The 130829-nt window shown below is 43.2% G+C and overlaps 3 protein-coding genes across 3 annotated transcripts; 1 reads left to right on the top strand and 2 right to left on the bottom strand.

Moving 5' to 3' along the window:
- Positions 1–4671: 4671 nt before the first annotated feature.
- On the bottom strand, positions 4672–34899 carry ABCB10 (ATP binding cassette subfamily B member 10; the record flags this gene model as incomplete). The annotated part of the gene is made up of 13 exons (XM_084253571.1): positions 4672–4903; positions 5376–5410; positions 7345–7388; positions 9861–10041; positions 11973–12052; positions 14574–14783; positions 15921–16016; positions 19997–20132; positions 20610–20756; positions 20993–21127; positions 24726–24928; positions 25783–25983; positions 34392–34899. The coding sequence occupies 13 exons, from the start codon at positions 34897–34899 to the stop codon at positions 4672–4674; spliced, it is 2208 nt and encodes a 735-aa protein (XP_084109697.1).
- Positions 34900–63787: 28888 nt separating this feature from the next.
- Positions 63788–90677, bottom strand: TAF5L (TATA-box binding protein associated factor 5 like; the record flags this gene model as incomplete). Its single annotated transcript, XM_084253655.1, has 5 exons — positions 90633–90677; positions 81081–81225; positions 79029–79133; positions 70858–71582; positions 63788–64585 (listed from the first exon to the last, which is right to left on the bottom strand). The coding sequence occupies exons 2-5, from the start codon at positions 81220–81222 to the stop codon at positions 63788–63790; spliced, it is 1770 nt and encodes a 589-aa protein (XP_084109781.1). The 5' UTR covers positions 81223–81225; positions 90633–90677.
- A 5480-nt stretch (positions 90678–96157) lies between these two features.
- On the top strand, positions 96158–121273 carry URB2 (URB2 ribosome biogenesis homolog; the record flags this gene model as incomplete). Its single annotated transcript, XM_084253718.1, has 9 exons — positions 96158–96283; positions 98024–98200; positions 99861–103188; positions 105890–106050; positions 108857–108967; positions 110765–111007; positions 114214–114301; positions 116887–117026; positions 121076–121273. 9 exons carry the CDS (start codon positions 96158–96160, stop codon positions 121271–121273), a joined length of 4572 nt encoding a protein of 1523 aa, XP_084109844.1.
- Positions 121274–130829: the final 9556 nt, after the last annotated feature.

The raw sequence follows: 130829 nt of genomic DNA, 5'->3' as shown, positions 1-130829 counted from the left end.
AAACTGCAGAGGCGGGCGCCCGCCCCTACTCCCATGGGTGGGACTGGCCCTCAGCAGTGGAGTGCAAAGCCTCTCTGCACAGTTCTTTCTCTGAACGTCTTGGGAAATTGTTTGTTCCCTTATTCAATCTGAAGAGAAGGGAGAAAAACCTGTAAACATTGCAGCCCCTGAGTATCTCTAGATCTCATATTTGCTCCGCTTCTGTCCTGGCTCGGGTATTCACTTTTCCCTAATTTTTTTCTCTTTTAGCCCTTTTTTTTAAAAAAAAAAAAAGATTTTATTTATGCATACAAGAACTGGGGTGCAAAGGGGTGAGAGGCTTCACCAGAGACAGTGGGGAGAACAGGTGGATCTACTGAAATACACTGCTGAGGGGAATAGCGGGGAGACAGGAGAGGTCTGCTGCACATGTGGGTAGCTCCCTGGCTAGCAACAGTTTGATAGCGCTGTGTCTTTAACCCCTGCGCCACATGGAGTTCCGCTTTTAGCCTTTTTTTTTTTTTTTTTTTTGGTCTCCCTTGCTCTCTGTAGTTCTACTCCACTTAGCCTCACACACTGCCAAAGTAATGAACTAAAGCGAACCCGAAGTAAATGCTTCAGTGGCTGGCCACTGTCCATAGGTGATATACCAAGCTCCTTTGCAAGATCTTTGTAATTTAATTCTGGTTGGCTTTTCTGTCCCTACTTAACTTCCATCACTGCCCTTGCACTGCCCACTTGCAGTCTAAGAATAAAAATCCCATATCCCCCACCAATGACTTTGCCTGGAATGCCCTCTCTTCCTAGTTGGACAACAAGCACCCACTTCATACATCAAGTCTTACTGCTTTGGGCCTTCTCAGAAATGAAGCCTTCCACAGCAGTTAAGTATGCTCCATCCTTTGTCGCCCACCCCCCTCCTTTATGTGGGTTGTTTATATTTTTGCCTGTCATAACAGTTGTTTACAGATGTCTCATGTAGCTCCTCCCATTATATGTCTAGCAAGGACAATGACTGTTACCCTTGTGTATACCATAATAGTACACAATAGACTTTAAATATTTGTTGAAATAAGGGAATAGTTAATACTAGCATATCCATACATGGGCCATTGCCATATGGTTTTAGTTATTGACATCCCCCCAGGGAAAGCCATTCCTTTGGCACATTAGTAGCATGGGGTAGTCATCTCCCCAAGGTTATACAGGCAAGTTGCTTTGCTCCTTCTCTCACCTAGGTTTCTAACTCAACTTGGCAGCTTGATTTTGAATTTTATAGTTCTAAAAGCCCAGTATTTTTCCTCCTTGTTTCATTCTTACTTGGAGAATAATCCTATCGGAGAGAGAATTTGTGGGATGAATTTGTTGTTGGGCTTTACTGGACTACTTCGTGGTTTGTCTATTAAAAGTTGCTGTTTGCAGCTGGGACTACATCAAATTAAAGAGCTTCTGCACAGCAAAAGAGACTATAACAAAAACAAAGAGAAACCCCACCAACTGGGAGAACATTTTTGCACACAACACTAATGATAAAGGACTGATCACAAAAATCTACTAAGCTGATGAGACTCAACAACAACAAAGAAAATAATCCAGTCAAAAAATGGGCAGAAGAGCTAAAAAGAAACTTCTATGAAGAGGAAATGCAAATGGCCAACAGGCATATGAAAAAATGTTCAACATCACTTGTAATCAGGGAAATGCAAATCAAAACTACCATGAGATACCATCTTACACCAGTGAGAATGACACATATTAAAAAAACTAGCAACAACAAATGTTGGCGAGGGTGTGGAGAAAAAGGAACTCTCCTGCACTGCTGGTGGGAGTGCAAACTGGTCCAACCACTATGGAGAGCTGTGTAGAGATTTCTGGACCTACTAAACATAGAGCTTCCATATGATCCAGCAATTCCACTCCTAGGTATTTACCCAAAGGACACAGAAACATCAATTCCAAAGAACACCTGCACCCCTATGTTTATAGCAGCACTGTTTACAATAGCTAAGCTTTGGAAACAGCCCAATTGCCCAAAAATAGATGACTGGATCAAGAAGATGTGGTACATATACACCATGGAATATTACTCAGCATTCAAAAAAGATAAACACATGCAATTTGCAGCAACATGGATGGCGCTGGAAGGGATCATGCTCAGTGAAATAAGCCAGAAAGAAAAAGAAAAATACCGGATGGTCTCACTCATAGTAGGAATCTACAAAACTTAAATAAGGGACCAGGAAAATGAATAACTATAAGAAAGTGAAAATCAAAATCAACAAAAAACTATGAACCAGAGACACTTTTTGGGGGGTGGGGGGGCGGAAGGGGAGGGATTGGGGTCAAAATGGGGGGGTTGCAATTGTATGGGGAATATAAAAATAAAATTTATTATTTAAAAAAAAATAAAAGCAAAAAAAAAAGTTGCTGTTTGCAGGAGCTGGAACTGTATCCTTTTTCCCCCTAACAGAACCACTTGCCTGCACTTTTGAGCAAGAACTCCTCAGGAACCAGATGTATGAGAACTGAAGAAGTATCATCATTCATTCATTATAGATTTACCGATTACCTATGTGATTAAGTGTTATGGTTTATAAGTATAAACAAAACAGATATAATATGGCTTTTTCATTGCTGTTGAATCTCCACAGCCAAAATTGGTAAGAAACTGAATGCAGTAAAAATTTTACAAGTGACAGACACAAAGTTCACTATAAATTTTAAAGCAGAGGCCCCTGCTGGGGCTTCAATTTTCTTTTTTCTTTTTTTTTTAATAGAGGCATATTTTATTTGTTTGTTTGTTTGTTTGTTTGTTTATACATGCACTGGGTACAGTCAGAAGCGTGGGAGGGTGAGAGAATTCACCAGAGCTAGAGCAGGGAGCAGAGCAGGCAGAAGGACCGAAGTACACTGCTGAGGGGAGCAGCAGGCGGCAGGAGAGGTCTGCGCGCCATGTGGGACCCTCCTCCTGTGGCCAGGGAGCAGCCGGGGATCAAACCTGCGCCACAGAGGCCGCGGGCAGCTTCACAACCCAGCACTCAACTGCTGCGCCACCGGGGAGGCCCCACTATAAATTTTAATCCACGATATAAAATGTTACCAAAAGACAAAACTGAACATCTTTATTAGAAAATAAAATATAATGATCAAATTCAATTTTTGTAAATATTTCTATGGCACATAGACATTTCCCTCAGATCCAACCCTATAATTGTGTTTTGTTTCCTTTCTGAGACTCACACCATAATAGCAAACTGTATAAAGAATACAAATGAAACTTGTGTTAAAATGATTGTCACAGATACAGTGTTTACTAATTCAAAGAACACTCAGTTCATTCTTTCACTGAACTTTATTCATTAATAAATTCCCTTATATAGAATGAAATATAATACTCCATGTTTATCATAAAATAGTGGTTTCTTCTTCCAGCATAATCAGGGAATTAATGAATATGTAGTACATGAGAAAAAACATCAAGTTTTAATCACATCAACATGGTTATTACTGAAGTTCTGGCATCATTACTGTTTATAAAAAGCACCTTATCTTGAGGCAACAGCAAATTAACAGCACTGATACGAAATATGACAAATCCAATGGTTATCAGCACTCCTTTAGGAATTTTGAGACATCTAGGTGAAAAGGAATAAAACTATAACCTTAGTAACCATTTCACTTCAGAAAAATAAAGAGTTCTTAAGATTTGTTGATATTTTGTAGACTAGCAATAACTTTTAAACTTTCTTCAAATGTTTAAGGTTGAAAATTAGTTATTTATTCATATTTTAACCTCACTGAATGAAATTCCAAAAGTATTTAAATATCTGATAAAAAGTTGTAAAATTATACATTTTATGATGTATAAATTTTCAAAATATATGCCTTCAGACAACATATGTGTTAAATATAGTTTCACATTTTTCTTGATAGCAAATGGCAGTTCACACTTCCCTTCCCAATATACTAATAGAAACACATAAGTAAATGATGAAAATAGAACTTTTCTATTCAAAGGCACTCTTTCCTTTTTTAAATTCATTGGACTCACAAATGCCCAAAATGTTGAAAACCACATACATACAAACACAGTCTCATCCCAGAGAAACATACCTAAACTCTCACACCTCTGAAGACACAGGAGACAGGGAATATAAAATGTCTCTTCTCACCTTGTGACATTAACTACTCCTATGTATGTTTCATAAGGTTATCAGCATAAAATAGTTAGATTTGTGTCTTCTATTACATACTTAGTAAAATTAGACCTATAGTAGGTAGAATACACCAAGAGAGTTACACAGAGATTGGTAAACTTGCCTAAAACAATTAGGCATTTTATTTATAATTCCCTTTTAAAAGTTGTCATTTGACAATACCTTCAATCTATAACAGCAGGAAAAAGAAAGTGATGTGCTATTCTACATTACTTAAAATATTCCAAGATAAAAAGAAAGTACAAAACCTGAAAATAACTTCAGTGGTATAGACATTTAAAAAGTCATGATTATTAAAATGCTGAATAAAAAGGTCTTGAGGAAAGTATCTCAAAACAATTATTTTACACACTTGGGATAAAATAAGCATATTTCAAACAACTTGAAGTATGATTTACGGATTTCATATAATCTTTTTCTTTCTGTAATGCTGTTTTGCATTAAGGTCTCATTCAGTTTACCAGCAATTGCTCCTTTATGCTAAAATAAAACTTTGTTTGCCCATTAATTTTCTGTATGTCCCATCTGGTTTTGAAAGCAGTTCTTCATGCTTCCCATATTCAGTAATTTTTCCTTGGTCAAGAACAGCTACCACATTCGCATTCTTGATGGTGGAAAGGCGATGAGCAATAATTAACACTGTTCTTCCTTCCATTAGTCGATCTAGAGCTTCTTGTACAAGGTACTCATTTTCAGCATCCAATGCACTTAAACAGGAAAACCCATTGAGAAAGCAAAGATGTCAGTGTCATGTATACTGTATTTTCTGTTTCATATACAGTAGCCTATCATTGTCAGTGAATATTTACTATGATCGAAATTGCAACTTCTTCAGTCTCTCTCTATATTCTATATTATAATGTTACTGTAAAAAGGAATCTTGGGACCTCTGATTTCCACTGAACCACTGCAACATAAGCAGACAAGCATTCTGCATAGTTACTGATGAGAAAAATTAGGGATTCATCCCAAATGTATCTGAATTGGAACTAGAATCCTAAACTCATGACTCAGCCTGGCCACTGCCTCCCAACTGTCATTATCAATCCAAACTTGGTCACTTTAAAGTATAAGTGGGGAAGGCCTCTTCGGCTGTATCACTGAAGTACAAAATAACAAATTCTTATTAAGGAAGAAATTGGCTTAATACAATTACACATAGTATTAAGCTATCCTCACCTGGTTGCTTCATCTAGGAGAAGAATTTTGGGATTCTGAAGGAGGAAAAACATTAAAAAGAAAACATACTTTTGTTAGAAAAATACAAACTCTCAAAAAGAAATGAAGTGCTGATACTGTTAAGACACAAAATGTCACATGTTGTATGACTTGGTTTACATGAATGTCCAGAACATGCATGTCTATAGAGACAGAAAGCAAACTAGGGTCAGCTAGGGCTGCAGTCAATGGTGAGGTGTGTGTACATGACTGATAAAGAATATACAGTCTCTTTTTGGGGTGATGAAAAGATTTTTAATTATGGTGAATGGATGCACAACTCTGAATACACTAAAACCCTTGAATTATATACTTTAAGTGGACAAGTTGTATGGTATGTGGTCCTATAACAATAAAGCTGCTACAAAAAATAAAAAACTATTAAGTGTCTGATAAGCATGTAAAATAAGAGTTAGAGATGATTTTAAATCATCATCACTACACACTGGTCTACACTCAAAGTCCTGCTTATAGTTAGTTTGGTCAGGAATATCATAAACAGAGCAAAAATAAGAGTAAGCTCAGATATATAGATACAACGCATTAAATTTTAGCTTTGCCTAGAAATTGATCCACAAAAAATGAAAACATATGTCCACACCAAAATTTTTACACTATTCATAGCAGTACTATTCACAATAGTCTCAAACTAGAAAAAACCCAAATGCTCATCAACCAGTGAGTGGATCAACAAATTGTAGTCTACTCATACAAAGAAGTACCATTCAGCAACAGAAAGGAATGAAACAGTGATGTAAGTTACAACATGAAGAAAGCAGAAAGAGAGGCTGAAAGCATAAGACCGTATCTTGTCTAATTTCATACATCTGAAATGCCCAGAAAGGCAACTCTAGATAGACAGAAAGTAAATGAGTGGTCATCTGAAGTTAGAGGTAGGAATGGGGAAAGACTGCAAATGGATACAAGGGATCTTAATATGGTGTACCAGGAATGTTCAAAACTTGGTTTATATGATGGTTACACAACTCTAAATTTATATGGAAATGATGCTTCAATAAAGCTTTTTTTTTTCCAAAATCACTTACAAATCTGAAGAGTTGTTTTATAACAAAAGAGAAAGCTATGATTTCCTAAAAATCACAATGACTATAGCATTCAGCTAAAATGGCTTTTCCCTCTCCTCCCAGGAATTTTGGGTAAGTATTTCAAGTCTGTACTATTGGGTTTATTAGTTGATTTCAGATTATATAAATAAGCATAGCTGTACTGTTTTGATACTTTTATTTATTTATTTGTTTGTTTTTAAAGATTTATTTATTTATTTATTTACACAAGCACTGGGTACAGTCAGAAGTGCAGGAGGGTGAGAGAATTCACCAAAGCCAGAGCGGGGAACAGAGCAGGCAGAATGACGAAACACACTGCTGAGGGGAGCAGCGGGCTTGGCAGGAGAGGTCTGTCATGCCATGTGGGACCCTTGCCGGTGGACAGGGATCGAACCAGTGCTGCAGAGGCTGCGGGCAGCCTCACAGTCCAGTGCTCAACTACTGCGCCACCAGGGGAGGCCCTGATACTTTGATTTAATCAATACTTCACCAGTTATGGAGAAACTATGCTATGGAAGGTCCATGTGTTAAACTTTTCTCCCCTGTCAACCCCAGCACATTACTGGGCTCCTGATACGTAGTTAGTTCTTGTTAAACTGGGACAACATGCACTATGTGCTACTCATCTTCCACCAGAACTGGGAGGGACTTTATCCTCAGCATAGTTGTTAAAGAGCAAGGAGTGAAGAGTCTGAAGGACAAGGGTTCAAATCCCATCTTCAGCCAGAACTACCAACCATCCCTACCTTTTCTCTTCAAAAAAAGGTGGGGGGAGGGGAAAGAGGAAAATAGTGAATTACCTATTGTAAGGTCTCTAATTCAAACAATGACAAAAAAATCCAGCCAAGTGGCCTCAGACTTACCTTAAGCAGAGCACGGGCAATTGCAATCCGCTGTTTCTGGCCACCTGACAATAAAACAACACATGTTTTTTTAACTGAAAGCTTTAACATGTTATTGGTAATAGGTTTTTCTGATAGGCCATGTGGCCATTTCAAGGTAGCTTCTTCTAGAGTCAGGCACACCTGACATATATGGTAGAACAAAAACCTATTGTTTAAATATATCATCTTCTTACTTTCAAAATTAATAATAATAACTATTATTATAGCTATAATTTATTGAGGAGTTCCCATGTACCAGGCATTTTCTAAATGTATCACATGTATTGTCTCATTTAATCTTTTTTTAAACTCCTATGAAGTATATATCTTATAATTATTCTCCTTTTAAAGATGAAAAACTGAGACACAAAATAACCTGGCCAAGCTGGTGAGTGCCAGAGCCAAGGTCTTCAATGTAGCAAGGAGACCAGAAACTCAACATACTTAGAGGTTTCTTAACATGTGAAGTGGATGGGAGTAAAGGGTATCAGTGGTACCAGGATTTATGATTCTACTCTCCTGCCTAGGGGCACTATTCTTAAAACTTTCCATTCTCAATGTTTTTCTCTCCTTTTCCCTGCCCTAGGGAAAAACTGTGGACACATGAAACTGAAAGTAACAATAGAGTAAGTCCCTCTAAATGCCCCTCTCCTTTTTAAAGCCCAAACTCAAAGCCAGGGAACAAGCAAACTTGGGGGTGGGCAGAGGGGAGGTTCAGACAAAGTCTATGAAGGGAAACAGAACGTCGGAGATGACAGCCTTCCTCGGCTGAGTCTCACTCCACCCTTCACCTTTCCTCCAGGGGCCTACACTTCTAATTCACAACTGGCAAAGCCTCAGGGCGCAGTAGTCCAGACTCATTCCTGACTTAGTTTGTTTTGGAAAATTCAATTTCATTTTTTCTGATGAAAACATTCGCTTTTGGTTGATTTTATTGGTTGAACGTAATTATTAACGGTAATTAATATTGAACATCATATATTTCATCCTAAAACAAAAACTTCATCATTGACCAAAATGTGTGGTGTTGCTGAATGCTGCCCTCAAACCCCATGCTTCCAGCAAGGGGAGCCCTTTCTTTCTGAACATCTCTGGCAAGGGTGCCCCAGGGCTCTGAGGTTGGTCAGTAAAGCAGCCAAGTGAGTGCTTAAATCAGTGCTGAGAAACCCTCAGCGCTCAGTGGCACCCAGGAAGTACTGCTAGATATTCTTCCCCTCCCAAAAAGCAAGAGTGGACTGAAACCTTTGTTTAGTTCATTGTGAAATGGAACCTGAAATCCTGGTAGAGGGAAGAAGACACGCAGAATCTGCTCCAAGGGAGAAGTGGTGTGATTGTGGGACAGACAGGGAGTGCCAACCCAACGCCTCGATGGTTCTGGTGATGCCACAAGCAGCTCACACTGGTTCTGCCTTAGGACAGAAATGCTGCTTCAGAGATGCAGCAGCAGTTCCCTTCTATACAGCAATGCCTGACTACTTTCCGGAACTCCAAATCTATCAAAAACATGCTTTCACCTACTGCTCATAGTTTAAAAAATCATACACAATACACTGAAAACATTTCTATGTTAAATTTTCTGTGATCTAATTTAAAGTAAGAAGTTTAAAGTTGCAAATAAATACTGTTCTAGTCCAGCCAGCCAGGCTTCACTGAGACCTGGGGCCTCCGTGCTGGGCTCGGACATGTCCTGAGACAGAAATCATCATCAGGAAAGGAAGCATATTTCAATGTTTGTGATTAAAAAAAAACCCTGTGTTTAACCAAATATTTATTTCCCCGTAAGTTGTACTCATTGGTCCCACATCTGCGCTCTGAAGCAAAAAAAAAAAAAAAAAAAAAAAAAGTTAAATTAAATTAAAAGGTTCTCTGGCTCCTGAAAATACAGCACCCACAATTCACTATAAGCTAGATGTGCTCAGATATCACAGGGAACAGAATGTGCCTCAGGTCTGAGTCTTCCACTCCTCTAGAACAGGGCACAGCAAACAATGCTACAGGCTGATCTAAGAGTGGTTTTTATGTTTTAAAAGGGTTGTGACAGAGACCACAGGTGGCCCCTAAGACCTAAAATATGTGCTCTCTGGCTCTTTGTAGAAAAGTGTGTCAACCCCTGGTCTGACGTGTACAGTACAAACTGGGGGATAAAGAACTCTTTTGTTCTCAATTCTGTTCCTGAGTCACAGTCCCTGCTTTCCTGAACAAATCATTCTCATTTTCTACAATTTTCAAGGATTTCAAATCACAAAACACATCTTTTCTCAGATAAGAAAAAGGCTGCTGTGGCTGAGTACTACTCAATGGCACACTCAGTGGGAAATCAGGAACACCTTTAGGGTAGAAAGTGAAGGAAAGTGGGGGAGTTGTCCACATACAAAGGAGATTTTATAAAGTAGAAAAGCTAATTTCATAAACTCTAAGTACAAAAGTCTAATTATAAAATAATACTGCAATATGATCTGCCTGAAGAGTGTTTGCTACCAGCACTAAAAAGGTACCTGAAAGGAGAATGCCCTTTTCTCCAACCACAGTGTTGAATCCTTGAGGGAAATTTCGGATGAAAGCAGCTGCATTGGCTACATCAGCCACTTTCTCTATCTGCTCAGCAGTCACCAATGAAGGGTCATCTGCACCATAAGCAATGTTCTCAGCAATTGAGCACGAAAACAAAATTGGTTCCTGCAAAATGAAAATAAAATATATTTACTGAAAATTTCAGAACAGGTTTCAAATATATCTAATAAGATTCTTTCCCCAGTTTTTTTTTTTTTTTGGGAGGGGGGGGACTTCAGGTTTTTCTTGTTCTCTTCTGAGCTATCTAGAAGTGTAACCCAGCCTTGACCCTAGTCTTCTCAAGACGTCCACTGAAGACAGTTCCCAGGAAGATGCAGCTGCCTCACAACCTACCTCAGAAGGGCTAATAAAGAATCATAGTGACTGGACTAAACCTAGTGTGAAGCTCCCTGCCACTCTACCAGAATATCCACCCTAATAGCAGCACCAAGAAAAGATCTTACAGGGGATCAGGGCTGGCACCCCCTAAGGGATGGGAGCACAGACACTGATGATAGCTCAGAAAGAATGGAGGGGAAGGGGAACAAAAATCAGATACCCAAACCTCAACCAATTTTCTCTGACAAAAGAATAAAAAACAATCACTGTGTTGTTGGCTGCCGGTGTCACAGAGTTTCCTGAAGAGAAGATTGCCATGGAGGAAAATTATGACACGGAATCAACTAAGCCATAAACCTTATTCTTGTACTGTCCTTTCTTGACAGCAATTCTGGGGTGGGTCACTACACAGCAGCTTGGGAGAGCTGCTCAGTGCTGTGAGGGACCCTGAGCTCATGTTCCGTAACCTGCGACACAAATTCTGTGACATCTTTTTCTTGCATCTCTTTTCTAACTTCATTCCAGTAACTTAGAAGAAACCTAATGTTGCTTGTGCATGAATGACCTCAGTGTACTTCAGTTACATTCTTTTATTTGACTCAAAAAAGCACTAGTAGGTCTTGTTTGTGTAGTTTAGAGAAACCTCAGGTTGGAGAGATGAAATGCAACACAGGAACTTTAAGCAAAATAACTTGTGTGGGAGGAAAGTAAGCCACTATTGGGTGGTTTGATTAGCGCCTAATTCGGGCAGGGTGCTTTAATAGATCTCCAGGCTTTCAAACATTTGAACTATGATAAAATTTTTGATGTGCCATTTCAGTTTTCAGTAGCAAATGTGTGCATAGAGGATCTTATTAAAATTGAGATGTATTTGAGTGACTTAAAATCAAATATATCTAGTATGTACAGTGGAGCTTTATACAGTACTTATATTAAATGATTATGCTGTTCCCAAAGATGTATTTTCTTCATTCCCTATAAATTCACCCAATAGACTTGTTAAAATGTTATAGACTTGTTAAAAAAATTCATGTTTACGGGGCCTCCCTTGTGGTATAAGGGGTTAAGTCTCAGCACTATGAAGCTATCAGCAGCCACTGCAGCACGAGTTTGATCCCCATCCAGGGAGCTGACCCACAAGGCATCTTGTCTCGCCAGCTGCTCCCAGTGTATTTCAGTAGATCTGACTGTTCTGCTCCCTACCCTGTCTCTGATTAATCCTCTTACCCCCTGCACCTCTGACCTACACCCCAGTTCTTTTATGCATAAATAAATAAAAATAAATCTTCTTTAAAAAGGAAAATATTGTCATCAACCTCTAGAAGTGTAACCCAGCCTTGACCCCAGAGTCAAGCCACTACATTCCATTAATATCTGCCTTGAAATCGTCAGCCTCTTTTCAAAGAGATCCTGATTTTTGCCATAGCCTTTGCTTGCTTATCCCTGAAACCCATTATGCAAAGCAATAGACTGTGACTAGTAATGAAAATGGAATTTCTGAAGAGTCAATAGAAGCTGAAAAGTTATATCATTTTTTTCCCCATTCTCACGTCCTAGCTTTTGATTAAAAAGTCAATGTATCAACTAGTTAAAGTGTATAAGGTTTTTAGGAACAGCACTATTTACCAACCCAAGCAATCTGCCATGTGAGATTGACAAGACAATTGATAAAAAGCAATTTAAAACGAAAGTTTAATAAAAACAGAATCCTCTCGTACCTGACTCACTGTCCCAATCTTCGATCTCAGCCAGACGGGATTTAGTTGGCGGATATCATGGCCATCAAGACTGATAGTTCCTTGTAAAGAGAAAATGAAAGTCACTGAGCGTCCCGGGGCCCATGACTAATGTAAAGACAGAAAGAATCTGGCAGGCAGGCTCCAGACTCAGCTTTTTAAAGATACTCAAAATCTCTAAACAGAAACTAAAACAACATATCTCACAGACTCTCTAGATCTACTCACTTCCTCAGTGGTTAGATGACTAGCCCCTCTAGTTCATCCATCCAGCCCTGGCTCCTTCATCCAGAGGTTGCAGACAGCTTCCCAGACTCAGAATCCACAAAGGTGCACCAATGCAAAGCTCTGATTCAGGACTTAGAGGGGAGAGGGGCAAGCCACAAGGTGTCACTTGCTGACACAAACACTGGAAGAAGGGACACAGTCTGAAACTGAACCCATGACAGTGACTGCCTAATTCTCCAATTCGCTGACCACGTCACCACTGGCAGCTACCTTGAAGACCTGGTAAAGTTCTGCATGGTGTGCTGAAAGTCCAACCCCACCAAAGATCATTAAATACTTTCATAACTCCTTAAAATACCCCTCCCTGTATGCACTTAGTTGGAGGAGAATTTGTTACATGCAACTAAGCATCTCATCGATATTGGGGCAGAGATTCTAAATAATTAGATGTAGCCAATAAAATTAATTCTGCACAGTGAGGGAACTCAACAATGTCTGGTGATGATGATGATGACTAACAAAGGGAAAGCCATGTCTTCTCAGTGAGTGGTGTGAATTATACAAGCCAGTTGTAAACCTTCATACACTGGGAAAAACCTGAGCTCTTTGACCTTGAAAGTATAAGCTGTTCTACAGTACATGGGCAGGAATTTAAATGTAGTTTCTTTTCCTCTTAATTTATTCACTGTGATGAAGAAATGAGGGATTTGATATTTTGACTTGATTTGCATCCACCTAGCTAGGATTTTTCTTTTTTTAAACCAAAAAGAAGTTGATAATCCATCTATATCTCTTGTACACATAGAAGAAACCAAATAAAACTTAGTAACTCAGCAAAAAACTTAAGCCACCACTTTAAATATCTTAGCAAAGGATGTTGGGGCAGGAGGGACAGTTATGGGAGGTCATCAGGAAAGGCACAGCATTAGTAGATTTAAGTTGCTGCTCTCCACACTGGTAAAAGTTAAAGAGATTAGGTCTTCCTGTAGAAATTTTTAAAATGCAGATTTAGAGCAAATAGAGTGAATTAAGACAGTGATTCCACAGACAGTGTAATAGCACCCATTTTAACATAGTGATTCTATGGTCAGATCTGCAAGTCAAATAATTACTCAGCACATAATCAGCTGTCATTGGTTTAACCAAAAAGCACACATACAAAAACCATAAGCCATTCTATTTAGACTTCTGTTTTGATTTTTACTAACAGATGTTTACTTGCTGGGAAATATCATTATTTTCTCAACTCAAAATAAAATATCACATATGGAATACCTACTCTAGGGTCTGACATAAAGAAGGATATAAATGTTGTAACTATAGGTGGTAAAGGATATTAACCAGACAATATTGTGGTTAGTATTTTGCAATATATACATGTATCAAATGAAATTAACATGTTATCAATCAATTATATCTCAACAAAAAAAGGGTATAAGTGGGCCTCTCTGGTGGCACAAGGGGTTAAGATGCAACTTATGAAGCTATCCTCAGCCACTGCAGCATGAATTGGATCCCCAGCCAGGAAGCAACCCACATGGTGCAGCAGACCTCTCCTGTCTCGCCCGCTGCTCCCCTCAGCAGTGTACTGCAGTCAATCTGCCTGTTCTGCTCCCCACTCTGTTTGTGGTGAATCCTCTCACCCCCCACACCTTTGGCCTATACCCCAGTTCTTGTATGGATGGATAAATAAATCTAAAAAAAAAAAGGGTATAAGTGAAACAAAGTGTCCTCTGCTTTAAAAAATGCTATAATACAGTTAAGAATAAAGTAAATATCAAGAAAAGAAAGATTCATAAAAAAAATCCTTACTCCCCAAAACAGCTTCCATGGAACAATCATACAGAGGTGAATCATTGGTGTTCAAATACCCGTTTTCACACTAACCACAGAGCACTTCGCAGGTACAAGCAGTCAGAGGGCTCCAGGAGCAACTATGGTTCCTGCATAGGCTCAGCAGCTGAAGCTCCTGACACTTAGTCCCTGGTACCGGTCATGGGTGGCAGTGCCAGGAGGCACCTTCTTATAGCCACTGAGCAGCCTGGCCTGTCTCCCTCCTAGTAGGAGGGCATCAGGGACACCAGCATAGGAAATGGGTAGGGGGGATTCAGGAGGTACTCTAGACTTGAAGAGGTGAGACATGAAATAGACAAAATGCCTAACAGACCTCCAATATGAGCTGTCATAGTTCTAAAAGTGACACCTTTGTTTAAGGGATTTTCTTTCCTGGGAACAAGCCCTCTGGCATTCAGAGCTCTCACACTACAAGGTCTTTGCACAATGAGATCCCATCCCAGAGCACAAGAGTAGAGGCTCAGGAGCGCTCTCTAGCCCCACATAGGGCAAACTACTCACCAGAAACTGGGTCATACAATCTCAGGAGGAGGGAAACCACTGTTGATTTGCCAGAACCACTTGGGCCAACCAGTGCTGTGACTGATCCTGATGGGATCGAAAGGCTGAAGTTCTGGAATATGGACAGCTCTGGGCGAGCCGGATAGGCAAAATGCACGTTCTTAAACTCCAAAGCACCTTGGAAGCTTTTCTCGCTTAAGATGACCCCCTCTGGAATATAAACAGATTAGTATTAACTTAATGCAGGATCAAACTCACGGTTCTCCCACATAGACAGACAGCACCACCATGGCTGTCCTGGAGTCTGAGCCCCTACTGGCTGAGCAGGGAAAGGACTTTGTGTGATGCCTAATGGTGCCTGCTCTGCAAATACACAGTCTTGTGTGATCTCCCAGACATGAGAGGTAGAAATGACTGCCCAAGTTTTACTGACAGGACACTGAGGCTCAGAGACTACAACTGCCCAAGCGAGCAAGTAATGGAGTTAGTATCCACCCCTGCAGCTGTCTGGCTTCAAACCCAGTCACATTCTCCCTGTAGTTGTCTTGGTCCAGGGTTTTCCTTATTCACTCTAAATAAATGTTCTGAGAGAATGATGATAAATAGGTGGGCACTGCACATCGGCCATGGAGCTAGAGGGGTCAAAGGTATGTTCTAGTGTCCTGGTATTACCTTGCTGCTGAGTTAAGAGAATTGTTCAATCTTTCTCAACTGAGCTTATTTCTTATACAGCCTATCACAATGGAGAATATACTGGGCTTTTATTTAACTAACCTGGCCTAACCGAAAAAGTCCCAGGGGTCAGTAGATGGGAGTGGATACTGCTCACCACTACACTTCTCCTGGGCCCTCATTGGCCCAGGCTTGTACTGGCTTCCTGGGAAATAGCTGATAAAAGAGTTGGCTCTACCCAATTAGTACTGGCACCCCTCACTCCATACCCCAAGCCAAGAAATGTTGAGGCTTTATAGTGTGATCCCTCTTCCTTTCCTCCTATGCCTGGCAGCAGTGCAAAATCACTAGGGAAAATAAATTAGCTTGACTGGCCAGGGTCCCTCCTATTTCCACCCCTTGGCTGTGCTCATTTCTGCCTTGCTGCAGTGGTAACACAGCACCGACAGGGAGGTAAACAGTGGACAGGACACTGTGCTTCCAGCCTCCACACTTCCCAGGATCTCTTTGGCTACAGCAACATCCCAGCAGCAGTCCTTCCTCTGATGACCGTTCCCCTGCCAAGGATGATGCCCTTGTCATGCTCATCCTTCCCAGGGAGAGCAAGGAGCTGTCTAGCTGCCCAAAGTCACATTTGTTTAGCCCCAGAAAAGACGAAACCAATTTCAGGCCTACCATTGAAGGGAAGCTCAGGCTCTCGCTCAATGAGCTCCCAGAGGCGTCCCCCGGCACCCAGTCCTTTCATCAACTCCGAGTAGAAGGAGCTCAGACCTGAGGATGAGAAGCAATGCCACAGCATGCATCACTGGCTCCAGGAAATGGCTATCTGTTACTGTAATCCCTCAGGAACAATAACAGTAACTTGCTTTTAATAAAATTTGTTATTTTCAAGAAAGGATTTAAGACAGCTACTTAGAAACTATTCAGAATTCCCTCTGCCTCATACCTTTATTTAAATTTTTTAAATTATTTAAAATTTAAATTATTTTAAATTATTTAAAAATTTTTTAAAATTATTTAAATTGTCTTCATCTTTTCCTCCTCCAATTTCTCGATTTCTGCTAAGTATTTAATGTTTGATCAGGAGATTTGTAAACAAATAGTCATAGGAATCAACCATCAAATTGAAATCACAAAGTTACAGAGAAAGTCTACTTAGTCAAAATTATAAGTAAAAATGCTATGCTTGTCCCATACTTTGAAAGAATATAAAATACTATAATAGCTATTTTAAATTCATATCCACAAAATCAAACCTCCCCTTCAGGCACTCAATGAATATAACTTTCACTAGGCTGGAAGCTGAAAAGTCACTTGATAAAGTGAAATATTCTACCTCTATTCTTTAATGGGTTTGACCTTTTAAGATCCCATATACAAGTGCTATCATATAGTTCCTGTCTTCACCTTTTTTTTTTTTTTTTTTTTTTAATAGAGGCATGCTTTATTTATTTGTTTGCTGGTTTTGTTTGTTTGTTTTGTTTATACATGCACTGGGTACAGTCAGAAGCGCGGGAGGGTGAGAGAATTCACCAGAGCCAGAGCGGGGAGCAGAGCAGGCAGAAGGACCGAAGTACACTGCTGAGGGGAGCAGCGGGCGGCAGGAGAGGTCTGCGCGCCATGTGGGACCCTCCTCCGGTGGCCGGGGAGCAGCTGGGGATCGAACCGGCGCCGCAGAGGCCACGGGCAGTTTTGCAACCCAGCGCTCAACCGCTGCGCCACCGGGGAAGCCCCTGTCTTCACCTTTTGGACCCATCTCGCTTAACATAATGTGTTCAAGGCCCATTCATGTTTCCAGCAGTAAGTCACCTTTGAACTATGATTTAATTAATGACATGAAACTGACCCATTTCATCAGCCTGAACATATGCATGTAACACTTTCCTTCAGTAAAGATACTGAAAAAATGCAATGCAAATATGTCTCCTAAGATATATTTGTGCATTATTTATAGATATTTGTGCAAGATACAGTGGATTCAAACCTTCAAGTTGAATTAAAAATGCGCTGGGCAGACAAAGAGATCAATGGAACAGAAAGGGCACAGAAACAGACCAACATAAATAATCAACCGATCTTTCACAAATGAACACAGGCAAGTCAATAGAGAAAGGAGTCTTTTCAACAAGTGATGCTGGAGAAAGTGGACATCCACAAGCAAAACAATGAATCTAGACACAGATCTTACACCTTCATGAAAATTAATTCAAAATTAACCATAGACCTGAATATAAAATGCAAAACTATAGAAGTCCTAAATAATTAACATAGGAGAAAACCTAGATGACCTCAGGTTTAATGAGATATATCACTAAAGCAAGATACACTGATAAATCGGACTTCATTAAAATTAAAAATTTATGCTTTGCAGAAAGACCCTGTGTGAAGAGAATAAGAAGACAAATCAAAGACTGAGTAAATCTCTGCAAGAGACCTAGTTGGTAAGAACTGGTATGGAGGACCTCCCTGGTGGCGCAAGGAGTTAAGTCTCAGCACTATGAAGCTATAGGCAGCCAGCCAGGGAGCGACCCACATGGTGCAGCAGGCCTCAACTGTCTTGCCTGCTGCTCCCCTCAGCAGTGTATTTCAGTCAATCTGCCTGTTCTGCTCCCTGCTCTGTCTCTGGTGAATCCTCTCACGGCCCCCTTCACCTCTGGCCTACACCCCAGCTCTTGTATGCATAAATAAATTTTTGAAAAAATAACTGGTATTGAAATTACACAAAGCATTCTTAAAACTCAACAATTAAAAAACAAACAACCCGATTAAAATGTGGGCAATAGACGTGAACAGATACCTCAGCAAGAGAAGATATATTGACAGCAAATGAGCATTTGCAAAGATGCTCCACATCCTATGTCATTAGGGAATTGCAAATTAAAACAACAGTGAGACACTATCACCTATTGGAACAAAGAAAATTAAAGATTCTGACACCACCAAGAGCTGGAAGGCTCTGGGGCAACAGGAAACCTCGCCCATTGATGTGGGGTGCACAACGACACAGTCACTGTGCAGGCAGTTAGACAGCTCTTACAACACTAAATGCACACTGACTACATAACCTAGCAATCTCATTCTTTGCGTGTCCACAAAGGAGTTGAAAACGTAGGTCCACTCAAACGCCTGCACTGAGATTCTGACAGCAGCTTTATTCATAATTGCCAAAATTTGGAAGTAACCAAGATACCCTTCATTGTATAAATGGACTACACTGTACTACAATGTGGTATATAAGACAATGCAATATTAGTCAATGCTAAAAAGAAATCACCTAGTCCCCATAAAACACACGAAACAACCTTAAATGTATATTGCTACATGAGAGGAACCAATCAGAAAAGTCTACATCTGTATGATTTCCACTAAGTGACATTCTGGAAAAGGCAAAACCATGAAGAAAGTGAAAGGATTAGTGGTTATCAAGGAAGGCAGGATGTGGCTGAGCACAGGGGATTTTCAGAAACTGAAATATTACACTGAAACTATAATGGTGGATACATGTAATTATATATTTGTTCAAGTTCATAGAATGAACAAGAGTGAACCCTAAAATAAGCTATGGACCCTGAGTGATAAAGATGCTCAGTGTAGGTTCATCAATTGTAACAAATGTACCACTCAGGTGGGGAATATTGATAATGGGGAGCTTATGTGGTTAAAGGTTATATGGGGAATCTCCGTACTTTCTGCTCAATTTTGTTGTGAACCTAAAACTCCTCTGAAAAAAATTTCATTACTTGAAAAGAAGTGAAATGAAGGGAAGAAATTGGAGGTAGGTCAGCATAATAAAGAGTTTAGACTCTGAAAAACAAAAACAAAATGTCCCTGGATAAACAAAATGGCTGTCTGTACAATGGAATATTATTCACCCATAAAGTGGAAGGCTACTGATCTACATTGTAATAGGGGTGAAGCTTGAAAACATTATGGTAAGTGAAAGAAGCCAAACAAACACGGCCACATGATAGGATTCCATTTATATGAAATATCTGGAATAAGTAAATACATGGAGACAGAAAACAATTGTGGTTGCTAGGAGATAGGAAAGGGAGAGGAATGAGAGAGACTGCTTAATTAGTACAGGACTTTCTTTTAGGGAAATGAACATATTTCAGAACTATTTTAGAGCCATCCTGCCGCTGCATTCTATGACTACAGTGAACAAGCTCTTTAACATATAGGGTGGAGAATATGGCTCCATTGTGACCCTGAGTTCAGGAGCCTCAGGAAGCCTGCAAAAGCCCTAAGCTTCCCAACCAAAGAACTGCTCACTTATTTGAAGGATCACACTCAGACCTTTAGTCTGTCTTTCTTTTTTTTTTTTTTAAAGATTTATTTATTTATACAAGAGCTGGGGTACAGGTCAGAAGCGTGGGAGGGTGAGAGGATTCACTAGAGACAGAGCAGGGAGCAGAACAGGCAGATGGACCAAAAGCACTGCTGAGGGGAGCAGTGGGTGAGACAGGAGAGGTCTGCTGCACCATGTGGGTATCTCCTTGGCTGGCTGGGAATCGAACCCACGCTGCAGAGGCTGCAGACAGCTTCACAGCGCTGTGCTCAATCCGCTGCGCCACCGGGGAGGCCCCTTTAGTCTGTCTTTCAAAGTCAAGTTGGAATAATATTCTCAGACATGTTTTTTCAGTTGAAGTTAATTGGTGAGAGATAGAATAATGGTAAAGTTTTTATTTCAGCAACTATGACCTGATATTTAATTTATATAATTCCCCAAGCCTAATTAAATTATGTACCTCCAAAGCTTACTCCAACCCAGAAAGCATACATCAGGAAGGAAGAGAGTTCACCCACAGTCATGTGGGCACTGCCCATCAGCAGCCCTCCCTTGTACAGGACAGAAAGCACAATCAGGTTCCCGGACAGCCCAGTCTGTCAAATGAAGAAGATACAGAAGTTAGGCAGGAACTGAAGACCCCAGGGAAAAAAGTGCTAACGTGGCCCATTAATTTTCTTTTTTTTTGCATTTAACTATCATAGCAAGACTTTTCTATAATATTAAGTTTTAATCTGAATTGCAAATAAAAATACATTTGAAATATTGCAATATTGAATGAAATATGTTCATAAATCTCAGTCCTTAAGTCTGAGAAGTAATGTGAAGTAATGTGACTGGTTCAGACCACACTTTGAGCAGCAGCGGTGATTCCATATTATTTTGTTCTCTGCCTTTTCTTTACTTATATTTACTCATTTCCCTCCTTTTTCACAGAAATATTTCAAGGAAGGTAAATCCTAGTCTTGAAGTAGAATAGAAATATCTTCTATTTATGTCAAGCATCATAAAATAAAAAATTTTCCCAATCATAACATCTACCCTTTCCACTTTTTCCAAAACAATCTACTTACTGCTCCAAAGAAGCCAGCCCGGGCAAATGCCTCCTTCCTTGCTAGCTGCATCACATGATCTACTTTGCTGTTATATTTCTCTATTTCAGTCATTTCTTTTCCAAAAGCTCGAACAGTTCTTATATTTCCAAATCGTTCCTCAGCTAGCTAGGAGAATAATAAATATATTTTAGGGGAAGGAAACTTACATTTCAAAACTGTAGAGACAAAGTTAAAACGTGGTTCTCGTTTTTAAGATAGAGCAGTGGAAAGCTGCTTGTGATACAGGAGTAAGTAAAAAATAGGCTACAAAGCAGAGTGTATGGAACAGTCCTATTTATATATATCTATACAGCCACATCATCTATATAGGTAGACAGGAGACTAAGCAGAGGGGCCTTTACCTGAGAGGCTTGTGCCAGGGAATCTTGTGTGACTTTGGTCAGTTTCCGTAGATATCGTCCATAAATTACAGCAAGGATGGATATTGGAGGCACCACACTCAAAACAAACGTGGCCAGAGTAGGTGAGACAAAAAACTGTTAAAGCAAAAGCCAAAAATGGCATCCGTTAGATGCAGCAGCAAGAGATCCTCATTACCCACTGGAGGTATGTGCGCATTTAAAGAGGCAGCTCGAGGCTGTTGTCTCCTGGTTGTACATCCTGTTTTGCTGGAATGTTTCACACATCTTCAACCTTCATAAAACCCTACAAATAGTGTGTCACACATGAGTATTATGACAGAGAGCTGCTGAAGAAGGGGTGGAAATGTCTTACCCACCAACGCTGTACCAGTGCTGGGATGGTGCTACCCCAGTGCTGTGTGCCTTAGACCAGCTGTGCAGTGACGGGGAGGGGAGCAGGGCAGGAGTGAAGGGAGGAGGCCTGTCCAGCTCCATGCTGGCCAGACCACACCAGGAATTCTGTGTTTAAATTTGGATCACCTCAAGGGTGCTAAGCAGACAGTGCAAAGTGTCCCACTGAAATAAATGACCAAGAGGGCAGAGAGACAAAAACAAAAAACAACAACAAAAAAAACCCCCACATCAGGGCCTCCCCGGTGGCGCAGCGGTTGAGCGCTGGGTTGCTAAGCTGCCTGCAGCCTCTGCAGAGCCGGTTCGATCCCCGGCTGCTCCCCGGCCACCAGAGGAGGGTCCCACATGGCACGCAGACCTCTCCTGCTGCCCGCTGCTCCCTCAGCACTGTACTTCAGTCCTTCTGCCTGCTCTGCTCCCTGCTCTGACTCTGGTGAATTTTCTCACCCTCCCGCGCTTCTGACTGTACCCAGTGCTTGTATAAATAAATAAATAAATCTTTAAGAAAAAAAAAAAACCCACATCATGTGAAGAACAGTTGAAAGAGGACTTTAGGTGGCACATAACTACAAGTGGGAGGAGAATCAGAGTTGTTTCATGGCTCACTGAACTGAAGTCTTGGCAGGATGATCTGGTCTCAACATAAGAGAGAACTTCCTAGTAAGTAGAGTTGCTCAGGTCAAAAATAGTCAACTTTGAGAAGTAGTACAGGGGTTTTCCTGTCAATCCTGCAATTTGGTGTTGCAGGTTTTAAATGGTACAAGCATCTCTTTAATGAATTATTTAAAGCTGCCAAATTTCATTTGCACCGAAAATAATATAATTGGTATAAAGATGTTCTAAAATGCTGAGGCAAGGCCGCAGACTGAAATGTAAGGGCTGGATCAGTCATGCATTCACTCACTGCCCAGCTGTTACTGGAGCCTTGTGAAGACACTATTCCAGGCACCTGGGCACTGAGGGACCTATGTGGAGTTTCACCTGAGGGAAGAAGAGAAGTGGCGTTAGATGGCAAACAGGTACAAGAGAAAGAGAATAACCAGGTATAATATGGCCTGGGAAGAGCAAGGGCACAAAGGCCCTGTGGCAGGAGTAAGCCTGGCACTGTCCACAGAATCGCCAACCCTGGGCAGGCAGCCAGGCGGGCCAGCAGGGAGCTGATCACCATTGGGGCACCCACGGGGGCAGTGATGCAGTCAGGCAGCCTCCACCACCTTGGGCCTGCATGCTCTCAAGTTCAAGTGAGCGAACCAGAGAGCTTGTACAAGAGAAACAAAGTCACATTTCTGCTCCTCTAGAGCTAATGACCAGGTCCTGAGTGAAACCACCCCATGAGGCCTTATTTTGGGCTGAACATTTGTGTCCTCAAAATTCGTATGTTGAAGTACCAACCCCAGTGTGGCTATTTTTGGAGATGGGGTTTCCCAGGAAGTATAGAAGGGTGAAACAAGGTGATAAGGGGGGGTGGGTCCCTTATCTAACAGGATTCAGAAAGGTTATTCTCTTTCTCTTGTCCTTTGGAGAGACACCAGAGCACCTGCTCTCTCCACACAAGCATGAAGGTCTCTGCCTAAAGCCAAGAGAAGAGGGATCAGGACGAACTACCTTGCCAGTAGTTTGGCCTTCTTGGCCATCTAGCCTCTAGGACCATGAGGAAAGTCTATTACTTCACCCCTCAGTCTATGGTACTTCGCCGCTGCAGCCAGAGCTCAGACAGACCCCTTCTAATTTGCCATCCAAACTACTCTGAACTCTCCTTAACCATTACAAAACAGAAGTACCCAATTCTTCCTGAACCCCAGAACTATTAATATTTAGAATTGATGCTGTGCTATGTAGTTGGGGCCTTCTTCCAGAGTTTTGCTTCTCTCTTGGCTGGGAAAATCTGAGATTACAAAGCTGCTTTCCATTCCATAAGTCAGATCTCAAAGGCAACACATTCTTCTGCTTAGGACTGAATGCTACATGGGAGAGAGAGAGGACAAAACCCAAGCTATTCCACCATGAGAAATGATTAGATGCAGTCCTCACTCTCAGGGTCTGGAGAGTGTCTAAAATGAGAGGCTCATGTGACTACTGAGCACTTGAAATATGGCTAGTGTGACTTGAGGAACTGAATTTTATTTTTTTAAGATTTATTTATTTTTATATAAGAACTGGGGTACAGGCCAGAGGCATGGGAGGATGAGAGGATTCACCAGAGACAGAGTGTGCAGCAGAACAGACAGAAGGACCGAAATACACTGCTGAGGGGAGAGCGGGCGAGGCTGGAGAGGTCTGCTGCGCCATGTGGGAATCTCCCTGGCTGGGAATTGAACACGCACTGCAGAGGTTGCGGACAGTTTCAGAGTGCTGCATTCAACCCACTGAGCCACCAGGGAGGCCTGGAACTGAATTTTAAATGTTTAGTTGTATTAAAAATTTAAATAAAAAATTTTGATTGTTCATTTCCATTCACTTATTGGTAAACTCTTAAGTATGTCTGTAAGATATGGTATCTCGATTTACCTTTTCCAGCTGCAAGTTTTATGAAATCTAAATACAGATCAAGTATTTCCAATGAAAATTTAGCATCCAGATTAAGATGTTTCATTTCTATAAAGTACATACCAGATTTTGAAATCCTAATATGAAAAAATAAAATCTGATTAATAATTTTATAGCAATTACATGTTGATTGTTAATTTGTTTATATTAAGTAAAATTTCTTATTAAAATTAATATCTTCTCTTTGTTTTTGCTTTTTAAATGTGCCTACTAGGATACAATTACACGTGTGGCTTGCATCATGTTTCTACCTGCCAGCAGTATGCGTCTGAAGAGAAACCTCGTTTAAAGGAGTGAGCTGAGCAGGTGCGATGGTGAGCTCAGCCATCTAGTCAGGGAGACAAAGGCAGTGGGAACAGAGGGCTCACCCTTGAACACAGAACTACTGATGTGTCTGAAAGATGCACTTCATCTCTTTCTGAGGAGAGGAAGGAAGGAGATGATCCCTTGAGCTTGTCAAGCTAGCAATGGCAGCTTTGGGAGGTGTAACTTACTATCTTTCCTCTTGCTCTTTCCTGCCTTCATACCTTGGGCTCACTCATTCTCAGAAAACCCAGATGACAGTGTTTTCTAAATGCAAGAGTCCACTCTCCAGATAAAAATTCGTTCTGGAGAAGTGAAGAGGCAGCCATCTCCACAGGCCATGGGACAGCACTCTTGGCCAAGTGGCTTCTGGAGTGAGGAGAACTGCTCACCTCAAGCTTGTCTTGTGCTTGAGAGGCCTGGTGCAGGCCAAGTCCTGACCGGAGGTACAACAAAAGCCAAACCAACATACCATCATGCTGATGCCGACGGAAGCCTGGGCCACGGCCCTGAGCCCATCGGAGAGGTTTTCAGTCACTGAGCGCCCCAGGAGTGCGGTGTCTGATGAGAGACGGTTAATCAACTCTCCTGTGCGGGTCTTATCAAAGAAAGCAACTTCCTGCCTCAGAATAGAGGAGAATAGTGAAGCTCTCAACCTATTCACGATGTGCTGACCTGCAAAACAAACAGGAACAGCGTCAACAAGGGAAGTGCCACCTGACAGGGCAGCTCAGCTGAATGGAACCACTTGCTCTGAGCTGCTTCAGCCTCTGAGGCACACCAGGTATCCTGTGTTGATCCGGTGGAGCGAGGCTCATTGACACCCTGGGTCAGTGACAGGCAAACACTGTTAAGGAGCAGTCATTTTCTCTTAGTAACTACAGACTGCATTCCTGAGAAGAGAGTGCAGAAATAAAATAGGAGTTTTTTTAAAGTATTATTATTTACAAAGGAGTTCTACAGTAATTTTTCAAAAGCTATGTTCATTTCTCCCTGGCATCCCTTTTCTGTGTGTATGCTCCATTGTCAAGAACAGGCTAATTATCTACAGGAGATTTCATTAGCCACACATAGAGCAACTGACTTTGGGTTGGATGTCCCAGGCTTGGGCATTACGTTGGCTGCCACCAGCTTGTTAACAACTAGGCCTCATCACAGAAGCACTTAAGAGCTGTAATCCCAACAACCACTAAAGGGGAAACAGCATGGAGTGGGTCATGGCTACTGCGGCTCCCTGCAGAAGGTCCAGCATGCCACCTTCTCCACCAGAGCCTTGTTCTACCTCCCAGAAGAGAGATGGTTCACCTTCAATTCATTAAAAGGTGAGTTAAGGTGAGTGCTTGAGTGGAAAAAATTCATTATTTTAACATATGGCCAGACACTGGAATTTGTCCCCACTGAATTTCATTCTGGGGAGAGAGGAAATGACCAGGACCTGGTGCAGGTGAAACCTGAGGTTCAGACAAGCCCCATGATTCTAGTAGTGTTCTCCAGAATGACCCAGTGGCCTGAGATGAAGGACTTCTCACCTGAAGTTTGCATGAGGTAGACACGAACAGCATTGGCAGCAGCACCACACAGGAACACACCGCTGAGCACCAGGCAGAGGTGGGTCAGGCTGCTGCTGTAGTCCCCAGTGGGGTTTGTATAAATGACATCGATTATCTTCCCCAGGAAGAAGGGTGCAGACATGGTGATGACACTTGACACAGCCAGAAACCCAACTGCAGCTGGAAAACAGAAGCAACCCACGTGTTCACTGGTGCTTCTGCAAGGGGGCAGGATGTTGAGCGCCCCTGCTGCTCTTCCAAATAAACTTTTCAGAGCTCTGAGGTTGGGAGCCCTAGTTCCTGTGCCCTGATTAAAGGGCAGACCTAAGTGGGTTCTAGGAGCAGAACAAATAGGAGGGGACTGATCCTACCCAAGTATCCAGTATCAGGTAAAACTTTTTGCTTTACCTGATCTGATGATCTCTTCCTTACAGGGAAAAACTGAGAACTAGTTACTCTTGTCGCCTCCCTCCTGCCTCTGGATCTGGGGGTTCCCCTCAGATAACATGTTTCCTATAGTCATGCTATACATTGTTATTCCTTGGTATCTACCTGTATCCTAGCTTGAAGATCAAAATATGCAGATAAAGCTATTGGTTATATTTAGTGTTTTAATCCACTTTACATAACACTTGGAAAACATTTACAGGCATCCATTACACAGATAATATGTGCCTTCTTAACAATATTGCTTTGGGGAATGTACCACCAATACACCAGTATCACATGGAAATATGAACATGGTAATAAGAACACACCTTAAGAAAAAAAACAAACACAAATAGGGGGATGGAATCTTATCAGAAAAGCGATTACTGAGAAAATCCAATGAGGAACAACACATAGAAAGTCACATTCATAACAAGAAGGCATATTTACAAAGATATCACTTTTCATCTATCAGAGTGGCAAAGATCAAAGAGCCTGATAACACACCATGTTGGTGAAGCAGTGAGGAGACACTATTAGTGGGAGTGTAAGAGCGATGTAGTCACACGGGTCAAATGTACATGCACATTCCCTCTGATCTAGCAATTTCACCTCTGAGCATTTAGCTTACAGACACACCATAGCTATGTGCAAAAAATGTACATTCAGGGATGTTCATTATAGCATTGCTTATACCAGCAAAAGATTAAAAATATTACAAACACCCATCAATGGAGAATAAGTTACATCAATTAAGGGACATTTATTTTATTTTAAAAGTATTCTGCAGGGCCTCCCTGGTGGCACAGGGGTTAAAGACACAGCGCTCTCAAGCTATTGCCAGCCACTGCACCATGAGTTCGATCCCCGGCCGGCCAGGTTAAGTGACCCACATGGCGCAGCAGTCCTCTCCTGTCTGGCCCACTGCTCCCCTCAGCAGTGTGTTTCAGTAGATCTGACTCTTCTGTTCCCCACTCTGTCTCTGGTGAATCCTCTCATCCTACCCCCGCACCTCTGGTCTATACCCCTGTTCTTGTATGCATAAACAACTAAATCTTAAAAAAATAAAAGTATTATGCAGTCAAAAAAAGATGTGACCCTAATGGTAATGACATGAAGCAACCCTAGCAAGATATACTGTTAGTGAAAAAAAAAAGTCCAAGACACAAATGTTACTATTTGTGAAGCTTTTTTGTTTGGTTTTTCAAGTTTACACACACACACACACACACACACATCTCTAAGAGAATAACAAGTAACAGGTAATACAGGTCTCTTCTGAAGAGCAGCACTGGGTGACCGGGAGCAGCGCATGTGTCACTGTGTTCCTTTTGAGGAATGCAGCTAGTGCCTAGCAAAGTCGAGGGGATGGCTTGTAGGTAGACACAGGGTCTGAGCCCTGAAACTTGGGGGCTCCCAGCATCCTGCAAACAGCAGTTGCTCCTCTATGTGTTTTGCTTTGTGTCAACACCTCGTTAAAGGTATTACTTTTATGCAACCTTAATTTAAAACAGAGCACTCTCAGTGTCAAGTGGTTATTTTATGGGCAAAAAGAGATCTAGAAGAAACACGAGCCTTTTAATTTTTTAAAGATTTATTTATTTATGCATACAAGAGCTGGGGTACAGGCCAGAGGTGTGAGGGGTGAGAGGACTCACCAGAGACAGAGTGGAGAGTAGAGCAGGTGAACTGAATGAAATACACTGCTGAAGGGAGGAGCAGGCAAGTCAGGTCTGCTGCACCTTTTAAGTAGGGAACATTTCACCCAATTATTTCCCTCCTTGAGGTCTTTTAACATTCTCTTCTCACCAACTGCTCTGAGCACCTCATTAAAATACAGATACCCAACACCGTCTGCCTCACTACCTCTTCATTTTTCTCCGAGCACTTCCCACCTTGGGCATTCTAAATGTTCCATTAGTTTACTATTTCTCTGTCAGCACACAAAAGATTGTTGTCTGTTTTGTTCACTGCCTACAGGGACAGGCACATAGCAAAGCTCAAGAAGTACTTGTTGAATTAACAAACAAACAAATTGAATGGTGGCAAAGGAAGTATAAAAGTGTATCAGACCAAACTTCTTCAACAGCCTTGCCTTTTCAGAGAGGAAACTTGAGTGCAGGTGTGGCAGCTTGCCTAAGGTCACCCATTATGAGGCAACCTGTCTTCTTCACCTTCCCACATTCCAAGGAGAGAAAAGGGAAGGGCCTATCCTGGGGGTCAGTGCAAGCAGGGAAGCAGAGAGACTGTATGCTTTGTAGCTGGAGGAGGGGCCTCCTGGAGTTGCAGAGGAAGAAATACTGAGAAATACAGTGAATGGGTAGCAGGTTCTAGATTATAAAATAGAATAGGGATTTTTGCAGCAAGGAAGGCTTAAAAGGCCTTCTGCTTGGTAAGTGATAGCTTTGCGTTTTTTAAAGATCTACTCCAGCTGCAGCATGAAAGGAGAGGACAGGAGATCAGCATGGCAGTGACAGGAGACAACTCTTCTGGACCTCCAGGGAGCGAGGTAGAGGCAAAGGGGGTAAAGGAATGTAACAAAGATCAGAGATATTTTTAAGAACTAGGCGCTATGGTTCATGAGGACTGTTGGATTTAGGGAGCATGTTAGGAGGACAGGTTCTGAGGTTGGAATAGGGTCAGCACCCCAGTTGTGCCATCTAGCTGTTACCCGAATGAGATGCACAACCTGTGTCTGATTTTCCATCTGCAAAATGACAATAAAAATAACACCTCCCTCATGGAAATGTTGTGAGGAGTAAATGAATTACATAGGGAAAGCCTCTGGCACAGTACCAAGTATCTAGTAAACAACGAGTATTATTAATAGTTGTGGGCTGTCAGTACAAGGAGTCAAGCATGACCATGTCTCTGGCTTCAGCAAAGGGGTCCACACAGTAATCCCACTCTCCAAGAGATGAGACACAGGAAGAAAGGCGGCTTTGGGGAAGAAGGTAACTTTGATCTTTAGACATTTTGCACTTTTGTTAGGGGGAAAGGATGTCCTGAGTTAATTCCATACAGGGTTTGTGGACTCCACCCCCACTCCAGACCAAAGCCATCAAGACACTGGAAATGACAAATCCCATCATCACCAAAGGGAGGGTTGCTGTGACCTGAGGGCGGAGTTAAGCTGCCAGGTTTGGTATAAAATCAGACACATGGGGCCTCCCTGGTGGCTCAGGTGGTTGAGCACCACACTGTGAAGCTGTCTGCAGCCTCTGCAGCGTGGGTTCGATCCCAGCTGGCCAGCGAGAATCCCACATGGCGCAGCAGACCTCTCCTGTCTCGCCCGCTGCTCCCCTCAGCAGTGCTTTTGATCGTCTGCCTGTTCTGTTCCCCGCTCTGTCTCTGGTGAATCCTCTCACCCTCCTGCGCATCTGGCTTATACTCCAGTTCTTGTATAAAAATTAATAAATCTTAAAAAAAAAATAAGACATGTGGGCCTTGGGGCTCGCTCTTGGCTTCACGGCTCTTGGCTCTCCGTGTGCCATTGGGATTCCGGGTTGGCGGAACGAGGACACATTTAAGACTTTATCTCCCTCTTTTCTCCCTGAGTTGTACATTTCCTCATTTCCACTTTCCCTTGTAAATAAACCTTTTATTAACCTTTTGTGTGTGCCTGCATGTCCGGAGCCATCGGGAGCATGCGCCGTGTTGCGCATGCGTGCGATGAGTTAAGTTTCGCTTTACCGTTTAGCCTTCTGAGAAACCACTGCGTTTTCCTGTAAATCACGTGAGACTGGGAGGTATGATGGGAGGAGCTACCAGGGTATAAGAAGAGAACCACGAGAGAGTAGAGAGGATACTGCGAGAGGTTACTGCGAGAGGAGCAGAGAGAAGGCCAGGGAAGGTAGAAAGACAGGGAAAAGAAAGACATGGAAAAGTAAGAGAAGGTAAAGAAAAAATAAAGAAGCAACTGCTAGCGTCAAGTTGTCTCAAGCCCCTCATTTCAATCCTCAGCCCTTCTCTTTTCGTGCCTACGAATCCCACGGGTCGGGACACCTGCAGTTGAGTATTAATAAGTCCCATTTAAGCGCATGGGTAAGGACCCACAGTCAGGCAACCCGTTTTATATCGGGGTTGCCCTGTAACACTTTCAGGCATCAAGGCGGCACCTTCGTGGATGCAGGTGGGTATTTCCAGGCACAAAGGAGCTGGGCGATGTGCAGGGAAGCAGCATAGCACCTCAGTAGATAGGGACAGAAATAAAGATGTGAGGAGGTGACAGGCTAGCAGGAAGCAGCGCCTAGGAAACTCGGCAGGTTCAGGGAGTAAACTGCAGAACAGGGATCTGAGCCCCGCACATCTGGCGCAAGGCCAGCCCGTCAGCATGTGCCTCAGAATTACGCATATGCCCTAACACAGAGCCCTGCCTTTGACTCCAGGGCTCCAGTCTCACCAGAAAAATGGGAGCCATCTCTGTAATTTTAGATTTTCCAGTTGCCACATTAAAAAGAGTAAAAACAAACAGATACAATTTTAATGACATTTTATTTGACTAACATATCCAAAATATTTTTTTCCTGAATTTCAAGCCACAAACCCCTTTACACAGAGTTTCTCCCTATTCCTTGGCCTATCCCGAGGACTACTATTAGCCCAGACTCAGGTCTTGACCCCTGCTCTTTGCCCTTTCTGGAGCTAAAGCCTAGCATACTTGAGCCACCCAGCTCCTTTCCAAAATATGAGTCAACATAAAAAAATTAATGCCATTTCACACTTTATACTAAGTCCTTTTAAAATCTGGTGTGTATTTTACACTTAAATCAATTCTGACCAGCATATTTTGCAACATAGCTATAGCATGCTAATGTTTTCTCTGAGATATGGTATTTCTGCGGCAAACAACCTTAGCTTTCTGGCACAGTCTCAATCTCAAAGATTCAGCCACACTGCCCCATCAGTATTGATCCTGTCAAAAACTCTGTCCCAACTTGGGCTTTAGGAAACAGCCATTCTAAGCACTATTTGCCCTCTCCTTGATTACTGCACCCTCTGGCTTTTTCGTGTGAAAAACACCTTTCATTTTGGTCACTTACAGTCGAGCGTCATAAAATGTATCTACAAATTCAGCACAAAGGCCTCCCTGGTGGTGCAAGGGGTTAAGACGCAACCTATGAAGCTATCTGCAGCTACTGCAGCATGAGTTCCATCCCTGGCTGGCCAGGGAGCTACCCACATGGTGCAGCGGTCCTCTCCTGACTCACCCACATCTCCCCTCAGCAGTATATTTCAGTAGATCTGCCTGTTCTGCTCCCCACTCTGTCTCTGGTGGAAACTCTCACCCCCCCACACACACCTCTGGCCTGTACCCCAGTTCTTGTATGCATAAATAAATAAATCTTTAAAAAAAAACTTTAGCACAAGCTTTGGCAGGCATCAAGTTGTAAGGACATTGCTAATCTCAAACCACACAAGCCCTTATCAGTAATTTAATTGATGCCTCATTTGAACACATTGAGGGTAAAGGGGTAGATGTTTACCTTCCACAGTTTAACCAGGAACTTGCCAGGGAAGTGTAGGGAAGACAAGCTGTCTACTGTGCCAGGCTCACACACAAAGAACCTCCAACTTTATAATCTCATGTCCCCCTAAGAGCCCACAGCTCACTCTTGAAACCCACAGCATCACCTGCCCTTAACTCACAGAGTTGATTAGAGCCCTCAGTGGCCTCCTCTATCTGCAAAGTGCAGCAAGAGGCCTCTGACAAGTTACTTCTTATCCCATCAGTCCACCCCGGGGCTCCTTGGTAAGCTCCAAGGTGGCAAGATGAAATTATCAGGGGAAAAAGACGAGAGGGCAATTTTGTAGGCCACAGCTATAGACGGAGAGCCACAAATTCTGACACAGCAAGACATAGGGAAGAGAGGCAAAGGGGCAGGAACAGAAATAATACTAAAGCTGATCTCACATTTGTAAACATTTCAAATGGCAGTCCTGTTTTTTAAAGTTTCTGATACAAAGAACTTAAGTCAAAGTTTTCTGGTCACACAGTTCAGATGGCATACTCAGCAAACTGCTGAAGACAGGTGAAAATACTGTTATTCAAATCTATAGCTGAATTTTTGAGATGAATTTTGTATCTGTTTTAAACTAACAAACACTGGAATTCCTTTTCTTTACTCGTCTCTTGATTAAAAAATAACGCACACACACAAAAAAATTCCTGCTTTTTATCTCCAGCATTCCAAAGAGATATGCCAACATCCGAGGTTGCTGTTATGATATTAAAAATTAATGATGACTCCTCTCTTTCTTCCTCTTAACCCCACAAATGCCAACATCTAGATCGGTTTCAATATATAGAATGACCTTTGAGAAAACTATATGTTCTAACAAGGATTATTTATCAGATTTCCTCAAAACATACAATATGTATTTATTATCTATTTGAAAAGAAAAAAAAAAAGTGTACCAGCCCTTTCCTGAGCTTATATGTTCACAATTATTCCATGGAGCAGATCAAAATAGTTTTCCTTCTTAAAATCAAAGGAGTTACAGCTTTTGTCTTGTTTAAGGTTCTCTTCTCAACCTAATAAACATGGAGGGCATGTGAGAATGGGGAAACAGGTTACAGGAGAGGGAGGCAAGGCTCCACTACCCGTTAGCACTAAGATTGGGGGCTGAGGGAGTAAGAGCCTGTACCTAAAAATCCTTCTTGACACCTAATATTTCAGAAACAAACAAAAAACTGGATTTCTTTACACTTACACTTGTTGAGACAGTCAGGGCTAACACACCGGTACATTCAGCTTCTCTACATTTAGTTACCAATCTGGGTCTGATCTACCATAATTTATTACTTCATGTAAGTCACCTAAGCTCCTGCTCTGTGGCCTCCACACACTAAGCACTAAAGACACATGAATCAAATACAGCCCCAGTCTTAAGCTGCTCACAGTACATGTGAGTTCCTAGTCTCACTTTTTTCTTTCAAAAGAGGAAGAGATCTCTATTTTCATCAAAGTCTACACACAACCAACTGAACAATAAAATAACTCTCTTTATACTCAGTAAAACCAAGAATCCTCCACCTTTTAAAAGTCAATGAGCAAAAGATAAAATGTTCCCATTCTAAAATGTTGCCCTTCCTCCATAGCACCAATCTGCCCTAAATCATAAGTCACTCTCTAGGAAAGTCCTTTCCAAAGCAATGGATTTGCAACAAAGGTGGGCTTCTCACCCCTTCCGTTCAAGTGTCCACACCCTCACAGCCCTCTTTCCAAAACCTCATCATAGTTGCAGTTTTATCTCTAGTCATGTAACTTCATTAATGTTTCCTGCCCCACAAAGTTGCAAACCCCAGCAGAAACCATGTTTCTTTCTGTTCACCAATGTAACTCCAGCAACCCAGCACACTGTAAGAGCTCAAAAATTATTTATTGAAGAAATAAAGATGTAGAGAAATCTCAAAAACGCGTAGCTCTTACAAATCTTGTGTATTTAAACATTTCTTTAATTAAGGCTAAAAAATGAGGACTTAGAGAAAATCATTCTATTTATCCGGATTTTTGTCCTGGCTCATTTTTTAAAAAAATATTCTATGATTTAGTTATGATCTATGATCTCTCAAGTTTCAGGAGTTTACATATCATAAGCATTGTTGATTATGAAAATGAGTTTAGTAACTTCCTGCTTACTACTCAAGGAAGCAAAAGCAAATGTTAACGATTTAGGCTATTTTTGTTTCACATGGAAAATATATAATTGATTGCTTAATAAAACACTTGCTTTAGGCAAATAATACATACACAAAAAATAGTACAGACACAGAATACAAATGCTTACATACATACAAAACACAGTATTTTGGCTAGAATTTACTTTGAAACAAAGTGGGAGGGAGAACCAACTCATTTTGAAAAGTTGCAAAGTCAAAGCAGAACAGAGCTTTAAAGACTAATGATGAGGAACTGCTCCACTTTATAATGTGTATCAAAATTTAGAAAATAAACAACACTCAAGTCTGCAAATAGGTCCCCCGTTAACCCGAAAGGCTCGAGAATACCGCTGTGGAGCGCCCTCCGCTCGGCACTTGCAAGTAGAAACTGCCGAGGGCCGTCCCGGCCCTGCCCGCTCGGTGGCCGGGGCCCAGGCGCTCTGCAAGGTGCGCGGGCCAGCAGAGGGGCCGGGGCCGGGGCCGGGGCGGGCCCTACCTGCCAGCCTCCAGCGCTCCGGGTACGCCAGTCGCAGGAGCTTCTGGGCGTCCGAGCGCCGGGCCGCCGCGGGGGGAAGCCCAGGGTTGTCTTCGGCGGCAGCCGCGGCCGCAGGCGCCCCCGGCCCGCGCCGCCAGGCCTCGCCCCCGGCCGGGGCGGAGACGGCTGGGCCGCCCGGGAGCCCCGCGCGCGGGAGCCGGGGAGCGCCGGGCACGACCAGCGCGCCGCACCTGCGCGCCCCGGGGTGCCTCGCCCACTGCCCCAGGAGCCGCGCGAGGCCCGCTCCGGCCGCGGGGCCGCCGGGACCCCCGCCCGGGCAGCTGCTCGTCCAGCGGCGCGGGCCTCGCGCGCCCCCGAGGAGCCCCGGCCCCGCGCCCCAAGGTCGCGCCGGCCCCAGGCCCGTCGGCAGAGGCCGGGGCGCCGCGGCGCGGACCACGGGGCTCCAGGCGCTAGCGGCCCGCGCCCGCCCCACGAGCAGCCACAGCGGCCAGGCAGGGGGGCCGCGCATGGCGCCGCGTCCGACCCGAGCGCCTCAGCTCGCCGGACCCGGCGCGCACCGAGCCCGAGGACCCGCCCGGCCCGGCCGAGCGAAGGGCGTGCCCGCCGCCCCGCCCGCCCCGCGCGCCCGCGCCGCCCCGCCGCCCCGCCCCGCCCGCCCCGCCCCGCCCCGCCCGCCCCGCCCGCCCCGCCCCGCCCGCCCCGCCCCGCCCCGCCCGCCCCGCCCCGTCCCGCGCACCCCGCCCCGCGCACCCCGCCCCGCCCCGCGCGCCCGCCCCGCCCCGCGCGCCCGCCCCGCCGCGCCGCCCCGCCCGCCCCGCCCGCCCCGCCCCGCCCGCCCCGCCGCGCCGCCCCGCGCGCCGTCACTGGCCTCCTCGGGCCGGCGTCCCCCGCGCGCGCCCCGGGCCGCCCACGCCCCATCCCCGACCCCGCCGCCCGCCCCAGCCCCCGGGGGCGGCGCCCGGGTCCTCGCGCCCTCGCGCCCCGAGAGCCCCCACCCGCCGCGGACGCCTTCCCAGCGGCGCCCCCGCCGGCAGCCGAGGCCCGGGCCCGCGGCCGGGCACCAGACCCGGGAGCGCTGGGGGCGCCGCTGCGTCTGCGCACCACGGCGCGGGGAGATTTTTCGCGCTTCTCAGTCCCTCGGGTAGGAACCCGGAAGCTGCCTGCGTCCTTTTTCACGCCGGCTGCCTCAGAGGAGCGAGCAGACGCGACCAGACGATGCCCGGCACGAGGATGCGGCGGGAAGACGGGCGAGCTGGAGTGGGGTTCAGGCGGGTCCCCTTCCCCTGGACCCTGGCTGGGTCAAGTCCTGTCCGCCTTCGTCCCGGGACCAAGCACTGGGCCGGGGCGCAGGAACTCTGCTGGAGATGCCATGGCTGCGGTCGGCGCGGTTCTGGAAGGCGTGTGGAGATGTTGACGTTGGTGTGACTGCGAGGGGGAAGGTCATTTCTTCACGTGAATCAAAGTGCAAAAGCAGCGTGGTGGAGAGCGCTGCTGAGGGTGGACAAGACCGATCAGAAGGCAATGTGTTAATACACGTGCAAGGAAAATCAAGGAGACTTTTAAAATTCACTGGGACGCAAGGATCCTTATTGGGTGGGGGTCGGAGGGCGAGGGGTATCCCCGGTAGCTAAGAGTCGTGGCTGAGGAAATAGGCAGATTTTTGTTGACTTTTAAGTATTTTACAGGGCCAGGACTAAGGTGAGGCTAATGAGAGCCACATGCCTCGGCTGCACCACTTGTGGATTTAAAATAATTCAATAATCAAGGTAAATATTTTAGTGCAATAGCTTTAAAAAGCAAACTCAATGCCAAAACAATCTGTGGTGAGCATTGCATGAAAAAATGCAGCATCCGCCCCTGCTCTCTGTCACATTATCTCTCGAATCCCAGCCCTGAAACTTCCCTTTCAGGAGGGTGTCTCATCTCACCTTTCTTGGAGATGGGTGCTGGTAAGTGAAGTTAAAGGACTTTTGCTGGGAAAGTACCCATAATAATGTGGGGTGCGACCCTGCATTAAATAGCCCTGTCAGCAAGAAGCATGCAATCCTCTAAATGCCAGCCTCTTAGGTGGGGATATGGCACATAAGGAGGATGGAATCCCCAGGTTAACCACAATTTAGGACCTCTCATTAGTGTCCATATTCTAGAATGTAGCATGGAGACTGAAATAGACTCCATTGGTTTATAAGTAGCCTGTTCCTTTTGGGAGAGATTTTATGGGTTAACTTCTGAAAAGAAGGAACATAGTATACTTCATCTCCTACCTCATGCATTTTGCTACCTCTTGTTTGAACCCAGTTGAAACAATGTCAAAGAGTGTGACAGTCTTCCATTTAGAAAGAAAGTTACAGTTTTAACTCAAATCTCTGCCTTCCTCTTTTATAACTTTTCCACTCTCTAGTAAAGGATTGCTATTGAAAGGACGGGAGAAGGCAGGGCTTTACTTTCTGCCCTTCTAGCATTTTGTCCTCCAGATTTTGTAGCCAACATTCTGAGGCCTGGAGTTATCAGAAAAATAATTCTAGTGTAGCTGATTAAAAAGTAAAACTCTGTACCAAGTGCATTTCTAAAAACAGTGAGATAACCTGAAGATAATAAAGTCCCAAACAAAAATGTCACGCTTGAAAAATAAATCCACCCTTCCTCCAGCTAATTATATAGCATACAAGGTATGAATTATTTACTAGCATAGGCTCTAAAGAAAATATCTGTGGTTCTTTTAAAAAATACAATGGATAATGGAATAGGGAAGAAATATTGGCAGAATAATCACCCCGACATATAGTCATCACACCAAAAAAAAAAAATTAGTATGACCTATTCTAAATATATGTGCATGCCCAGACATTCAAATGGGAGTAGAAGGGCATACTGATGCAAAGCAACAACATATATATATATATATATATTACATATATAATTGCCTTGTATAACATATATATAATAAGGATAACTTCTTGCTGCCTTTTCAAAATTCCTTAGTTTCTGAAAAGGGCAAGAAAAGCTCTAAGGGTTTGGGAAAGAGAATCAAACTATTTAGATGTGAACAGATTAATAATGCAGAATGCCACAGCAAAGCAAGAAAAGGCTGTGTAATAAACTCCTTTTTTTTTTTAAGATTTATTTATTTATGCACAAGAACTAGGGTCCAGGCCAGAGGTGCTGGGTGGACAGGCAGACTGACTGAAATACCCTGCTGAGGGGAGCAGTGGGCCAGACAGAAGAGGTCTACTACGCCATATGGGTATGGCGGGGATGGAACTAATGCTGCAGAGGCTGCGGATAGCTTCTCAGAGCTGTGCTTAAACCCTTGTGCCATCAGGGAGGCCACCCTGTGAATTAATTCTGAGGCAAGAAGAGCAAATTCTGCTCATAGAAACACAGAAAGAGGGCCTCCCTGGTGGCACAAGGGGTTAAGTCTCAGCACAATGAAGATATCGGCAGCCACTGCAGCACAAGTTCAGTTCAGTTTGATCCCAGTGCAGCGCAAGTTCGATCCCCCAGCCAGGGAGCTACCCACATGGCACAGCAGACTTCTCCTATCTGGCCCACTGCTCCTCTCAGCAGGGTGTTTCAGTCAGTCTGCCTGTTCTGCTCCCTACTCTGTCTCTGGTGAATCCTCTCACCTCTCCCCCTACCCTTGCACCTCCGGCCTACTCCCCAGCTCTTGTATGCACAGATAAATAAATCTTAAAAAAAAAAAAAAAAAAGACAAAGACCTCTCAGTGGAGGCGTGATTGAACCAAGAGGTAAAATTTGGCCCTCAGCGAATAGACTCTTAATAGGTTTAGTGGCCAACAGGTGTCAGATTCAAAAAGGATGCCCTTTGACTGAAACTTAAGAGCTATTGGAATTACTTCAAGAACAGTTCTACCTGTGAGTTCTTGCCTTTGCAAAGGAGATCCTGTGGACAGTGGGAGGGGCCTCTGCAGCACAATAACTCAAGAAGCAAACATAAGTCTCTCTGGCTGCAGTCTGTGATCTGATGAGGGGTCATTTGACCCTTTCGAGTACCCTTCTCTTTCAACTCAAGCCCTCAGCTCATCCTTTCAAGGGCAGGGTGGCAGGGCAATGGCTGAAGGTGGAGCCAGCAGTTCAGTGAAGCAAGAACCAGGAAAGGGGTGGGATCCTGCCCCATGTGGGGCAGAAATGTTTTGTAAGCTCCTCTGATGTCCTGAGTAAAGCTTTTGGTAGCTCATCTGCACTGTGCTTACAATGAATGCTGATCCTGTTACTTTAGCTTATAGCAGTATGACTAAGGCAGGCTGAATGCATCTTTAGTTTTATATTCTCAATTCTCTCTTACCTTTTCCCAAAAGATTCTAGAGAAAGATCATTATGGATTGAACTGTGTCAATAATATGTCAAATACTATAATAATATGTCAAAATCCTAACTCCTTGTATCTCAGAGGCTGTATCAGCAGGAAGGGACAGGGCAGGATCTCTATGACCCGAGCACACGGCTGAAGGAGAGAGTCCTGGAGTCCTCAATGGCTTTTCAGGCTTTTATTGGGATTTTACTGGGTACACGGCAGACAGAGGTACCAGGGTTGGGGGGCCGGGAGGCTGGCAGGCAAGACTTCACTCTTTCTGGGCTCTCCGGCCTTCTCTCAGGTTCTCTCTCCTTCTCTCTTGGTTCTGCTGGCGTCCCTGTGATGCCGCCCTTATAAGCTCAGTTTCTCAGCCCACTTACGCATGCCCACACCGCACTCCAGGTGCCCACCATCAGGCATGCATTCAGGACCACAGGGATCTATCATCAATCCTAATGGCAGGAGGGCAGAAAAACCTGATACTTTTATTTACCTTACAGAGACCTTATTTAGAAGTAGAGTTAGGGTCCCCCTGGTGGCACAAGGGGTTAAGCACAGCACTGTGAAGCTATACACAGCCTCTGCAGCACGAATTCCATCTCCTGCCCACCAGGGAGCTACCGACATGGCACAGCAGACCTCTCCTGTCTCACCCACTGCTCCCCTCACCAGTGTATTTCAGTTAATCCACCTGTTCTGCTACTCAATCTGTCTCTGCTGAATCCTCTCACCTGCTGAACCTCTGGCCTGTACCCCAGTTCTTGTATGCATAAATAAATCTTTTTAAAAATAGAAGCAGGGGCCTCCCCGGTGGCGCAGCGGTTGAGCGCTGGGTTGCGAAGCTGCCCGCAGCCTCTGCGGCACCGGTTCGATCCCCGGCTGTTCCCCGGCCACTGGAGGAGGGTCCCACATGGCGCACAGACCTCTCCTGCCGCCCGCTGCTCCCCTCAGCAGTGTACTTCGGTCCTTCTGCTTGCTCTGCTCCCCGCTCTGGCTCTGGTGAATTCTCTCACCCTCCGCGCTTCTGACTGTACCCAGTGCATGTATAAACAAAACAAACAAACAAATAAATAAATAAATAAAACATGCCTCTATTAAAAAAATAAAAATAAAAATAGAAGCAGACTTTTTGCAAATATAAGTAAGATAAGGTCACATTGGAGTAGGAGTAGGGTATCCTTGTAGGTAGATGGCCACCTGCCTACCCTGTAGGTAGGTAAGGACAGTGATATGCAAAGAAAATGCCATGTGATGATGAAGACAGAGATAGGAGTTATGAACTACAAACCAGGGCGTGCCAAAGATTGCCGTCAAATCACCAGAAGCCACTGGAGGCAAGGAAGTTAGGGGTTTCAGAGGGAGCAAGGCCAAGGCCACATTACCACCTTGATTTCTGACTTTAGAAATCAAGCCTCCAGAATGGAGAGATAATACATTTCCTTTATTTTAAATCATTTTGTGATATTTTATTAAAGGCGGCTGTAGAAAACTAGTAGAAGAACTAACACCAGTACTTTGCATAATACTACAACAGATCTTCAGGATTTACTCATTATCCATGCTTGACCAAGAAAAAAAAAAAAGCAGCAGTTATTCAGGCTACTCTAAACAGATCATGTCTGCTACAAGTCTTAGCTTTATTTTGTCCTAAGAATGTTTAACAGCTTTGCAGATTTTTTTTTTTAAAGATTTATTTATATATGCATGCAAGAGATGGGGCACAGGCCAGAGATGTGGGAGGGTGAGAGAATTCACCAGAGCAGGAAACAGAGAATTCACCAGAGCAGGAAACAGAACAAGCAGATCTACTGAAATACACTGCTGAGGGAGCAGCAGGCAAGTCAAGGGAGGTCTGTGGCGCCATGTGTGTTTCTCCCTGGCCGGCCGGGGATGGAACTTGTGCTGCAGTGCCTGCAGATTGCTTCATAGTGTGATGCTTAACCCCTTGCACCACCAGGGAGGCCCAGCTTTCCAGATTTCAAAGAACTTTGTGTGGTCTAAAGAAATGAGCTCAGGACTATTCTGCAAAAACCACAATGAAACTAAACAGTGAGTCTGACCCTAGGCTATTATAATATTTAGGCACAGAATTTTCTCTCATGTTGAGAGTCTGAGGTTAGACCCATACATATAGAAAAGTCACCCACACTCATCCTTTTCTCGTTGTGTCCTAGTTTCACCTCATGATGAAAGATGCATGGTTAACTGCAAGCTATATGACAGCTATATTTTTCAACCCAAAATATGGGATTGGATTTCAATATTATCATTCCCATCAATTTGTGAATTTCTAACTAATTGTCTGCAGCCTAAGAGGAAACATGTGCAAATAATCAGGCAGTTTACTCAAAGGAATGGATCAAACATTAAAAGAGAAAAAGAAATTCTTTCTAATATGTAGTAAGAGTCATAAAATCTGAAATGACAAGTGGACACCCTTTTCCTTTACCTGTTTAGCTAAGTCCATCTCCACTGTATTGATGAGACATAAAAGTAGACAGCACGGATTAGAATGTAAATTGTTGCAATTTTTATAGAAAGCACTTTTCTTAACTTATTAACCATTTTAATGCATTTGTCTTTTGGTCCTGCAATATCACTTCTGAGATTAGAAAAAAAAAATAGACTTATTTTTGGAGCAGTTTTAGGTTCACAACAATTTGTTTTTTAAAAGATTTATTTATTTATGCATATAAGAACTGGGGTACAGGACAGAGATATGAGGAGTGAGAGGATTCACCAGAGACAGAGTGGAGAACAGAACAGGCTGATTGACTGAAACACACTGCTGAGGGGAGCAGCAGGTGAGTCAGGAGAGGTCTGCTGTGCCATGTGGGTCACCTCCCTGGTCGGGGATCGAACTCATACTGCAGTAGCTGTGGATAGCTTCACAGTGCTGAGACTCAACTTCTTGCACCACCAGGGAGGCCCAGTTCACAACAATTTGAATGGAAGGTACAGAAATTTCCCATAATCCCCCTGCCAGGACACAAACTCAACCTCCCCCACTATCAACATCGTCTACCAAAGTGACACATTTGTTGCTATCAGTGATGTCACATCATTACCATCCAAGTTCTTAAGTTTACATTAGGGTTCACTTGTCGTGGAGTAGTTTCTATCATCTTTAACAAAGATATAAGGACATACATCCACCATCACTGGAGATGTGGATGCATAGTATTTTCAGTGCCCAAAAATCCCTCTGTGCTCTGCTTGTTCATGCCTCCTCCTCACTAGCCCTGGTAACCACAGATCTTTTTACTGTCTCTATAGATTTGTCTTTCCCCGAATGTTATTTGGTGGGAATCATATAGTATATAACTTCTTATATTAGCTTCTTTCATTTATTAAAATTCATTTAAGCTTTCCTTCATATCTTTTCATGGCTTGAACATTTATTTTTAGCAATGAATAATATTCTACAGTTTATTTATCCATTCACTTGGTTGCTTCCAATCTTTGGCAATTAAGACTGGAGTTACTATAAACATCCATATGCAAGTATTTGTGTGTGGACGTATGTTTTCATCTTCTCTGAGTAAACACAAAGGCACATAATTGATGAATTGTATGGTAAGCTTAGAAACTGCCAAACTGTCTTCCAAAGTGACTGTATCATTTTGCATCCCCACCATCAATAAATAGGAGTTTCTGTTGTTCCCCATCCTTACTAGCATGGGTGTTGTCAGTGTTTTGGATTTTAGCCAATCTCATGCATGTAAGAATTGGGGTGTAGGCCAGAGGTGTGGTGGGGGTGGTGAGAGGATTCACCAGAGACAGAGTGGGGAGCTGCAGATAGCTTGATAGTGCTGTGTCTTTAACCCCTGCACCACCAGGGAGACCCTCTTTCAAAATTTTAAAGAACAAATAATTCCCATGACCTAGATTCTGTCCTGAAGAATAGAAAAATATAGACTTCACTCACGTGACGAACTTCATTAGCCCAGATATTTAAATCTAACAAAGATAGCCACAAAAGGCAAAAAATGATAACATAAATGGAAAAATTCTTTTTTTAATATAGTTTTTAAAGATTTATTTATTTATGCATACAAGAGCTGGGGTACAGGCCAGAGATGCGGAGGGTGAGAGGATTCACCAGAGACAGAGTAGGGAAGAAAACAGGCAGACTGACTGAAACACACTGCTGAGGGGAGCAGCAGGGAGACAGGAGAGGTCTGCTGTGCCATGTGGGTAGCTCCCTGGCCAGGGAGTTGCAGTGGCTGCAGACATAGGTTGTGTCTTAACCCCTTGTGCCACCGGGGTGGCCCTGAAAAAACTCTTAACAAACAACAGTATATTACATCCATTATATCCAGTGGAATATTAAAAGACTTAAAAAGTCATTTTATTGTGAAACCAACATAAGAACTGTTTGGTTGCACAGTGCAGGGTCCTCATTGAGAACATCATGTCATCAGCTAACATCCTTAGTCATGAACCACTGGAGACATTCTTATCTGAAACCAAAAAGACAAAGGAGTAGTGGTCATCACAGCTGGGATTACACATTGTGCTGGAGATCTAGTTAGGGGAAGAGGCACCTGAATGGGGTGTTGTTATCTGCAAGAAAATAAATCATTGCATGCTGGTGATAGTCTTGCCTACCTAAAAACCAAAGAGAATCAAGTGGAAAACTAATGAAGCAATAAGAGAATCTCTATGCAGTAATTGAATGCCAAATTAATAAAAACAATAGTTTTTCTGTATATGATGGAAGAGAATACACTGTCAAAAATGACATTAATAGGGCCTCCCCTGGTGGCACAGAGGTTGAGCGCTGGGCTGCGAGGCTGCCCGCAGCCTCTGCAGCGCCAGTTCGATCCCCGGCTGCTGGCGAGGGTCCCATAAAAAATAAAAAAATAAAACCAGCATTTTTTTTTAAAAATGGCATTAATAATTGCAATAAAAATAGAATACACATGGGAATCAAAAGGAGTGTACAAAACAAATGTGAAGATAACATTTACTGAAGGAGAAGACTGAAATATTTTCTTGAATGAGACTGATTTTTAAAAAATACAATTAGTCTCTTGATATATACCAGATTCTTTTTTTTTTAAGATTTATTTATGCATACAAGAACTGGGGTACAGGCCAGAGGTTTGGGGGGTTAGAGGATTCACCAGAGACAGAGTGGGGAACAGAACAGGCAGATTGATTGAAATACACTGCTGAGGGTAGCAGCGGGCAAGTCAGGAGAGATCTGCTGTGCCATGTGGGTAGCTCCCTGGCCAGCTGGAAATCAAACTCCTACTGCAGAGTCTGCGGACAGCTTCATAGGTTGTGTCTTAACCCCTTGTGCCACCAGAGAGGCCCCAGATTCTGTTTTAAGCAATATATATGCATGATCACACAACTTTTTAAAGTTGTTGTTGGTTTTTACAAAGATGCTGTAACCCAAAGAGGTGAAGCTCTTTGTTCCAGATCATGTTAACAGTAGGTGGCAGAGCAGGATTTGAGTCCTGGCAATCCACTCCCAAAGCACATGCCTAACAGCCCAGTCAGTCCTCTTACATTAATTTATAGATCTAACATAATTCCAACTAAACCTCTAAAGGATTTGTTTTAACTTACTAAAGTGAATCAAGGATCTTAGTAAACAAAGAAAGGAGCCAGGGGAAATTTCTGGTAATTGTTGCCAACTAAATATGAAGCTTCCCATACATACTTCCCAAAACTATATGGATTAGCAAAAAGAACAAATAAAACCACACACACCCCATACCTATAACATAATTATAAACCTCAGATTACCAGTAAGTAGAAAGATAAACATTAATTTCTATTAGAGCTGTCTTTTCAGTTTCTGCCACAAGGCTTTGAAAAGAATTAGGGTGGAGCCTCCCTGATGGTGCAAGGGGTTAAGTCTCAGCACTTTGAAGCTATCTGCAACCCCTGCAGCACGAGTTCAACCCCTGGTCAGGGAGCTACCCACATGGCGCAGCAGACCTCTCCTGTCTCCCCTGCTGCTCCCCTCAGTAGTGTATTTCAGTCAGTCTGCCTGTTCTGTTCTCCACTGTCTCTGGTGAATCCTCTCACCGCCCCCAAACCTCTGGCCTAAACCCCAGCTCTTCTATGCATAAATAAATAAAAAAAGAGAGAAAAGAATTAGGGAAGGAGGGATCTAGAAAACTGAAAATAAGAGAAGAGGGGGAAGAGAGTAGAGAACTTAAGGATGAAAATGTGTTTTTTTGTAAAAAGAGTTCCAAAAAAAAGTGTATCAAAACATTGACTACAAGGAAGAACCTTAAAAATGAACAGAACTTGGGGCCCCCCTGGTGGCACAAGGGGTTAAGCAACACACTGTAAGGCTGCCTGCAGCCTCTGCAGCAGGAGTTCTATCCCTGCCCAGGGAGACACTCACATGGCACAGCAGACCTCTCCTGACTCATCTCCTGCTCCCCTCAGCAGTGTATTTCAGTCAGTCTGCCTGTTCTGTTCCCCACTCTGTCTCTGGTGAATCCTCTCAGCCCCACATGCCTCTGGCCTGTACCCCAGTTCTTGAATGCATAAATAAATCTTTTTAAAAAGAACCGGGGTACAGGCCAGATTGGCAGGAGGGTGAGAGGATTCACCAGAGGCAGAGCAGGGAGCAGAACAGGCAGACTGAAGAAATACATGGCTGAGGGGAGCAACGGGCAAGACAGGAGAGGTCTGCTTCGCCATGTAAGACCCTCACCGGCCGGCAGGGATCAAACTGGCACTGCAGAGGCTGCGGACAGCTTCACAGCGCGGTGCTCAACCGCCTGTGCCACCAGGGTAGGCCCATAAATAAATAAATCTTAAAAAAAAAAAAAGAACCGAACTCAAAGTAATTCCCTCAAAAGGGGAAAAGGAGAAATGGAAAGAACGTTTAAAAAGAAATGAGATTTGCTATATGGAGAAAAAGAAGAAGAGGAAATTTAGGAATCTGCAAGTATCATAATCAAAGATAATACAATCCTTTTTTCTTTCAAAAAGAAAGCCATCCCTCAAATAAGTTACTGTTTATGACACTGACAAAAGAGGAAAGGCTCAAACTAGCAACCTTATAACCTAACCCCTAACCCCAAACCATCAATCTGCTCATAGAATGGAGAGTTTTCAACAATACAGAACTATTGTTAGAAACAGAAAAATAAAAACAAATAAATTGGTATCCCAGGAATAGGACTTGATCATCTCTTATTGTGGGACACTATTCAACCTAGTACATTGTCCTTCAAGTTTCAAAAGATAGGACCACACAGCGCTGTCAAACTTTTGCCAGCCACTGCAGCACGAGTTCAATCCCCGCTGGCCAGGAAGGTGACCCACATGGTGCAGCAGACTCTCCTGTCTCGCCAGCTGCTCCCCTTAGCAGTGTGTTTTGGTGGATCTGCCTGTTCTGCTCTCCACTGTCTCTGGTGAATCCTCTCACCCCCCTCACCTCTGGCTTACACCCCAGTTCTTGTATGCATAAATAAATAAATCTTTTTAAAAATCATCAAGAGCCTCCCTGGTGGTGCAAGGGGTTAAGACACAACCTATGAAGCTATTCACAGCCACTGCAGTACCAGTTCGATCCCTGGTCAGGGAGCTACCCACATGGGGCAGCAGACCTCTCCTGACTCTCCCACTGCTCCCCTCAGCAGTATATTTCTGTCAGTCTGCCTATTCTGTTCCTCACTCTGTCTCTGGTGAATCCTCTCACACACACCCCACACACACATCTCTGTCCTGTACCACAGTTCTTGTATGCATAAATAAATAAATCTTTAAAAAAATAAATAAAAATAAAAAATAAAAAAGTATCAAGAGAGGGGCCTCCCTGGTGGCACAAGGGGTTAAGATGCAACCTGTGAAGCTGTCCGCAGACTCTGCAGCAAAAGGTTGATCTCCAGCCGGCAGGGAGCAACCCACATGGTGCAGCAGACCTCTCCTGTCTCGCCCGCTGCTCCCCTCAGCAGTGTACTGCAGTCAGTCTGCCTGTTCTGCTCCCCACTCTGTCTGTGGTGAATCCTCTCACCCCCACACCTCTGGCCTGTACCCCAGTTCTTCTATGTATAAATAAATAAATCTTTTTTAAAAAAGTATCAAGAGATAGAAATAGAAAAATTGTTTAAACATGCAAAAACTTGGGAAATACTGAATTTATGACCTGGCTTTGAAGACCCTATTAGAGGATAAACTTCAACTAAGAGATGGAGAAATATTTGGCAACAGGACTGGGGGGTGAGCATTTAATAATACCTAGTTTAAATTTAACACCAAAGCAAAGTTGGGAATATGAGTGATATCATAATATGTAATTGTGATATTTTCTAGGTAAGAAAATTAAGCAAGTGAAAGAGGAGCAGAAGGGAGAGGAAATGGAAAAGCAAAACAAGCTCATTGATTATTCTCTAGGTAACAGATCAGCATCAATTATTGTTAAAATAATTTTAACAAAAAAAATGAGTAAGTATGAATGGATTTAATTAATCCATGAAAGAAAAGAGATTTCCAATGTGTCTAACAAGGCAAGATTGACTACTATATTCTGTACATAAAAGATAGAATAAAATTAAAGGCCTGGGAAACTGGAAACAAAGGAAAACAAGTTGTGTTACCTTGATGTTAAAGGAGAATTCAAGCCAAAAACACTCTCAATATGAAATACACATTTTAAACTAGAAGACAGGTCTCCTGGTGGCACAAGGGGTTAAGCACAGCACTATGAAGCTATCCCCCTCCGGCCAGGGAGCTACCCACATGGCCTGTATGCAGTTCTTGTGTGCATAAATAAAAAAAACGTAAAAAAAAATAAATAAAATAGAAGACACATTTACCAATCTCACATAACTCTTAGTAGCTATTCTTAGAAGGCGGAAAGAACAGGAAATGCAAGGAGAAGCAGAAGTATATTAACAATAGCATACTTTCACTCTTAGAAGACAGACTAAGACGGGCTGAAATTAATATGCGCAGAGAAAATCTAAACAAAAAAATCAATAAGATAGAACTTATACACACACTTGATTTTCCAATAGTTACAAAGCATGACTATCTCATTCAAATAGAAATCATAATGTATCAAATATTTATTAATTGATTCATTAATAAGGAATCCAGCTTGATGGTAAAAGTAGTTCAAGGACCATTTCAGAAACAGGAGTCCATAATCAGTAAAGACATTTTTTAATGTATAATAAAATTACTACATAGAGGGCCTCCCCGGTGGCGCAGTGGTTGAGCGCTGGGTTGCGAAGCTGCCCGCGGCCTCTGCGGCGCCGGTTCGATCCCCTGCTGCTCCCCAGCCACCGCAGGAGGGTCCCACATGGCACGCAGACCTCTCCTGCTGCCCGCTGCTCCCCTCAGCAGTGTACTTCATTCCTTCTGCCTGCTCTGCTCCCCGCTCTGGCTCTGGTGAATTCTCTCACCCTCCCGCGCTTCTGACTGTACCCAGTGCATGTATAAACAAACAAACAAATAAATAAATAAAAAAAATTCATGCCTCTTTAAAAAAAAAAAAATTACTACATAGATACAAACAGGGTTAACTTCCACAGGGTTATAAATGATAATTTGAGAGGGTTATCTTTGTAAGACAAATAAATACCCTTTGCTGTACCATGAGCTCTCTCCAAATTAATCTCTGTTAAAAATGCAAAATAGAGGGGCCTCCCCGGTGGCGCAGCGGTTGAGCGCTGGGTTGCAAAGCTGCCCGCGGCCTCTGCGGCGCTGGTTCAATCCCCGGCTGCTCCCCGGCCACCAGAGGAGGGTCCCACATGGCGCGCAGACCTCTCCTGCCGCCCGCTGCTCTCCTCAGCAGTGTACTTCGGTCCTTCTGTCTGCTCTGCTCCCCACTCTGGCTCTGGTGAATTCTCTCACCCTCCCGCGCTTCTGACTGTACCCAGTGCTTATATAAACAAACAAACAAACAAATAAATAAACATGCCTCTTTAAAAAAAATGCAAAATAGACTCAATATTAACTAGCAAGTCAAACAAGGGTTTTTCTAGCAAGTTTGCTAGAAACTTTGAGCTGGATACTAAAAATCCAGTAATCACTTCTGTTTCCAAATTTTGCATATATGTGTATTTTTAAATAAGCAGGTTTAAAAAGCAAAATAGGGGCCTCTTAGGTGGCATAGGGGTCTTAGTGCTATCAAGCTATTTCCAGCCACTGTGGCATGAGTTTGATCCCCCAACCAGGGAGCTACCCACATGGCACAGCAGACCTCTCCTGTCTTACCCACTGCTCCCCTCAGCAGTGTATTTCAGTCAATCTACCTGTTCTGTTTCCCACTGTCTCTAGTGAATGTGTTCAACCCCCGCACCTCTGGCCTGTACACCAGTTCTTGTATGCATAAATAAATAAAAATAAATCTTTTTTAAAAAAAGCTAAATGTTTCTTTGCTACTGGATGTTTTCCATTCATATGTTAATATATACATAACTGGTATGTATGTTAAACAATCAATATTTGTAACATGAAATTTTATTTCTGTCTCCCGCGGCTCTTCATTTTATCTCCCAAAGTTTACTAAGCAAAGGCAATAGTCCCTTGTTCCTGGAAGAAAAGTCAGGCAGGCATAAGGATTTTCTAATGTTCTCAGGTAATCAACAGTTCTACATTGGCACAAAATCTCCTTCTGTTTCCCAGTGTGAATCAGGGCAGGTGGCTGATTTCAATATTTCTCTGTCTTGTCTTTAGTCTCTTCTCTCCCAGTTTTCCTGCACCAGCCAACCTTCCCTACCCCAATTCAATTTCTTTTTATTTTTTCTATTTTTTAAAGATTTATTTATTTATGTATGCAAGAACTGGGGCACAGGCCAGAGGTGCAGGGGGGTGAGAGGATTCAGCAGGGACAGAGTGGGGAACAGAACAGGCAGACTGACTGAATTACACTGTTGAGTGGAGCAGCGGACGAGTAAGGAGAGGGCTGCTGTGCCATGTGGGTTGCTCCCTGGTCAGGGATTGATCTCGTGCTTCAGAGGCTCTGGATTGCATCATAGGTTGCGTCTTAACCCCTTGCACCACCAGGGAGGCCCCAATTCAATTTCTTGGAGCCCCTTCTGTGTTGGAAAAGGGGGAGAGGGAAGAGGATAAAAAGAAAATTCTTACGATAACAGAAAGAGTGAGGAACAACCTCCGAGCCAGTGGGGGGCGCTCAAAGCCAACTCCATGATGGAAGGTGGAGCTTTCCAGACTCCAACCACTGAGGGGGGAGGAGGGGCACTAATGAGGAAAAGGGGTGGCTGTGGGACTTAGGTAGTTAAACTACTGGTGAGGAGGGGTTTGGAGAAGCCACCAGTTTGCCACTTATGGCTCTGTTCTGCTCAGTGGATGCTGTCTGGGGTAGAACAGATGGCATGTGGCCTCCTGTCAGCCTGTGAATACTCTCTATATTTCCCTTTTCTCACTCCCTGTGTACATAAGTTCTCCTATTGTTCCACACGTTGTGTCTGCCTTTGGGGTATGGTCCTGGAATTACACCCTCCCTCCTGATATGATTATTCCAGATGGTTATGAGTTGAGGGAGGCTACTGGGACATCCATGGTAGGTGGCAAAGAGTTGGGCTGCCTGCTTGTGTGACTTACTAGGACCCTCTCATCCTGCTTGGGGTTGATCTGAATATGCCATTTCCACCTCATGGTGGGTTACCTCAGGCCTGCCTGATCCTATTATTTAATTTAGTCTGACAGAATCCACTCATGATGGGCAATTCTGGATGCGTGGTCCTGTCCATAGTCAAACATCTGGTTTCTTCTAGAGCCCTATAGTATATCAGAAGCTATTTTTCAAGAGCAGAGATGACCTTGTTCCAGATCCTGAGCCTGCAGTGTGCCCTTCCCTCTGGAGCCTGCTAGCTCTTTACTGTATCTTCTCCACCACCAACACCTCTTGCATCACATGGCCCCAAGCAGGACTGCTCTGCCTGCACCCTGGACCTGCTGCAGGGTTCCTTCCTGTTCCAGGTCCCATTCAAAAGGGGAACTGTTTTGAGTCACCCAGTCTATGGACTGGAGGTGTGGCCTAAGGGTGGAATATGTCACTTCCAGAGTCCAGAGAGTCTTCTTTTTTGTGGTAAGGGATGCCAGGTATAGCAATTTGTCTTTTACTTTTCTGTCTTTTTTTTTTTTTAAGGTATAATCTTTCATTTATTTTTAAATTTTTTTCCCCCAAAGATTTATTTATTTATTTATACGAGCACTGGGTACAGTCAGAAGCGCGGAGGGTGAGAGAATTCACCAGAGCCAGAGCAGGGAGCAGAACAGGCAGAAGGACTGAAGTACACTGCTGAGGGGAGCAGCGGGCGGCAGGAGAGGTCTGCGCGCCATGTGGGACCCTCCTCCTGTGGCCAGGGAGCAGCTGGGGATCAAACCGGCACTACAGAGGCTGCGGGCAGCTTCGCAACCCAGCGCTCAACCGCTGCGCCACCGGGGAGGCCCTCTTTCTTTCTTTTTTTTAAAAGGTTTATTTATTTATTTATTTATGCATACAAGAACTGGGTGCAGGACAGAGATGCGGGGGGTGAGAGGACTCACCAGAGACAGAGTAGGGAGCAGAACAGGTAGATCTACTGAAACACACTGCAGAGGAAGCAGCAGGTGAGTCAGGAGAGGTCTGCTGCGCCATGTGGGTTGCTCCCTGGCTGGGGATTGAACTCGTGCTGCAGAAGCTGCAGATAGCTTCACAGTGCTGTGCTCAACCCCTTGCGCCACCAGGGAGGACCTGTCTTTTACTTTTCAGGAGCTGCACAGCACTCATGCTCCTGAGAGCTGTACCCTTAGGTGGAGGGTGATAGGTGAGCCGCTGCATCTCTCTGTGGTTTATCTCTTAGCCCCTGGAGCACTGTGTCTTTTCAAATCTCCAGTATATTAGTCAATTTTTGCTAGATGACATTAGCATTTGCTGACATTAGCATGTCAGCTTTACATAATGAACAGTCCTGGAAAGGCCAGCTACCTTCCTATTGGTTGGGCCAGGCAAAAAAACATGATGTATATCTCTAATATAAAAATATGTGGTCTTAAAGTAGTGCAAGAATAATTAGGGAAAATATTTTGGGATGCCAATTTTCTTTGTTTGGGACTAAATCATCACAAAACATACTGTGATAAATGTAAGAGTTAATTTCAGACAAACTGTTGAAATTTGCCATAAAGCTTAATTTTGTTTTTTTCAAATGATTTTTTTAAAGATTTATTTATTCATGCATACAAGAACCAGGGTACAGGCCAGATGCAAGGGAGGGTGAGAGGATTTACCAGAGACAGAGCGGGGAGCAAAACAGGCAGGCTGTCTGAAATATACTGCTGAGGGGAGCAGTGGGCGAGACAGGAGAGGTCTGCCCGCCATGTGGAATTCTCGCTGGCTGGCTGCGATCAAACCTGCACTGCAGAGGCTGGGGACAGCTTCACAGTGCTGAGTTCAACCACCTGTGCCACCAGGGGAGGCCCAAAGCTTAATTTTGATAATTGTTTTATATAAATTAATTTTAAGAGAGGAGAAATTCATTTTAATTAATTTCTTGAACTATGGGCACATTTACCAAGGCGGGGGGTGGGGAAGAAAATGTATTGAACAAGTTTAGCAAACATTAATATTCAGCTTACAAGCAAACATTTCAAATATCTGAGACCTACTATTTGCGTGGCTGGCCTCTGTTCACTGAAAAATGGAGGTACTGGTTGAACAAATCTGGAAGTGTGAACTATTCACCCTACGTCTTGTTAACTCGTAAGTGGGTGCCACCTGAGTATACAGAGTTCTTCATTGTAATGCTAAGTGTAAGAAAATATTTTACATTATCTTAAAATTCCTGGACAACACTGAAAATGATCCTCTTTGCAGAATACTACATCAGTAGGTGAGGTGCTATATATATTCCAGCACCCCAACTGAAGCATTGTAGGTATTTGTTTTTTTGTTAACACGTTAGAGCCAGGGTTTTACTATTTCTATGAACTTCTTGAACTGCCACACACTTAAAAGTGGCAGGCAGATCTTTTTTCTAAGTTTTTAAAAAAGATTTATTTTTATTGGGGCCTCCCTGGTGGCGCAGGTGGTTGAGTGCAGTGCTGTGAAGTTGCCTGCAGCCTCTGAAGTGCCAGTTCGATCCCTGCCAGCCTCAGAGCAACCCACATGGCAAGCAGACCTCTCCTGTCTTGCCTGCTGGTCCCCTCAGCAGTGTATTTCGTCAGTCTACCTGTTCTGTTCCCCATTTTGTCTCTGGTGAATCCTCTCATCCTTCTGTGCATCTGGCCTATACCCCGGCTCTTGTATAAAAAAATAAAATCTTTAAAAAAAAAGATTTATTTTTATTTGTTTATATAAGAACTGGGGTGTAGGCCAAAGATGTATGTAGGGGTGACAGGAAACAGAGTAGGGAGCAGAATAGGCGAATATACGGAAATACACTGCTGAAGGGAGCAGCGGGGAGACCAGAGAGGTCTGCTGTGCCATGTGGGTAGCTCCCTGGGCAGGGATCAAGCTCACGCTGTGGTGGCTGGTGATAGCTTGATAGTGCTGAGACTTTAAGTTAAACCCTGAGCCACCAGGGAGGGCCCCTAATGTGTTTTTTAACATACACCCTGGATTGATGTTTGGCCCACAAGCTTTGTTCTTTTTCTGGACCCTTGTCCTTTTCCTAGGTGAGGACCTGCGCTCCTGGACTGCAGCAGACCAGGCTGCTCAGATCCCCAGGACCTACTGCGAGGCAGGTAGCAAGGCAGAGCCTTTCAGGAACATCTTGTAGGGCAGGTGTATGGACTAGTTCCCTTGACTCCTTGATTTTGGAACTTTCTATGGTATAGGAGACTGCCCGCTTTTCTCCAAATCAGTATGGTCTCTGGGTTCTGTGCCTAGAGTCAGGCAGATCATCTTTTTTGATTTATTTATTTATGCATACAAGAACCGGGGTACAGGCCAGAGGTGGGGAGGGGGTGAGAGGGTACACCAGAGACAGAGTGGGGAACAGAACAGGCAGATTGATTGAAACACACTGCTGAGGGGAGAAGCAGGCGAGACAGGAGAGGTCTGCTGCACCATGTGGGTTTCTCTCTGGCCAGCTGGGGATCGAACTCATGCTGCAGTGGCTGCAGACAGCTTCATAGGTTGTGTCTTAACCCTTTTTGTGCCACCAGGGATATCATCTTTAAGCAAACACTTGCTCATATTCGACCTACAAGCAAACATGTTAATTACATCTGAGTGTCTGCCGTGAGCAAGTCTCCTGTGTTAACTGGAAGACGAAGGCACTAGCTGAGTAATCTATCTATATCCAAGTGTAACTTTTATGTCTACCCTTGCTTCCTTCTTTTACCTACTCCTCTCCTCCCCTAGCCAGCCCTTCCCCACCAGCTTCCCAGAGTCCAAAAGAGGAATATTGCTCAGGGCCTCCCTGGTGGCACAGGCGCACTGTGAAGCTGTCTGCAGCCTTTGTAGCGTGGGTTCGATCCCAGCCGACCGGTGAGAATCCCACATGGCACAGCAGACCTCTCCTGTCTCGCCCGCTGCTCCCCTCAGCAGTGTATTTCAGTCAGTCCGCCTGTTGTGTTCTCTGCTCTGTCTCTGGTAAATCCTCTCACCCTCCCGTGCATCTGGTCTGTACCCCAGTTCTTGTATAATTTTTTTTAAAAAAGAAGAATATTGCTGAAAAGAATCTCTTAAAATTTTACTATAGTTTAGCATAGTTTGGTTGGGCCTTCCCACGGCTTATAACATAAGTGTCAATCCTGCTGTTGCACCTTGGAAGCCACAGAAGAGAAATGCCTGCAGAGAGAGAGAAACTACTTTTCTTCCTTAAGGGGCTCACTCTTCACCTTTCACCTTCTTCATCATCCACAAGATGATGAGAGGATATGGCTGTGGGGAGGGAGCAACATACATAGGACCTTTAGCAAGGAATGTACTAACCACTGACTGTTAGAACTATGTCATCTGAACAGAAGGTCCCAAGAGAATAAGTCCAGAAGTAGAGAAAAGGAGAAGGAAATGAACTCCTGGCCTGGCTCCAATTCATTTAAATATTGCTCAGAGCTCAGCAGAGCGGATGAGCGACCCCAGCGGGAGGCTAGGCTGCAGTTGATGAGAGAATCTCAGTTGTCCTTGTAATTATAATCTTCTGGATGGTGGCTCTGATGGGCCCTGCTGGTAAATAGAAGATCATTTCAGGACCCCCCAGCTGCAGACAGCAGGGCCCTTCACGCTCTTCCTGCAGCTGGAGGAAGTGCCCACTCTGCTCTGTGTCCTGGGATGGAACTCTGGAGCACTGAGCTGTGACAGAAGCTCGGAGGAGCTGTCTCCTGAGCCCACGCCAAGCCTGGCTGGCTCTGTGCTGCAGTGGGCATCCCACCTTCAGAGTCTCGCGTAGGACACTAAGTGGTGACCATGTTTTGGGAACACTCAGCAAAGAGAGAAGAGGCATGAGGCTTGAAAACAATGGGGGAATTTGCTAAGCAAAGAGAGCAGAAGATAAAAAATAATGAAGGGTCTCCAAAGAGTGAGCTAAGTTTGGGGGTGCAGATCTTTAAGAGCACTGAAATCAAAGGATTGTATTATTTTTTGAGATCTGTTTCTAATTAAGGAGATATTAGTTTTCTGCACTTCTTTAAGAGGTGGGTTTTGGGCTTCTGTATTTATATATATATTTAAAAGATTTATTTATTTATGCATATAAGAACTGGGGTGTAAGCCAGAGGTGTGTGTGGGGGGGTGAGGATTCACCAGAGATAGTGGTGAGCAGAACAGGCAGATCTACTGAAGTACACTGCTGAGTGGAGCAGCGGGCGAGGCGGGAGAGGTCTGCTGTGCCATATGGGTTGCTCCTTGGCTGCCAGGAATTGAACTTGCACTGCAGTGACTGGCGATAGATAGATAGTGTTATTTTTAATCCCTGCACCAAAGAGAGGCCCTTCTCTCTTTATATTTGTAGCTGGTCCTTCACAACAGAGGTGAGCGTGAAGTAGATGATGTGTCTAGCACACTACTGGACACTGGCTCTCACTCGATATCTTCCCAATCACCTTACTTTATTATTCTTAGTTCACATAGGAATTGCAATATCTCGTTACACTTACCTGTGGTTTTATTCTGAGAGCTAGAATATATTTTTTTAAAGATTTCTTTATTTATGCATACAAGAGCTGGGGTACAGGCCAGAGATGCGGGGGGTGAGAGGATTTACCAGAGACAAAGTGGGGAGCAGAACAGGCAGACTGACTGAAATACACTGCTGAGGGGAGCAGCAGGCGAGACAGGAGAGGTCTGCCTTGTCATGTGGGTTTCTCCCTGGCCAGCCGTGGATCGAACTCATGCTGCAGAGGCTGTAGACTGCTTCATAGTGCGGTGCTTAATCCCTTGCATCACCCAGGAGGCCCTGAGAGCTAGACTATTTTACTGACAAAGCTCAATGAACCATGAGAACAACTTGTGGATTAATTTAGATTTGAATAGATTAGATTAATTTAGATTTAACTGTCTTATATAGATAGAGGCAAACTTAGAAACACTGATAAACCCAGGATTATTGGGTTTATGTCAAATATTGGGTATATTCCAACTATTTTAGAGATATATTTAGGAGATACAAAACCCATTTTTAAAAATAGCGTAACTAGAATGAATCAAAATTCAAAACCCGGTGCATTGACTTCATATTTGTGATTACCCTCTAGTGAATTCAGCCATAAAAGTCCTGAGGGAGTTGAGTCCAAGTCTCAAAGTCAAAAGGAGCCCTATTTATTGATTTGTTCCTGGGATGTGTAGTTATCAGTCACCATGCATTCATCTAATAAGCATTCAAGTAACCCAAACAGGCCATTACATCATTTGGAGGCAGTATGTTAACTTCTAAACGTTTTTGTGATCGCTTTCATAGCGTTATTATCTGCTTACCATATAATTCGGTCACTGAAAGTGTAAACTCAATGGCATTCAGCATGGCCAGAATTGTGCTTATCACCAGCACCAGTTTTCATCACCTCATTTTGCCTGTTGATTTTAATTTTGATTTCTCTGGCAAAGTTGACTTTTCATATTTTTGGTAAAGGATATGCTGGATTTTTTTCACTCAGTGTTTCAAAGGACACATTATGGCACCTTTTGACTATTAATAATTGGCTTACATGTTACCTCAAGTCCTTTTTCTCCACATCCCTGAATAAGCCCCCAGGCTAAGAGGCCAAGTATCTTTCCTGTGGCCGGGGTTCCTCACCTGAGCTGGTCCCAGCAGTACACATCATCCTTTCAGGCCTCAGTAGTCCATGTTCCTCAAATAACCAGAGGCCCCAGTCCCTCAGCACCAGCCCCCACTAAGCACACCAATAAAAATACTCTTCTCCCCCCCGGAAAAAGCCTAGGTTGCTTTCCTACAGGTATGTGCATTTCAGCCTCTGATTTTGGTGCCTGAGTCACCATGAGGTGACAACTGTACATTCTACTGCTGCTATGAAGCCAGATTGGAAGAGATGCTGGGATGGGGGAATCAAGCCCAGGATCAGAAAGACCATGACTGCGCCCAGATAGCAAGGCCAGCATTGGCTGAATCTATTTTTTAAAAAAGTATAGTTTTCTTTCTTTCTTTTTAAAATATTTGTTTTTTTGCATAGAAGAACTGGGGGGTAGGCCAGACAGAGGTGTGGCGGGGTGAGAGGATTCACCAGAGACAGTGGGGAGCAGAACAGGCAGATCTACTGAAATCCACTGCTGAGTGGGGCAGCCAGCAGGACAGAACAGGTCTGCCGCGCCATTTGGTTTGCTCCCTGGCCGGGGATCAAGCTGGTGCTGCAGTGGCTGTGGACAGCTTCATAGTGCTGCATCTTAACCACTTGTGCCACCAGGGAGGCCCCATATTTTACAATTCTGCAGCCTGACATGTCAGCCACTAGTCTCAAGTGATTACATTTAAATGAGTACAATTAAAAAAAGAAAATGGTTCCTTTGTTATATTATATCCTTATTTCAGATGCTCAGTTGCTACATTTGGTTAGCGGCTAAGTTACTGGACAGCAGAAAACTACAGAACAATTTCCTCCTTATGGCACTTTCTGCAGGACAAGCTAGGACTACAGAATATTTCCACCCTCACAGAATGTCCTGTGGGCAGGACAGAACTAGAGAACATTCTGACCACACAGTTGATCGGCTGTATGGCGCTGCTGTAGTCCATGTCTCTGTCACTCAGGGGTTACGAACATCTCCCGTTCTATAGCTGTCCATTAGTTCTTTTTTGTGGTGCCTTTAGATGAACAAATGTTCTTGAATTTAATCCATCTTTTCCTTTTCATTTAGGGCTTTGTTTCTTTAGAGATTTCTTCCTATCCCAAGGTCATAGCATAATCTTTTAAATGCTTTATATTTAGGTCTTTAATTTTCTTGATTTTTTTTTTTTTTTTTTTTGTGGGACCCTCGCCGGCGGCTGGGGAACGAACCGCCGCTGCAGAGGCTGCAGGCAGCCTCGCAGCCCAGCGCTCAACCGCTGCGCCACCAGGGGAGGCCCAATTTTCTTGATTTTTTTTGCTTACAGCAAGGTAGGGGTCCAATTTCATTTCCCCCCTATAAATAGCCAGTTGTCATAGCACTGTAGTAGAGTCTGTCCTTCCTCCACCATGTCATCTCTCAAAAATGAAGTGTCCATACCTAATATTTCTATTACCTTTCCACCTCCCAATCCACTCCATTTCTATCACTCAATCCTAACTGCTAATTTTGATTGCCAACCACCTCTCACCGTGTCTAATGGCTGTTCTCTAATCTTTATCTTGTTTGAATTTTCATAGCATCAGCACAGATGACCAGTCCACTAAGCTATTGGGACACCATTCCCTCCTGTTTTTCTTTGCTACCTCTTCCACCTTTCAGACCTGTCAAAGTGAGAGAACTTCAAGGCATGGTCCTAAACCCTCCCTTCTTCTTGCTCTTATTCTTGGTAATTACATATTTGCAACATTTCGTAGTCCAGCTATACACCAATGATGCATGCCCTTGTCAGGGGCTGTTCACCGATGGGCAGGACTAATCCAAATTGGAGAGGTTTGATGGGGTTTCTGGAAATATTTTTTCCTTGCTCTTAAGAGTGAAGAATGAAAAGTAAGGCTCACATTCCCAACAGACATGAATGAGGGGTATCTGGCCCTCATTGCTGCTGTACCCCTGTAATAATCATGGGAAAGGCCAGCCTGTGCTAGTTAACCACAAGGAAGAGAGCGGAGCTGCAGAGGTAGTCCAAGTGAGCTGCACAAGAAACCCATGTGATGCCCACCTGGAGTCAGATTTTTAAACCACCTGGAGTCAGATTTCTGTCCCTCATAGTGGAAAGCACGCTCATGAATACAACTACTAAACAAACATGACAAGCCAGTCTACATAGGAATGCTCTCAGCATGTTTGTGGAATGCCTATCAGGTATCTTTACTTGGTTCTCTTATAAACTCAGAGGCTAAAACCAAACTCTTAATCTTTCCCCCCAAATCTCCACTTCCTCTAGTATTTTCTTTACAGTAAATGGCAACCCTATCTAGTCAAGTGTTCCTGCCAGAAACATGTGGGTCATCCATGATTCCTTTCTTTTTTCCCACTCAACCCAATACAAAGACCAGCCAAATCCATCACTAAAATACTCATTGGATCCATCCACTTCTCTCCATTTCCTCTGCAGTCATTGTAGCCTGTATTGCCCTTGACTACCCCCTGGATGACTGCAGTGATCTTAGTTGACTTTACCATCTCTCCCACCTCCAATCTATGTTCCTGACAGCTGCCAGTGACTGCTTTATAATCAGTATTTATTTTCTGGAGTGCAGTAGTGAAAAGAACAGACTGTGTAGTAGTATGGGCAAACTAGGTATCTATCACTACACACAAAATTACCCCAAACCTTAGTAGCTTGAAATATTTAATGTTTCTGAGAGTTGGGTATGCAGGCCAACTTGGCTGGATGCCTCTGCCTCAGGGTCTATCAGGAGGCTGCAATAAAGGTGTCAACCAGGGCTCCAGTGGTTTGGAAAGCTTGACAGGAGCAAGATCCAAACTCACTCATATGGGAGTTGGCAGGATTCAGGGTTTCATAGGATATTGGGATATTGGTTTGAAGTTACTTTCAATTCATTGCCCTGAGGGTCATTCCAGTTGCCCACATAGGCAGTTGACTTTCATCATTCATTTATTTGTGCCCAGCAGTGCTTAGCACAGATTGTGATTCTCAGTTATCCTGATAAAGTAGATGCACTGTAAATGCATCTATGTCCTCCTGTTGCCAGGAACACTCTGGTGGAAATTCAACTGTATCACTTCCCTACTCTATACACCCTTCAACGGCTTCCATCCCAACTGGGATAAAAGCCGGACTCCTGACAATACCCAAAGGCTCGCCAAATGTCCAACCTCCTGTCACACTGTCCTGTTTGATACTCACATTTCCTCAGCCCCATCAAATATCTTTGGGTTCTTTCCAATTTGAGGGTCTGGAGTGTTATTTTTTGAACTCTGGTTAAATCCTACTTACCCTCCAGAGTGGAACTTACTTATTATCAAGTAAGCCTATCCTTGAATGCTTTATCTAGTAGATCATCAGGTATATTCTTTCATAACATCCAGTACAGCACACACTGTAGTTTGAAATTATATATTTGTGGTCTATGTGATTAATTCCTATCTCCCTCTCTAAACTATAAACCCATCCCAGGGACATCTCATTTTACTTTCCACCACATTCACAATGTCAGATCACAATAGGAAACTCATACTTTATACTTAATATAAAAATATTACTTTTAGGAATTTCTTCTATCATAGTGGTCCTACAAAGGATCTAACCGAAAGGAAGCATTTGCATTCCTTAAATTCTATGACGATTTTTGATTTACCACAAAGCAGTTTCAGTCATTTGGCTGCCATGATGTGGGTACACACTTTTCTAAAACATGCAACTGAAAGACAAGTTGAAGTACAGACTAATCTTTTAATCCATATACTTAAATATCAATCTGGGCAATAGAAAAATTAGAAGCCTACATATGCAATACATTTTCTTTATACAACCAAGACACTTTAAATACACGAGTAAAACAAGTGAAAATCTAATCATATCCTCAGAAGATTAACTTTGAATATAAAAGCTTTCAATTTCATCTCCATTACTTTCCTTTATCTACTGTTAAATTAAAATTATAGTCCGATTTTTCTGAGTCTGCAAGTCTAAGAAATCCCACTTTACCTCACACATATCACAGGGATTTATTATTGTTCTGAATAGCTGAGTATTCTGAAATTTCTTTTAGCCACATAATGTTGAAGCTTGTTCTTACTGCCAGCTCCTGATCCTGCTTGTTTCTGATTTCTTCAGTAAAGGGAAGCACAAGTCTTACAACTATTGCCAGCTTCACTCTTCACCTGGTCTTGTGTGAATGAAGGAAGACAACATGGATAAGAGCAGGAACCCTGGAGCCAGACTGTCTGGGTCAAATTCTTGTTGTGCCTGTTAGACTGTGTGATCCTTTGGCAAGAACCACCAGTGCCTCAGGTTCCTCATCAATAAAATGAGGATAAAAATGGTGCTTATCCTCAGAGGGTTGTTATACAGATAAAATAATTTTCATAAAGCTCTTGGAGTGTCTTCGGGCAGAAAGCACTATATACATGCTTGTTAAATGGTTTATTTATCTTTATATTTCCATTTTAGAGAGTCAAAAATTTTTTTCTCTACTATTTTCAGGGATATACACTCCATCTAGAAATTGAAGATACAGAATTTAGATCTTAATTAACATATGCAAGACTTGTGGCTATCCCATGTTGGGTGTGGATAGATAACAGTTTTTCTGGGCTTTAGTCCTTCCTATGGACTTCACAGGATGGCTTTGAAGATAAAACAATGCAAGAGACAAACGTGAAGAGTGTAACCATGTTTTTATGCACCCTTGTGGATATAAACATACAGACATACCCTTTATATTTCTAAGATTTGGGGGGAAGTTGTAAGAGGCATTCTACAAAGTTAAATTACCCCACATTAAAATCAGTTCACAAAAGGTAGAAAAGGGCCAAATATGCAGATAATTACGAACTTCAACTGAAATCACAAAGTATATACATGATCGGTAATGTGAAAACTGACCAACCTAATACATTTTTGTGTTTAATTAAAGAAATTCTGCATTATAAGACAGACACAAAAACCTTTGAAATCATCCTAAGTCAGTGGTATTTTCACATCTGAGAGTGATAACTCAACTTTAGAGGTTTCATAGTTTCTAGCAATATATCACACAATCTAAGAGTTCACTTATTACAGAGAAGAACACATTTGATTCTAGGCTTTACTTGCAGACCACATGGAAGGTAATGTCATCTGGCTAAACTGCAAAAGAGATCCTTCTTACAATGTCTCAAATATTAGTATTTTTATGAATAAGAAACACTTTCCATCCATTAGCATCTCAGGCTCAAGTAAAAAACATTATTTTGGCATAGAATTCTACAGTTTTCCTATTTAATTCCCTGATAATTCTTGGGGTCCTTGCCAGTAAGTCATGTTTTGAAGTATACTTTTAAAGTTTTGGCACCACTTCATCTCTGAATGAGTCCTTTATCTGGAATTGTTAAATAAATAGAGCTAATTAAATAACACAGTTCTTATGCCCCTTACATGGGGTCTTTAAAGAAAATTGGAAGATCTTCCCAAAGAACTCTAGAGGGTAAATTATATGTTGTCTTGGTCAGCAGAGATCTTGGTGATCTTGGATGTATAAATAGTATTAAATACCATCAGTGACCCTCATAGTTGCCAAGAGGAATCGTGATGCAAAGCAAGCTGAACAGCACACAAGATTGGGAAGAATGCACCTCTGTTGGGGCTAGCCTGGCCTATATCACTGGCTATTATCCTGAAGACAGGTGAGCTGCTTGTCCCCAGGACAGAACATACACCTGCCTGTCCTCACAGTTTAAATGAGATGCCAACACTTTTTTTCTTTGAAACTAAATACATTTTAATAGAAAACAAAATACAAAATAACTCTTTTCAGAAAACAGAAATATTTAATCCTTTTGCACAAATTAGAACTTGCTTTATCCTTAAAGCATAGTTTTATATGTGTGCGTAGGTACTTACAATTTGCTTCACAAAGTGTTCATTAACTGCTATTGCAACGCAGGAGGCGGGAGTAGATGATCTCAGGAGAAAAAGATGTGGAAAAAGTCACACCTCTGAATAAATTCTCATTTAGAAATTCAATAGTCTCTAATTCTATCTTGTGATTTGTCATTTTCAATTATTTTCATTTCTTTATCATAATCTGTCCTTTCAGGGGAGAGAACTGTTAATAGCCATGAAAAGAATCTCTTTCCCACCATCACTGCAAGAGCCCAAGACTTTCTCAGTCAAATCCACCCACCCACTTCCAGAAACATGTCAGTCAGAGTGATCAATCTGTCACCCAGGAATTTTCCCTTTCTCCCAATACACTGTGCTACCAGATTCTCTGAATTCCCTGAACCTCAAAATTCCAAGTATCACAGCCAGTGCCAGGAGTCAAACCTGAAAGATGAGAGCAGAGAAGGCACCCTCTGCCAGTGCTAGGTTTCCTTTTCTCAATAATAATAATAATAATTATAATTATAATAACAATAATAAAAAAAATCCTGGTTCTCTGTAATTATGGAAAGACTTTGCCAGGACCATCCCGCCCCCTTTCCTGTTCCCACCCCTGCATTCCTCCACCAGTAAGGCTTCCCTGCTGCCGAGTGACGACTGTGAGCTGCCGGGACCACACGCAGTACTCGGTGAGGCAAGCAGCGCTGCGGTGTAACGAACAGGACATGAGACAGAGATGTGCAGGTGCCTGTGTAGGATGCAGCGGGGTCTTTGTAAGCACTCGCCGTCTCACCTCCAGAGCATCTTAATTCTTTGACCTCATGTCCTCTTGTCACCGCCTCCCTCAGTCCCTGTCCTCGGACATTTGGGGGGAGAGTGAAGGGGAGACATGCTCAGATGTCTGCACAGGAGGAGAAGGAGAGGCGGGGAGTCTTTCACAGTCCGTCAGTGATTCAATTTCAGTCTGTCATAAGACTTGCAATCTGGAGGCCTTTCACCAGCGCCCCAGTCCGTAAAAACAAAGATTAAAAAAATTAATGTTCCTGATTTTCTTGCGTGATTCCCGTCACGAGGAGGAGGTTACAGGCCATGAACTGCACGCTCAGTACATTGCTCATCTGCCCAGTATATACACCCACGAGTTCGCTGGAGGAGCCATCGGCAGGTGCGCTGCAGTACGAGTTCCTAATGTCCCAGACGCGCACGGAGTTGTCCATGGACGCGGATGCGATTAAACTACTGTCTGGACTGAAGGTGAGGCTGGTGATATTGTCCGTGTGGCCTCTCAATTCCTTATAAAGGGTCCCAGAGGCCAAGTCCCAAAGCTTCAACCGCTGGTCCTCGCCAGCTGATGCCAGGTACTTACCGTTGGGAGAAAAGGCAAGTGAGAGCACGGGGCCACGGTGGCCTGTGAAGAGCCTCACTGAGTTCCCCTGCTGAGCACTCCACAGCCGGACAGTCTTGTCAGTCGAGCCTGTGGCTAAGTAGTTAGAATTAGGGTGGAATTTGACACAGTCCACATCTGCCAAGTGTCCTGCATATATTCTCAGCGGGTACGTCCGATCGAATGACCATAGCCTCGCAGTGCGGTCGTGAGACCCGCTGGCGAAGTACAGGCTATATGGGCTGATGTCCAGGTCCCATACCGGGTAGGCATGTCCTTGGTACAACACAGTGTTGGTGAAAGTCCCGAGGTCCCAGTACCGAATGGACATGTCTTCGGAACAAGAGAGCAACCCTGAGCTGTCCGCGAGGAACCTCGTGCTGTACACTGGTCCACAGTGTCCCCGCAGGATCTTCATCTCTGTGCCCGCACTATTATCCTCATCATCCTGGCAGAGTTGGGTGGGGCGGCAAAGGAGACACACAAGAAAAAAATAAATTATTTAGTCATCTGCTATGGGAAACAAAAGGAGGGGGAAAAAAGATGCAGCTTGAGAAACAGCATCTGCCCAGTAAAGGAAGAGTGGTCTTGCCCGGGTGAGCAGCCCAGGAAAACAACTCAGGCTGATTCGAGTCCCTTTGCAACTTAATTTCTTTCCTTAAATCCAGCTTGCAGTTAAGACTACAGCAAATCAAAAGATATGATTATTATTACAGAGTTATGACTGAGGATCTTATTCTTGTGTTGAGATTTACTTTTTATGTTAAGTGCTTAGATTTCTTTTATTCAGTGGGCCTGTTTCACCTGTCAGTTATGGTTGCTTTATAAACCATATTGCTCCCTGCTGCTAGTCCATTAAGAAAAATTCTGACATGTTTATTATGCCCATGACTGGGGTCAATGATGAAGGCAGATGTGGTCTCATTTCAAGATTAGTAGTAAACCACTGTAGCAATTTTGCCAAAATAAAACCTGGACATAGGAATTAATAGTAAGCCAGGAAGGTGCAGATAAACAAGTTACACAGGGTGATGAGCCATAAATTGCTGGTGTCCAAAAACAAATAAAGATGAGGCTTTAAAATGATGACTTTCTGGAGGGTCTCAAACATTGTTCCAAAGTAAATTCAATTCTGAACTCAGAATTTCTTGAACAAAGCCAAGTCGCTCATGAGGTTCTTGGAAATAAATTCCTGTGTGTTGGGTAATTAAAGAAGAGCAGCCGGTAATGGCACTGGGGGAGAAAGTCCCCCCTTCCCTCATCTTATTTCTCACAACGATACTATCTGTATTGAAAATCCATTTTTCCCCTCATTCTCTCATAATCAAGTTCCTTAAAACTAGAGCTGTCTCTAGCCTGGAACTCATAAATTAGAATGGGTTAATTAAACACTAGAAGCAAGTAGAATAAGATGAAAACTTTTGAACCAATTTGCTTTATGGGCTTGGAAGTAAATATTGAGTCTTAGGTTCTTGCAAAGGAAAGGGCATCCTTCTAACTTCTATTAGAAAATTATTATATTCAAGGCTAAACTGAACACCTCCAGTATATACATGTTTGAGAGTTAAAATAGTGATGTCCATAAATTTTCAAAATGGCTATTCCAGACACTCAACATTAAAAATACATAAGCATTTGGGAGTTTAAGGTTCTACTGAGTGTTATCAAGAATATTAGTAATTTTCTTTTCCTAAGGGGGTTACAACAACACTTTAAAATTTAAGAATGAGGGCCTCCCTGGTGGCGCAGCGGTTGAGCGCTGGGTTGTGAGGCTGCCCGCAGTCTCTGCAGCGCCGGTTCGATCCTCGGCTGCTCCCCGGCCACTGGAGGAGGGTCCCACATGGCGCGCAGACCTCTCCTGCCACCCGCTGCTCCCCTCAGCAGTGTACTTTGGTCTTTCTGGCTGCTCTGCTTCCCGCTCTGTCTCTGGTGAATTTGCTCACCCTCCCGCGCTTCTGACTGTACCCAGTGGTTGTATAAATAAATAAATCTTAAATTAAAAAAATAAATAAATAAATAAATAAATCTTTAAAAAAAAAAATTCAAGAATGACTTATTGCTGCTCTACATCAGAAAGTTTATATAAGAACTATGGGCACAAAAAACGACCCCAGATGAATTATACAAGATCCTTTGAAGGTTAACTGTGAATCAGAGAGCCAGTACTATTTCTGAGGCTTAAGTGGTCTTCTTTTGGAGCAAGAAGTTATGGAAGTGGATCTTCACCACTTCAGTGGGGACATAAAGAGTGATGAAGAGAGGAGGGTGCACCCTAGTGCAAGCCAGCACTTCCCGGTGGTCTTGATGACTGTCTCAAGCTTGTGGAAAGGTGCCTGGTTGATCCTGTAGACCAAGAAATGGGGAAACCAAAATGTTCCGCTGGCTATCACTATCAGTTCTTGCCAGGACCACAGCTTAAAATAACCCAGCCACATTTTCTTCTGTGGCTTAACCTAGTCCCTCAAGGCCCCAAAGCACAGTCGAGTTGAAACCCTAACCCAGCAGCTGATTCATATGAACCCCATCCACAGATTCTCTCTCTTCTTCCTCTCATGTGAACAGGACAGTATACCAAAACTCCCTACAGTTTTGACCAAACACTCCATAGTAAACTGGCATGCATCCTAAACAGGAAAATTTTAACTTATAAAGTCTATTTGTGTAGCAATATGTTATATTATATACATTATACAGCATGCATAATATAAAAATGGAATATATACAGAACTTCAAATATTGTTTTATGCATCTTTGAGCTGTAGTTTACAGACCCCTGCTTTAGACCATGGAGTCCCTAAAATTCCTAGACTTGTTATGGCTGTCTATCCTTGGACTAGGATGTTCTAAGTGCTTCCTTCAGCTCACACTCCAGTCTTTTCTAGATTAGGGATACTTTTTGGGATCTGAAATTCAGCCTTGGCTGTTCTGTCACTAGTTGTGAACAGAACCAAAAAGAATCTAACATGGCTGGGCTTACTGAATACTATTAACACTGACTTCGCTCCTTTTCAAACTTAAAGATTACCAGATTGGGAAAGAATCACTAGACATTAAATGGACTGAATGTTGGTGCTGGATTGCTGGGCTAGGGGGCAGGTGGCAGCTTGTAATGAAGGCGGGGATGGACATGGCACTGAAAGCAGCAAACCCTTGATTTGTTATCTGTGGTTTTGCTAGGTCATGCAATTATGAAAAAAAAAAAAAAAAACAGTTACAAATCAACAAGAACAAGTTGGATCTTAGCTCTATCTGCATTTTGTATGGGAGGAAGGATGAAGAATGTGGGCCTCACTCTCCACTTTGAGTGTCTGTGGCAGGAGGAGGGGAGCAAGGGGTGACACAAGGAGTACTGCTATACCAACTGACAGACTTTCAAGGTCGATCCAGATTATCTTCAAGCTGGAGATAACAGAAGCTACAGAGTGGTGCTGTTAATCCAGTTTTATTTGGCAAAAATAATAGAGAAAAATTTATGCTTACATAGGACCTTTAGGTTACTTTTTTTTAAAAATAAGATAATTCACATACTAAGTTCACTCTTTTAATGTATAGAATTCCATGCTTTTGAGCATATTCAGAGTTGTGCGACTATTGCCACCATTTATTACAGAATGTTTTTATTACCTCAAAAAGAAGCCCTGCACTAAGTAGCTGTTACTCCCCATATCCCTGTCCCCAGCCCCCGGCAACCACTAATCAACTGTCCACCTCTACAGATATGCCTATTCTGGATATTTCCTATACATGGGAAATACATGTTCTAAACAACATTTGGTCCAAACAGCTTCTTTTACTTATCATAAAGTTTACAAGGTTCACCCAACATTATAGCATGTACCATGTTATGTATCCCCATTGCTTTTCATGACTGAGCAATATTCCGTTGTATAGTTATAACACATTAACAGCTGATGAGCATTTGGAATGTTTCCACTTTTTGGTTATTATGAACAGTGCTGCTGTGAGCATTTGCATGTATGTTTCTGTGTGAAAGTATGGTTTCAGTTCTCTTATGCATATGCTTAGAATGAAAATTGTTGGGTCTGATCATAATTTGAATAGCTACTATTATATTATTTTATCTACTAACAAGACATTTTATCATCTAACAGTTATTACTTCAGAAAGATTAACGTAGAGATTGCAACCAAATTAAACCAAAAATTTTAATTTGGTTTACAAGGTGTTTTCTTACTTCCTACCATCTCTTTGATCCAGGTGCCTTCACCATTTACTTTTTTACTTGCTTGGCTTCTACAGGTATGTGAGTTTGCGACTTCTGCATTAAGTTTTAAATTTAATTGTGAATTCTGCAAGGAAACAAGGAAGTCTAATTCTCACTGAAGAAACATTAAAAACCTTTTACCAGAACTACTTTATACTTTGGGAACTCTCTCCCAAAATGTTCTTTGTTAGAAACCAAAAAGAAAACTTCTCCAAACTGCTGTGACAAAATGGGGGAGAGAGGTGAGGATGCAGAAATATCCAAAACCGAAAACCCCTCAATGTAATAAGAGGATTTTGACTTTAGTTCTAAAGTCAAAAACCGAAACAAAAACCAAACTTTGCTCTCAAGGAAAGTAGAGGCTAGAAGCTATAATACCTTTAATATGAATAATGATGAATAAACCAAAAGATACATAAACAACCATTGCTCTGATGTCTTGTTCCCCTTGGGGTAGATAGTACCTCTTACCCAGCTGTCATCTGCAACGCTTTCTTATCCTTGGCCCCTACAGTAATCTAGTAAGTTGTCTAGTCCACCCAGCCTGTTCCTCTTCCATTGCCATTACCTTAGTTCAGGCTGCCATGATCTCTTACAGAGGCTGCGCCATAATGTTTCCTGCCTTACTCTCCACGCATAGCCCCATCTCGAGCCATATTTAATTTCTTTCACTTTCTGAAATTTGTCATGTTATTCTTCACTTCTGGACCTTCAAATATGTACCTTCTGAAGCCTGGAAACTTTCATAGAACAAGTCACAGAGCTAGCTTTTAGTGGTAACCAGAATCTCATTTTTTTAAAATTTTAGTCTAATGTCCTTTTCATTTTTGTATTTACCTTTCCATACTTATGTTAATTTTTAATGCTCAGAATAAACACATTCAGGATCATCAATGTTAGTAAGATCATAGTTTTTTTTATTTACAAAAAACTGAAAATAAATGAGGGCAATATCTCTCAGCTATATGTGAAGATACCCTAGAACTGTCTCCAAGGAAGACAGAAATTTGATAATTTTTTTTTATATATATTTTTTTAATAGAGGCATGTTTTATTTATTTATTTGTTTGTTTTTGTTTTATACATGCACTGGGTACAGTCAGAAGCGCGGGAGGGTGAGAGAACTCACCAGAGCCAGAGCGGGGAGAAGAGCAGGCAGAAGGACCGAAGTACACTGCTGAGGGGAGCAGCGGGCGGCAGGAGAGGTCTGCGCACCATGTGGGACCCTCCTCCAGTGGCTGGGGAGCAGCCGGGGATCGAACCAGCGCCGCTGAGGCCGCGGGCAGCTTCGCAACCCAGCGCTCAACCGCTGCGCCACCGGGGAGGCCCAGAAATTTGATAATTTAAATACATGTGTAATGAAAAAAATTTTGGAGGGTACTATAAAAATCTAAAAATTAAAGCTTATACTTTAGAATTTCAGCTCTTATCATAACAAGGTCCTTTAATTATATTATCTCTGTTGCAAGAAATAAAAATTCAAAGGTGACTCAGAAAACAGGATATGAAAAGGAGGGCTTTATGCATCCAATATTCCTGATATCCTTATCAGCAACTATAAATCAAGTGGTTTTTTTATTCCGTAATTTCTTAATTTTTCAATGCTGAGCAAAATATTTTCCATCCAATGTAAGTTGAGGCAAGTCTCTTGAATTTCAGGGGTCACATGGCAAAAATGTTCTCGCCCACAAATTTTGTGGGGCCACTATCAGAGGAAGTAAACGGTGAAGTTTAATTTCCAGCTCCCTCTGCAACATGTTTCTAAGGCAGCGGTTCCTGGTGGCCTAAAATGGTGGCTCTCTTGGCCTGCCTTTTTCAACGCCCATCCCCAAATAAAACAAACTATAGTTACACTGACTGATGGATCAAACGTCAACTATATTTGCTGTGTATTTTTTAAAGTGGAGGTCCAGGACACCCCAGGGCACATGAAACCAAAGGACTTGTGTTAGTCTCAGAAAAGCTGACAACACTCAGTGTTGGTGGGGGTAGAGAAATCAGTGTTTTATCTCTGATGAAACTATAAAGTGGCATAACTTTCTGTGGGGAAAGTGATATTAATTTTTATGATGTAAAATGCAAGTCCTTTGACTCAGTAATGATCCTAAAGTGATCCAGGAAAGTGACCCTACGTCTGTTGCTACTTGCATGAATCACACACACATACACACACACACACCCTCTCACTGTAAATCTCAGTGTCAGCTAAAGGTCTTTAATCAGGCTTAGCAATGTTACCCACATTTCAGATGCTAATAAATACTGAGCAGTCACTAATAATATTCAGTTAGTATTTTAAAAATAGTTTTTATCTCTTCCAAGGCTAGGCATGAACAAGTACTCAATGACTACAGGTTATATGAAACTAGCTTGGCTTCAGTTATATGGTAAGGGAAATAATGAAGTCCATTCTCTGTTAAGACCTGTCATGTCTGGTAATGTTATTCTAAGCAAATTAATAAGGCAGGTGTAGGGAAGAAAAATGATATTCATACCTCCTCCTCCAGAATATCACAAGCCAAGTGGATGCGGGACACGTCAACTTGATGGGGTTCTGATTTTAACTTCTTAGATCGTAAACTCCACAATTTTATACAGGAGTTGTCAAACCCAGCAGCAAGCAGCTTGCTGTCTGGGGAGATTTCTGCAGTGTTCAACAGCTGCTCTGTGTTATAGAAGGCATAGAAACAGATGGTAGTGAGGGAGGGTGGGCCATCCTTGACGCGCTTAATGCTTTCCTGCAAGACCTCCAGGGCAGCCTCGTTCTGCAGAATAGGGGTGGGCATGTCAGTGGGCTCTAAGCCGTTGCCCTCACTTCGTGAGGAGCTGCCACTGGCATAGAGTTGATAGTCTGTTCTCTTGGCAGGCTGCACGTCAAGATGGATATGCAAGGTGAGGATTTTGCACAGGGCGGTGTTGTTGTCACTTTGGAGGTAGCGGATAAGGTAGTTGTAGCTGTCTTCTTGGAGACGGACCACGTACTTGTTATCTAGGAATGCTCGAAGCTTGAAGTTAGACAGGATGTCCTGGATGGTTTGAGTGGTCTGTAGCTGCTCAATGACATCCTTCTGGCTAGCATTCTGCAGAAACATTCCATGGAAGCGGCTGTAAAAACTTTCCACTGTGCTCTTGGGACTGTTCTGGACCAGGTTGAGATGGAGGTAGACAAAGAGAGGATAGAGGAGAGGCATCACTTCGTGGCTATGCTGGGAATCAGAATCTATAATAAAAAAAAGCGAGGGCTTTATAATCAGTTTAATCTCAAAGAACAATGTGACCTTCCTGGGGGACCTAACATCACATCACACTTTGTTGGGACCTATTTTCTGAGGCTTTTCATGGAGAAGTCTGGAAACTCAAAGTCCAAACCTTTTGACTAAAGGAGGAAGGGCTTAATGCCCTTCCTGAAGTCTGGCAAACTCTGAAGTCTGGCAAACCTGGGCTTGAAGCTAGCCACAAATCAGGAATTTGATGCCCAGAAAGGTTAAGTGACTTGCCCAAGTTTTCATAATTCAGTAGCTTGTACTCAGGTTGTCAAGGTTTAGTATTTTTTTCCAATACATTAGTGCTTCTCAATCGTGTCTCTCAGACCTCTGTGGGTCTTTAGATGTATTCTTAGGAGACTGAGTTCTTCATAGAAACTTATAAACTTGATAATTTAAAAAAACAGTCAGTACAAGTATATTCAGAATTATCTGGGTGGTCTCTTTAGCAAGTAAGTATAGACATGCAATTTCAGTGCTCTGTTTCATTTCGGTTTCCATTAGCTATAGTAATATCAAACTACTTTTTTTTAGTGGGTCCATTAACATGTCTGGCTACGTAGGCCTGCATGTTCTAATGCTCAGGTGACAACTTTCATTCATAATTGCTCTGTATCTGTCAGTGTACTCACTGTGATTTTCTCTGTTAAAAGGTGAAAATTCTCTTTTGCAGTGATAATTTACAACGGAGACATTTTCATGTCATTAGGCATAAACCATTTACTAATTTGAGCTTTTGATACCACAAAATGATGTGACAAAAAAAGTTTAATGGCATGGCTAATGAGGAAAGCACAGAGTTGTATCTGACACCTAACTAGGGAGGGCAGAGAGTGAGCTGTGAGGGGCAAAGGCTTTCCAATCACTCATTCAGAGAGCACTCTGGGGCACAAGCAGCTCAGGGAAGGCATGAAAATGACCTGTGTCATAGCCATCGGGATCATCCCTCTGCCCATTTGGAACAGCAAGTTAGTTCTGGCAAAACCCATTTGTTACTGTTACTACAAATTTGAACTTAACTGCTTTTGTGGTTCTGCTTGCACCTGATTTGTAAATGAGTTTAGATTTCATAAAGATATACAGTAAACAGAGGTTTTGTGCATAGTGTAATGTTTGTAAATATTTAGATGAATATAAAAATGATTCACATCAGCACTCAGCACTTTTTTGTGTTTGAAAAGGAACCCAGACATGGTTTAAGACTCAGGAATACTGCACTAGGGAATCCTGCCTCCCTAATTCAATGACACATGACACTAGCATGTTCTAATACCCTGTTCCTACTTTACTAAGGTGAATTAATTGCATAATATGGACATTTTAGAATAAATGCATCTACTCATATACTTAGAAGATGACCTTAAATTACAACAATGATTCCACTAAACTGGAAGTTAGGACTGGTACTTTGCGCTCTTCATGCCTTTGAATAAACAGGCTAAGAAGGGAGTTACTATTCTAGCTGCAGTGACTGATTCTGACCAGAGGGGAAACTGGACTGCTACTGCATAGTGGAGGTGAGAAAGAGCAGGTCTACAACACAGGTGATCCCTTGGGGCTTCTCTTAACATGATCATGCTCTGTGATTAAGGTTAATAGCAAATGATAATCCAATCTAGGTAGGACGAGTGCCAGGCCCTTTGGGAATGAAGGCTTGGGTCACCTGCCAAGTAAAGAACCAGACCTGTGGAGGAGCTTGCTGAAGGCAAAAGGAATACAGAATGGGGAGTGGGAGAAGGAAGTTAGCGATCAACTCTGATTATGTGACCAGTTACAGAAATGTGGACAGTAACAGTTATGAAAATCCCTCCTTATTTTGTTTCTGCATATGTGTATAACTGTATTAGTATTCTTTTTTCTCTTATCTCCTTATCATGTAACATAAGTTACACTGACTTTATAAATAGTATTTCCCTCCATAATACAGATGGCTCTCAACCCACTCAGATGAAAACCTCAAGAAAACCAAGACTGACCTCCCTGGAAGAAGATAGAATTCTGCCATGCAATTGCTTTTGGATGTGAACTGCTACACTTCCCCAGTCTGGCCTGCTGGCCCGCCCTGCAGATTGTGGACCTGCTAGTCTTCTAGATGTCTTTATCCTGTTGGTTTTGTTTCTCTGAAGAACCCTAACACTAATTTGATATTTCTTTAGATACTGTAATTCTTTAGAAGAACTAAAAAATATCTCTAACACCAATTAAAAAAACTAAAGATTCAATTTTTAACAGTTAGACTGCCAATATATTTTTTGCTGGGATGAAGGATTGTTTTCAATTCTTTAAAATCTTAGTTTCGGGCTTATTTTCCAAAATGTATGGCATTATAATTTGATAAATTGTTCTCTCTAGTTTGAAAAAAAGCAGTGCGCTATATAAAAAAATTCAACCAACATAAATGTGGAATTTCAATGTGGAATAAGGTCAGACACACATTAAATCTTAACTCTCATTTTTAATCTTCCCTTGCAATCACAGAATATACTTTATATTTTACCGAAGGCATGTTTTCAGTACTGCTGTAATTATATTTTTTTCTAATTACAAAAGTAACATATCCTTTGAAAAGTGTGCTTTTCCTTCCTCCATCCGTCTACTAAATATGTAGCAAATGTCTATCAGGCGCCATGCTGTGCTGGTGGTGGGTGACAGGAAAATAATTTCCCATGGAGTTTGTGCAAGTTAGTAGTAAAAAGGCCACTACAGGGCCTCCCCGGTGGCACAGCGATTCAGCGCTGGGTTGTGAAGCTGCCCGCAGCCTCTGCAGCGCCTGTTCAATCCCCAGCCACTGGGTGAGGGTCCCACACGGCGCGCAGACCTCTTTTGCAGCCCACTGCTCCCCTCAGCAGTGTACTTCGGTCCTTCTGCCTGTTCTGCTCCCTGCTCTGGCTCTGGTGAATTCTCTCACCCTCCTGTGCTTCTGACTGTACCCAGTGATTGTATGAATAAATAAATAAATCTTTAAAAAAAAAAAAAAGGCCACTACATAAAAAAAAAAAAATGCACTTGAGTCATTCTCCAGCATTTCTCTGCAAGGCTGGATGCAGTGACATTACACCCAGCCATTGTTCTGAGACACCACACCTGGCTCAACCATTTATATCCCCAACTTTTGAACTCTTATTCCTTCTCTTACTCCTCAAATGCTCACTTTGCTTTAAAGAATTAACTCTGAGTGTATGCCCCCTGTGAGCCAGGCACCTTCCTTCCACCACGGTGTTAAGAGGCACAGCTGGCTCCACCCAGGTTCTAATCCAGAGAGCCTGACTCTGAAGTCTATGCTCTTCCCACTACACCTCCTGAAGAAGAGGGTCAACAGCAGCAGGTAGGATCACAGAATCTCCTAACCACAGAAAACTTGTGGAGGAAAAATACATTGAGAGAGCAATAGTCATGGGTACTCTGGTCTTTTCCAGTATCATCTTCTAAGACTTTAATTTGTTCTGCCATTAACTGACGCTGAGTTCTTTATCATCAGTATGTATCTTTCTCTTTAACTCCAACCTTAAATGTCCTATTGCACGTCATATAAGTATAATATCATTGTGGCAACAATTTAAAAAAATGAACGATCTGACTTATTTCTGCCTTTTTTAAAAAAAGACTTATTTTTGCGTAGAACTGGGGTACAGGCCAGAGGTGTGGGGGTGAGAGGATTCACCAGAGAAAGAGTGGGGAACAGAACAGGCAGATTGACTGAAATACACTGCTAAAGGGAACAGCGGGTGATTCAGCAGAGGTCTGCTGCGCCATGTAGGTTGCTCCCTTGTTGGGGATCAAACTCGTGCTGCAGCGGCTGGCAATAGCTTCAAAGATTGTGTTTTAACCCCTTGCTCCACCAGGGAGGCCCTATTTCTGCCTTTTTTCTGGTTTATTTCTCTACTCAATATACCTTAAACTCCTCATCATCACAGAGGCGGGGCATTCTCAGCTCTTTATCCTTTACTCCCAAGCCCTGGAAAATCTACCTTGGTAATTTAAATATGGAACCAAGGCCCTGTTCCACTTCCACAAGACTGTCCTTTTCTGGTCCTTTTCATCTGACTTCTTAAGTGCCAAGTGGAGTCTGGGCTGGGCTCCCCAGCAGCCCTTTCACAAACCCTTTTATAAAAATTGCTTTCAACCAATACTCAGTCAGAGGTTGTCTCTGTCACATAAGAAGAGTTCACACTTCTAGGCCTTGTGGGTAGGTCCTTTATGAGTCTGCTTTCAGTGTAACTGGCTTTATCTCCAATCTGAAAGCCTCATTCTCAACAAAGCTGATTCCTTCATTGTTCTTGTTCAAAGAATCACCATCTCTGCCCATGTGCTGTGTCTTTTTCATGAATTCTGAATCCCACTCCTCCTCTTTCACGGTTTACTGAAATCCAGCCCATTTTCCAAGGGCTAACTAAAACCCTACCTCCTACTCAGTAAAGCCTTCTTATCCCCTCTAAATCACCTTCCCCTCTCATTCCAAATGTAATTCCTACAGGTACAAAATTAAGCAGTCAGTTTCATACTGGTCTGTGAAAACACTTCCATTATATTCAAACTTTACAAAAAAACATTTACTTTAGCTTTTTTATGTAAGAATTAGCTTCCAAATTAGATTAGAGTCTACATTTTATGTTTTATCTCAGTGCTCAGGCAATTCTTGCTCATTTGATTGGGTTGACTGCTCTTCACAGACCTGAGGGTGGAGAAAGTGTTCCAGGAAAAGCAGTCTGTAACTGGTCAATTTATAAACGTTAACAGATGATAAAAAACTAAATAAAAAGTAGTTGGTAAGGTAAAACATCTACCCACTCGAAATGATCTGTAACTAATGGATTAAAGAATTAAATTATAGACAAAGTAACAGACGACTTTGTCAGTTTTGAAAAAGATAAGAAATAGCAAAGGAGAAAGGCTGACAGATTACAATCCGCCAAAATTTCTGGGCAAAGAAAACTATGAGATGAGAATAAAGAAGGTACCACATATTAGGAAAAAACAGCACTATCAAATATAAGGGGTCAATAACTATTCTACATTAAGAGCTCTGGCAAATATTTAAGAAAAATGCCAAAGGCCTAAAGATAAATTTGAACAGAAAACTTTGTACCAGGATGAATCATATTGGTGGTCAATGAAACATATAAATTCTTCACTGTAAGTCATCAAAGTTCTAATAAAATTTCAATTGAGTCTATTTTATTGTAGTTATGCTCTAACAAGTAAAAAAATATAAATAAAAATCTATAATGTCACTACATTCATCACATGAATGATTTTTCTAAAAAGATTTATTTATTTATACAAGCACTGGGGTACAAGCCAGAGGTGTGGGAGGGTGAGAGGATTCACCAGAGACAGAGTGGGGAGCAGAACAGGCAGATGTACTGAAATACACTGCTGAGGGGAGCAGTGGGCGAGTTAGGAGAGGTCTGCTGCACCATGTGGGCAGCTCCCTGGCCGGGGATCGTAACTCATGCTTCAGTGGCTGCGGATAGCTTCATAAACTGTGCCTTAACCACTTGTGCCACCAGGGAAGCCCATGAGTGTTATTCTTAACCCAAATAAATTTCATGGCCATGATAAGAGCCCTTTCATGCATAAGTACATGGTGTGTGCCACTATTACAATTATAGATCTGGGGCTTCATGTTTGCCCATCAAACGGTATGTGCCATGTCTACACAGTCTGCACTATTTAGCCCCGCATGTAGTGCTTACATAAACACAGGCCGAATGAATGAAAGAAAAAGGATGAAAGAAGCCAGGCATCTCTTTCTCAACCAGTTCCCTACTACTAAAATGGTGGAAGAAATCTATCATGGAGAGATAATACTTCTATTTTAAAAACTAAATGAAGTAAAGATCTAAAAACTGATTTAAATAATTGAAAAAAGGCTGAAAGCCTAAACAACTAAAGTCAACAATTAAATAGCTCATTATCTCCAAGTTCTTGCTTACCTCGGAATGAAATGCTTCTTAAAATTCAAATTTTCTTTTTTTATCCTTAGTGGAGATGGAAAGCAGCTGATCACTGTTCTGAGATATTTAACATTTGTATCACATAAGGATCTTAATGGAATTTCTTTCCAGTTTAAACATAATAGACTCTTTTTACTAAATCTTTAATCTTTTTCACTTTTGTTACTATTTAACAGATTATTCTGTACTTACAAATTCCATCACTCAACAACTGTGAGGCTGACAAGATAACCCACTCTAAGAGGGTTTTTATTTTGTAACCTTTACTTCCTGTAACATTTTGGCCATTTTCCCCAACCACAGGATACAGGCAATGTGAATATTTTCCTTTAATTACTAACCATTTTTTAAAAAAAGATTTATTTATTCATGCATACGAGAACCAGGGTACAGGCCAGATGCGCAGGAGAGTGAGAGGATTTACCAGAGATAAAGCGGGGAACAGAACAGGCCAACTGACTAACCATTATGAGGATTAAATAAAATCAGGACAACCCCAAGTGTGTGTATACTAGGTATATTATTTTGGTTTATAATGATCACCTTATATGCATGTTTATCCTTAAAAATTATTAGCCCTAGGATTGTTCAAATAAAAAAAGAAAAAGAAAACAATTCCAAAGTATTTTACCTATAATTTCCCACTAACCAATACCGGATTTCTCTTAATTCTTTGTGGGCAGAGAAGGTTTTGTATTTCTTAAACCTCAAGGCATTTTCTGTCAATAAGTATTGAACAAAAGACTGATTAATAACCAGAGTCAACATGGTATCTGATATTGCAATCGTCTTTCAAATATTAAAATTATAATCAGTCATCTCAGGACTGAATAAGATCTCTTGGTTTTGTCTTGAACTGCCTTCTTCACAAATGAGGAAATGAACACCCAGAGAGGCTGACTCCATTTTATTAAAACGATTAATTAAAAAAGTATAAAGAGAGTTAGGAGAAATAATTGGCACTCATATTTACTTATTTTCTGTTTCAGTAGTCATTACACCACCCACAAACTGGTTTAAACCACAACTTCTAATTTTTTCATCTTGCTCATTCACACAAACTATTGTCTTGCACTTTTGGAAATAAGGGGAAAAAGATCATTTGAGATATACTAATTATTATTGAGATCAACATACATTTCAAACTGTTGCATTTAAGAATGTTTCTCTAAATAGCTGATTTACCTTTGACTTATTCAACACAAGTCACAGGTGCTGTACTAAGGCCAGGGATGGAAGAATGAATAAGACACCCAAAGCCTTTACCCTTGCAAACTTTAACCTGGTTTAACTTTCCCAGAAATGCCAACAGCTTTGATTCAAGGACTATGTCAAACTACCTTTGAATCCCTAGTACTTAACCCCATACTTGGAATATAGTAGGTTCTGAGGGAAATGTGCATTCTTCTTTCTTTACAAGAAAAGTTCCTTGTGCTGAGTACTTACCGGTGAGAAAATTCCGCAGTCGTCCAAACTGTACTTCATATTGTTGGGGTTCTGCCTGGCAAGGGGCTGCAGACACTATGTTGGCACAACCAGATTCTGATTGGACTATGGAAGAGATACATGAGATGGGGACAGGAAAAACAAAATTATTAACCCAGTATGTGGCAGGATGGTTGGAGAAGGTGTTGAATATGTATCAATGGCAATTGATGTTCCAGTAAACTGTCAGCTTGTTGGAATTCTGGTTGAATAGGATCGACTGATGACGTATGTCTATTTCCTCTCCCTCCTGATATTCAATAAAATGATAGTGAAGGAATGAAAAGGTATAAAGTACAGGATAAATAAGCTAAGAGAGAATAGGTACACAAGTTCACAAGAGACTGATCTGGAAACATCTGACCCTGTTTTGACATTTTATAGTAGTGTTTATTTTCAGTGATTGTGCTGGGTACCTTGTGGCCCCTTTCAATCTGAAAATTCATGTCTTTAAGTTTTGAGAAATTATCTTGAATCATTTTGTTGATTCTCTTCTATTTTCTCTTTTTGGGACTTCAACTATTTCAAGGTTGGATCTCCTGAATGGATCCTTTAATTTTCCCTTGCATATTCCATTTCTACTTTCTGGGAGAGAACTTTCCACCCTCCCATTGCTATCAAGTATTTAAACTTATAAAATTTTCTGTTGTTCTTTGAATGTTCTTTCTTTTAGCATTCTCTTCTTGTTTCAAAGCTAGCAAGGATGGTGTTTTTAAAGTTCTCTTTTCTCTGCTGCTGCAGTCTGCCAAGTTGCTCCTCACTGTTTCTTTCCATCTCTATTTTTTCAAAATAAGTAATTAGTTTCTTCCAGGGTCTGAGAGCACTACACGTCAGCTCATAGCTCAAAGTGAGGCACTACAGAGCTGCTGGAAGCTCCATGTGTTCATCATCCAGGAAGACCTATGTCAATGTCTTTAGGGCTTTTCTCTTGGGTAGGTCAGATTCAGGAGGGAGGAATCTTTTAATCGCCTTCCTGCAGGATATGTGTCCGACTGCCAGTGATCTGGGCAGTGGAAATGGAGGGAAGAAGGCTGGAGTCTCAGTATTTGGTACGTAGACATACACTTAATTTCCACTCTGTGCTTTATGCTTTCTAAAAAGAAAAACAAAATTTCCTTACCCTTTTTGCAGGGGGAAAGAGGACACTGGGAACAGTGGCTGGGGGTGGAGAAATACCAATTTTAACAATAATCAGGATGAAACATGAACACATTTTAGAAGACAGGAGAAAGTCATTGTATCCTACTAGGCCTCAGAGACACAGCTGGAGCAGAAGGACATACTGGGAGGCTGCACAAAGAAGAATGGACTCCTCCCTCATTCATGCTGCCCTCACCTAGAGTTCATTAGTCATCAAGTCCTAAAGATTCCTAAACTATACCCTCTCCTCTCTATTCCTATTACCTCTTCCTTAACTCAGGCTGTCCTCACCTTTCACTGGATTTCACTAAGGCCTTCTTAACTTGCGTCCCTGTTTAAATTGGGGCCTTTCCCAGTTAACTCAGCCACCAGAGTGATCTCCTAATAAAGCATTATATCTAAACTAAGACAACTAAGAGGAACGAAGCTCTGGAAGGCTGTAAACTAGTGATGTTCCTATTTTCTATTAATTACAGCACAGAATTGTAGTCCTTAGGGTCTAAAGAAAACAAGGTGGCAGGAGATTATAAATGTATAGTAAAGGCTGTGATAGCTCCAGGCTAGAAGCCAAAGAGGAATAGAGAGACCCAGGCCCTGAGGGTCTCGTAGGATAATAGTTCAGAGAAGAGAAAGGTGCATAAGGCACCAGGCACTGACAAAGCCACTTAGCATTCAGAGGAGGGCCATATGGCAGGAAGTTTAGAAGTGGCTTCGAGGCCAGTCAGTACCACTCGTTTGTTGCTGGCCATGGAGGGGTTGGATGGCCTGCTTTCTCCGGGGCTATGTCCAGAAGAGAAAGGTAAGTAACTGCTCATGTGTCCTAACATGACTTCTCCTGCTCCCGCTTGTCCCCCAGGAGCAGCCCCCAGTTACCTGCGAGGTTGGCCGCCATCTCCTCAGCAGTCTGTGATAGCCGCAGTCCTTGCTTCAGAGGCCCATCTGAGTCCACGTACTGCCGGCGTTTGAGGTAGCAGGACACTGCCATCTGAATCTGCTCGGTGCGCACTCGTTTCATGACCTGCAGGGGAACCACAGGATGCAGAGCGATAAGGGGGCATGGGGGAGCATCCAAACCAACCAGGACTCGGACGCACATAAAGTAAGCAGTACTTTGCCACACAACTAGTTAAGGGGCCTAGTTAACATGCAAAACTAAGCTCAATTACTGACCTGGTGCTCGCTTCTATTTTAATATCTATTTTCCCAACGACAATACAGCCGGCTTCAATTATGGAAAATAGGAATATCATAGATAACAAAAACCCCACAGATCACCCCCCTACTCCATTTAATACCACTGATTTCAATCCCCCCAGGGAACTACTCATTAGAGATGCTATCAAAGAGCAAACAGGACCAGCTGAATTCCAGGGCCTTTTACTTCTCCTGCCTACTCAGTAAGAGAGGTGTTAATTAGCAGTGAACCAGCCAAAGAAGCAGGCAGGAGGCATTACAAAATCAAAGACCGGAGAAATTCAGAAACTAGATAAATAAATGTTGGGAAAGTGAGAAGTTAATAATGAGGAAAGGGAAGATTATGTATTTCACTAATAGTAAGGAAAAGGCTGCCAGCACTGAGTCAAAGATTTGAGTGTTTTCATATTAATTATTTTATTTACTGCTTTAACTCTTTACTTGATGCCAGTACAGAAAAGCATCAAAAATGATAACAAGGTAGGCGCATTTGTTAGAAAGTCTCATGAATTCTTATAAGAAAGGAAACAAAAATGGTAGAAAGAGTGTGGAACAGGACAGAATTATTTTTGATAACTCAAACTAATTTGAATTCCTCCCCTCTGCCTCCATTGAGGGCAATTTTCTTTATTATCAATGACAAAAATATCAAGAAACCTGATAAGCCATGGGCCTCAAACATGGCACTGCCAGAAGTAAGGAATACTGCAGTCCACATGACCATTGCCAGTTGCATGAATTTTGCCAATTCACTTGTTATATAAAAATGATTTTCTGGGCCTCCCTCATGGCACAAGGGGTTAAGCACAGCACTATGAAGCTACCTACAGCCTCTGCAGCATGAGTTCGATCCCTGGCCAGCCTGGCTGCCAGGGAGCTACCCACATGGCGCAAAAGACCTCTCCTGTCTCGCCCGCTGCTCCCCTCAGCAGTGTATTTCAGTCAGTCTGCTTGTTCTGTTCCCTGCTCTGTCTCTGGTGAATCCTCACCCCCTGCACCTCTGGCCTGTATCCTAGTTCTTGTATGCACAAATAAATAAAAATCTTAAAAAAAAAAAAAAGATTTTCTTTTTCAAGGCCAAAATGTGGGGTTAATTGTAGAATGTATGCAAGGTCATCCATACACATGTGACAGTCCACACCTAAGCAATATTCTTTAAATCAAAGGTTTTCCATTTTTTGGTGTGGAAGATCTGCTTTCAAAAATTTATTTGCATGTGTTTAAGTTTTCAGTTTCAACTATACACACTGGTCTTTTCCTTTGTGATTTCCTCCATGCTTTTATTTTTTTCTTTTAAGATTTAAAGTCCAGGGCCTCTGAGGGGACACAGGATTAAGGTCTCAGTGCTATCGAGCTAGCACCAGCCAAAATTCAATCAGTGAAAATTCAATCCCCGGCCAGGGAGCTACCCACATGGTGCATCAGACCTCTCCTGTCTCGGCCGCTGCTCCCTTCAGCAGTGTGTTTCACTAGATCTGCCTGTTCTGCTCCCCACTGTCTCTGGTGAATCCTCTCAGCCCCCACACCTCTGGCCTACACCCCAGTTCTTGTATGCATAAATAAATAAATCTTAAAAAATATATAACCTGAAGATCTACTTTTCTTTCTTTTTTAAAAAGATTTATTTACTTAGGCATACAAGAACTGAGGTACAGGCGAGAGGTGTGGGAGCTGAGAGGATTCACCAGAGACAGAGTGGGGCGCAGAACAGGCAGACTGACTAAAATACACTGCTGAGGGGAGCAGCTGGCGAGACAGGAGAGGTCTGCTGCACCATGTGGATAGCTCCCTGGCTGTCAGGGGATTGAACTCATGCTGCAGAGGCTGCAGATAGCTACATAATGTTGTGCTTAACCTCTTGTGCCACCAGGGAGGCTGAATTACTTATCAATTCCCTAAAAATCATATATCAGAGCAAACAGTGAAGGTTAGAGACACACACTAAAAAACATATCTACAGGGAAATATCAAATGTTAGAACATCATATATATGTTATGTCAAACCACCGCATATAGAAAGGTTATATTGCCTAAGCATTTCATTTCTAGATTACCAGAGAGTACAAAATATTTGTTAAAAAGGAGGGGCACTGGGTATGATATAGTTGAATTCAGTGATACAATGGAACACATTAAAATGTCCAATAACTGTTCCATCTTTTCACTGGGAACTTGCCTCATTTGGTTGTGGTGTTATTAATCTTTCACTATATTGATGACTTAGATTATCGGTATCTTTAGCAGTATTAGTTTTTCACTATATTGATGACTTATTTTTTAATTAAGATGTGATTTATTAATATGATGATTCTGATAAGCTGAGAGTGGGGATCCCTGCTCTAAGCATTGCTTTGCTGGTGCTGGTCCTTCAGCTGCCTGGTGATGGGCCTCCAGACACACTCTGCAGGGTCACGTGTGGCCAGGATGGGTGGGCAGCCCCATCTACCTGTGGAGCAGCAACAGAAGGCCAAAGCTGGGTCAGCCCATACCACCACCTACTCAGAGCACCATTATCTCACACTGCCACTGAACTCCAATGCGGTGACGTGACCAAGCTGGACTAACAGCCCTGTACACCATGCGACCCTGACACCATGGCTGGGGTGGGTGCAGCCCACAGGGGGAACAAGCTGAGTTCTGAGCTCAGCCTGCTAGAAGGCACCACACTCCTGAACTCCACTGGACATCATCTGCACAAAACAAACTCTGAAAGATGGGGCATGGTAGTAGATTTGCCTAATACAGAGGCAAACACAGCAGAATGGGGAGGCAGAAGAGCATGTCCCAGATGAAAGCAAGACAAAACCCAAGAAAAAGACCTTAAGGACATGGGGATAATTAAACATCTGATGAAGAGGTCAAACTAATGGTTATAAAGCTGTCCACTGAGCTTGGGAGACTAGATGAACTAGAGAATTTAAAACAACCCAAACAAAAGTTACAAAGCTGAAGAACAGTAAAATAGAGCTAAAAAAATACAAGAAGGGTCCCACAGCAGATTGAATGGAGCAGGGGAGTGATCCGCAATTTGGAAGACAAAGCAGCAGAACTCATTCAAACAGAGGGGCAAAATGTAAAATAACAAACAAAACACAAAAACATAAAGATATCTTAAGAGGTCTCTGGGACCACATCAAGAGGTTAATGCTCACAATACAGGGGTTCCAGAAGGAGAAGAGAGAATGGGCCAGAAAAATTACTTGAGGAAACAATAAATGGAAAACTTCCCTCACTGGGGAAGGAAACAGACATCCAGGTATAAGCCCACAGAGTTCCAAATAAGAGGTACCCAATGAGACCCACAACAGCACACACTATAACTAAAAACACAACAGTTGGGGCCTCCCCGGTGGCACAGCGGGTTGAGCAGAGCTGTGAAGATGTCCACAGCCTCTGCAGCACGGGTTCAATTCCCAGCCGGCCAGGGAGATTCCCACATGGCATGGCAGACCTCTTCTGTCTCGCCCGCTGCTCCCCTTGGCAGTCTTTGGTCTGTCTGCCTGTTCTGCTCCCCACTCTGTCTCTGATATATCCTCTCACCCTCCCACACATCTGGCCTGTACCCCAGCCTTTGTATGCATAAATAAATCTTTAAAAAACACAACAATTAAAGAGATAACGTTAAAGGCAGCAAGAAAAAACAACACCAACTTTTGTGGCCAGAAGAGAAATAAAATGTACAGTGCTGAAAAGAAAAACCCAGAGATTCTGATTCAGTGTGGTATTTAGAGAAAAAAAATGGTAATACATACAGAGACTGTGACATTACTGCCCTTCCGTGGTTTGGACCAAAATCAGGATTCGTCGATCCAACCACTTTCCCACCCCTCACAGCGCTTGCTAAAAAGTTGCTTCTAATCTAACTTCAGAAGCTCTTATTCTCCAAACTCTTCTAAGCAATCTAGTTCCTCATATTGTAGCTGACATCAAAATTTTCCAGATTTCCCACTGCCCATCTCTTGTTGTTATAGGAATGCATGCTTGTATCAGTGCATGCCTCTCAGTTCCAAAGCACATGTGGCAAGAGATCACCTCTGACAGGGGGAAAAAAAAACCCAAAAAAAGAACTGTGCAGGGAAAAGACATGGGGAAAGTGACAAAGAGAACAGACCCAGAGCTGACATAGCACCCTAAGGTGGAAAAGTATAGGAGGAGGGGATGATGAGGAAAGCTGAAGAGGGGAAAGATATAAAAGTCATGAAAAAACAAATAGAAAGGAGTGAGAACAAACAATAGTAAAAACTGGCCATACTAGGGACTACTAGAAACTAGCCTGTACATACTGATTCTAAATAATGTGCCCAATCTAGCTGTCCCAAGGGGCAGTTTCTCTGCATCTGAATCACCACTCATGACCAGGGACCTTCTCTGAGGGTGGGCGTGGAACTAACTGGAGGGCCAAGAGGAAGCCACATTAACTGTTTTATAACTGCATCAATGGAGACACCAGAGACATGAGCCCATCAGTTTAGCTGGATTTGATTCCAACGCAAACTTATTTCAAGTGAAATAATTAACAAAGAGTTCTACAGAGAATTCATTTCTCCCTCAACTGATTCCATAGTACCAACATCCATAAATGGACATATGCACAAACAAAAAAGTTCCCCTGAAATAGTCTTTTAAGAGACGCAGACATTGAGACTAACACTGCAATTTCAAGTTACTTGCTTAGTTTTTTCCACAATGATAAAATCTTTCACATTTAAATTGAGATTGGACAGAATTATATCTTTGTTGAGTTTTCATTTTTCTCATGATTTTTAATTTACATAAAATATCTTAACTTTTATTTATTTATTTTTAAAAGATTGATTTATTTATGCATACAAGAGCTGGGGTACAGGCCAGAGGCGTAGGGGGTAAGAGGATTCACCAGAGACAGAGCAGGGAACAGACAGGCAGACTGACTGAAATACACTGCCAAAGGGAGATGCGGGCGAGACAGGAGAGGTCTGCTGTGCCATGTGGGTTTCCCCCTGGAGGGCCAGGGATTGAACTCGTACTGCAGAGGCTGTGGATTGCTTCATAGTGCAGTGCTTAACCCTATGTGCCACCAGGGAGGCCCAAAATACCTTCACTTTTAAAAGTGAAAATAGATGATTACATACTTTTCCCTTCATGTCACATTATATTCCTGGAAACTAAAGGGAGGATTTTGATACAGTATCATACAATAATAGTTGCCAACTGTTTAATATGTTAACAAAGTTGCTATATAAAATCAGGACATGAAAAAAAAATCAGGACATGAGTCTCTTCCTGTCTCAAAGTAACAATTGTCCAGGAAAAAAACCACAGTCCCACTCTTAATACTTAACTGCAGAAATATGGGACTGTAGAATACACTGAACAGAGAGATCTGCTAACACAGACTCCACAGACTCTCTTCACTGTTTACAGATTGCATCCTTGCGCACACACGTATGTTCAAAAATGTATATAGCAGGTGGACGGTACCGAAAGAGACACCCATGAACCTACCACTTCCCAGGTTAAGCACTACACAATTCCCTTTTTTTTTTAAAAAGATTTATTTATTTATGCATACAAGAGCTGGGGTACAGGCCAGAGATGCAGGGGGTGAGAAGATTCACCAGAGACAGAGTGGGGAACAGAACAGACAGGCTGACTGAAATACACTGCTGAGGGGAGCAGCAGGCGAGACAAGAGAGGTCTGCTCTGCCATGTGGGTAGCTCCCTGGCTGGCCGGGGATCAAACTCGTGTGGCAGAAGCTGCGGTTTGCTTCATAGTGCTGTGCTTAGCCTCTTGTGCCACCAGGGAGGCCGGCACTACACAATTCTATGAAATGTCAATAGAGTGTTATATGGCCAGAGTCCCCATTGATAAAGTGGTAGCTTTTAATATGGATGAGTTCAAAATAAATGCAGGCAAATCACCACCACTATCCTCACTATCAGCTCCCATGTCAGTTTAACAAGTACTTTAAAGAAATATTTTTATTTATTTATGCATACAAGAACTGGGGTTTAGGTGAGAGGTGTGCATGTGGCAGTGTGTGTGAGAGAGGATTCACCAGAGACAGAGTGGGGAGCAGAACAGGTGGATCTACTGAAATACACTGCTGAGGGGAGCAGTGGGTGAGATAGGACAGGTCTGCTGTGCCATGTGGGTGAGCTCCCTGGAAGGGGATGTAACTCATGCTGCAGTGGCTGGCTGGTGATAAGCTCAGTAACACTGAGGCTTTAACTCTTGCGCCACCAGGGAGACTTGACAAGGTCTTTTTTAAAGGTATTTTTTTCCCCAATTGTAAATCTAGGCTTAAAAACAGATGAAAAATTATTTCTTATTTTTGTTACATGAAATGTCATGCAAAGTATCTAGTAGGTACTCAAATAATAGTCCTCTTACTGGTTATACTATTAATGGTTGTAGTATCTATCAAAGGTAATTTCAAGTAAGACCTAAAATTCTAGTTTTTGCATTAATCATCATCATAAAGCATATTGAATTAGCTTTGTAAAAGTATAAATCACAACTGAGAAATAAATGTATACTACTTTCGGTTTCAGTCATACCTCATATAGTTTAAGAATTATAACGACCTTTCACATTTAGTCTTTGCTCAGACATGGACTGACACGAATACACATGAACTAGAGGCTGTGCTCTTTTCCCTGGTCTCCTAATAAATAGCATATGAATAAGGCTCATAATCCGGGATTCAGGATGCATTACAGAACCTGAAGGGTTATTTTTGATGGGGGGGGGCGGGTGAGGACAGAAATCATATAACCATGCAGAGAGGACACCAGAAACTGATTTTCAGGGTCCATGATATTCCAGAAGTCTTTTCTCATCAAATAACTTTCCTTTTCGAATAACTATAAGAAAATATCAAAATCAACAAATAACTATGAACAAGAGACACTCTATGGGGGGTGGCGGGCGGGGAAAGGAGGGCTGGGGTGAAAATAGGGCAGGTAATTGTATGGGGAACATAAAAATAAAATTTAAATTATAAATAAATAAATAAAAATAACTTTCCTTTTCTACAGCTTCCCACCCCAGCCATTCCAAACCTGCACCAGTCTCCTTACCCAGCCAGCTGACCTGCTTCCTACCTCAGTGGACTAATTATTAAGACTTGAGATTCCTCAACGCTAGCCACATCAGTCACTTTCTCTTGGTTGCTAAGCATGAGAATCTTCCTTGGATCTCCCTCTCTCTTAGTCACTTCCCCTCGCAAGTCTATCTACTGGCTCCCCCTCTTCCCTTCTTGGTCTGCTTCTCATTCTTCCCATTCCCGGATAGCATGGCATTACTGACACCAGACTTATGAAGTCTCTAGTCAGACCGTCTTAGACTTGAGCTCAAGTCTAAGTCATTTCTACTTGGATGTGGCAGACAACTGAAATTCACTGTGCTCAGATTTTGTCTTCCTTCAAAATCTCTTCCTTCCTCTAGTTTTCCTAGCTAGCGTAAAGGCACCATCATCCACCGCCAAAGCAAAGACAATAAGAGCGCAGTCATCACCTTAAGTTCCTCTCCATCACCCTCACTTCCAAGCCACTCTCTCCTACTCTACACAGTATTCTCTCTTGCAGCCTTACTGCTGTTATTTAGAACAAGCCACTCTCAACTTACCAGCGCAACATCCTCCAACCTCTAGTTCTATCTCAAAACCCCCTTTAGAATGCAGTCAGAGGAGAAGACAAATCTGATTAAGACTCCAATATTAAAATCACCAACCCCTCCAAGACATACATGCCACCCACTTCCACCATCACTGGTCCTCAGTTCCACCAGAGGGAGAGTTACCTCACACAGGGCATTTCTTATCTTTGAATTTATCCTATAACAAATAAAATGGGTGTGTTTAACTTCTGCTTGGCATTCTTCAGTTTATTTATGGTTCATTCTAGGTTTTCATGAACCAAAAAGCCACAAATAGTTGATTCCTATGTTTATACTGTTTTACAGCACAGAAAAATTATTTCTATACAAAACCTTGTATAGAACAGAAGAGTATGGTACAGAAAGGATAGCTACATCATGTACTAGGTTTGACTTATAAAGGAAACTTTCACATATAATCTACTTGCAAACACCACGTGGACAGATGTGATGGGATGTTTTGCTTTCTGAGAACAGGGGGAATGTGTTTTCTGATGTTTATCCTTCTCCCTGAAACTGAATCCAAGTGCAGCAAGTGAGGTTTTGGAGATGCTTTAATGACATAAAAATTTTTATGTGTGTGTCCCAGAGGAGGCGATCTTCAATGTTTCATTCGTGAATAGTACTGTCCACTTGGACTTTCTGCAATGAAGGAAATGTCACAGATCTGTACTGTTCTGCACAGCAGCCAACTGACACATAGGGCTATTGAGCAATTAAAATACGGCCAGGGTAACTGAAGGACTGAATTTTTAATTAAATTAAATTGATTAAAGACTGAGGTATAATATAATAAAAAAGATGTTAGCAATTATGTTTCCCTGAAATAATGTTTATGTAGAAATTGAACACAAGTTCTTTTCCTGTTCATAGACATAAAAGATGTAAAAACATGTCACAACTAGAGTAGGTCAGATAATTGCTACTACTGTATTTCCTGAGCTGCAGAAGTCTGAAGAAAATTTAAATTTAAGTAAATACAAGTGGCCAGTGGGTACTGCATTGGACAACAGTTCTGAGAGCATGGTATTACTTTCTGAAACTAATGAGCCAGTATCTTAGCGTAAAGATGTTAATTCACAAGGTTTTCCAAAACACTTCCATTACTAAATTAAGCTCCAAAAATTAGAACTCATTTAGTAGAAAATGAACCACTTTTATTATAACTGAACAAGATACAATTTTAATACATTTTACTAGAAGGATATCTAACTTGACTGCTTAAACAAAGAACCATGAACGGAAGTTCTCTATAGTGTTTTCTAATTCTTGCCACTGCACCATGTTCTTTAAACCTTCATAAAGTTAAAAATGAGAAGGGAGAAGTGAATTTGCTTCAGTGAAGAAGCAGAACAGGAGATAATCTGTATAAAAAGTTCAACTAAAAGGGTAAGCTCATATGTAAGACAACCTTATCCTTTTGATAGGAAATTAACATTTTTGGCTACCTTAAATTAAAAAAAAATCTATGAGGATGCAGAGGAAATGGTCAAATGCCTGCTTAAAACCTTTAACATATATGTATTTAAAATATTATATAAACATAAATTATATTAATTCATAAAACAATTTTATTTCAACTATTTACTCACATCTTCAACCTCAGTATCTCTGTGGTCACTTGGGTCACTCTGAATCATCAACTTCTATTTTCCAAAACATGTCACCTTTTTCTTTACTAAAACAGCTATGGCAGAGCACTTCCTAAGCCCACATGATACTCTCACTGGGAACCTGAGAGTACCCATTTAGCTGGGCAACATTCTCCCTCATTCATCACTTATATATTTATCAGTTATATAAATATCCCAAACCAGCATCAACTGAGGTTTTTCAGTCCAATATGTATTTTCCAAACAACATCTTGTTTGAAACAGAAGAATCAGGATGAGAGGGCCCCATAACAGGAGAGACTTGAACATGTGGTGATACCCTGTTTTCAGAGGGATACTTTCTGGGGGGACCATGACTTGTAATCTGGCATATATAGTATGCACTTGAAGTTAATTTTTAAGAGGGAAGGCTCCCTGGAATGATCTGGAGGTTTCTTCATGCCTTCTGTAAGTGCTCTCGAAGCTTCCAGATTTGTTTAAAAAAAGCATTTTCCTTTTGGAGTCATAGGCAGATAAAGAACTTCTAGGACAAGTGGACGGGCCATCTCTAATTTCAATCTAACACCACACAACTGAAGACACAATCTTTGCACAATGTTAATCTCTCCTCATCTGAAACACTTGATTGCTTCTACTAGCATGGATGACAAAATATTTCAATCTTCATTGTGTCATTTCCAGGTTATTTTGATCCACCTTTGTTTACCTAATTGGTGGGAACCACCCTGCCTTCTCACCTGAAGGGTTTTGTCCTCCACTAACTGGAGGCATGCCCACCTGGTTTAGCTAAATCTTACTCATGTTTCATAGTTCAGTTTGGAGTAGCTATCTCTTCCTCCCAGAAGCGCCCTTGAGCATGGTCCCTCCATCTACTGAACCCAGGAACACACCTATATCACAGTACTCACCTTACTATTTGTCCATTTCCTCTGCTACGACTACTAGTACCTAACATGGCGTGTATACCATTGCTATGATTTAAGTGCTTTACATCATCTCCTTTATGCCACACAGTAACTCTGTGAACCAGGCAACATTCTTCAGGTGAGAAAGCTGAAGCCCAAGGAAGCCAACGTGCGCAAGGCTCCCTAGGGGGGATAGTAACTCCAGTCACCAGCTGCAAGGCCTGATGGCTCAAAGGGTTCTGCAGTAAATCAGGGGTGTCCTGGGTCTGAACTATGAAGGTTTACCACATGCTGGTTGAGAGAATGATCAGAACAGTCACTACTGAGAATTTGTCATATGGAGGGAGGCTGCGGACTTGACTTCTAGTACTGTCCACTGAGTAATGCTGGTTTGGTAGAGGTTCCCCATTGGGTAAAAGAATTCAACAATAACAACAAAGCCCCCTCCCTTTCTCCTTCAGAACACCTATGAAGGACATCTGGGTGCAAAAACAAAAACTCAAATTTCCACAAATGTGAAACTTTGACTTTGTTTCAGTGACAGAAGCACACATAAATCTCACATGTACAGGAAGGAGCAACGCAGTTGACCTAAAACATACTCATCTGATTTATTTTTGGTGACAAATTGCTCATGGTAAGCTCACCTTTTGGTTTCCTAGTTAAATATTGATTATTAAGGCAGGAGGGGTTTGTAATTCCTATGGAAAATCTAAGTTAGTATGCTTCACATTTAGCACAAACAAAATTAGGCCTACAAAAGGAACCTAGAGGATACTCTTGCCAAAAATGAAATTATAATAGCTAATATTTACAGAGTGCTCTCTAGAGTCAGGCACATACATTATTTCTTTTTCTGATTCCTTTCAGAAGACCCACTTGTAAATTACCATGCATCCCATTTTGAAGAGGAGGAAACTAGGGCTCAAAGAGGTTACACGGATAGTTACATAGTTTCAGCGTCAGGTGTATGCAGTCACCAAGCCCCATTCACAACACCAAGCTTCTCCTAATTTGAAGATGAGACGCAAACTTCCCTTCCAATTCCACTTTCACGCAGGGCTGTGGCCCAGGGTGGGGAACCGAGGCTGGTCCTGACCCCACTCCCCGACTCAGGTATTTAGCACACTTGTATCACGTAGCAGAAGACAAACTCCGCCTTCACTGTCCCTCTTAACACAGAACCCAGCTGCTTGTTAGTGGGAGTGACCTTTCCAAGATTTCAATCTGCAAGGTCAGAGTTTGGGTAATTTAAGACAAACGCCGCATGGGATTGGCAGACTTACCTTTTGATGCCAGAGCTACACCAGCGGCGAGAGCCGCATTCTAACACCACTTTCACAACTGGTGGGAGAGCTGCAGAAGCCTCTCCTGGCCTCCGCTTCCGCTAAGTCTGAAATGACACCACTACTTCTAGTCGTCAGCTCACTCGGACCGGCGCCTTACCTAGCACATTTTCAAAAATCTTGGAGCTTCGCGAGGACCGCCCGGGCGCACAAATCTTACATTGCTGTCAGGAGTTAAGCCGCCTCAAAGGCAGCCTCCCCGGTCGGTATCCTCCAGCAACTACTAGTCTAACTCTGGGTCTCCCGTGTCACATGCAGAGGTCGATCTCAACCCGTCCACCCAGTCACCATGTGCGAGGTTCAGTCTTGAGTCCGGCCCAAAGACATTTCCTTTTCCCTTAAATGAGAAAGAAGGTTGGGACCTGCGCTCCTGCCAGGACGCCCGGCGCGCAGACCTCTCCCGGCGGGGCCCCGAGGCCGCCGGGCGGGACCCAGCGCGGGGCGGGAGCGCCGGCCCCTCCAGGTGCGGCCGCCGACTGCAGGCCACGCCGCCCGCGGCCGCCTGGGACGGGGAGGCCGAGGGCGGAGGCGCGGCCGCCGCGCCCGCGCCCCGCCGGCCCCGCCCGCGCGCCCCGCCCCCACCGCCCCGCCGGCGGGAGCTGCTGCGGGCGCGCGCCCCGCCTAGGCCCGGCCGCGCGCCCGGCTCCCTCGCCCCCTCCCTCCCTGCCTCCTCCCCCGCCCGGCCCGCCGCCCGCGCGCGGCTCGCGCCCCCTCCCCCGCCCTCCCGCGCCCCGCACTCACTGAACATCCCAGGCGGCTCCGGCGCCCCCCGCCGCCGCCAGCTCCGGGATCGGGCTGCTTCCGCCCCCGTCGTGTCCGCGGCAGGGTCTCGCTCCGACGGCCGGCTCAGCCGGGCCCCCGCGCCCCGCGCCCCGCCGCCCCCGCGGCGGCTCCGGGCTGCCGCTCCATGACTGACTGACACGGAGCGGGCCGCGGGCTGGGCCGCTCCGGCCTCCAACGCGCAGCCGTCTCCGCCAATGGGCGAGGCGCCTCGGCGCTCGGCTGGCGATGCCTGGCGTGCGTGCCGCCCCGCCCCGCCGCGCCGCCGGCGTCGGGCGGAAGGAACCCGGGCCCGTCCCACGTGGTGGCGCCGCGGAGCTCGGGCCTGCCGCCTCGGCCTGCGCCGGCGGTCCCTGCCCCGCTCTGGCGGCGCTGAGCTCCCCAACCCGGGCGCTGTGCTCTGTCCCTGCCCGCCGCGCCTCCACGGGGCGGGGCCTGCGGTGAGCGCGTTACTTACGGACTGCCGGCAGGTGCGGCTCCGCAGGTCTGGTCTCCAGGTGAGCGCCTTCCCCGGCCGCCCCTTCCGTGGCCCCTACCTAGAGTCGGCCCGGAGGCGAGCTCCATGCTTTGGGACGGTCGCCCTTCCCCACAGCTGCCTCTTCATAGGGTCGACGTCGAGGGGAGCGTCCTCCTCGGGGGTGGTGCTCAGCCCCGCCCCGCCCCGCCGTCCCTGCCCGAAGGTGAGCTCCACCTGGGACGACCCCCAGGCCCTGGCCTCGACCCTTCCGCAGCCAGCGAGCGCTGTGGCCGCCGCCCGGGCTAGCTCCTTGGGCAGGCTCCGCCCCTAATGGCTCCCCAAATGCTCTCCCTGATTCTTGTTGCTTGATGTCATTTTTCTCCGCAAGAGTCTGTGTGGCCGCTTAGACGATTCTGCGTTGATATCAGCGGGGCGCTGGGCTCTTCACACCCGCTTGCTGAGGCCGCGGGAGGGCGCGGAGACCGGGATTTGGTGGAGCCCCGGTGTCTTTGTAGCCAGTCCTGCAGACACTTGTTAAGTACTTTGTAGCTGTCGCGGTGACTGTAATCTTTTGAACTTAGAAGTTAAATAAGAAGTTGCTGAATGGGCGGAGAGAGTGCTGACAAAATGGAAAAAAAACTGACAGCACCTGACTGTTCCTCTTCATCGTAACAGAGCGGAGGGGATACCATACTGAAGGTGAGCATGCTTCACCCGTGTTCACTCATTCCATGTGTACTCAGCTATTGAGAGTAATCTCTGAAAGTAGGTGTGTAGGATTTGAGGCTCTATAGATTTTGAAAATACAACTGAGCCAGTCCTAAATTTAGGAAACTCCACTTATATTAGTAGTATGGGATTGCGATCTTTCCCTCGTCCTATTTTTATTGGGGGTAATTTTATTTCGATATTAGCTATCTTGAAATTTTTTTCTCTCTTGAGGAACTGACTTATTTTTATAGAATAAAAGTGATAACGTAGAGGTTTCCTCTTTTTACTCTAAGAAAACTTAAAGCTACATTTACCTCAGTTTTATAGTTTTGTAGGTCGTTGGCATGTTTGCTTTTATATTTTTGATTTTTGATTTTCTATTTTTATGATTTTTAAAAAAGATTTATTTATACAAGCACTGGGTACAGTTAGAAGCGCGGGAGGGTGAAAGAAGTCACCAGAGACAGAGCAGGGAACAGAACAGGCAGAGCGACGAAATACACTGCTGAGGGGAGCAGCGGGCGCAGCAGAGAGGTGGCGTGCCATGTGGGACCCTGTCTGTGGGATCGAACTGGCGTCGCAGAGGCTGCAGGGAGCTTCGCAGCCCAGCATTCAACCGCTGTGCCACCAGGGGAAGCCCTCGATTTTTATGATTTTAATTGTATAAATATTCTTTGTAGACTTTTTGGAAACTGTAAGTTTATACACTAGTCAATAAAATTATGGTAGGAAGTTACTATTGCAGATGAAAGAACAGCATTTCTTTGGGGACTGAGTTTATACAATATTATTTTTTTTACTTGGAAAAATACTACTTTCACCAAATAGTACTTGTATGAACTGCATAGTGGAACTGGTTTTAGTACATAATTCATAGTATATTTCAGGGTTTTTGCAGAAGCTTACCTTTTCCAGTCAATATCGTGTGTGAATTATTTATTTCACAAATAATCTGAGCACTTTGGGTTTTGTCCAGTTGAGTTCCTGCACACTCACCCTGGGGAAGTGAGGTTTGATCATAGCAGTGCTTGCACAAAGGTGTGTGCAATCCATCTTCTGCATGATTTTGTCTGAATTGTTCCCAGAAAATCCATGGGCTCAAACATTATGTTTATAGGTTTATGCCCAACAATTCTCTTGATATGTTGTAATTTATTGAAAAAAGTTTGAAAGGTTAAAGTATGTATGTACACATACATACCAGTTGTATAGACATTAAGATATACAATGTTCATTTTCTGGTGCCTGTTGAGTTTGAACATAATACTTTTTTCTATTGTTTTAATTTGTAGATAAATTGCAGCTATGGCTGCTGTTTATTCTGGCATTTCTGTTAAGCTTAAAAGCAAGACTACTTCCTGGGAAGATAAATTAAAACTAGCTCACTTTGCTTGGATTTCCCACCAGTGCTTCCTTCCAAATAAAGAACAAGTAAGTTTAATTTGAATCTTACATTTTATTTCAGCCTAAATTATTTATCACTTGTGTAAATTACACTTTGTGAAAATTGCATATTGACAGTTATAATTTTAAATGCTTAGCATAAAGGCTGGAGAAGCAAACATCATTGAAAGTTAAAAATAATGTCAGTGGGAAAAAAAGTAATGCGTCAGGTATTTCATTAACAAAGTTTTTCTGATGGAAAACCTCAGTTAATATTTCTTTTATGTTTGAAAATATCTCTTATTTTTTGAATTAACTATATGCATCAGGGGACAAATTGGGAATTAGATGACAGTCTGTTTGTAGCTCCATTTGTTTGTAGATGCAAAGTGATACTCCATAAGCAATTGCTTGTTGGTGCTTTGGTAAACATCTGTAGAATTTGATAATTGAAGGTTGGAAAGTAGAGAAGCTTTAGTATTTGTAGTAAGTCATTCTAGTAATAGACTAGGAACCAAGAAAGATACCATTTTTTATTAACATTGCTCAAGATTATTTGGCTAAAAAAATACTACTATTCCAGTAGAGACAATAGTAAAATGAGCTCATGAAAGTGGGTTAACGTACACCCATATGCCAGCATTAAAGAGACAGCACATAATGTGTCAAAGATAGATTACGCCTGTTAAATGATGGTGCAATACAGTATTAGAGCACTCTCAGATTTGGTAGTTTCTAAACCTGGTTGCATCTGAGAATCAGCTTGGCAGCTCAAGAGTTACCAGGCAAGTGCTGTATAGGGTCTGATGAAAGGAACAGTCATGGCAGGCAGTTTGATCAAGGGCTTTGCTATCCTTCCCCTGAAAGATATCTTTCCCTTTAACAAGTGTCACAATTTGTATGTGATTGACAGTTCTGGTCTCATGGAGCCAAGAACTCACTACCTTTCCTCATGTTTATGAGTAAGGTAACATCACAGCAATAGAAACTATATAGAGTCAGTCCTTTTCATAAACCTTATGTGCATTATTTCACAGATGACTGTGTCTTCTGGGTGCAGTAAATAGATTGAGAGGTGAAGCACCTCTCATGGGAGGTGTCTTTTGACTCATTTTGCTTTTGTGAGTGATTCATTTTGTGGCCATTGTCTTTTGACTCTTTTTGCTTTTGTGTGTTATTCATTTTGTGGCCATTCTGAGCAATTATGCTTCTAACTTTTAAAATTTGGTGTAATTTAGAGAAGTTAGGATTTAGAAGAAAGTTAGGGTTTTACTTGAAACTTTTTATTGACCCCAGATGAAAACAAAATTAGTATTTTTCTCTTTTTGTTGATTACTTTATGAGCATTGTAATATATGAAAACATTTATGTAAGATTAATTTTTTTTAAAGATTTATTTATGCATACAAGAACTGGGGTACAGGCCTGAGGTGCAAGGGGTGAGAGGATTCACCAGAGACAGAGTGGGGAACAGAACAGGCGGATCTACTGAAATACACTGCTGAGGGGAGCAGCGGGTGAGTCAGGAGAGGTCTGCCTCACCATGTGAGTATCTCCCTGGCCAGGGATCAAACTGGTGTTGCAGTGGCTACGGATATCTTCATAGGTTGCGTCTTAACCCCTTATGCCACCAGGGAGCCCCGTAAGATTAATTTTAAAGCAGAGTTTATTATTTTTTTTCTCCTGGAGATTGAATTTGACTATACCTGGAATGTCTCTATAAATGTCCAGCGTCTTTATTTTTTGGTGAAGAAATTTATTTCCAGAGTATATTTCTTCCAAATTCAGGTGTTACTTGATTGGGCAAGACAGTCTTTGGTTGCCTTTTATAAGAAAAGACTTGAACTGAAGGAAGACATTGTTGAAAGACTTTGGAACTATATAGATAACATTCTACATAGCAGAAAATTGCAGAATCTCCTCAAGAATGGAAAGACAATTGACCTTCAGATTTCCCTAGTCAAGGTAATTAATTGTGTTGTCCTGTATGTGTTACATGTATCTCTGTTGATTTCCTGTTAATGCTGGAAGTTTGTTTCAGGGTTAATCACTTGAAGATGCAACAGTGTCAAACTAGGAGAGTGAGTAGAAGGGAATACTATTATTAAACTTACACCACTTGATAGTTATTGAATGCATACTACATGTTCTCAACTGTGCTAAGCACTTTGTTATTTAATATTCAAGAAAAACTTAGGACTGTTTTCATGAACTGGTCGTTGATTATCTTTTAAATTGGGAAAAACATCCAGTAAATTATACTACTTTATGATTTAAAATTTCACCTTTCTGTTGGCCTTGAGGGACAGCAAAGGCCAAAATCTGCATAGAACTTTCCTCAGGTTTTTGACTGAAAGTGATTTTAAAGTCTCAGACCAGAATTATGAAATTCATTGTCAAAACAGTAGTTTTAAATACTATGAGACTCATTATTGACAATAGAAAGCACTAATAATGAGCTGGTAATGTGCTCATTACAAGCCAGTAACTGGCTGAAAGTCACATATCTGGTTATTGGCAGGATTGGGATTTGAACCAGATCTGCCAGATTACAAAGTCTCTGTTTTTACTACCATGCCGCCTCTCCTAAACACGTATGCAGGCCGAAAGTCAGTAGAGGTCAGTTACAAGATTTTAATAGTTGAATTGCTTGAAATTATGTTCTATATTATGTGTCACTTTTAGAAGTAATAGACTAGTGGTCCCTAAAGTGGGTTATTCAGAATGATTCTTTGGGAGTGTGGAAAGAATACCTTATAATAGCTTATGTATTTTTTAAAAAAGTCATTTTAATTTTTATGTACTCTTTATAATCATATAACATATTAGTGCTATAGTTCTTATACAATTTGAGAAGAAATTATCCTCAAATGATTCTGTTGGTTGTTCTTATTGGATATAACATGGAAAAAGATTTTGTAGGCAAGTTGTCTAATCAGAAAAATGTAGAAAATACTGAAATAGTATATTGACATATAAGTGTCCACAGCCAGCAGTTATTTGGGTGGAAATAATCACACCCATATAATTGTAGTACTGATTACTGTAGCCTTTAGGAGAAATCTCATTCTTAAAGGCTGTAAGACTGAGAGAGCAAGCCACTTAGCCTGTGAGTGAATTTAGGAATCTGCCCAGCCCTCGTAATTTCTGGTGTTTGTGAATTTCAGAATTTTATAAGTAGTAGATTGTGCAGGAACTGGCGACATTTGCTTTCCTCTCTGAGTGACTTTTGCTTTGACTTTTAAATAGAAACAATATAATTGACTGTTAATAATACATTTTGTACCTAAGGTCACTGTAGCATCTAAGCTGAATTCCAAGTTTCAGATCTTGGAAAAGTGATCTTTACAGTTTAAGTCTTACTATCCCTTTAAAAAGACATAGCAGATTTATAAGGACTCTGATTCCTTTTTGAACTTGTATTGGTAGGAGCTAGATGTGTTAATGAATTAAAACAAATGCTTTGCCTGCCTTTGGTGAGCTAAGTCCATTAAGCCCATTTAGATGTGATAATATGGGCATTTCTTTCTCATCAAGATGAGGACAAGGAATTGATTCTGTTGTGTTCTTTTGTGTGTGTGTGTAAGTTTAGGGTCATTAATGAATTTTCTTTTTTCATGCTCAGACCATCAATGAGAGAATAACCGACTTTTCTCTTTCGGGATCCCAAAGAAACATCTGTGCTGTGCTGAGCTGCTGCCAGGGCATCCTCTCAACGCCCGCCCTTGCTGTCATTTACACAGCTAAACAGGAGCTGATTGTGGCCTTGCTGAGCCACCTGTGCTGGCTGGCTTGTAGGCAGCCAGAAGGAACCGTGGTAGCCCAGTTATTTGAGGTCATTCACCTGGCCCTTGGCCATTACCTCTTGATCCAGAAGCAGCAGGTCAATCCACGACGTGCCTTTGGAGAGGTGACTGGACACCTGCTGCAGCCCTGCCTGGTTCTGAGGCACTTACTTTCAGGAGGCACATGGACACAGGCCAGCCATGGTCAGCTGCGGCCAACATTGAGCAGGGATATCAGAAATCAGATTGAGACCATGCTTCGAGGTGGAGCTTTTCAGCCTGAGCTGCTCTCATCCTACAAAGGGGAGCTCCTTGACCAGCAGCAAGATGACTCAAAGATGGGGACCATGAAGAATCTTCTAGCTCCCTTGGATACCGTGATTGCCAGACTGGTAGATGCTGGTTACTGTGAACCATCTCTTCATGCTGCTGTTGTAGCCAATTCAGTGGCTTTGCTATATAAGCTTTTTCTAGATTCTTATTTTAAGGATGGGAACCAGTTTCTCTGCTTCCAAGTACTCCCGAGGCTGTTTGGCTGCTTGAGGATTTCACACTTGAAGGAAAAGCAGATAAAAACCCTGACTATGTCAGATTGGACCACAGAACTCCTGGTTGTGGAACAGCTGCTGAACTCGGTGACCACCAACAACATCTACAACATTGCAGAGGATAGAATCCGGCATGGAGAGACTCAATTCCACTTCTACCGCCGTTTGGCTGAGCTGCTGATAAACCATTCACAAGCATCTGTGCCAGCCTGGTTCCGCTGCCTCAAAGTTTTGATGTCCCTGAATCACTTGATTTTAGAACCAGATCTGGATGACCTGCTGGCTTCAGCGTGGATTGATGCAGAAGTAACAGAATTTCGAACCAAAAAGGCCCAGGAGATGCTTATTCACACTCTCTTCCAGACGTATGCCAAACTCCGACAAGTATCCCGATTGTTTGAGAAAGTTTTGGGGGTGATCTGTCTTCCAGCTGCGGAGATGCTGAGGCAACCTGTACTGGCCTCGGGCCCCTCCACAGTGCTCTCTGAGTGCCTCTTGGAGTTGCCTCTGAGTCAGATCTTGGACACTTGGTCCCTCCTGCTGGACCAGTTCCAGTCTTTGGTTTTACCTTCTTTGCAGACTGATGTGGACATGGCCCTAAAGTCACTGTCCCTGAGCTCCCTGCTACACTGCATCATGTTCAATATGAAGAGCCTGGACAACAGCACACCTCTGCCTGTTGTCAGACGAATGCAGCGCACCATGGAGAGGATGCTCCGAGAGCTTGTAAAGCCCCTGCTGGACCTTCTAGACCCTCAGGGCCCAGAACCTGAGTTGTGGCTCCAGAAGGTTAGTGACTCTGCACTCCTGCTCGCTTGCACCTGGGCCCAGGTTGACACCATGCTCAGTTTAAACTGCAGCCAGTATCACTCTGTGGCTGAGGCCCTTCCAGATGTTGATCTGGAGATTTCCGACCTCCCTTCATTGCTTCCAGGTATAGAAACACACCTTTGGAAGAAGATAGAAAAGTTGACAGCACAGTTTGATTCCCTTGGCAGGCATTGCTTAGAACAGCTCTATCTGCAGAAAATGAAACGGACATTAATGCATGCTGGTTTCCAGTCTGAAGGAGCTCTCCACGCTTTGAGGCATGATGCTGCCTACATTCTCAGTGCTGGCAGAGATAGCTTGAATCATAGGGCAGCAGCTTCCTGGGATGGCCAGGTAGGGACAGTGAGTGCACTCACATACCCCATAGCACACTGGCACTTGATTGTGTCGAATCTCACAATTTTATTGCCCTATCTTTATCCAGATGATATGAAGTACTTGGCGGGTGTCCTGCTAAGCACTCTACCTATAAGCAAAGCCCAGGAAGGCTCAGCAGATGAGGAGCCACATATCACACTTGAAAAAATATCCCAGGCTATTTTTCACAGCCCTCTCTTTCCAGAAATGCAGTCCCTTCATTCTGCTTTCTTAATGCGCCTGTCTGCAAGGTGTACTAGTATTTTGTGTTCTGGCGCCCAGACTGAAGCATGCCACCTCCACCAGCAGTTGCCTTGGCTTTTTGAAAAGGACCACGTGGTTGTGACTCTTTGGGAAAACAGGTTTGCAAAAGTTGGACCTGAAGGTGTAGAGAAAAGAGGAGAAATTGCCCAAAACTTACTATCCTTGATCAAGAGTGACTTCCCCATTCAGCTGGAGGGAGAACAATTAGAAAGCATCCTGGAGCTTTTGGAAGTTATTTCTGCTCTACAACTGGATAGTCTCTCGACTCCCTATCACCTCCATTATTTTCTTGTGTTACTCTCCATGACCATCGCGGAGTTGGGAGACTCTTGCTCCTCCTCACTCATCTTGAGGTTTTTGATGACTTGCTACCAGCTTCTGGGCCATCTACAAAGGGGGAAAAGTGCCCGCTCAGTGCTCAAGATTATGTATGCTAGTGATATTTTTGAGATTGTACTGACCTCATTGTTCAAAGCCAGTAGTAGATTTCCCATTGTTGTGGATGACCCCTTTTGGTTGGAATTCCTCCAGGTGGTAGGGACATTCTTAGAACAACTGATGCGGATGATTGTCCAGATAAAGCTGAACTTGGTGCTCAATTTTGGGAAAATCGTTGCTTTTCTCTCACATTGCAAACTGTATACGGAAGCAACTTCAGGCAAACAGTTGGAAAATCAGAATCTTCTGGGCAGGCAGCTCCTTCTGCTGTCTTTAACCAAGTTGTGCCAAGTCCTGGGGCCTTTTGTCAGAGAGCCAAAGCAGCAGCACGAGGTCCCGGAAGGGCTGCCAGAGCTGTTGCACCAGGCCATTCTCCAGACCGGAGCCCTGCTGGAGCTCTGCTCTGCGGGCAGGGTGCAGGCATGGCGCCTTCCTGCTGCCTTCATCTCCTCGGTTGTCACGCTCTTAGAAGCACATGTGGGCCAGGACTCCGGGTACAGACGGCTGGAACTTTCCCCAAAGACTGATGGCACGCTGCTCTCCCATACTGCCCTCTACCAGGCCGTGTACTCCCAAATACTGTCAGAGTTGCCGGGGCTAGCGGGAAACATTCCTTCTTTCCAGGCAGCTGTGCGCTTTTTCACTCTCTTCTTCTTGAAGCCAGAACTCCATCCCAAGAAGGATTCTGTTTTTACCTCCACGTTTCATTCTGTGAGAAAAGTTCTCGCAGGTAAGATATTTTCTCTTGAGCTAATTCTGTACTGTACAGCTTTTGGTAAAGGGGTAGCTAAGGGGATGGCAAGGTGGGTTGCTGCCCCTGTTCCCCCTTTTGGAACAGGTGTACAAAAGGTACCACCTGGTGAGCAGTGAGGATACCTCCTTTCCAGTTGACTTCCAGGGATTCACCCCCAGCGCTTGCGTCCTCTGCTGCAGAGTAGTGGACCCGCCCGTTGTTTTCCTGCTTTTCACAGTCTTGTAGGTGTGTTTAGCACCCTGGGTTTTTGTATATTTTGGGGATTGTCCTGGCTTACAGTTTTGAAACCCACTACTGTTCTCTTACATCCCGGCCCTGGCTGATCGTGTCCATCTTACTAGGTGACATTTCTGGATCAGATTTTCAGTGCCATCAGTTGACTTAAGAAAGATATAAAATCTGTCAACTTTTAAATGCAAAAGGGAACCTCATACAATTCCTTGCAGACTTGATTTCAATCCCAGGTCTCAGTGTGGTGCTCAGCCATTGCTGGGGCTTTGGTGCTAATTGGGCAAAGGCCCAGTTGATGTCATTGTGGCGTTTAGTCAAATGTCACTCTTCCAGGCCAGCTAATCAGAGCCACAAGCCGGGCCAGGCTTTTTATTCATGAGGACTAGGTAGCTGCTGTCCCCCAGGTCAAAGGATAATGGGCCACATTTCATCCCTGACTGTGTTAAGATAGCACATGTCACACAACACAGTCACCGTGTTCTCTTTTTGTTTTGATTGTTATTGAGGTGTTAGGGTTAGTTAGGTAGCCATTGGAGGTGAGGTTGGGGAGGCCATCAGCCAAAGCTAACCCTTAGAACACATGGCTGTCTGCTGCCCGGTGGAGAAGCTCTGACAGGCGAGATGGGAACAAAGGCACATTCAGATAGGAACGTGTTAAATGGGTCCTTGCAGGCGGTAAAGCCTCCTGGTCTGCCTGGGCCAACGCCAGACTGAAGTGTGGCTTGAATAACTCTGCTCTTGTGTCTCTTTCAATAGCCTTTCCGTCACTGCCTTGATTGTGGATCGACTGAAAGGCTTTGTTGTCACATGTTCTAGCTTATTCTGGCAGCAACTCTTTTAGGGAATGCTGTTCACCTTCTCAGTGGGGGCTAAAATTTAGTCTTTTATTAATGCTAGTTACAATGTTGAAATAAACAGCCTAAGAAGTGGCAGCTGGTGGTCTGAAACTGGTCTCTGTGACACTCCCCACCCCCCTTAAAATTTTTTTTCTTTCTTTAGGCAACATTGATTTACAACAGAACATGATTTAGGGGTATAGTTCTCACCTCCTCAGTTGCTTGTCCCCACACCACAGCCACCAAAACACCCATAATCCCTTATCAAAGACAATTGGGCCCCTCCCCTGTTTGTTCCCACCTCCACCTTGCCTCTCTTTCTAACAGCTTATTTCTAACAGTCATATTTCTAGGGTTTTTGGGGGTTTAGTTTTACCAGTTCCTTTGTTATTTTTTTCCTCTATGTTCCATATGAGTGGAATCATTCAGTACTTGTTTCTTCCTCTTACTTCACTTAGCATTATTCCCTTCAGTTCCATCCATGTTGTTACAAAGGGCAAGACTTCGTCCTTTTTTACAGCTGAGTGGTATTCCTTTGTGTGTGTGTGTGTGTGTGTGTGTGTGTGTGTGTGTAAACACATACTGCATCGTCTTAATCTGCTTCACTGTCAATGCACATATTTAGGTTGCTTCCATAACTTGGCAATACCCCTTTGTTACACAGAAAACTCTGTCCTTTTCCCTCCAACCTGAGTTGAGGTGGTCTCTAAGTACTGTGTCCCTGATGTATTGTGCCTTTGAGCCCAGGGGCAGAGCCATGGTTGTGGTGGTAGTGATGGTGTGGTGTGAGGCCAGCTGCTCTGGGGCCCCCTCAGATCACAGGCACTGGTGTTGCTGCTGGATCCAGGCCTCATATACTGGAGCTCTGTTAGACTCTGCCTGGAGACAATACTGGAGTTGTGAGAGGTCTGGAAGAAAGGCCAAGTGAAGGGTGGTCCAAGATTTGGGACAGGAAGGAGTGTTAAGGTTGGCTGTGGATATCTGAAAAGTAGCCATCTGTATTCCCAAGTGATTCAGGTGGGTTTCAGCTCATAAAAATGAACATTTATAAGGAGTCCTTCTGATGGTGGAATGGACTACCTCAATTCAATTACAAAAACCATTGCTTAAAACATGGTTCATGTTTGTGTGGAGCTATATCCTGTTAAGGAGATGGAGTGTTGATGTTGGCCTCTCTAGTTAAGTAAACAGACATTCACACAAATTACATGAATCACAGAATAATGAAATGCTCTAGAGGGATCCAGAGCCATGGAACTTTGGGTTGAGAGACTGCATGCAGGCAGAGCATTAGTAAATAGTGGTCTTGGAAGGATGGTAGGACAGGTGGCCATGGCAGGGGGTGCTAACATGTGGGGTTGACACAGTCATCTGTGTTACTTGCCAACCACAAGAGTTGGGGCCCTGTGCCCTTTCACTAATGAGGGAAGTGAGGCTCAGAGAGGTCATGAGTCCAGGGTCTTACATCTTGTGGGAAACTTGAGCCTAGATCTTAATCTTGCAAAGCCTTTGGAGTCTGCTGCTGCCTATTTCATCACTGGCTACCCTGGCTTATTTCTCCTGTCTATTGTTTATCACATCTGAACAGCTTTGGTTTTTTTTCCACACAGATCCTGCAATTCCAGCTCATGTATTTCAGGATATTGAACCTCATTTGGGAATCTTGTTCACCCAAATGTTAGAGGTTGGGACCACGGAGGACTTTAGGATGGTGATACAGTGCATCCTGCAAGGACTAGACGTCAGTAATGCATGGAAGGCGGACGTGCAGGTGGGTAGCTCCTTTCTCCCTTCATGGTAGTCACATAAGTGACATTAGCTTAAGTGGGAAAACTTATTTGAGAAGAGGTATCACCCCTAGCACTAAACAAACACAGAATCAAACGGATAGAGCCTGTAGGCAAAGAGGGAGCTTACAGAAGGAGCTCTGGCCTCTGGAGAGGCCTGGGACCTCTCCAGTGAAAGGGGAATTTTTTAAATTATAACTCTTCTTAGTATATTAAATACTAAATGTTATATACTCTTAATATTGATACACAGAAAAGCTATATTCTGTTCAAACTTTGCTTAAGACCTCTCCCATCATAGTTTTTGAAAAACCTGACTCGATTTGGTCACACTGCCCAAACCCCATCTGAGAATCACTCAGTTTAATGGGTTTCCTCCTTTTTTTTTTTTTTTTTATAGAGGCATGTTTTCTTTCTTTCTTTATTTGTTTGTTTGTTTGTTTGTTTTGTTTATACATGCACTGGGTACAGTCAGAAGCGCGGGAGGGTGAGAGAATTCACCAGAGCCAGAGCGGGGAGCAGAGCAGGCAGAAGGACCGAAGTACACTGCTGAGGGGAGCAGCGGGCGGCAGGAGAGGTCTGCGCGCCATGTGGGATTCTCCTCCGGTGGCCGGGGAGCAGCCAGGGATCGAACCTGCGCCACAGAGGCTGCGGGCAGCTTCGCAACCCAGCGCTCAACCGCTGCGCCACCGGGGAGGCCCTCCTCCTTTTTTTTAAAAAAAGATTTATTTATTTATTTATTTATTTATTTATTTATTTATTTATTTATACAAGCACTGGGTACAGTCAAGTGAGAGAGGGTGAGAGAATTCACCAGAGCCAGAGTGGGGAGCAGAACAGGCAGACTTGATGAAGTACACTGCTGAGGGGAGCAGTGGGCGGCAGGGGAGGCTTGCGTGCCATGCGGGACCCTCGCCCGGCGCCCGGGGATCGAACCGTGCTGCAGAGGCTGCAAGCAGCCTCGCAGCCCAGCGCTCAACCGCTGCGCCACCAGGGGAGGCCCTTAACTGGTTTCCTTCTGAACTTTGCACCTTAGATTATTTTCTAGTTGCTAATCAAACCCTGCATTTGCATTGGGCCTCCCCTGTTTTGGAGCGCTGTTGCATGGAGCTCACCAGCTGGAGTTTGTGCCTAGACAGCTCTGTGCCCTGGACCTGTGAGACGTTGCCCCACTTACACAGGAGGGACAAGGGGCCAGGTTTTCAGATCTTCTAGTTCTGAATTTTTTCCTGTCTCATAATTGACTTCTTGACTGCTGGTGACCATCAACACAGGGGTTGGGTTTGATTTGGATGGGAGGAATGCTGGAGGTGGGTATTTAGGTCAGGGGGCTCAGCAAGGAGAACTCACATCGCCTTTATGTGAGCAGGAGGCCTGCGTGGACTGGAGCTCAGCTGCTCCACGGCAGCATCCTCGCCCCTGGGGCACTTGCCCAGCTCTTTCTCTCGGAGTCTTTACTGTGTGCCCTCTCACTGACTGTGCCATGACTTTGAGAAGGCCTCTTAGTTTCCTTTCAGGAAACCAAGGCAAATCCATGCATTTTCATTTAAACTGGTCAGATAATCTGAGATGACTCAGCATTCAAAGATGGAGAGGTGGGTCTGTTTGGTGGCGCATGGGGTTAAGATGCAACCTATGAAGCTATGGGCAGCCACTGCAACACAAGTTTGATCCCCAGCCAGGGAGTTACTCACCCACATGGCTCAGCAGACCTCTCCTGACTCACCTGCTGCTCCCCTCTGCAGTGTATTTCGGTTGCTCTGCCTGTGCTGTTCCCCACTGTCTCTTGGTGAATCCTCTCACCCCCGCCCCCCGCACCTCTGGCCTGTGCCAATTCTTGTATGTGTAAATAAATAAATCTTTAAAAAATATATAAAGATGGAGAGGATTTGGGTAGAGTGACCCAGAGTTGGGGACATCATGGAAACAGGGTGGAGGGTGGCATATGCACAGGGCAGTGAACATGTTGGACTGCTGGGAGTGGTGGGCATAGACATGTGAGAAATTGGACTGGCAAGGGGTGCCAGCCACAGGCCATTGGTTCCTGCAGACAGGAGGGAGGTGGTTCCCGAGTTGCAGGCGGAAGTGGGAGGTGAGGAAGTAGGCATAGGATAGACCCAGCCAGAGGGATTGAGAGAAGGAGAGTAAGAGCAAAGGGCCAAAACCAGGGTTTTGTGGCTTGTGGGTCTGCAGTGTTAGGGGAGGAGGAGGCTGGCGTGAGGCTGGCATGAATGGTGGAAGATGCCCAGCATGGGGTCATACCTTACTGATGAGGGCACTCAGTGACGGTAGTTCACTTCCCACAGTTTGAAACCATCACCTGTGATCCTGGTGCCTAACCTTAATTGTTTTACTTTGTCCATGTTTCCTTCTGCCTCCTTTTCCATCAGTGTATATGTTCTTGCCCAGGTCAGTCACAACCTCAGTCACCCCCTTCGGCACTGACTTGACGAGATAGGCTCTGTATACTCAGATCCCTGTTCCTGTTTGTGCCTCTTTTTACTTCATTATCTGGTGCATTCATATTTGGTTTAGTGGGATGACTACTGGAAAGGTCCTTCAGTTGCCCATTTCTGCTCATTTTACTCATTTATTCCCTCACTGCTTGGTCATGTAAAGGACATTGCCCTCCGAACTTAAACCAAACCAGGTTCCGTCCTTGCCTCTGACACGGGGCTTCTAACAGACCCGGCTTTTTCACTTCAGCACCAGTGACTGGACTTCTTCCAAGGTGGGTTTCTTAAGAGAGTTGGCTATTTCTGTTGCTAAGTTTTTCCCCTTTTGCCCTAGACCATTTTGTCAGCTGTTATGTTGATCAAGTTGCTTCTGAACTGTCTGTCCAGTGGAGAGAAAGCGAGTATGTTCTGGCGTGCGTGCCCCCAGATCATCACGGCTCTAACTGTGAGTACCCCCGAGAATTGTGTTTTCCTCATCACCTCTCTCCCCAGAGATGGAGGCAGGTCTTTGCTTCTGCCATTTTCAGGTTTTATGCTGAATGTGTTTGTAGGGTTGTGTCCTGAAGAAGACTGAGAATGCTTTCTTGTCAGTGTATCCTGTCAGTGCTTCTGTCTGTCTGCATGTGCTGGTGTCATCAGTGGCAGACGTGGTGTTAGTGGCGGTATGAAGGGCCACTGGGAGCACTGGGGAGCCCTCGATGGGCAGGAAGGGAAGGAATGTGGTGACAAAATGAGACTATTGTGGAGACAGTTGTATAGAGGAGATGAGAAGGTATTGGAGGGTTGGCTTTATCCCCACAAAATTTTGTGGTCATTTAGCGCATTAGTGATTCATTTGTAGGGGTGTGTGTGTGTGTGTTTAAAGTCTATGAATCAGGTGAGCAAAAATTGACATTATAGAATGGGATAGTAATCTTGCAGATAGATCATTGTTACAATCCTTTCTAAATGTTTGATCTGGCGTCTGGTAAATATATACTAGCTTCATTAAAACAAAAGCTAAGTTCAAATTGGAACTGTCTCTATGTTTCTAAAGAGTCAGGCATCAATATTCTTTTCTTGAACTGAAAAGAGTAGTAGCTGCCTTACCATTGTTTTTAGACATAATTCCAGCTTAGTGCTACCCACCTGAGAGAATTGCTCTGGAGCAACATACTCTCAGGGCAAGAGGAATGAAGAAATACTGTTAATATTCTTTCCTGTTCTTTTATCTCGTTGCTTTGTTATTTTCCTGGGAATCTGCATTGGTGGATGAATCCCCTTTATCTAGTATATGTAGTGGACATCAGCGAGAGGAGTGCAGGGGCCATAGTGGAGGAAGAGGGTCCTCTGTGGTGCATGGTTAGTGTTGTCAGTAAGCATAGTTGGTCTGTATTGACATAAAACCTAGTCTGGAAACCACTATGGTAAATCTAAGGGGCATAACATGAAGTGAGCCTAGCAGAATACCCAGGAAAAAAAACATTGCGAGAGATAGGCCCAAAAGGCCTCACCAGGGGTGCTATTTATAGGTGGCAGTGAAAGGGGGACCACATGTAAGCTCTCCTGGGTTACATAGGGAAGTCTGTGAGCTATCTTCCACCTCTCTTTAAATGCTAGAATAATAATTTAATGTTTTTAGAGCTGGTTTTTAACAAATGAAGTTTAATTATAGTCCTGCAGAACTAATGATCTTTTGGGGAAAATATGGTTATGTTTGTCTGAGGTAAAGTTTTTCTGTTCTGAGAAATTGGATGAACTTTTTTATAAGAAATAATGTCTCTTTGTGGTAGATAAATACAACCAAAAGTGTGGACTGAAATGGGAAGCCCATAGTAGGTCGTCCTTGGAGATTAAATCCCTGGCCTTCAAAAATAAACAGACAACTATAAACCAGAAGCATTCTGCAGGGGAGAGGGAGAAAGAGGGATCAAAATGAGTGAGGGAAGAACACAAGGGACTATTGGTGAAGGTGCATGTGTGAATTGGTGGTGGAAATTCTGTGGGGATTACACCTGAGAAAAGATAGCAAACATTGTAAAAAAAAGTGAACAATTAAGTAAAATATATATAAATAAATTATTAAAAAAAAATCCCTGGCCTTCATGTCTTTTCAAGCTGCCACTGACCACTCCAGTTCATCTTGACGTCTGGACAGTCATATTTGTCACTTGAGTTTTTAACATCTGTCTGCTTCAATTTTTGTGTTATTTGGGGGGAAATCATCTTTGTTTCCTTGCCTTTATTCCTTCTTGCCCCATAGCTGCAAAACCGAGAGGCTTGTCAGGAGCAGCCTGTGCCCCTCAACGTGGTTGGGCCCATTTTGGATGTTCTGGCTGCGCTGCTGCGGCAAGGGGAAGACAACATCAGCAACCCACACCATGTCAGCCTGGCCTTCAACATCCTGCTAACGGTTCCTCTGGACCACCTGAAGCTTCCCGAGTATGGGACCATTTTCCCAAAGGTGCACAACGTGCTCTTCTCGATCCTGCAGTGTCACCCAAAGGTGAGGGGGAGGAGGAACAGGGCACCAAGCAGCCTTTTTCTTCGTTAACAGGGTGATGTCAACCTTCAATAAAATGGCAAACTAAACTGTTGCAGGGTAATAAAAAAATGACTTGCTAAGTAAACTGTCTGGCTCCAGTAATTTCCAGGGCCAAAGTGGTTTTTCAAGCACAGATATACTTAATCCTCTCATAGGACTCTCTGAGTGAGCTCACCTTGGTTGGATCTGATGTTTGAATAGTGTTTGTGTGCTGCCTGGCTAAGGAAGCTCCGTACAAATGACTCGTTTTTTTTGGTAGTCCATGTTTGTAACTGTCTGTCACTGGCTTAGATCTTTCTTTTTTGGATTTACGATTCAAATGGGTATAGGAAGTGAGGCATAGTTTTGTAAATGCTGCCTTTTATATTAAACTGAGACCAGCAATAAATACCCCATGAAAAAGATCTCAGTTCAGGCTGGCATGTGTTGAATATTTGTTCTGTGTCTCATTTTACCCCAACGGCAAGTCTGTGAGAGGTGGTAATCCCATTTTGTTGGCATAGAAACTGAGGTTCAGAGCAGCTAAATGATTTGACCAATGTCACCCAGCTGAGTCTAAATCTTGGATTCAAGACTGTTGGTTTTTCAGCTAGCTTCTTTTCACTGTGCAACTGCTACAGATAGGATGCCTGGGAACTCATAAGCAGCAAAGATACATTTACACAGGCACATTCGAATATTTGTAAGTGTTTTAGGTTATAAGGTTAGAGACCTGCCAACAGTGCAGTTTAAAAAAAATTATTCTCTGTCCAACTAAGACATTCATGACATTGGGACTCACTCCAGTGCCTTCCCCACTTAACAATTGCCTTTGGCCCTACCTATTGGCATCTTAGTTATCAAATCTCTCTGCTGATGGTGAAATTTTTATATGACCATAACCTATAAATGCAAAACAAATCAATTACAAACAAATTGCAGATCTTGCAAAAGATGCAGGATTTCATGCAGTTGATGAAAGTAATATTAGAAAGCTATGTGAATCTCCCACAAAACCACAAATAAATGACATTTAACAGAATTAGACCATTTAATGAAAGGTGAAAATTGACTAAGATAATCACATCATTACAATAAAGAATGATGTAACTAATAATGGTAGCTCGCATATGTTGCCAGCGGGATAGAGTCAGGGGGAGAAGGTAGCGCTGGTGATGATGGCATAATGGTGATAAGAGCACCAGGCTACAGTGCGAAGGTAAGTCTTAAGGGTACATAGCAGGAGGTCACACAGCCAGCGTTCCCAGCAGAACAATCATAATTGGTGCTGCTGTGAGCACTGTACATGCTTTCACTTATTTAACACTCTTGTCAACCTATTAAGCTCATTTTGCAGAGGAGGAAACAGGCACAGAAAGGTTGACAGTTGGTCCAGGATCACATGTTAAGCCAGGGCGTGAATCTGGTGTGTTCCTGAACTTGGTTTCTGAGAGGCCCTTGGAAAATTTGAGGAAGCTCTGCAATGTTTTTACAAAAACAGTGCTGAAATTGCTGCAACAGCTGATACTTTGATATGAAGGGTGTGTTATGCCATGAAGGATTTGTTTGACTAAATCATACCAAAGTGAAGAATCCCAACACGATTTACTCTGTGTTCGTTCTAAGAATTAGAGCAGCACCGTCCAACAGAATGCCTGCCATGATGGACATATTCTCCAGCTGCTTTGTCCAGCACAGAAACCACTAGCCTCACGTGTCTCGACTAGGTCTGGGTTTTAATTTTAATTAAGATCGTTTTTATTAATGTGGCTTCATGGCAGCTCTGTTGGACAGTGTGTTGTTTTGATCACAGTGTAAGGATAGTTGAGTATAGAAGAAGCATGTTTTACAGTTTCAATGTCATTTTTCCAGGTAAAAGCCTAGTCAGAACTTTGCACTAAAAATGAGAAGTTTAACTCCCCATTTTAAATGGATTGCTTTATGTAGTCTTTTTCCTAATGCCAAATATACTTGAATACATTGGCTGCTATTGTTCTTCCTTTTATTTATTTATTTTTTAGAGATCTAATTGACTTTACTAAAGGATTTATGAATCCAGCAGCATCCCATCTAGATACCACAAGGGCTCACACTAAGTTGGAGGTATTTATAGATGGAAAGAGCTCGGAGGCTGAAGGGCCCTTTCCATGCTGTGCTCTGCCATTGCCATGCCCCTGCCTCAGTTTACCCTCCTGTCGAATAATGATTCTGGTGATCTGACCTCCCATGTCTCTTCCAGCTCCATCACCCTGACTCTCCTCTTCACAGGACTCATTCTTGGGGGAGACTGCTCTAAGAATCAGAGTTGAAGATAACAGTTTCCTCCATGGAGCTATTCTCCGTGTGCCTAATTTTCTTTATTTCAGCTTAGGGAGGGAAAAAGATTAATTTGTAGAAAATTCAGTTTATCTTCAGTCAGATTGGAAGCTAACCCCAAATATTTCCCAGAAGTTGTGTTATAGTTACTGAAATAAGTAGTTAAAGTAATTGTGAACTGTCCTAAAAAATGGCAATCATGTTTGGGTATAATAAGATAATCTTTCAAGTATAATCTTAAAGATAGAATATAGGATAGACCATTGGGCCTCAAGAATGAATTATCTATTATATCTAAATTTAGGCTTCTACTTTGGCTGGAGAAAAATCTCCGCAGGATCCAAGGTTTACCCTAGAACTAATAAATTCTGGAAGGATTCTGCTGAATGGCTTGGATATCTGCAAGCATCACCATTTCCTGGAAAAATCAATAAAAGTGCTCCACCAGTTAATCTACACACTCAGAGGAGTGGAGGTTTTAATTCTGGATCCTGAAAAATCCACTCTAGAACTGAGAGAAGTACTACATTTCACAATTCGCAGACCTCACGACATGTTCTTAACAAAGGTTTTTCATATTTCCTACCAAACATTTCCCCATCTGAGAAAGTTGGGGAGAACCTTTCCTCCTGAACCCTGTATATCCCCCTGAGGAGTAAGTAACTCTTTTAAAAAATAACAACAGAAAAGTCAATATCTTACTGCTTCTGTTTTTCTCCACATGCGCATGAGTTTGCCCTTTTGCATGGAGGGGCATGGAAGGGGAGAATGTACACTTCAGGTTAATCCTAGGTGACTTAAAAGAAAAGTGGAACTTGAAATAAAGAATTACTACATTTTTTTAAACTTACATTTGTCTATTATTACTACAGGTAATGCTGAAAGCCATCCCTTCTTTCTTGAACTGTTTTAATAGATTGGTGTTTTCAGTTATTCATGAAGGACGACAGAAAGACAAAGGTAATTCAGAGCAGTAGTATGAAATATGCAGTTTTAAGTGTGTTTATCATGTGTCTCTGAGCACATACGTTGCTGAAAATAACACTACCCAGTTGAGTTTAATTAAGAGAAATATTCATATAATATTCAAATAATGAAAAAAAATTTCCAGCTCACCTTTTTTTCACTTTACTATATCCAAAATAGTGACTGCATTTGACATCTTATTGAAATAGTGTTTTCTGGGGGAAAAATGTGTCTCAATTTAGGAAATATTTACTCTCATAGAAAGGGAATAAAAATGACTAGTCTCATTGCTGTACTTAAGGAGTTTATAGTGTAGCATTTATTATTTATTTATTTATTGGACAGAAAGGGGGGATTTATTGAAATACACTGCTGAGAGGAGCAGTGGGCGAGATGGGAATATTTAAATGAAACAGGCCTCATTTTGGAAAAGGGGTAAGTTCCTGAAGCTTGTCTCTTCTTGGCAAGGTCAGATTTGTTTACCAATGAAGCAAACTGCCATATGGCAATAGCATAAATTAGGTGGGCAGCTCTGTTTTTCAATCTTGAAGTTTGTTGATTCCTGCTAAATTTCTAATTTGGAGAAGATCCTCATTATTTAAAAATTTGCATATAAAGTGAAACTGTATTGCTCCATTTCAAATTTGCAAACCACAGAACAGCCTCATACCATAGCATGTGCTGAGAGTGAGCGTGAGCACCAGTTACCTGATGGGGGGCTCGGGGTACACAAAGGAAGCTGGCTTAACTCAGAGGGGAGGGTGCTGGGGAAGACCCTGTGGCAATAGTTCTAGACTGGCTAGAAACATTTGAGTGGCACTCAGCTTCTCCCAGTGTGAATCAGTTTAGTAGGTTCAGACCTGTAGATTTGTCACAGCTACTTAACCCAATTAACTTGAGAGAAAAGGTATAGTTATCAGTGGAGTGTAATTTCCAGGTTATTCTGCTTGGTTTGGGGATCAGCCAGTGGCACAGTTGGGTATTTCGCTTGTTCCTATACGCCCCGCAGAACGTGTGGCAATGTAATATTGTAAATATATTTAGGAGCAGGATTGGAAAACAGGCTCTGTCTCCTATGCTAGCCTTGGTCAGTCAGTGGTGGTTGCCGATAGCTCTGTGGAGGCCTCTAAAATCATGTCTGAACTCAGCAAGAAAGAATCTCTGTTCTGGCTAGTGATGTCTACCTAGACAGGAGAGCTGGCAATGTAGGGAAGGCTCTCGTAGGCCTTGGTGAGCAATGGTCAGGCAGAACCCTGGTCACAGGCTGTATGTGATTGTAAATGTGTCCTGTGTCTGTTCTGAAGGGCCATGGGGGATAGCACATTGCTTGTGCTCAGCTCTGTGCTATGTCTTTGTTCATGTAGCTCAGTCACCTCCACTCTGCCAAGACTCTTTTGTCTCGTGGCTTATCCATGAATTTAGAGTTTTAACCATTTATTCTTTTGTTGGTATCTAATGCAGTCTTTTTAACAACCACCCACTAAATCTGTGGATATAATAACAAATGCCAGGTATTCATGTTATGAATTGCATATGTATGTTGAGCAGTCTGGAAAAAAGACAAGAAATGGTTTTATATTAGGTGTTAAAGTGCCTCACTATATTGTCTATTGAAATGACCAGTGATTGTTGACAGTTTGCTTAATTTAACAAAATTTCATCATCTGAAAGATTGCTAACATATAGGAAGTGTGTATGTTGAAGGTCTTAAAAAAGACTGTATATTCTCAAAGTCAAGTTTATTTGAGGTAAAACATGTAACAAAATAACTATTTAAAGTATACAATGTAGTAGCTTTTGCTAGGTATATACATATAGGACATCATTCCCTCTTATAAACCCTTACTCCTTCTGACCCCAATCTCAGACAATCATTGATCTGTTTTTCGTCTTAGTTTCCAGAATTTTAAGAAAATGGATATGTCATTCTGCCAAGGAAGGCTCCCTGCCATGTGCTGAGTTTCGTACTCAGACTCTGCTTCAGGGGGCAAGTGGAGTGTGGGCTGCAGGATGTCTTAGACTACAAGCATTCCCAACAGGAATTTGTTAAGAAGGGCCTAGATGGTCCCGGTGGGAGGAACTAGGAATGAGAAATCTGGGAAGACAGAGGATATATAGTAATGATAGCTGGGTTTATACCTATCTGCGTATAAAAGAAAAATCTTACACAATTTCTGAAATGTGAAGGCAGAAAGACAATATAATTGGGTCATCTTATTTTAAAGATCATATGATGTAAGTAAATCATTTTGAAAGAATTTTCCATTTTAAACCTTGCTTATAGAGGTCCATCTCCTTTTAAAACACAGTAGCAATCTGAGATTTCATCCTAAAAATCTTGATTGTAGTTAGACTCTTTAAAATCTTATGGACTCTTGTTCTTTTATGTGTTCTTTGTGTATAAATACTTGGACATAGTGTCTCTTATTTTGTCTGCAAATAATGGTTAAAGAGTCTGGAAGAAATGGAAGATTTGAGATAATTTAGGGGCTATATTAAAAGTATAAAGAAAAACTACATTAGAAAAGTTACAATGCATGGCTTTTGAAGTAATCAGTTTGGAAACTCTTCTTCCATAGGAAGCTCTGATGACTGGCCAGTGATCCTAGAGTGTGCCCGCCTGGTGGAAAGGATGTACAGCCACATCGCAGCTCGGGCTGAAGAGTTTAAGGTCTTCTCCCCCTTCATGGTGGCCCAGTATGTCACAGAGGTGCAGAAGGTAAACTAAACTGTCTCCCCAGTGCTTTCATTTATAGTTGTGGCCGAGGGTCTCAACCCAGCGACCGGTAGTGTGTTGGTTCTGCTGGTTTGCTTCTTCTTTGTCATGGTGTCCAGCGCACCCGCAGGTAGTTAGCATCCCCCAACTGCAGAGTTACTGTGCGTGTTAAACCAAGTCCCGTTAAAAGGCTGGCAGTGCCGGGTCTATAGAAGATATTCAGGACCTCCTAGATCTCTCTCTGTGCTCTCACACAAGCCCCAGGGCCTGTTTTCTTAGTCTGTAGTGCTAAGGGAGATGAAACATTGCCCAGGTCTGAGGACAAGAGCTTTTGTGGGACCAGACTTAATGGAGAACAGAAAGTGGGGTCTTGGGGTTCCTCTGCAACAGGGGTTCATGGATCTACACTCTGGTGGGGGGGGGGTCTGTCATGCATGTGCCTCAGCTGCTGTCATATACCCAAGACGACATGGTGGGGATACTGCTAGATTTGCTCAGTTAGAGTAAATAAAAATACTTTTGGCCCAGTGACTGATTTTTGGACTCAGTATTATGGATAATCAATTCATTGTTCAATAGTGATTTCACTTTAGAATGTCAGTGCACTATTTTCAAAGTTCCTCTAGACCCTATGTGACCCACAGGGTCATGACAGCATTTCATATCTTATTTTGTCTCAACTGAATGTTAGAGGTTGAACGTACAGTGTGTTCATGTGTGTATCTACGTGCGTGTGTAGACATGCATTTATACCGTTTATATTGTTTTACATAGAAAAACCATTCTGACCTGGTTCACTCTAAAAATCTTGTAAAATTAATGGTAAGTCCACTGGTAAACTTGTCATGTTACAGATTTCTGCATTTCTCAGCAGGGGTGGGGTGGGTAGAATTGGGCTTCCTCAGCAAACCTGACCCCATTTCAGGATGGATCTAGAACTATAAAATAATTTTCCAGCCCACTGTCTCTGTTTGCCACAGCCAGTGGCCATCTCTGTCATACATGGCAGGTAGTGGGCTGGGTGGGGAGCTGGGAGACACTGGGGAGGGGGGGATGGGCAGTCCAGCCCAGGGGTGTGCATGGGGTGCCCACCAGGTATCGTGTGCATAAGAGCTGCCCTCTCCATGCCCCTCTAGTCATCGTTGGAATGAGATGTGGTCTTGGAATTTGGCTTCCTTGAAATTATTTAGTATTTTTATAGAATCTTAATATTTCTCAAGTACTCAGTCATTAATTTATAAGCTTTTGCTGAAAGAACAGCTGCCATTCTTTTCTGTTTTGCTGAAGAATAAAATGAGACATAGTGCTCTCACCTCACTGTAGGGATCAAGAAGGAAAGCAATAATTTGAACCCGTAAGATCACTAATTATTATTCTGAAATTCACTTGGATTTCCTGGCCTTATTATTTATGTCTATGCTCATCAGTTTTGTTTTGTTTTTTAACTTCTGATCTTGGAAGCCAAAGGTCTTGGAGAGTTATCAAAGGCCGTAGCATCCCAGAATCCATTGGCAGGACAGTCTATAGCTTTCATTTGTTTTTAGTTTGGCAACACAGAAAATATTCCATATGCATTAGAGGTTGCTGCTGAGAAAACTGTAAGTCTTCAGAAAGACATTTATAAGTTTAATCAAACACCAGATAGCAAGTATAGCTAAATAAATCTCCTTTGTACTCCCCTACTATTTCTGTGGTGTGGAGGTGTTGGTGAGGGGTCTGTTGGGAGCTAGGATCTGTGAGACTCGTCAGTGAGAAGCAGTGACTCCTGCAGACCTCCTCCTGCCCAAGCAGTCACCCTAGAGGCGTGTCAGGACAATGATGGCTGCTGTTATCTTCCCTTTTACCCATAGATCATCTTTGCAACTGCCCCCTGTGCTGCTAGCTAGAGCGCTGTACTCTCACCAGGGTCCTTTGAAACTACTTAGAGATGTTTTCATTCATTGATCAGTGATCTTACTGTTGTAGAAATTGACATTTTTTTTTTTTTATACGAGTTGTCAGAACCTAAAGGTGTGAGTAGTTGTGTAGTCTCAACACCTCTGGCCTTCCTGGTACCTGCCAGAGCTCTGTGTTCTGCCTGTATTTTCACTATTGAGATACCATGGAAGAGAACTGTGATGACTATGGGCTCCAGACTCAGACCGCCTAAATTTAGATCTCTGTTCTGCCATCATGAAAGTTTCTTTACTCCTTTTTTTTTTCTTCCAGTTTTATTTATATATTTTACACTGCTGTTCATTTTTGTATAGTGTTTAATTTCTTTTCTCAGGTGTTAGCCCCATAAAATTACCACCACTAAGACACCTATGACCCATCACCACAGACTCTGTGCTCTTCCCTCCCATTTTAACCGGCCTCTGATGTCTCCTACTTATTGTTTGCCTGCTAGTTTTGTCTTTTTTTTTCTCCTGATCCCTTGTATGTTTTCCCTGTGTTCCACCTGTAGGTGAAACCACCTGATATTTTCTTTTCCTTCTGACTTATTTCACTGAGCATAATCCCTTCCAGCTTCATCTGTGTCGCTGTGAATCGCATGAGTTTAGCTTTTTTGATTGCTAAGTAGTATTCCATTGTGTGCACATACCACATCTTCTTGATTCAGTCATCTGGGGGGCATTTGGGTTGTTTCCATATTTTAGCTATTGTAAATAGTGCTGCAATGAACATAGGACATTTCACTCCTTTTCGATTCTTTGAAATGTAATTATTTGTTTGGTGAGTGATGAATGGAAAATGAATGAGCAAGCAACTTTAAAATTTCTCACACTACTAGTAAAATTAAGAACTTTTTGTGTTTTCTTGGTTTGTTTTATTTTTTCTTTCCCTACTTAATACCCTAACTGTGACATCACAGACAAACCATTCTACCTTTGATCCTTGAGTGTTCTTACCATCTCTGAAACAGTAAAATTTAAGATGTTCATCTGTCAAAAAAGCTTTTGAATTACATGAAAATGACCATAATTTTGGAGCATCACATTATCTTAATGACAGAAGCAAATGGCCTCTTTAGGAATCTACCTCCTACTGGTTGCCTTGGTGAATCAAACTTTCTCTAGTTAATAAAAGATGTCCTCACTGGAAGCCATGTAATTTGCAGAGAGGCATTAACTCCTCCACGTTATCAGGACATTAAGAAAGCATCAGCCAAATCCGAGGCCTGTCAACTGGAACCTTCTTACTGCTTTTTGGTGTTAGCTCTTGGGGTGCTCAGATTCTGCTCAGCACCAGGTTCAGCTGAGCCTTTTGTAGCTGTGGCAGATGTGAATAAAAGTTGTTCTTTTGGCTTTTTAGATGTTGCCTGAATCTGTGATCTGAAAGTTTGTGTGCAATATCACCTGATACAGTCAAGTTGGAGCTGGACTGCCCACTCCTCCTGGGCCCCAGATTTAATCAGCCCAGAATTTCAGGAAAGATTTCGGCACAGAGTGCTATCCAGCCATTCTGTGCCAGCTAAGAGTTTAGGGCCCATTGTGCTACAGTTGCCAGAAATAAAAATACTAAGTGGTAGTCATAAATCGCATCTGATGCTGGATAATATAGTGAGACCTAATTACACTAATATAGGCCTAGCAGTGATCTGTTTGGAGAGTATCAGAGCCACCCACCTTGTAGTTGGTGGGGGAAGGGGTTTTGTAGTAAACTTTGGATATGTAGTAAACTTTGCTGTAGTGGGTAGTATAGCTTCTAGCCTGATTGACCATGTGGAACAATTTGACACAAAGTGCAGGTACTTGTTGCAGGATTTTCAAATTTAAAGATTCCAGTTTTTAAATGCCCTAGAAAACACAAAGCTATCATTTATTGAATGGCAGAGCTACCACTGTGATTTTGTGATGTTTACATCCAGGTTTTTGTTTGAGTTGGCTTCTTTTTCTCCAAAATATAAACTGTCAACATATGAATATTCAATTATTTAAGTTCTGTGCAAAATGATATTTTAAAAAGTATGTCTTTTCTCAAGTTGGAGGCAGAAGTGAAATTCCTAGCCAGGCCTGGAGGGCTTGGTGACTGCCTGTTTGCTGTCACAGAGCAGTGTCTTCTTTTCCCAGGTCACCTTGTACCCAGCGGTGAAGGGCCTTCTGCAGGAGGGCATTTATCTCATCCTGGACCTCTGCATTGAGCCAGACGTCCAGTTCCTACGGGTGTCGCTGCAGCCAGGACTGAGAGATGTCTTTAAGGAGCTGCATAATGACTATATGAAGTACCACAAGGCGAAACAAGAAGGCGAGAGGAGATACACGGCGTAAGGCTTGTCCTGGCAGTGCTGCTGGTGCTAGAGAGGCTCTGCCCATGCTCTGCAAGGTGGAGAATGACAGTTCTCAGATCTTGGGATTCGCAGTGTTGAAATATGTGGAAAACACCGTTGGGTTTATATGTTTATATTTTATGGTATGTTTTTCACACTAAGTATTTTTTTAACATCTTTTTTGTACACTGAATATTGTAACAGATACCTGAAAATAGACCTTGGAATGAGGTGAACTCAATAAAAAATTGCTGACTCTCTCTCATGGCAGTCTCAGAGGTGCTGCCCGTCTCCACCTGTGCTTTGGTGTCCCTCTCCCCACTAGGACATATTTGGAACTTGTTTTTTACTTTAGGTACCTGGTGATGTGACTCAGTTACATTTAAATGGCTTTGCTTTTCCTTTCTTCAAGTAACTTGGGAAGTGTTCTTGAAGTGCCACTTTTTCTGCCTTCCCTCTGCGTATATTTTCCAGTGGTACTGGGGAGAGTTAACGCTTTGTGACTGTGGGAGCTGCGGTGCCTGCTCCCAGCAGGAGAGGCACCGGCACGCAGGCAGATGCTCTTTGGTAAGGGCGCTGGGCTCCGGCTCTCCTGTCTGCTCTTTCTGCTTCCACTCAGTGAAGTTTGTTTTGGAATTTTTTTCCTTCTATTCAGAGTGAAAAATAATTTTAATATTTTTTATTACCTAAGCAATATTTTTCTTTGTAGCAACCTCAGAAAATAAAACTAAAAGGGAAGAAATTTAAAACACAGTCTCAGCTGTTTGGAAAGCTGCTGTCACCTCCTTGGATACCTTGTTTTCATGTCTTGGTGTGTGTGCATGTGTGTAAATATATGGTTATGTGTAATATATATTATTGCCAAATTGGATCATAAATAGTTTTTTCTTACTTTTTTTTGGTTTTAGTTACTTAATATTTTTCCTGTTCAATATTCCAGAAACATCTTTTCCATGAAGATGTTTGCCATACTTTTTAAAGGTTGTGTAGTCATCCATTGAGTTGATGCAGCTCTTTTATTTAATAAATCCCCCATGCTTAGTCTTTTCAAACTTTCTTTTACGGTTAGTGCTTATAGCTAAATCATCCCTTCTGTCTTTAGTTGTTTCCATTAGAATGCTGGTAGGTTGTATTGCTTGTCAAGGAATCTTACCAGTTTTTAAGGCTTTATATAAATACTACCAAATTGCCTTCCAGACAGTACACTAATTTATTTTCCCATTAGTGAATCATTTTGAACAATATTGATTTTCTTTGTTTTATGCATCCTTGGTAGAGAAATGTTACTTTTTTTTATTAATTACCAAGTGATTATGCATTTTTAATATTTTTTATTCTGTAAATTATGTTTATATAATTTTTCCTTATTTAGCATTAGTTTCTCAATTAGGATTTTTGCTTTTTTTTTACTATGTTTATGAATTCATGTTGGAATTCTAAGGGCCTTTTTTTTTAAAAGTTTTTTTTTTTTATATACAAGAACTATAGGTCAAAGGTGCCTGGAGGTGAGGGGATTCACCAGAGACAGAGTGGGGAGCAGAACAGGCAGATCTACTGAAATACACTGCTAAGGGGAGCAGCAGGCGAGGCAGGAGAGGTCTGCTGCGCCATGTGGGTCACTTCCCTGGCTGGGGATTGAACTCTTGCTGCAGTGGTTAGCCATACCATAACTTGATAGTGCTGAGACTTTGACACTTGTGCCAGTAGGGAGACTAAGGACCCTTTCTTAATAAAAATAAAGACAAATTAATTGGAAGGATTGTCCTTAAGAAAAGGGCTTTTTTTTTTTTTTTTTTAAAAAAAAAAAAACTACATTTATTTCAAGCACAAGTGATTGGAACAGACAATATAAAATGGAGTTTTGGCTGCCTGAGAAATTTTTCATGCCCCAAATTTGATTTTATTTCTTGCATTTGCTTACTGAGTCTGGGAGATAGTTCTGCTTTGCATGCTACATGTTTTATCCATTTCCTCCTCTCTGTCTAGATTGTGTGTGTAGAGGCAGTCTGCTTAACTTGTAACCAGAAATGGATTGGGGGTGGTCTGGCATCCTTATGCCTAGTCCTTGTATTGATGGAACTGTCTCTGTTCTGAATTCCCAGCAGGAGTCTTCCGAGAGGCTGAGGACATTATTACTTGTTCACACCTGGTGTGTAGGAGCAAGCAGGTGACCTTTCAAGGACACAGGCTATAAACAAAGCTGGAATTAAAACTGCATTTTTGCTTTTCCCCTTTTCTTCAGGTGCCCAGAAAGGAGGATTACTCATCTCAGAGACCCTCATACAGTAGTGCCTGTTTTTTTCTCTGCTAAAAGTTCACGAAGCAGGAGGTTAGCAATAATTCTTTTCCCACTGCTTTCAGAGTGTTCCTGGGGTGCAGACAAATGTGGAACAATTCCTCAGGTGTCCTGATGGTGGCAGTGCAGGGCCACAGCTAAAGCTTTGAAGAGGGGCTCTGAGATGTCTGGTTATGATGAGCTCACCTCCTTGGGAGGAAGGGGATGAGGGAAAGAAGACTGGCAACTCCACGTCCTTCTGCACAGTTCAAATGTTCTGTCTCTGTATTATTTCCATTCTTGAGAAAAGCTGTCCTGATTTCCTCATAGTCATTTCTACGTGAACTCTAAGCCTTCCTCAGGAAAGAATAGTTTTGAACTCTATCTTATAGATTAATAGGGAAGAAGAAACATTTTCCTAGTGGCAATAAGGGAAAATATATTGTCTTTTCATTATCACAGGGAACCTCACAAAGAGGGTTGTCCCAGGCCAGCAATCTGCATGGCAGAGTTGGGGGCTCATGGGCTGTCAGTGAAAGACCAGGCATGACCAAGCCCCTGTCAGAACAAGCCCTGTCATGCTGTGGCACCAAGCCCCTCTCCCTTGAAGGCCTGTGCTGTTCATTCATTCCACAAATAGACATTGATTTCCTCTCTACTGTGCCAGCTGCTGGGGCCACAGTCCATCCTCATGGAGCCTGCTTTTTGGCAGGGCACACTGATAAAAGGACTAGCCATCAAATAAGCACCATCATTCCAGAGGGGGATTGTGAAGGGTAGGAAGCAAAAGAAGACACGTGTGGGGACTGGGACAGGGACATTGCGCTGGGGGTGCCTGAAGTGAGGAGCAGGCCTTCCAAGATAGGCTTTCGGGAGGACTGCTCTGAACTCACTTGTCAGTCTGGTTTGGCTGAGAGTGGGACTGGAAGGGAGGGACAGAAGGGAGGGCATTGGAGGAGAGAAGGCTTGATGTGGGGCCGCTGTCTGGGATGGTACTTTGCTGGGGGCTGCCATGAAAGGCCCTGGATGATGACACATCAAGTGGCCACAAAAAGAAGATAGCAGACAGTGACATTTCAAGCCTTGACCTTACGCCCCGCATTCATGGGCTACAACAGATGGGTTGTCACAGCCTGTCTTCCTTACAGTTTCCCCAAACATGGACTCACTACATCATCTCACCTGCTTTCTTGCCTCACCCTCCCTGCTGTTCTTTGTGGAAACCTTGTCCGATGCTAAGAAACAATGAAAGCTTAAGAAGAAAAGACCTGTCAAGGAGGGTCTGTGTGTGCTTGGAAGGCATCCAGGCTGAAAGTGTTCATTTTTACCCGGTTTCTCATTTTGAGCTTCAGAACAATTCACGGAGGTTACTTTGATTTGTTGCCAGTGTGCCAGGCTACAACCCTGTCTCTTTTGTCTAATAAGCTCACACCGTTATGCCTAAAGCCTCATGAAATCCACTGGAGGCAGTGGTTGTATCATTTTTGATTCTTTATTCCCTCGTGTGTCTTCCTTTCTCTTTGTCATTTCACTTTCCTTTTTAAGGAGCTCAAGATCCTGCCCCAGTTCTTCCTTTTCCTCCTCAACTTGCATTGTATGTAACAGCTTTCTCTTTGGTGGGTGTTGCTTTTCTAGCCCTGAGCCGCTGAGCCAGAGGGATATTTTGTTCCCTAGGTCTTTCTGGACACGGCTGTCATCGCTCAGCAGCTTCCATTCCCACATTCTCTCGCTGGAACACGAGTCAGTGTCTGACGCTTCCGGCTCTCTCCTTGCTGGCAACTGACTCTGTTCCCAGTCTCACCTCTTGTTTCCTGCTGGCATTCTGTGTAGCCTCAACAGCCACAATGAGGGTCCTTTTGACACCCTGCCCCCATGTTTCCTGGGATCTCCACCTCTGCTCTCTTTCAGCGTCAATCACTGACATCTGACCTCCCACTGGAGTCTCCTCACTGGGCTCTTCTTGGCTTCCCACGCCTCCAGCAGTGAGCATCCTCTACCCCTTGCTACCAGTTGGTTCGCCCTAGCATCCCTCTACCCAGCGTGTTCCCTGTGGCCACCTTGTCTGTACTCTCACTAGTGTCCCAGCATCCTTAACATCTCCCCCTATTAGCTGCTGTCACTTTCCTAACACTGCAGATGCCCCCGATTATCCTGTTTCCTCCCTGCTCCTGGAGGCCAAGTCTGTTGCAAAAGGAAGTAATGAGATCATAATGAGGAGGTGCCACAATAGCCCAGTTTTTCTCCTCAGCTGGATCCACTTTTTTCATCAGTATCAGAAAAGAAGTATCCATGAGGCAGTGTAGTTTCAAGATGTCACTTGGCAGTGACTGGATTATTAGAATGGTTTTAGTATGAAGAGGTTGGTTGCCGAACATAAATGTTAGGGATGAAAGAAGGTCTGTAATCTGTTCTGTAGTGGACACAACTGATAGGAGTGGGAGAGGGTTTTCATTACGAGGAGGACGGAGGAAACTGACTAGGCAGAAAAGGGCACCAGCCGTGCCTTGTGCAGCAAAATGAGGCACCCTGGTGTCTGGGATGAGAAACAGGGTCAGAAGACGGGACCGCGGGCCCCCTAGCGGTGAGCGCCCGGCCAGTTGCCACAGCGGTGATAAGCCACACAGCTGCAAGGGCGGGCTCCCTGCCAGGTCTCCTGGGGCCTGGGGCCGCTCTCAGACAGGTGACTGATGTTGTACGTAGTGCTGTGGCCTTGGACGTCTGGTTTACTCTGGGCCTGCGGCATGTTCTCTACACCTTTTTGGGCTTTTGTCACATTTTATCAACCCCTTTTCCAATCTCTTCGCAGTACTCCTCAGTCTCTTGAATCTCTCACTTTCTGCTCCCATATACAGGGAAAACCCTTAATCTAAAATATCTGCATATAGATTTTGTTATTCCCCAAATCACCACCAGCTCCTTCTTTTGACCGCCAGCCACATTTAGGAATAGCCTGCATTTGTTCACATTCACCACTCTTTTACCTTGGTTACCTTCCTCCTTGAAACAGCCCTCCGAAATATAATGGGGTCAATTTTAGCCCCCCAGAGTCATGACTATGTGGCTGTCCTTGGTCTTCACCTCTAACAACTTTGGCTCATCGGACCCACCAGTGACTTTTCCCGCTCTTCTATCTCCAGGGTGCTGGGTCCCTCCAGTGTTTTTTTTTTTTTTTTAACCTCCCTATCTTAAAATACTAGTGTTCCCCTGTAGGGTAGGGTAAAAAGTATCAGGCTTTTCTGCCCTCCCGCCATTAGGGTAGATGACGGATCTGTGGTCCCGCCATGCATGCCTGATGGCGGGCACCTGGAATAGGGTGTGGGCAAATGTAGGTGGGATTCACCGGGCCTAAGACTTGGCTTTTAAGGGCGGCGTCATGGAGATGCCAGCAGGAGCAGAGAAGCCGAGAGAGAAGCAGAGCCATGAGAAGAGCAGAGAGAATGTGAGAGAAGGCCGGAGAGCCCAGAATGAAGACTTGCTGGGGGCTGGGAGGCCTGCCAGCTTCCCGGGTCCCCAGTGCTCCTGCTTGCCGTGTACCTGGTAATTCCAATAAAAGCCTGCAAAAGTCACTGAGGGCTCCAGGACTCCTCCTTTACCCGGTCTGCTGGATCAGAAAGCCTGCTTCGTGGCCATTCCTGCCTTTACATCCCCAAAGATCAGTCCTTGGCGGCACTTCTTGACCTTCCTCTCCACCCCTTCTGCTTCAGTTGCTTCAATGCAAATCTCTCCCAGACTTCCTTTCCTACTTATTGACTCTCCTTGTCTCTTGAGCTAACAATCTGAGAGAACACACTGATTTCTCACAATTACTTTCTGGGATATTATCTAGCTCTTTCCTTTGGTCTGTGCGCTCCTCGGCATCTCTTTAGTTGCTCCTGCCTTCCCTACTTCCTCTCTCTGCCTCTGGCTACCCATCCCTATATTGTTTCTAAGTAGTGCTAATGATGGTGTCTTCACCCAGCTTAAAGCCGTCAAGGACCCACCTCTTCCGAAAGTAAGACCTCTAGTGCCGTGGCCTGACGCTGTCTGCTCAGGTGCACACTGTCTCCCTTGCTGTCTGCTTGTGCCTTCCTTGAAGGCAGCTCTCACACCTGTGCTTCCCTCATACTCGGCCCAAACGTGGTGCGGACAGGGAAACCATCTGCTGGCTCTGGTAGATTCCATACTGCATGCCAAGTGTGCTCGCTCTAGCCTCCTCATGCTGGGCACCAAGCCTGAGGGTTGGAAAGGAGAGTGAGAGCTCCAGGCAATGCAGGCTGCAAATAACCCACTTCAGAACTGAACTGCCACTCCCTCCAGAACCTGTACCACATGAGTCATTTCAGACTTCTTTTTTCCTCCTCATTTCATTTTTTAAAATATTTATTTATGCATGCAGGAGCTGGGGTGTAGGCCAGAGGTGCATGGGGTGAGAGGATTCACCAGAGACAGAGTGGGGAACAGAATAGGCAGACTGACTGAAATACACTGCTGAGGGGAGCAGCAGGCGAATCAGGAGAGGTCTCCTGCACCATTTGGGTGGCTCCCTGCCCGGGGATCAAACTTGTGCTACAGAGGCTGCAGACAGCTTCATACACTGTGCTTAACCCCTTGCACCACCCCTTCTGGCAATGAATAAAGTCCAAAGCAAAATCTGGTGTCGAATATCAGTAGTTTGAACAGATGGAAATAAGTCTGCCATAGTTGAAACACCAGCCACCTGGCACAGCCTGTTCTGCCTCCACCCGCCCCCACCTGGCTTTGCCCTATGAGGCCTTCCCTCCCCTTCCTTATATTACTTTCAGGCTCTCCGGCCAACTTCCCAGGCTAGCCTTCCCCTCCACTCCCCTCCCCAGCTCGGTTGCACTGCCAGGGTCTCCTTTCTTTCAGAGTTTTACTGGAAAGTCCCTTTGACTGTGAATCTTTCCCTAGAAATCCAATTTAAAACCCACTTTCCTGCTTTCACCGCCTCGTCCTCTTTCCCTGCTTTATTTTTCCTCTTGTGTTTTTTAACATACCAATTTTGTCTGGTGTCCTCTCTCCCAGTAGAAGTTAAATTCTATCCCATTGGATCATCTGGTCATGGCTGTTTCTCAGCACCCAGAGCAGTGCCTGGCATGCAGCAGGTGCTGGATTTCTATTTGTAGAATGAAAACCCTCTGGGAACTCTGGGCTTTTAGCAGAGCAGTTTGAAAACCTGCATGCCACCCTCCTGCCTCCATAAATGAAGGTATAAGGGAATGCATCTTTGTAGAATAGATATTTAAAAGAACAAGTGCAGAGGCCAGTGAGCTTTTCCACCCACAGTGTGTAGCTGAGTGGCCAGAATCTGCAGAGGTCACTCTTTACCCCAGGGGAGTGTCACTGAAGTTTGACGTTGACAGGCATTGGAGGTCCACTTAAGGCCCACAACTTTACATTTTAATAAAATCTCGAAATGTGATGCTAGTATTCTATTTTCAAAACCTTCCTGATTGTCACAATTTCCAGATCCATCATCTCTAGTCCAGCGTGTGTGAAGAGGGATTCTTTAAGCCCCAGAGCTGGAGATTTTTGGAACCTGTTTCTTAGGTGTCACATTTTTGTTTGCCATTTTGATTTGAGACCAGACAGAAGACAGCTCCACCTGATTAGACATTCTAACAAGGCTCCTGGCCTCGGGTCCTGCTGCTGGCACTTGCGCACAGGGCTGGCAGTGCAGGGACTGGTGGCTCCCTTTGCAATGGGACTGTGTGGAAGAAGAATTCAGAAGAGCTGGGTTAAAGCTGCCGGCCATCTCTCTGTCCCATGTGCCTTTGCGCAGAGCAGAGACACCAGGCAAACCTAAATGCCTGCTTATCTCTGGGTGGCACTGGGATGCCACTGTTGGTGTCGAAATGTTGTCAGAATGATTAGCATGCCTGTCTAAGACTGCATTTGCCCCGTGTTCAGCAATTACTAATGATTTCTTCCAGCCCTGTAAATACATATTCATCACAGCTACAGCTCTGCGGCCAGGGGCCTTCTCCTTCCCTCTTTCCAGGGGAGGAGGTAAGCTGTAGTGGTTCCATTCAAGGTCTCCCAGAGGCCAGATGTTTCTCATTACAGGAGCCCTTGCCTGGGGTGCCTTTAGGAACCTGCCAACACCCCAGGTGGTATTTTCGTTCCCTGTGTGGCAGGAGGGGCAAGGGGAGCAGAGTGATGATTCAGGTGAGTGTTGGTGTAGGCCTGGACAGAAACCCAGAGCAGGGTGGAGGAGCTGGGGAGGTGGGCGAGTAGCCCTTTCTGGACTTCGGAAGTTTTTATGATGTATCTTTTATGTTATTGAACAATTTTGATGTCTCTTCCCTAGATGCAAAGAGCATTTTGAGCAAAGACTATGTGAGCTGAGATTGGGATAAGGCAGTCAAGAATGGGAGCAGTGGAGGAGAAACACCCTGTCTCCTCAAAATCCATTTTCAGCCTTCATCCAATTTCTCAGCAGCTGTTCACCGTGGCCTCACTCCTGTTTGGTTTTAGTTTCTGGTGAATATTTTGAGGTTGAGCTGTGCTACGCTAAGTTCCCCTCTTCATGAGTGATTCTTTTTTTTTTTTTTTAAGATTTATTTACTTATGCATACAAGAACTGGGGTTCAGGCCAGAGGTATGTGTGGGGGGTGAGAGGATTCACCAGAGACAGAGCGGGGAACAGAACAGGCAGACTGACTGAAACACACTGCTGAGGGGAACAGCGGGTGAGACAGGAGAGGTCTGCTGTGCCATGTGTGTCAGCTCCCTGGCTGGGAATCGAACTCGTGCCGCAGTGGCTGGGGATAGCTTGATTGTGCTGAGATCCCAACTCCTTGCTTCCTTTTTAAGATGAAACTCTGTGTTTGTGTTTTCATTTAGCAGATATTTGCTAACTTTAACTATGTAGCAAGAACAATTTCCTAATGGTGAGGCTTTGGGGAAATGGCTTGGTATCTCAAGTTGCAGTTTTTCATCTGTGAAATGGAGATAAGAATTATTTCCTGTGTCTTAAACCAGGTAATGGATTGTAAGGGGCTTCACCCAACATCAGCCTGTCAAAGGTGCTCAATTATTGTGGCTGTGCTTCCCTGGCAATCCTTGCTTCCCTTCCCCAAGGGCCATATGATGAAGCAGCTGCCTCTGAGGTGCTCAGGGCCAGCCCTGTCCTCACCCCCATTCAACAAGCTCTGTGCGGTGGCACCTCTCTCCTGTGTGCTGTGACAGAGTCTGTGCTCTGGAATATGCTCTCTAGGCTCTACTTCCTACCTTGGCTTCAGTACCTCTTGGCTTCTAGAATATGCCTCATGGTATTGTGGAG

Source organism: Talpa europaea (assembly GCF_964194135.1).
Source record: "Talpa europaea genome assembly, chromosome: 14".
Classification (NCBI taxonomy): Eukaryota; Metazoa; Chordata; class Mammalia; order Eulipotyphla; family Talpidae; genus Talpa; species Talpa europaea.
The sequence above is the reverse complement of the archived record's forward strand: the minus strand, read 5'-3'. Positions and strand labels throughout refer to the sequence as shown.